At 40.1% G+C, this 121,896-nt stretch overlaps 1 protein-coding gene across 2 annotated transcripts; it reads left to right on the top strand.

The window, feature by feature from the left end:
* Positions 1–20,574: 20,574 nt before the first annotated feature.
* LOC134574523 (uncharacterized) lies at positions 20,575–104,433 on the top strand. Of its 2 annotated transcripts, none has more exons than XM_063433633.1 (8): positions 20,575–20,658; positions 67,344–68,116; positions 90,125–90,286; positions 91,592–91,778; positions 93,312–93,463; positions 97,682–97,800; positions 100,819–100,929; positions 102,643–104,433. In XM_063433633.1, exons 1-8 carry the CDS (start codon positions 20,640–20,642, stop codon positions 102,659–102,661), a joined length of 1,542 nt encoding a protein of 513 aa, XP_063289703.1. In that variant the 5' UTR covers positions 20,575–20,639; the 3' UTR covers positions 102,662–104,433. The 2 variants fall into 2 exon arrangements, with proteins under 2 accessions (XP_063289703.1, XP_063289702.1); XM_063433632.1 differs by lacking the exon at positions 20,575–20,658 and adding an exon at positions 54,721–55,090.
* The last annotated feature ends 17,463 nt before the right edge of the window (positions 104,434–121,896 follow it).

Genomic DNA, 121,896 nt, shown 5'->3' with positions numbered 1-121,896 from the left:
GTGTACAAATATAAAATATTAGAGTTGCTGAAATTTGAATATGCATTTGCACTAAATAGAATGTTTTTAGTTCAATTGAAGTCACCTTGGTCTTAGAAACAGTGATATAGATGAATGTAGGATGTGTCTTTTGTTTGATTTTACCCCACTCAGATTGGCTTCTTAATGTATAAATCTTGCTCTATGATTCGACAAATACTTCTCAACCACCATCTGCTACAGGGCTAGAAATTAGTGGCAGGGAAGTTTGGCTCTAGGGCAATTTAGTTCTGATTTTGTCAGTAGACAGCTGTCTACCTGCCCTTTTCTTTTTTTTTTTTTTTTTTTTTTAAATTCTTTATTTTTAGTTGTGCATGACATAACAACGAGCCTACGCAGCCACGACAGTTGACATAGGCGGTAACAGTCAAAACAATGTATACATGGCATAGAAAACATATTGCACAATTTTAAATTTTGGTAAAAGAAAAAGCATAGACAGCGGGTAAGAATGACCTTCTGTAAATAAGTCTGCCTGGTCGACCTGCCCCTTTATTTATTTATGCAGTTAGCGTTTCGTATCGGCAGGCCAAGGGCATCTCCCCTAAAATACACAGGTAACATTAACATAACTAGATCTGTAACCATGAGTAATAATGGTGGTCAATGACAACCCATTCTCGTGTCTGAAGCCGTTGTAGTGGTCTCCCGAGAACTGGTTGGTGATGCCAGTAGCCGTTAGTCGGCTCGGTTTCCGCGGTTTTGCAGAGGTAATCAGAGCGCTACTTGAAGTCTGAGGTATGTCATATATCTACAGTGCATATGGGCATAAGAGCAGCAGTAGCGCGTGGCCTCCCCCAGCGAGGAGGTCCCTTGGTAAGCGGGGCTCTCTATAGGGTCTAGCCCGGGGGCATGACTGTAGTGGCTACACCTCTCGGGAGCTCGCTCCCAACAGCCTCTGGCAAATATATGCTAGCCATAGTTACAAAAATTAAAGAGAGATAGAAGAAAAAGGCCAAGAAAGAGAGAAAAGAGAGAAATCAGAGAGACAGGGGTAGGGTGGGGGGGGGGGGGGGGGGGGGGGGGGGCGGGGGGCGTGATGGGGAGGGGGTCGTCAGGGACCCTCATCCGTCCGTCTACATAAGTAGGTATCGCTGCTAGTCCTAACACAAGGGGCTATTTTCCCAGGGCGCCCAGAGTTTTTGGAATTGTATCTGTGTTCCTCTGACCCGTGCCGTCAGGTCATCCATCACGTATACCTCTCGTATTCTATTAATTACCCCCGCTATGGCCGGCGTGGTCTGTTTAAGCCAGTCAGCTGCCACTGCTCTCCTGGCTGCCAGCGTAAATTTATGAATGAGTTTTTGTTCACGTCTCGTCCACCCTTCTACCGTTCTACCGAGCAGGTAAAGCCACGGGTCCAGGGGAGGGGGTCTGGAAAATACCTGGGCCATCATATCTCTAACCTGTTGCCAAAAGCGAACCATCAGGGGGCATTCCCACCACATGTGGATATAGGTCCCTTTCATCCCACAACCTCTCCAGCAGAAATCTGTAGGGCACTTTTTCATGTGGCATAGCTTTACAGGGGTTGTATACCAGCGGAACATCGTCTTGACTGCTTGCTCCTGTATCGTTACGCACACAGAAGAGCTATGATTGGCTTCCCAGATCTCCTGCCATTCCACCCCCTCTAGGTGCTCCCCTAAGTCCCTTTCCCACTGATCAATATAGGCCATGTCGCCCTCAACCGTGGACACAGAGCAGAGGTGAGCGTACAACTGGGTTATCAGGCCCGTAGGCATATGGTCTCGAAGGCATATTCGTTCAAAAAAGGTCATGGGTGTTTGGGCCGCAGCTCGGACCCACGGGAGTCTCGCAAAATCCCTTATTTGAAGGTATCTAAAGAAGTCTGCAGGTGTGAGGTGACCCCGTTGTTGTAGGTTTTCAAAAGTTATTACTTCGGAGCCCTGCACTAACTGGTGAATGCGCTGCAGGCCTATGCGTTCCAGATTCCTAAAGTTCCTTGCCGACATACCCGGCGGGAATGCCCTATTTCGCAAATAAGGCATCAGTGGAGACGGGGTTGATGCTAATCCATACTTCTGCTGGGTCCTATCCCATACGTGAAGAGAATTCAATATAGCTGGGCACGTAGCCCTAATAATAGGTCTTTTATCTTTAGGAACCCAGATTAGTAGCTGCGGTATATCCGCCCCCACCATCAATGACTCCAGGTCTACCCACCTCCGCTCACCAGGCGGAGAGTGCCATAAGGCTATCTGCGATAATTGTGTCGCCAAGTAATAGCCATATAAGTTAGGCAGACCCAGGCCTCCCCTATTCTTTGGCCTATATAGAGTGTGTCTTGAAATTCTGTGACGTTTATTTTGCCACACAAAATTCCCTATCGCCTGCTGCAGGGGCGCAAGATGCGACTTGGAGAGGTGTACGGGCAGAGATTGAAAAAAGAATAGAATCCTAGGTAGTATATTCATTTTGACCGCATGTATCCTCCCTATCCAAGAGATGGGCTTTTCGTTCCAAGCCTCCAGTTCCCTAATGAGTTGTTTTAGGAGGGGAGTGTAGTTTTGTTGCATAAGGTGGTCTGGTTCTGCCGTCAATTTAATGCCTAAATATTTAATCGACTGTCGCTCTATGTGTATATGGTGTTCCCTCTGAAGAGCATCCTGCTCTACTTCTGAGATCGCAATAGGAAGGGCGCTAGACTTGGACATGTTGGCTTTGTAGCCTGACACAGCTCCGAAGTCCTCCAGGACCTTTTGCAAGGCCCGCAGCGAATTGATGGGGTCAGTGAGCGTCAAGAGCACATCATCCGCATATGCTGATACTGTGAATTCCCTGCCCCCCACTCGAACCCCCTGGATATTCGGGTGTGTCCTGAGGGCCTGGAGCAGCGGTTCTAAAGAGAGAACAAATAGGAGTGGGGACAACGGGCAGCCCTGTCTGGTGCCATTATACAGCCTGAAAGGGGTCAGCGGGGCTCCTGAAATTTTAACTTGCGCTCGCACATCGCTATACATGGCTTTGATCAGAGTTATCGCTTGGTCGGGGAAACCAATATGAGCTAGTAGCGTGAATAGGTACGTCCATGTGACCCTGTCAAACGCTTTTTCAGCGTCCAGAGAGACTAGCATAGTTTTGGTGCGCGTAACTTTCTGTTTCCAAATGATGTCGATGTTCCTACGGGTGTTCTCGAACAATTGTCTGCCTTGCACGAATCCCACTTGATCTGCATCCACCAAGGTGGTCAGATAGGGGTTCAGTCTAGTCGCCTGAATTTTTGCTAAAATCTTCATATCGTGGTTAATAAGGGAGATAGGCCTGTAGCTACTCGGGAGGGCCGGGTCCTTGTCCGGTTTTGGTAGTAAGACAATGGTCGCTAGTGACATATCCAGATCCGGGGTGCCCCCCGATCTGAATTCATTGAAAAGGGCCGTTAAGTGGGGAGTCAGCTCCTCCCGGAATTCCTTATAGTAGCTCCCGTCGAACCCGTCAGGTCCCGGAGCTTTCTTCCCTTTCAGGGCGGCTATAGCCTGCGCTACCTCCTCGTTTGTGATTTCCGCCGCTAGTACGTCCGCAGCTGCTTGGTCTAGTTTAGGTAGCCCTAGGTCTGCCAGAAATCGCTGCGTCAGCGCCTCGTCCCCCTCCTTCCGCGTCTCGGACCCCGGGGAGTGATTGTACAGGGATTTGTAATAATCCGTGAAGACTTCCGCGATATCTCGTGGACTAGATTTAATCGAGCCATCTTTGTGTCTTATGGACGTAATGTGACCCCCGCGGTGTCTGGGTTTCAGGACCCTAGCCAAAAGAGTGTCCATTTTATTTGCATGTTCGTAGAAACTCCTTCTAGACCATGTAAGGGATCTGGCCGTATCGTCGAGAAGCAGCTGGCGTATTGCCAACCGTACCTCCCGTAGACGCTGCGCGGTGCTATCCGTCGGGCTACCCTGGTTTTGTTGTTCCACCCTCTTAAGGTCTCTCAGGAGGCTTTCCAGTCTCTGAAATTTCAATTTCTTTCTGGCCGTTGCTATTTTTATGAGCGTGCCTCTTATCACTGTTTTGTGGGCTGCCCACACGGTTGCTAGTGTCACATCAGGGGTTGTGTTGGTCTCGAAAAATTGTTCAAGCTCCGCCCTAACCTGGTCTGCTACATCTTGGTCTTTCAGTAAGGAGGCGTTGAGTCGCCACGTCCATGGGGTCGCTTCGCATAGCTTCCCCAGGGTTAGTGATATGTCGGCATGATCCGACCAGGAGATGGTCCCGATGTCCGTGCCAAGTATCTTAGGTAGGCACCCGGAATTAACCAGGAACATGTCGATCCTAGAATACGACCCATGCGGGGCCGAAAAGAAGGTGTAATCCTTCGTACTTGGATGATGTGCTCTCCACACGTCCACCAACCCCGAACCCGCAATGAAGTCCTGCAGCAGTCTGTCCTGGCTCCCCCTCCCCTGGGACCTGTGCGTGCCTCTATCCGTCCTTCTGTCAACTGCAGGGCTGGGCGTCGCGTTCATGTCGCCCCCTACGATCACCATCCCATGGGGTAATGTCTGAAGTTTGGCCTGAAGCGATTCCCAGAAAGCTGTCTCTGGGCGGTTTGGCGCGTATATATTAACTAAATGGATATGGTGGGAGAGCATGGTGCCCGACACTATCACATATCGACCCTCCGTGTCGGATTCAGTAGCTACTACTCTAAGGGGGCAGCTATTCCGTATCAGTATCGCCACTCCATTGCGTTTACATAATGCCCTTGCTTCATAGGTCGAGTTGTAAGTGTGGTCTTTCAGTTTAAATTTAGCCTGTCGGGGAAGATGCGTTTCCTGAATAAAAGCTATGTCGGTTCTCATTCGTTTTATTTCTCTGAATAATAATCTCCGTTTAGTCGGGGAGTTAAGCCCTTTAACGTTCAGGGAAGAAATTTTAACTGCCATGAGTCCAAACCACTCGGTCTGCTGCAGTGCACGCCCACCTCTGTCTCCTCCGCGTTCCCACCATCTGACTCCGCCGCCACGCCCCCAGGATAGAACAGGGAAAAAGCAAGAAAATGAGATGTAGGAAGGGGGGGGAGAGAAAGAAAGAATAAGAGAGAGATAAAAAGAAGAAAATAAAGTCACCTAAGAAAAGGTGGTGCACATCACGCGCTCCACCAAAGTTGCCTGGTCTTACTCTCCGCCAGGCGTCTGTGGGGTCAAGACCCCGCATCCCAACCGCGTCCAGCGCTGGAGAGAAATGCGGGTTCACGAGCCCATCCCCTTCAGCACAATGGTGTTTACATAAATTGTATCTAGACATCGTAAAATACAGCATGGCATGAGAATTACCCTTTGGTACGCGCTGCCAGGGCACCGTATAGAGTATCCGCACGCCCTAAGGCCTCGCCACATCGAAAAAACATAGTGTGTAAGCATTTAGTAACTTTACAACATAACATTTCAAAAAAGTAACCTTAAACAGTAGTATGACTGTAAGACCTGGGATTTCCTATCCCCAAACAGGACCATCCTCCCGCCTCCTCCGACCCATGACCCCCTGTATTTCCAAGCCGCCCCCAAGCTATTCCTTGCTTTGTGATCGTGGTATGCAATAATGTTAGTATGCAGTCCTCCTCCCTCTTGTGTTGGCGTCTATTTAGTTTACTTAGTTTACATGTGCCCCCTCAGTTATGGCAGTTTTAGATTTAACACGTTATCTCTTATGTGCACATCTTTCTGGTGTTTGCTTGTTTACTCTTTTGTTTATAGATTGAATTTATTGTTTATTTTATATAGTTTTTCCCTTGTTTTTTCTTTTTTTCTTTTTTGTTTTTTGTTCATTAATTTTTTTTTTTTTTTTTTTTTTTTTTTTTTTTTTTTTTTTTTTAAACGTGAGACAAAACTTTATTTGTTGCTAGGGCTAAACACGCAAAGGAAGAGGGTTTACATTTTGCTGTGCCCCGTCTCTTATTTTATGTTGCGTGAGGCAAAACTTTATGTGTAATTAATTTAAAGAACAGTAGAAATATGTTTATCTGTTTTTGTTCCCCCCTTTACAGGTGGTCGTACCTGAGGTCCCTATGTTGTGATGTGCGCTTTGTAAAATATGTGTTTGTAGTATTGTGAAAAGACTCCTGCATGTGCTTATGGGTGTCATCAGGAGGTGACTATGGTTGCATTCCATTGCCCGTCCCTTTATCTTATTTCTACCGGCAGTATGTTTGCTCCACATGCTCCCCTATCGCAAAACAGCATGCTCCCCGGATTGTAATCCGAGGTCGGGGAAAGAATACCCTGCACAGGGTTGAGCAGAAGTGTGTCAGTCCCCCTAAGGCAGTAGGAGATCCCCGTGCATAAAACAAACCAGAGGAATAGAAAACCATAAAATGCTAAACAAGGTGAGTCAGGCCCGAGGGCCGCATGGGTGGTCATAGCCTCCACCAGCCCCTAGTGTTCGTAGCAGTCCAGCAACTTTCAAGCCCCCCCTCGGCCTGTAAGTAATGGGCCGTGGCTCCTTGCTGCGATGTCCCAAGCCTCCTCTCACACATCTTAGCAGGGCAGCCGGACGAGTATGGGAAAAACAGACCCCAGTCCCAGCACCCTTTGCCTGGAAGGTTGTGGCATCTCTCCCATAGCCCCCTCCCCAAAATCACCAGGAGCCCCCCCTCTCCCCACTCTAGGCCCCAGAGACCAGGGGTCAGGGAAGTTCTGGCCCTACAGGCCCCAAAAAACCCCCCTCCCAAACACAGTCCCGGTCCCCCCCCGCTGAGCAGAAAGAGAAACAACTCTGGGCCAACATACTATACCGGCCTCCGAAGTCAGCGCCGACCTGCTCCCACCTCCTGCCATTCGATCGGAAGAAAGTCCAGATCCCGGTGCGCAGGCCTCATGTCAGGTAGGTCTCCTCGAGCAGCTACTCCCAGGGCCTTCAGGAAAGCTCCCGGGTCCCCGGTAGGGGTCAGAGTAAGGGTCTTCCCCCCTCTAAAGGCCATAAGACGAAATGGGAACCCCCATGCATACTGTATGTTTGCTCCCCGCAGGGTTTCCGTAACGGGCCTCCACTCCCGTCTCCTCTGCAGCGTACTGGGGGCTAAGTCTTGGTACACCTGGATTTCTTTTCCGTCGTGCATAATCTTGGCCTCTCTGCTTTTACGCAGTAGTGCTTCCTTCGTCTGGAAGAAGAGGAACCGGACGATGACATCCCGAGGGGAGTTGGCGTCAACCCTTCTCGTTCGGAGGGCTCGATGGGCCCTCTCCATGTGCCACCTGTCTTCAGGGAGATCTGGCAAGAGAGGTCTGAATAGCGCCATGAGAATCACTGGTAGCATGCCCTCCTTTTCGCCCTCCGGCAGGCCACGTATACGGAGATTATTTCTCCTAGACCTGTTGGACATATCTTCGATAGCCAGCTCCGTTTCAGTCACTCGGGCCGCCAGGCCATTAAGATGGGCTACCGCCGCATTATGGGCCTTGGTTGTGGCCTCCATCCGTTCCTCGAGTCGGGCGGTGCGTGTGCCCAGGGCCGCGATCTCGCCACGGAGCACCTCTGTGGCGTTCACAATTTCGCCAGCCAGGTAAGACTGGACTCCATCGAGGCGCTCCAGGATTTGTGATGTTTCGCTCCTTTTCCTGCTATCTCCCAGCGCCTCGTGTGGTGAGGATGGTCGGGGCGAAGGGCTCCGTCCGGCGCCATCTTGGGGATCCTGAGGCCCGGTCTTATGAGCCGTCATCAGGTCCAGAACTGTCGTTCCTCCCTTGGTCCCCCTCCTGGGTTGTTTTTTAGAGTTCTCCTTGTCCATGCTTGGCAAAAGGTGTCGATTTGGGTCTAGATTAGTGCTAAAGTAAGCTGTAAATTGTGCGTTGGGGCAGGAGCTCTACACAGCCACGTCCAGCTCGATCCCTGGTCAGGCCACGCCCCCCTACCTGCCCTTTTCTGTAGCACCTCTGTCAAGGTCAATTTTCCCAATACGCAAACTAAGAGGCTCAATAGATACACAAAGCCAGACATATTACTGGTTCTTGAAATGGCTGGACTTAACGTGTGAAAGTATAGACATGAGAACAGAATGGTCAGAGGAGCCAAGGGCAGGACAGGAGACGGAAGAAAAAAACGAAGAACAAAGCCAAGGGTCAAGAATGCCAGAAGGATGGATAACCAGGAAACAAGCCGAAGTCAGATACCAGAAAAGACAAACCAACGAAACGCACTCTGAGGCTACAAAAGTCAATGACAGGGCAACGGAAGTGATGAAAGAGGGAGGTTTAAATAGGGCTAAGTGAAAGCTGATAGGCTTTGGAACCTAATAGGGCAGTAATTAAATAGATATAAATAGAGTGCTATTTCAATTGTAAAAAATTGTATTTCCCCTTCAAGAAGCCAGAGAAAAGTAAGACGCACGCCCCCTAGCTTGCAAAAGCATGCGTGCTTGCGCGTGATGTCGGCCGGACGCCTGCACACCACGGCAGTGGAGGGTTAGGACAGATGGCAGGGCCGGAGCTGCGCGGGTCGAGAGAAGGTATGACAGCCTCCTAGCCATACAATATGAAAATGCATTTTTGTTATCTATTTGTTATCATACCTCTGGTCGTCCCGCTTGACACCCGCTTGTTAGTGATGAACATTTTGCACCTGAAATAATATTGTATGCAGCAAACTATTTTCTTATATGTGTGATATTAGATTGATATCACTACGGATTTGTACAAATGACTCGGACCAGATAAAATCTACGCCAAGTCATGTAGATGTATAATACACTGATCAGCCACAACATTAATACCACTAACACGTGAAGTGAGTAATGTAAGAACTATAGAATATAGTCTGGAGAGAAAACCAGGATAGTGAGAAGCAGGCCATGGTCAAGGGTAGGAGAAGGTATGATACACAAGAACACAAAGCCAAGGTCAGGGATGGATTCCAGTAATGATAGTAGTCCAAATTACGGAGACAAGTCAAAACCTACAGAAAAAAATCTGAATACTATGTACATATATATATTTATATTGTATGGCTAGGAGACCCTTGAGAAAAGGGCTATTCCTTTAGGTAAAATATGTTCTTTACTAACAAGCGGATATCAAGACAGCATTAGCAAGGGTGTTCTAGAAACAACTGGAGCTAAGCCCAGGGCAATACTCACTATACACGAACAATAGGCAATACTCACCCTACACTAACACCAAGGTGGGGTCATCTTTTCTATGTCATCCGGTTGAACTATATACAGTGTGCAGATGATGCTCTCTCCATTATCTAAATAGCTGGAAACAAGCACATGCTGCACAGCCAGGAATTCAGTGCAATCATGCCATGCTATATAGGTAATAGAGAGGTGTGTGGCAAAATTATGTTCACTCTCCAAACAGTCACCTGGGGAGACATCAACTCTTTCTCCTTTTGTAGTCTTGAAGAGTCTTACCCTAGAGGGTAGTGTATGTATCTGTTTGTATGTATGTCTTTCTGTAAGTGTATGTATGTATGTGTCTGTATGTATGTATCTTTGTATGTCAGTTTGTGTCTGTATGTGTATGTCTGTCTGTGTGTATGTATGTGTATATATTTCAGTATGTATGTCTGTGTGTGTATGTATCTGTATATATGTCTGTGTTTCTGTGTATGTATGTATGTATCTGTATATATGTCTGTGTGTATGTATGTATGTATGTATGTGCCTGTATGTGTGTGTTTGTATGTGTGTCAGTATGTATATGTCTGTCTGTCTATGTATGTCAGTATGTCTGTCTGTCAGTGTCTATGTATGTCAGTATGTATGTCCTTATGCATGTGTGTGTGTCTGTATGTTAGTGTGTCTGCATATGTCTATGTGTCTGTTTCAGTATGTATAGGAATTAGTTCAAATTTGTTTCAAACTATAGTCCAGCCCCCAGCAGAGTCTGAGGGACAGTGAACTGTCCCCCTGTTTAAAAAGTTTGAGGACCCCTGTGTATAGTAACACAATGTTGCATAAACTTCAGATAGATGGTGATCATAACATGTTTTAATATTGTTGGAAAAAAAAAATTTTTTTAGCAGTATATCTGCTCAAGGCTCCTGACGTTAACAAGACACTATGGAACTAGCCATCTTGCTGGTGGACTGCCTATGAACACAATTCTTTTCTTGTTTTGAGCATTGTCCTTCTCTGTTTTCATCCATGGCTACATGTGGCGAGCATATTTTCAAAATAAAGTTATTTTAAAAAGTAGATTTCATTCAGGATCACTGTCATTGAATAAAATATATTAAAAGGCCAACATTGCCAAAAAGGAGAGCCATGTTTTTCTGGATTTAGTGAAGGTAATCTTGAAAAGATTTTTTTGTATCCAAATCAACAAGTTCTGTGCACCCTTTCTAAGTGAAGAATTGCTTCAACATGTTCCCCATCTCAACATAGCAATCAACCAGAAAACAGTATTGTAATTCTGAACCAGCAAACGTTTTACTTAATAAGTCACAGGTCCTCAAACTCTGGCCCCCCAGATGTTGCTGAACTACAACTCCCATGATTCTCTGGTTATCTAAGTAATTCAAAGAATCATGGGAGTTGTAGTTCAGCAACATCTGGGGGTGCCGGAGTTTGAGGACCCCTGTAATAAGTGATTCACTGTACCCCTTTTGACCTCTCTAAACAAGGCACTATACTGATATTTGGTTGGACTGTATATGTTGAAAGAAGTCAGTAAAAAGTCAAAAGACTATCCTACCAGTAAGCCAATGTTCTCGGCCATCTTTTTGACCACACAATGACTACATGCAAAATTCTGTTGCATGACAATAGCTATCCGAAGACTATACTCTGGAATTAGGCTTTTACTCATGGAGTTAATAATTTATCAGACAATAGAGGCAGATCTCGTAGAAATCCTTTCAAATTGGAGGTTTCGATATGATGGTGGTATTTTGTCCATGTGAGTTTATTTGTATATCATATCATGTTTACCATCTATATTGCTAATATATTTTATAGTTATTAATTAAGAAATTATGACGGCTTAATTAAGCAATTTAAAAATGTTTTATAATAATTTAATTATTAATTTAATCATTGTTAATGTAGTATTACACATTGTATATTTATCCTTATTCATTTTGTGTTGTATTTGCAATTTAACACTAAAACATTTACATTTAAAAACAAATTGAAGGCTTTTGTTTTCTTTTTGAATCTTTTGGGGGCAGTTGTATAAAAGAGAATTTGATTGACTTGAGTCTTCTTTCAATATATAACAAAAAGCAAGAAAGTATGCAGACAGTTTCAGTGTGTAAATGAAGCTTACTGCAACATCTGGAAAAATATATACAGCGCTATTGTGTCTAAACCTGTAGAACCTGGCTATCAAAATAATATGGTCAAAAAAAACAAAACAAAGTATATACAAGTGATCCTGCAGTCCTATGCCAGCCCAGGATAGTAGAGATAAGGAGATAGTTAAACTAATATTCACACTCTCCCCTAATAATACGCTTTATTGTGATCTGCTCTAGGGATAAGAGTATTGAGTAGCTGAATCTCCATCATCAAAACATCCTAGGGAATATCCTTGTAAGACTAGGAGCATACTTCAAAACAGAGAGAGATAGGAACTGAAATAGAAGTATAAAGTCAGTCAAAATCAGACTGATATTTTAATTTTAAGAAAGCCTCTCTCCCTGTAAAGCTAACTAGACAGGCATAGGAAAGAAAAAAGAGAAAAAAAAGAGAAAAATTAAATTAAATTAAATAGTGATCATGGTGCTCCAACACCAGCGCCCAGTGCAGAAAAAACGCCCAACGTACGTTTCGGTGCTAAGGAGATGCACCTTGCACCTTATATGTGTGTGTGTGTGTGTGTGTGTGTATATGTGTATATGTAAGTGGTATAACCTGGCTTAATTAAATTAATTTTCAGACAACTTGTATTTCCTGATCATTGGATCCCTGATCTAAACGTTGGCTGTGAAGCTTTTATTTATTTAATTATTTTGTTTTGGGGAGGAAGCAAAAAGCAATAGAATTATATCTAGCCCTGATTTTCAAATGTTTTTCTGCCATCCTGTTTGTCTTGTTTAATGTTATCTTTGCAAGCCCATATGTTTATATTAGCTGTATAAAAAAAGTATTTTAAAGAAAAACTATAGTGTTAGGAATACAAAAGTATTCCTAAGACTATAGTGTCCCTTACCCTCGAATGTCCTTACCCGCACCCCCCTAGTGAATAAAGGGTTAAAAATCTTTAAACACTCACCTAGTGCGCAAACATTAGAACTTCCCCATAGGAAAGCATTGAATTCAAGCAAAGCATGAGGATGTCCACCATTGTTGCCCAGAGCTGAACTCTGTGAAAATTCAGGGAGCGCCTCTAGTGGCTGTCTGGAATACAGCAACTAGTGGTTGTCTTAACCCTGCAATTGCAGTTTTCTCTAAAACTGTTTTACATTGCAGCCTTAAGGGGACAGGGACACTGCATCCTGACCACTTCAATGAGATTAAGTGTTCTGGGAGCCTATAGTGTCCCTTTAAATACAGATTTTATATATTTTTCACCAATACGATTAGATAGCAGATTCCACATGGTGCATTAAACATTCTTTGGGTTGTGAGAGTTATAATTCATTCCTAAATGTATTGTTCTTGTAATCTATAGATAATCGTGTTCTAAAGGGTTTTTGATTACGTGATGATGTAGTTGTTACAGTTACAGGTAACACAATGTATGCTTTGGTTAAAGCAGTGAGGTAAATCGTAGATAGGAGTCAAGGGCACATGTAAATGCATTCCATTATTTCAAGGTTGCTACCCGAAGGCAGAAATTGTAGTTGATAAAACCATATATAAATAAAAGGGAGGCCAGTCGCATGGCTGTTCGCCTAAGTGCTTACATATGAAGTACATGTCGTTTGTGAAGGTGTAGGAGTACAGAGGAACACTCAAAGTTTGCATGTGAGTAAGATGGATTTAAAACAGCCAAAAAAGAAATTGTCTATATTGTGGTCCTGACCGGGTGCAGAATAGCAGATGGGGCTTTATCCTAAAATTATGGAATTATAGTCTTTTATAGGGAGGCATATATCAGTGAGTGTTTTTCCTAATTATTACCGATATCTTTTTTTCAAACCACATATATAATGCAGTTACTGTAGTTAGAGCACTTTACTGCCCCTCCTTGTCAGTGTTTTTCCTAATTATTACCAATATCTTTTTCTTTTTTCTTTTTTAACAATATTACCGTACATACTTTCCCCTATGCTTTTTCTCTTGCATTGAGCGATCTCATTGGGACATTCTTGAAAGGATATGTAGATTATGTTTATGTAAGTAGAGTGCTTTATTGATTGGAGCACAAATTGTTGTACCACTTTATATTTTGCATACAATTTTGCATAGTAGTTTGTTTTGGCACAGTGCACTTTATTTAGGATTTTGAGTGTACATCACATGTTGCGTAGCACTGTTTCAGAATAAGTACACTATCTTATTTTTTTTTTATTTTTTTTTAATTTTTTTTAAATTCTTTATTTTATTTGTGCATAGTGGTAACAACCGTTTGCACTGCCACAACAGCTGGTGCAGACAAATACGTAAACATCTTAAAACAGTGGTATGGCATCAAAAACAGTGCACATTTTTTGATTTTTAAGAGTCAAGATATACGGATTACAAGCACGATTTTTTAGTTTGCGCATGCGTAGTTACTTAGATCATTCTTTAAACTGTTTAACTAACGAGATATACATTTATATTTTTGCTAGAACATGCATCACTAACTGGCTTTGATACATCTATGGCGACACATCCATTCTGTACGACCTGCTGATAGTGCTAGTGATACTTAAGGGCTATTGGTCTGAGTAGAGTAATAAAGCATAACAAACAATAGGATGAGATGTATACTGTACAATCAGAATTACATAGTAGGCAAAATGAATGTGTACTCTTTGTACTGCGTATTAGCATTGATAGAATCAAGCAGGTTTAAATAGAAGAAAATAAAAGAAAAGCAAGTGCTGGAAGATTAACGTAAAACCCAAGTGAGTTTGCATGAGTAGGCAGGTGCGGTGCACCTCGTTCAGCCTGCAGTCGGTACCTGGATAGTGGTAGCTTATAACGTGTATTGTGAGGACAGTCCCAATCTATGCTTTTAATCGTAGAGGATTTGCGCACTTGGCAAACTAAGCTAAAATAAACAGAAAAACGCTGAACAAGAAAACAGTATCAAGAGGACAGCTTAAAAAAAAACAAGGGAAAGATCTGTAGGTGAATAAGTCCCCACTTGTAGCTGGTGGGTCTTCCCTGGTAGGTGAGTGTGTCGTCAGCCCACTCCCAATGCCGGAAAGCACAAGTCCAGTGCGATTAAGGTCCCACCGTCCATGCCTGTCAGAGTGTCGTGCGGGGGTTCAGTCCCAGCAGCAACGGCTTGGTAAGAGCGATCATAGGCTGGCCTTCCCGGCTGGCCTTGTCGGATCCTTTTCGCTGCCTGTGTAAGCCCGTGTGGGTAAGGACGTTGGTTCTTCAGGGTCCTCTTGTGGATCTGTGGCTGTATACTGGACCGGGGTGTCGGTAGCTTCGGTCGGGTGACTGCCGCCTCTCTGAATGGTCGCGTGCGTTTCATGAGTGAGTGGTGGCGGCGTCTCTGGCGCCGTTTATAGGGCCGCCTCTTCAGGCGTCGCGGCAATGTAGCGACTGGTACCTGGATGGATCTTGGTGGGCGGGTAAGCCGTGAGGGTAGTGAGGCTTCCTTTTGGTCCCTGGTCGGCCTCCTGATGCTGTGAGCTCGGGTACCTGTTTTGCAAGTGTCCATTTTGTGAGTGGGGGTCTTCCCCTTCTTCTCCTTGCTCACATGAGTCGGGCTCCGAAGTGCTCCGCCAGGCGAGGCATCCTCTTGCGGAGACCACAGAAGAGCTACCATTTTTTTCCAGACTGCCCGGAACATGCGTTCGTATCGGAGCTCAGTCTCCCTCCTGATCGAGTGCGTGGCAGTGGAGCGCGGGTCGACCGCCATTTTGCAGGCCTCCCTCACGGTTGCTGGGCTTTGTGGTTCTGTCGCTTGAGCCTTGTGTGGCCGGTTGTTCTTGCGAGGCTGGACCGGGATATCCCCCGCCGGTCCAAGGGGGGGGGGAACGGTGGCTCAGAGACTTGTCCTCCGATGTCGGCAGCAGGGTAGCAGCTGCCTCTCCTGCTCCCATTAGGTCAGTAGGCCTCACCGGGGTGTACGGTGTAGATCGGGTTGATTGTCGCTTGAGTTGCATCTTTTTGTTTGTCCCGACTTCCCCCAGCACCCGGTGGCCCTTATCTGGCTTTTAGGCGCCGTTGCAGCAGGGTTTTACCGATTATTCAGTCGCTGTGTGCAGGAGCTGGTGAAGGTTGCTGCCGCTCAGCTCAGCGGTTCGGCCCCGCCCCCACTATCTTATTTTTATGCATATGGTTTTATCGTTTTCAATATTTGCACTTGTAATATTTATGATTATTGTTAGTCTTAAAAACACAGCACACTTTATTGTTTGTTTAATGTCTATATGTGTGTTTTGAGTTGTTTTAAATTGTAAACTTTTCATTTGTAGTATAACATATTTTAATTAATTTTAGCGCCATACTTTTACTTGTTTTTTTTGTACTTATTATAGATATCCCTAACTACATAGTGTTATTCCCCTGGTGTTTTTTTTGTTTCTTGGTATATAGAGGTCAAAGGGGTATTCTATATTTTATCTTTTATATAAATCCATAGATTGATAGATCGTTTGCAGCCAGTCCCACGGTTGCTCTATTGATGCCTCCATGGTGATATTCGTATGGTTCACGGTATTGTTTGGTTTCTCCTATAACGTTTGCCACTAATGCCTCGTTTCCACTGAGCGGATCGGTTCGGTTCAGTTCGGTACGGTTCGCTATTTTGGGTGTTTCCATTATGAAAGTGGTCCATATAAGCAAACCGTACCGATCCATTCAGGGTCCTGCTTCAGATGTAGGGCCATAGAAAATGGAACGGTTCGGTTAGGGCGGAACTACTACACAATCCATTGATTGGTGGACAGGAAGAGCATTTTTTCTAAACCCTGCATGGCCCTGAAGGTCTGACTTGCAGTGGAAACGCTCACCAGAATGGGCTGGTCCATTCTAAACCTTCCAAACTGTACCAACCCGAACCGATCCGCTCAGTGGAAACGAGGCATTAGAAAACCACCCAAACAGCGGCACAGTAAACTATTTGTTGCAGACTGCACCTCTAACATGAATCTGCAATACATACAGATGTATCACACATTTACATCACACACATACATTTGCATTAACACACACACACTACCATTTATACATTCTGCATATAAATTGTAAGGTTGTGTGGTAAGTTTTTGACTGGGCTACAATGACTTGGCAGCGACTCGAGAAGAAAAAAGTCTAAAGATAAGAAAATATGTTAAATGTATGATAGAAGTGTTTTGAATTCTGCTGGTACTTAATCTTAGGCCCTTAAGATATGGGAGTTCTGCTAATTTCTACAGCAATAAAAGTTGCACAGTTTGTAAATAGAGCAAGGTGTATGTTTTTGTGTTTTGAATTCGGCTGGTACTTAATCTTAGGCCCTTAAGATATGGGAGTTCTGCTAATTTCTACTGCAATAAAAGTTGCACAGTTTGTAAATAGAGCAAGGTGTATGTTTTTGTGTTTTGAATTCGGCTGGTACTTAATCTTAGGCCCTTAAGATATGGGAGTTCTGCTAATTTCTACTGCAATAAAAGTTGCACAGTTTGTAAATAGAGCAAGGTGTATGTTTTTAAACCATCATTCCGGGACATACAATTCTTTTGGGACACTCCAAGAAGAATAAGCACTACAGTTTTTCGTAATGTTTATCTTGATTGGAAGTCACTCTGTTTTAAGTCCTTACATTTCCAAACATTTTCAGACGGCTGAAGTGCTAAGGTTCAGGTTTTGGTTTTTGGAAGACTAATGGATATAGGAAATAGCAGTAGTTTGTCTTCTGAAATTAACAATTCCAAATTCTTCAATCCTTTATTGCAATAAATACAGAAATATAATCTTAGTAGCTCCCGCTTAAAGCTTTATAATATCCTTGACAAAAAAAAATAGGCAAATGCTGGAATCTGTAGTGATTGATCAAAATAATGAATCTCTCAATTCATTGGTTGGTATAGACAATATATTCTAGAATCTGCAGATCTGTATTCAAACATTATAACAATCACATTTATCAAAAATGAAAAATTTCATTTGAAATCCTGCCGAATTATCAGTATAGCCAAATATAAAATTCAAGTAACAATATTTGGTTGAAAGGATGACCCATTTGTATGTTTTCTGGGTCTGAATACTTGCGTCTCGAAGTCACATGGTCTAAAGTGTAATAGCTCAACAGCTATAAAGGTCTGAAATTATGTCATTCTATGTACTGAATGCATTACAATGGCATGTCTACCTAACTTGTGCTTACTATAGTATTCAAGTAGCAGTGGTTGTAGGTGGAACTAAAATAGCAACTTTAACCCTTTATGGACCAATATCATTTTCTGTGGTCATCACCGTATATTCCCATTAGACCTTATCCCAACAAGGTATACTTATTTACCATCACTGAATCAGTATGACATCCAACTATGGAATGGAATCTTTAAAGGAACACTGTAGTCACCTAAACAACTTTAGCTTAATGAAGCAGTTTTAGTGTATACATCATGCCGCTCAGGTTTTACTGCTCAATTCACTGCCATTTAGGAGTTAAATCACTTTATTTCTGTTTATGCAGCCCTTGCCACACCTCCCCTGGCTGTCACTGACACAGCCTGCATGAAAAAAAAACTTTTCACTTTCAATCAGATATAATTTACCTTGAACAATTTTATCTCTTGCTCTGTAAATTGAACTTTAATCACATACAGGACCCTCTTGCAGGATCTAGCAAGCTATTAACATAGCAGGGGATAAGAAAATCTGAATTAAACAGAACTTGCAATAAAGAAATTATAAACTTTAGATGACTCTTTACAGGAAGTGTTTATGGAAGGCTGTGCAAGTCACATGCACGGAGGTGTGACTAGGGTTCATAAACAAAGTGATTTAACTCCTAAATGGGAGAGAATTGAGCAGTGAGGCTGCAGGGGTATGTTCTATACACCAAAACTGCTTCATTAAGCTAAAGTTGTTTTGGTGACTAGTGTCCCTTTAACCCCTTAAGGACACATGACGTGTGTGACACGTCATGATTCCCTTTTATTCCAGAAGTTTGGTCCTTAAGGGGTTAAAGACCAGAATTGTCATGATGGCGTAGTCCTTCATTGGGACTTAAGAAGTGCATGCAAACACGTTTTGGTGAAGAAGGTTCCTAAGGTTATGTCCTTGCTTAGTCATCCAATCCATCCTGTAAATTTAAACTGTCTGGATATTATTAAATAGCCTAGTTCAGTTTGATATACAAGAGCTCTAAAAAGGAAAAAACAATGGGATGCAGCTGCAAACACAGACACAGGAACTTCACGGCATCCAATAAATAGAAGTGTCTCTTTCTGGAATGGACAGATTTGATATCCAGAGGAAATCAGCACACTAGCCAGTAACGGAGAAACTAAACCAATATTTGTTTTTCTTGCTGTTATATCCTGCATCATGTAAAAACGAAACTTCCTGGAATAAGAAAACCAAGAACAGAAACGAAGAAAATGGGAAAAAGATACTTCTTCATCATTTTTCTGTTTTAGTAGATTTTATAGAATTACAAAAAATAATATGTGTCTATTTAGATACGATGATTTTGTACACAAACACATTTATTTACAAAACAAAAAGAAAAGAAAAGGGGTTAAAGAGTGGCTGGTGATTGTAAAAAGGGTTCTGTTGCCAAGTTTATTCTGTGCTGAGGAAAGATTAGAAATGACAGTTATTATCACAAAAGAGACCATTAACTGATGCAGTGCAGAGCTCTCTCTGTCCTGAGCCAGACCAATTCATGGATTGTTCCCCCTGGTATTTAACTATGCTATTTAAAGGGACACTATAGTCACAAGAACAACTACAGCTTATTGTATTTGTTCTGGTGAGTAGAATCATTACCTTCAGGCTTTTTGAAAGTAAACACTATCTTTTCAGAGAAAATGCAGTGTTTAGATCACAACACTGGGGGGACCTCCTCTGGCCAATCCTTGGATGGTTACTAGAGGTGCTTCCTGGGGTAGTCCTGCACAGTGTGCAACATCGCCCCAGGAAGAAACACAGGCCCATAGAGCAATATGGGAAAAATTGAGGTGCAAATAATTCCAAATGTTCTTTCACACTGTGCAGCACTGCCATTCAGTGTCTCCACCCTCTGCATGCAGTCACTGGATTTTCATCATAGAGATGCATTTATTAAATGCATCGCTATGAGGAGATGCTGATTGGCCAGGCCTCAACTTATGTCACTCCCCCTTGCTGGAGGAGGATGGAGGAAAAAGAGGGTTGACTGAGGGGAAGGCATGGAGGGGGAGGCTGTACTGCCATCTGCTGTCTGGTGTCAGCATGCTGTGCGTGCTGGCATCATTTGCCAGTTTTTCACAAAATGAATGTTAGCCAGCTGGCTAATGATGCCCTAATGATGGTGACGGAGATAGAGTCACACCTCCGGCAGCAAAGGGATTAATCTCTGTGTGTGTAGCGTTATATAGCAAAAAGCCACTTCAGCAATTCAAAGTGCTTGGAGTAAAAATTTAAACTGAGCATGGTTTACAGAGATCAGATAAACAGGACGTGAGGTCTTGTCACAAAATAAGGTTTAAAGCAAAGGAGACCTCAATAGATAAGTAATATTTGGAGTTTAAATGATAATAAATAAATTCATGTCTCCTTTACTTGATTCTCATCAAGTGTCGGGACCTGTTGATCTGTGTCCGGTTTATTGTATGAAATTGATCATTTAGCTGTCAGTCTAGAATGTCCCCTTCCTGTCAGCACAAAGGACAAATGTTTTATTAAATTGAAAGATTACCAATTAGGAGTGTCCTCACATACAGCCATAAAGCCAGCAATAATGCATATTATATAGAAACACATGCCCAGGGATCAATATGGGAAAAGTTGTTGTTTCTTTCTAAAAAGCACGATTGTACTGCTACAAGATAATGCTGTCTGTAGATAGATGTATCTAAGTCTTGATGTCAACAACACTTGGCGACCAAGTGATAATATCAAGCTTCAGTTCAAAGGTCACAGCCAATTGATAAATGTATTTATAAATATATACAATATAGTCAATATTAGATTAAAAATATTTGTTACTCAATACAAAACTATTGTATTCTGTTTAGTAATCTGCTTCATTGGTTTATGTATATATATTAAGGACTACATTTTTGTACAAGTGACTAATGGCTGAAATGATAGCTCACAACATAATAATAACAACAAAAATGTCATTGCTACAAACATAGCCCATAAAAAGTATCCAGTGGGATTAAACCTTTTATTTGTCATGAATATTTATGACGCACTTAAACTTACACCTTCACTGAGAATTTTTAAGTAGATATAATTTGTAATTTTTAATCTCAATGTTTGTTATAAAATGTATTTTCTAAATGTGCTTTTTTTTTTCATTTTGTTTTTTTTTTCATGTCAATTTTATATAGCACAAGACTCATCAACAGGAAAATATATTATCACCTCTCCATTATTAGGTGCAGCACAGGCTAAGATGCGAAGATCGCTACTCAGTAAGTATGACTGCACCTTTGATTACATGTGATAAAAATATTTTAAAAGATAATGTATGCTTTTAACAAAATTCCTCTGTAATATATTTATTATTATTTTTCATTTTTTTTGTTTTGGTAATAATTCTTTAGAAATGTGGAGTAAGTTTTTCCACGTTGGAAAAGCTGCTGTTCCAAGCAGCGGGACATTTCAGCCAAATGTCCACATTACAAAGTTATTAATAAAACACACAGCTGGGCCGGACACACCTTTCCTTTCCCCAGCATGTGATGTTGAGTAATGACCTTTCTTACAAATGATTATTCCTAACAATCTGTACTCCTCACTTTTAGCCTGCACAGCACCACACGTTAGAGTCAGAATAATAATTGTATTAGTTCAGAGTGATTCAAAGTGTTTTGTTATTTATGCACATAGGTGTATGGGCATACCTCCCAAGTTGTCCTTTTTGGAACCCAAGCTATCTATACCTCCTTTCTGACCTGATGTCCCTGTTCTAGGCAGTTCGAGGTAATTGGATTTGCTTTTGGATTGTTTGTTAGTTATATCACAGTAATTTGTCATTTATGCCCCGTTTCCACTGAGCGGTACGGTTCGGGTCGGTATGGGCTGGTACTCTATTTTGAGTGTTTCCATTATGAAAGTGGCCCATACAACTGAACCAAGCTGCACCATTCCTAGGCCCCCTTCAGATGTAGGTCCATAGGAAATAGTATGGTACGGTTAGGGTGGAGCTACTGGCGTCACACTATACAATCCATTGATTGGCGGACAGGAAAACGTCAATGCTCACGACAAATGACACGCTAGGCATTTGGTCTAAACCCTGCATGCCCCCTGGCGGTCTGACTTGCAGTAGAAACGCTCACCTGAATAGGCTGGACCATTCTAACCCTTCCGTACCGACCCGAACCATAGCGCTTAGTGGAAACGAGGCATAAGCTGTCCATAGCAGATCTGAAGCTGCATGCCTGGATGTATCTTTAGTGTGTACCCATCAACACATTTGCATCTCAATAGTGATTTGTAGCAGTTTTGCAAGACCATTTAAACCTATAATTGAACTACATGCCTTTGCCTGGCTTCGCCTTTCCATATGCTATTGTTTTAGCTCTGTGGCCCATCTTGTTATAGTCTAACATGCTTTCCTGGAATTCTTATTTTTTATGTGTTCTACCACTATCTACTGTGTAGAATCATCACTGATATTCTTATCTGTCCACCTAGTCTTTCATATTCCTTATTTATTCTGATACCAAGTCAACTACACGATATCTTGTCTGTGGTGTTACTTGAGGATTCATATGGACCATCAACAGCAACTGGAATATTACAGATCTAGGGTCTGTCATCCTGTAAAGTTCAAGCTTTTGTTCTGTTGTTTTTCTTCTATCTTTTGGCTAATTTTCCTTCTCATTGTTTGGAAGTCGAATGTATGCACACATCTGTGTTTCTACCAGCAGTGGAATTACGGTGGACATGTGTCTTCATGGGTCCCGTCGATCTCTGTGTTGCCTTAACAGCTCGGCTGGGGCCCCTTTCTTATTTGCAGCCAGCACTGGGAGGAAGTAAGGGACAATCACTTCCTCCCAGGTACAGATGCAAAGCGGCACGGGAGGGAGAAGAGAAGGCAGACTTTGAGAGGAGGGGGCGCAAACAGTGAAAACCAGACTCTGCTTCCCAAAAGCCTCAGCCAGCAGAAGCCACCCCGTGCACCCAAAAGCTAGGAAACAGGTGGATGGCTAAAGATTTGTAAATGTTGACCAGCATGTGTGTCTGCATGTTTTTCATTGTGTGTTTCTGTGTGCATGTATATCTACATGTCTCATTGTGTCTTTCTGTGTATCTGCATGCGTGTGTGTGTGCATTTGTCTGCATGTGTGTCATTGTGTATTTCTATGTATCTCCATGTGTGCCATTGTGTGTTTCAGAATGTGTGTGTTAGTGTCTGTATCTGTGTATCTGCATGTGTGACTGTGTGTGAATGTGTATCAGTTTGTGTGTGTGGCAGTGTATTTGTTTATATGCATTCTTTTCAGAATTCAAAAAATGTTTGCACCGGGGCCCTCTCTATACTATTTCCCCCACTGGATTCAACCACTTGAGATGGGATCTTGGTGAAAAACTCTTTACCGTACAAATTATTCATGGTATCCCATCTACTACCAGATTATTGTTCTGTCTGTAAGTCAACTCAATGCCTCTACCCCAGTTAGTGTCTGTATCTGTGTATCTGCATGTGTGACTGTGTGTGAATGTGTATCAGTTTGTGTGTGTGGCAGTGTATTTGTATATATGCATTCATTTCAGAATTCAAGCGCCAACACTACACACACACACAACCCATTACATACAAAAGCACAAACAATGCTCAGTGGTAAATACAACCCTGCAAGGAAGAAGGGGCCCAAATTTTTTTTGCACCAGGGCCCTCTCTATGTTTTTTCTGCCACTGGATTCAACCACTTGAGATTGGATCTTGCTGAAAAACTCTTTACCGCACAAATTATCCATGGTATCCCATCTACTACCAGATTATTGTTCTGTCTGTAAGTCAACTCAATGCCTCTACCCCAAAAATATAATATATAATTAGGATTCATAGCGCATGACTTACATAAAAACAAAGGCCCCTCTCAGAGTTTGGGTTCCTTACGCATGACAAATCTTCAAGTAAAACATTGGATGCTTTCCGAGAGGACTGACTCACGGAAAGATATCTAGTAAATATTTTCCGTTTTTAATTCTTTCCATTACACTAATGCTTTATTCCAAAATAGCAAAAAAATAAGTGGTGAAGACAACAGAAAAAGAACATAAAGCTACATTTATTTTGCATCATTGAAATCACTTTCTTCACAGCTAATCACTTAGTATTAGTTTTCAGTTCACTTATTACAATTTTGAACTAGTGACTTTAATATTGATTGACAACTGGAAGCCAATGACCCTGAATAACTGTTGTCAGTAATGTGAGTAACACAGGACACTGGAACAGAACACAATGGTAAAATTACTCATCTGCCTTGAAGACGTGCATCAGCTCCAGTTTACTTTGGAAAACTAGGGAGTTTTACAAAAACTTAGTCCAGGAAAAGGTAATTCCTTGTTGATCTCCAAACCAATATTGAGAGTTGGGTGATATACATTCACCAAAAGGTGAAAAAAAACTTTATTTTTTTATGTTTTTTTTTTATTTTTTTATTAACACTATCTGCTAATGGACTTTAAGAATGTAATAAGAAGTTTTAAAAATTGTGAAAATCTCAGTTTATAGAACAATTCAGTTCATAGTCCAAAGGTTTTATTTGTTTAGGAATTCCATAGTTATTTTGAGAGAAACTGGGATGAACCTATGTTCTAAATGCAAAGCCGGGTTCAATCCTCTGGAGAATAGGAAGGGAAATTAATTGTCTGAGCTTAGGAAACATCTCTCTGCTATTCTGGGGTCATATTGTGTTGGATGCGTTCCCATTTATTTTATTTTTAAAAGACTGGACATATCTGAGAATATTCAATAAACCAGGAATTGGAAGTTTAGGCCACAGTGGAAAAATTTTCATCCTTGCTATTTTTCAAGTATTTTGGCCCAAAGTATAAAAAAAAAAATTTACCGCTTATGAAAAGATGCATGTATTTAATTATGCATTTTTTATTGGAGTTATATCTAAAAACCCGCTTAGACAATACTGACAAGTGTTTGCAAGGCAGGTGCTTTGGGCAACTGCTGCCTCTTGAGATCAGCTGCATTGAGCTAATGAAACCAGGAAGTAACATCCCCTGTTGTCTGCTTGAAAGCCAAGGGAATGTAGCCAGGTTATTTTATATAAGTGTAAATTTCGATAGAAATCTGCATTTTTTGCAAAATGAAAAATAGAGGACAATCTTTTCACACATAAAGCTTTTTAGCAAGGTAAAGGGGTTTATGGGTCTGGAGTGACCCTTTAAGCTTTTCAGGAAAAATCTTCTCCCTGAGAATCCAACCGCTCCTGACAAAATTAATATGGGTTTAAGGAAAAACATTAGACACTGTGGATAGGAACACTATATTTAAATCCAAGGCTAGTATTAGGATGAATGAGGATGTTTCTGAGGTGTGAAAATTCAGAATTGCACAAGACTGTGCTGCCCACTTGCACCCTTTTTCATTTTTTAAAACTTTGGAGCCTTTCTTGGAAGAGGTAAGGAATACTGCCAACATCTCTGGATTCTCGTACAAGGGTGTGCAGCATAAATTGTCAGCCTATGTAGATGATATGCTGGTTTACATTATACATTTTAGGTTCTCCCTACCTAATTTATACCAAGAATTTAGGTTATAGTTCTCTCTTCCAATCCGAAACTAAATTCAGATAAGTCATAGACTCTAAATACATCTATACATGTAATCCCGCGAACGTCCCTGAACATAGATTAGCTTAATAGCGCATGGAATCCCGTGAATCTATGTTCGGGAAAAATTCCCCGAACATAGATTAGCGAACTAGAGACTACTGCTTATTTTTTGGATAGGGCTTATATTACAAGAATATCCTTATTTTCAGGGAAAAAAGGTATATACTCATTCGTCTAGCTGGAATATAAGCATGTCCCAAAGTAGTGGGACAACTTGAAGAGTCTCCAGGATCTGAGCTGCTCCCTGATGGCGCTACTTTAAGGTTGGTCTAGTTTTCTTTTATGCAGCTTCAATATTTTGTGGACTTGGATCCCATTTCTTCCAATCTATGCCTTTTGACATCATTTGAGGAAGCATGTGATGCTGGGGATCATATTCCTCATGGTGTCTCCACTACGTACTAGATGTTACAGTTGTCCCCAAATACTTGGCCGTGTGAAATTAAAAGGCAGGATGAGTTAGGGAAACATATTGAAGATGTTTATTCTCTCATACTAGTGTCCCATCTGCTCCCATTATCAGGTGACAAACTTTAAGTTACTCACTCATTGGAATAGAATGCATAACATTTTACACAGGATTTCACAAGATATTTCTGTCTTGAGTATTGCTTGTACTGGGATAGTGTGAGATTAAATCTGCATATTTGGTGGTCTTGTCCAAGAATTGCCCCTTTTGAGGTTAGATTAGGAGATGTGCCTCCATTTAAACCTGAGGTGTTCTTGCTACACAGAATGTCTCTTCTACTTTTGAAATATAAAATATCTACTAAATGTGGTAAAGGCTTTAACCCCGGTTTTGTGTAAATCAGAGGGGGTGCCTTTTCTTCAGCAGTGGATGGATAGAGTTAATATATAAGATCAATAGAAGCTATGAGGGCCTTATTATAAAATAAGGGGGCGGGGGGGCATAGCAAGCCAGGATGGGGGTACCCTTGGTACAAATAATCAGATAGATAATGAGAAGTGGCATAGGCCTCACAGGTCAGGGGGGGGGGGGGGGGGGGCTTTGGCTTGTCCAGGTTTTATGGGTACCTTCCATGTCCTTTAGTAGTCCAGCCATTTCCTCTCCCTTCCATTTCTGTTCTGTGTGTGTGTGTTTGTGGGGGGGAAGTCTTATTGTTTTTTTTTTACCTCTTTTCCTTTCTTTGATGTTCTGTATATTGCTTGGCTTTTAGGTAATGTTTTTCTTTGAGCATCCTCTTTCAAGGTATTGTTCTCAATGGCTATTTTTAGAATTGTCTACTGCCCCGTGTGTTAACTGTGGGGTATAGCTTGTATCATGTGATTGCTCTGTTGGCATAGAAATGTTCATTACATTCTCTTTGTGTGTTCGTTACATGCAACAACTCTTGTATGTCAAAAAGAATTCACAGAGAGGCAGCAACAATTTGCACAACATCATTCATGAAAGCTCACTTTACTTCTTATTTATGTCCAACTTAACTTGTTTATTACTATTTATTTGTTCGATTTGCCTTGTTCGGCACAGTAGAACATATTTTCTATAAAGTAGGGTAATAGCCTATGACATAAAGAATACGAGGCTCCCTTGTTATTTTCTTTGAAATACATTCTAACAAATAGATGCTACACCTACATCTTGACATTTTCAGACATTTTTGTTTAACTAACAATACTTTGTGTACAAAAAAAAAAAAGAAATGAAGAATCGCTGGAAGGTACACATGAAAGTACCTAAATACTAGCGTGCATTGTTTCTCTGAACATAAAATGTGCTGTTTCTGCAAAATATAACTTATACGTCAATAGGCAGAATGTTATCTCCCTAGAGAATTTAATTGATGGTCCACATAGCTTTTATTTAACAATCCAAGAAAAGTTGCAATTTATATGCTAAAATCCAAAATGATCTTTAATTGGAACAGGCAGTTGCTTGTTAAAGTGGAGCCACCGTTCCCCAGGATTTTTAATATTATGTTTACATATGCCCTATTTCCTGGCCTACCACAGCAGCATCAATAATGGGTTAAAGGAACACTCCAGGCACAATAGCAATTTAATTGGTGCTGGTTCACGTTAAGGGGGTTAAACCGTTTTTTAACTACTCTACTTTTCTCTACTTTTGCAAATAATTATCTCCTGAAGGTGCACAACTCTAAGGATGTCTTAGCACTAGCATTCTGTCCTGTAGCTGAGTGGTACCCAAGTTCACTGATTGCCCCACTCCAGGTGAGTCCCGTGAGAGTCCCATTCCACAGAGATCCCCCTGGGATGTGAATGGCATACTGGAAGAACTTCCAACTGGGTTCCAGGTCCAGAGAGAGAATGATGGACTGCAGTAGCATCCAGAGTTAGCACAGCTGCATAAGAGGTGAGCATGACTGAACGGTTAGTGATGTGTCTCCAGAATTTCACGTGGAAGGCTGTTTCACATCTCCATTCAACATTTGCCGCATTTCCAGAGAGAAGGCCATCTTGAATCAGCATTGTTTACTCAGCGCCCCGAGCAGGGGTGCTTAGATGTCAGCCAGTAAAGTTTCCCAAGTGGGGACCGTGATGACCCACACTGGCCCAGAAGGGAGGGATAACGGGACATGCTCTGAATGCCTCAATATTAGCTGTCTTTCAGCAGGGAGTAAGGCCTTTTTTTTCTGCCCACAGAGTCAGCCACTGGCTAGGCCGCAGAAGTGTGAGTCACAAATACCCAAGAAAATGGCGCAATCCAGGATAAGTATTCTCACACAAGGGTATCAGTCACTTTGGTAGTGGATCTGCTCCCATCTGGGGTCTATGACTGTGGTAGTTTTGGGCTATAATTTGTTAGATTAGCACTAGAGTGGAAGAGCTACAAGGCAATGCATCCTTCCATCTCCACAGTCAGTCCCCACCCCCCAAATCTCCTATATTTAGCAAACAACTGGTGCCTCCATCTTGGAGATCTTCAAATCATTGTTATAAGCTCTGTCCTTTGCACTTACCTGTCAGCATAGAGAAAGCACACAGAGAAGAGGAGAAATGGAACAATGTTTCTGTTCCTCCTCCTCATTTCCAATATGTGCGCGCAGAGCCGTGCGCGCAGAGCCGTGCGCGCATTCAATCAGTCCATAGGAAAGCATTTCTAAATGCTTTCCTATAGACGTCAGCGTCTTCTCACTGTGATTTTCAAAGTGAGAAGCGCGTAAGCGCCTCTAGCGTCTGTCAATGAGACAGCCACTAGAGGCTGGATTAACCCTATTGTAAACATAGTGATTACAGCTGCAGGGTTAACCCTAGATGGACCTGGCACCCAGACTACTTCATTGAGCTGAAGTGGTCTAGGTGCCTATAGTGGTCCTTTAAGGAATATTCTGCTGTAGAAAGATTTTCATATCTACATTTTGTCTAGGTAGGCAATAAAAAATATAGAATATCATGGCATTCCACAGTTTACTGGTCCAGGTGCTTTCGAAGACTTGCCAACTGCGAGAGGTCGGGTCATGTTACAAAATTGGTAACACTTCTGAAAAGCTGTTTGCAAATATACCTGTTTATAAATCCAGCAAAAAAAAAGTTGCAGAACGAAACTGAGTCTTATAACAGGTAGTTTCAGATTAACAGGCAACGGCAGACAAACAACTCCCAGTCGGCCACTCTGAAAAGGATGTTCTGCACAGAAACCATTTCTGTATAAGACACAGCTTTTATTTATAATTCCACTTTTACAAAAAAGCTAATCGAAATGGAAAAAGTAGCATCAGTGGGCAACTGGAAAATGTGTTGCATATTTAGTGATTGTAATGACATTTGCTCATAAAATTAACAGCTATAGTTGCCCACCATGGTCTAAAATTATATAATAATACTATGAACATAAGTGATATTGGGTGCAGGATAAGTAAGACAAACATTTACACATTTGTTCTAAAATGTGTTATAGAACATTGAGATTAAAATTGATCAGTTTGTTTTGCACCTTCCTACACATTTTGTTATACCAACACTTCTATAAAAGAAAAAAAAAAAGATAGCTAATTTTATTTTTATTTAATTTATATAAAATTAAGTTAAGCACTAATATGGGAGCTTCCGGGAACAGGCCAGGAGGTGAAATATATATACTAAATGGAGTATGTCTGTTGCCAGGAAAAGAACAAGGGAAAATAGGGATAATTATCTTGAATGAGTTAAAGTCAGCAAACATTATGACAAACGGGAGGTTAAGCCTGTAGAATGCTATATACAGGAAAAGGGATTAGCATAGGGAAAAGTAGGTGTCAATGTATCCAGAACAGTTATATATTAAGAGACATTATCTTAAAAATGCATTGATCGGAGCTCCTCTCCAAACGTGATAATACAGGCAGCTATAGCCTTATTAAAGCCAAGAACTAATCTCTCCAAGCGGCTAATATACCCCGGGATCAAGCTGCAACACCCTGTGGGGTTCCGAGACTCGACAATCTCCTTGGCGGCAAACCCTGAAACATGCGGCCTAGAGGGAGCCGGACGGGAGAAGCGGCCGATCTCCCAGGCCGGTGCTACTCGACAGCCACCAATGCTGTAATGGTGCCCCGTTACCCCCCCCCCCCCCTGGACCGGCGGGGGTGATCCCGGTCCACATCTGGGAGGCTTCTCAGGGGATGAAACTGCTGTAACCGCAGAGGAAGCATGCGACACATCAGATATGGCGGACGCCACGTGGCGCCCTGACTCTGTCGGAAAACGGACTGACCTGCTGTCCAGACTCAACGAAATTTTTGATAACTTCTGGCGGAAACTAGAGGACAGGAGGCACCAGACCGATCCAGCACAGCCGCAGGTACACTCACCTCAACAGCAGATTGTGCCTCTACGGCGACCACCCAAGGCCCCGGCGGGGACGAGGGCCCCAACATGGCGGCGAGGCAGACGGCTTCCATCCCTCCGACAGCGTAAGACACGCAAGCGGAAACCACCCCAAGCCAAAGTCAGGACACATACAGTGCCCGAGAAGCGCCAGAGGTGGCTTAAAGCAGGAAGACATGGTGTACCGGTAAAGTACCTGAGCGCCCCGAGCCAGCCCGCCTTGATGCCCGACGAGACCTTGCTGGGAATGGGGGCTATGTGGAACACCTCAGCATTCTGGGACTATGCTCTGCCCCAGGTAGGAGTGGGCTGAGAGGGGATCACAGGCCGGCCACCAAAAGCAAGACACCACTCACCTTTACTCCCCTCACGGTGCCTTTCTGGGTGTACTACTTCTCCACGCTCCCCACTCCCTAGATGTCTAAAGTGTCATTCCTGTGGACCTGGACTCACACACCTTGTTGCCTCGCACCTGGGGGCCTCCTACTGGACTCACACTGCCTAGTTGGGCACGGTTATGACACTTCAGTTAACACCCTGTACCTTACCATATTAACTCAGACACACACAGTGCCTCTCCACAGCCAAATGTTTTTATTTCAAGCCATACTGTGTACGTTGTTACTTCATCATAGTTACTCACACCGTGTCAGGCTAGGCAGCATGTATCCAGCAACGTTTATGCATGCTACTGGTTTGGCACATCTCGAGCTAACCTGTCTACACTCTCATAAGCTTGTGTCACTACTGTTCATTCTTCCTAAATATTAATCCATCGTATAAACTGTGTCTGAAGCCTTGACTAGCTAAACAATTACTGCTAAATGTTGAACAAATATGTTTTTTCCTGTTTTTCATATTACAAAATGTGCAAGTTTTTCCTGATGTTAATCTTTGTTAAAATGTATCCTTAAAAATGTGCCTGTTCAACGAATGCCACAACATGTAATACGAATTACTGCTATCTTACCCTGATGTCGCTGTTGTGGCGCACCAAGGCTACTTGTTGATTTTGTGCACAACAAAAATAAAGAATTTAAAAAAAAAAAAATGCATTGATCAACAAAGACGGGCTACTAGAATGGTGAAGGGTCTATATAATAATGCATAATATTATATCACCATCAGAGACTGACTACTTTAAATATACAAAATATGGTCTAGAGAATGATAGTGATTAGATGATAAATACAAATGGATCAAGGCGTTTACTTAATTACATGAGGGTAATCATTTTATGTAGAAAGGAGGTAGGTAGAAAAGGAAGAATGAATAGTAGTTAATGCTTAGTGATATATATATGATTTTTTTTTTTTTTATTCTTGGCAAAATTAGAGGGACACTGTAGGCGCCCAGACCACTTCAACTTCAACAAGGTTTGTATTCCTTACACCAACCATGTCAAACTCAAAGGCTAGCACGGGCCACATAAAAAAGGTTTAAGTTTATGTTTATGTTTATGAGCCGCAAAAAAAAAACACCTTAAATTTTCATAGAAACGTAGGTTTGTTTTAAAAAGTACTGTAACCAAAAATAAAAACAGCTTCCCCCTATACTAAACCCCAGTCCCCCCTCTGTACTAAATACCAGTCCCCCACTCTGTACTAATTCACAGCCCTCCCTCTGTACTAATTCAAAGTCCCCACTCTGTACTAAATCCCAGCACCCCCTCTATACTAAATCCCAGCACCCCCCTCTAGTAAACCCCAGCCCTTGTTTAAAAAAAACCCACAATATTAGCCAACAAGCAGACTCCACTCACATTGCCAATGCCAGTATGCGACTCCGGAGTCCAGCCTCTGGTATACCAAACGGATACTCCTGCTACTCCTTGAAAACCTGTGAAGGTGGAGCATGTTAAAGTCACGTCAGAATGTGGCGTGGCGTGCCCCGCTAGGTTCTCCACTGTCCAGCCGCGGCCATCGCAACACTGACCAACACACACTGACAGACACACACACATTCTCTGACAGACACAAACACACACAGACAGTCACACACACACTGACAGACACACAGACACACTGACAGACAGTCACACACACACACACAGTGACAGGAACACACATACGCACACTTTAACATTCTTGCACACACTCACATCATTGTATTAATTGCTCCCTACCTTTGGGAGCTGGTGTGGGACCTGTCCTTGATCTTCTCTTGGGAGCTAAGTCTTCTTGCTCCTCACTGCTCCCGCGTGCGCAGTTTAGTGATGCCGGGTGCCAGAATATGACGTCATATTCCGGCGCCCGGCTTCCCTTCAGACTCGCTGCCGTCAGAGACCTTTCCCCCGGCCGGGTAAATGAGCAGAGTAGGCACCTGCAATGTGGGGAGAGCAGGTGCCTACTCTGCTTTAGTAAGCATGTCAAGCTCGCGGGCCGCAAAAACATTCATAGTGGGCAGCATGCGTTCATTTTGCCTACTCTGGTCTGGAATGCGAAATTCACTTTGAATTCTCACTTTAGTAAGTAACCCTGTTGGTTTCTAGTGCTGAAGCACGCCTCCTTTGTTTTTACAACTCACTCCATCTAATTTGATTGTTGGCTGACCTCGATAACACACAAGATGCACAGCACGGAAATCTAATTAAAATGTTGATAGTGCTATAAGGAAGTAAAGCCCGTGATTTTAAATAGTCTCTATAGTTACGCAAATAAAATAGAAAATAGATCTAGATACTCGTACCCCAAAGTTATACGAAGAGAGGTGTCTTGTAGGATAAACCTCTATCACTTCTCTGTATGGAGCGAGTATATATTTAGCAACCCATTCACAGTATACGTAGATTATCTAAAATATAACCTTTAATAAATCATTAAAATTAGTATTGAGAAATGTAGCTCTAGTAGAAAAAATATATATATGCACAACAAAAACGAAAAAGGCTAAAAACAAGGCTGTAACGGCTAGCCTTTATTACTGTAAGGGCTAAATAGCCTCAGTCTGTTTGCAGCGGTGGTGGTAGAGGAAAACAATATATAATAGTAATAGTATAGAGGTAGTTAAATTGTCAAAGTTTTTAACCCCTTCCTCCTACCAAAAAATCTCGCCACCCTTGGGGTAAACAAACCCAAGTAAATCCAGATTTGTCCCCCCTCTTGTTTGCTGCAAAAATAGTCACAGCAGCTGGAACACTTAAATAGTGATCAGCGTAACACACAGGGCTGAATGGTGACCAGAAGTAAAACCCTGGTCTCAACCTTCAAATTACTACTCTCTAGCAGAGAGAGTGGTTAGGCTAAGTGTCCCTGCCGCCGGATACACAGAAACAACTAACTGTTTCAATTTCAGTTATTTTAAGGGTTCTCAGGAGGGTAAAGGAAACATTCTATCGGTCCCTAATTCCAAGCTCCATAAAGATTACAATAATAGGTAAACAGGTGTCCCTGCGCTAGAGAATTAACTGGAAAATATTTATAAGAAAACTTCTATCTGTCCCTTGTTTTCAAGCTCCATCTTTAGCTAGTGTTTAGTCTAAAATAAACAGGCGTCCCGACGCGCGTTTCGCCAATACTTGGCTCGTCCAGGGGAACCGGGTTACTGCCTGAAGGTAGTTTAAATATCCCTCCCTGTACTTCCATTGGTCATTTGTTGGCCAATGCTGTGAGGGGAGGGGCTGGTAGTAAGTGAGTGTAGATTTAACCCTTTAGGGGCCGGGTCCAAGTTCGGCACTTCAACCGACAACATTAGGATTACTGTCCCTGTACAGGTAAATACTGATAATATTGTCTATAGGCAATGATAACTATAGTGTCCAAAGGACACCACGCATCCTTCATATGGTTAGTTTCGCCAACAAGATATTTTCAAACATTAGCTCTGTATACATTCCGTTTTAATATATACACACATGGCCAGACATTCAAAGTATGCTGTACCTAGTATATCAAACAGGCCAATGTAGGAGGGCTGGCAATCAGTTAGAGCTGAATTAGAACCAAGTTTACTAAGTGTATCCAGGGTGTGATGGTTCTTCGAACAACCATTCACCCTGGAAATACACACATTCTCATAGGGATCCAGTGAGGCACTCTGGATATAAGTATGTTCTTAGATAGTGTCAAGGTTCATTAATTAGTAGAATGCAGTGTTAATGGAGGCATAAACGTAGGGAAAAGTTAGGACGAATGGAGTCCCGTTTGGAATGCTGCAAGCCAGTTCCGAAGTCATATTTCCAACTTCCACTCGCTGAAATTATGCACATTTTCCAATAGGGATAAATCCCTCTCTATAGATGCCATAGTAGATGTAGATGAACAAACTAGTAATGCTGTGGGAAAATGTACACTTTACATTTTCAACATCTACTAGTTGCTATATTCAAAAAATAATAATAACAACAGGAAGACACAGACCCCTCTGTAAATTCCTCGAGATTCTTAGGAATGAATAAACGGGGTAAAATTGAATTAACTTTGGGGTACGAGTATCTAGATCTATTTTCTATTTTATTTACGTTTCATAGGGGTTACCCCCCAATTATCACTAGCAACCTGACACTGTCTCTCTACCTGAGTCTCTTTTCTATTACAGTTTTCTTTGGGTTTTAATACCATTATTTGAAGATAGGGAGACAATCGACATAATAGCAAGATTTCATTTTCCTTTCAATCTGAAATGGAAGTTTAGCTTGGACTCTATAACAAACCAAGTTCGATATGACTGACTTTTTAGGACAAGTTGTACATCCAGATTTAAGGTCTGAAGATGTAGCTAATGTATTTTCTAATAATCCACTGGGAAACAGTAGCTTTGATCCGACAGATATCAATCATGCATTTTTTTCAATTCAAAAACTATATCAAACCCAACTTAAAGGCTTTTGGGAACTTACAAGTCTAAGGCACTATATGGAACAAAAACTGGTACCTAGAGGTCTGAGGCCAGATATTTTATTGCCAGACAAAGTAAAAACGGAAGAACAGATTGCAGAATGGAACTCCATCCTGCTAGACTGTTCTGCTAAGATCATGCAATTCTTGATGAAGTTAGAACAAGAGAACCTAGATAAGACAAATGGTGATTTGGATATTGAAATTAAAAAAATAAAAATATTTGATAAGGAACCCACGTACAATACTATGGAAGTGAAATTACAAAAAAATTTGGAAAATTTCAAAAAAAATATAAGACAAAAAAAACATTACAAGTTCCAGCGAGACTATAGGGACTTCCAAGAGGGAAATATCTTTAAAAACAAAAACAAACGGAGGTTGAGGAATACCAATATGGGAAATAGAGGGTTTTCCTCCTCAGATGAAACTGAATGGTCAGAGTCAGAGGATAGACCAAGGTTTAATAAAAGGTCTACATCTAGACAGAGACAACCTGCCCCTGGAGCCCAACCGAGAGGGATTCTGAGAAATTCTGATAGAAATATCTCGTTCTCAGATGGCTCAGCTCCCTCTGGTGGTGATTACCCTTCAGGACGTGAAGGTCCCTCAGGCCCCTCTGGCCCTATCCAGTCCACGTCCACTACTTTTTTAGACCAGGACTGGCCACGACCACAAAGGGAGAGACTAAGGGACAGAAAGAAGTGGGGGTACAAGATGCACAAATCCAACTACCAATAGAGACCCACATGGATAACAAAATTATAAATCTATCCAATTTTGAATTAAAACCGAGGCACTTTTCCCTACTGTCTAAGGGGCTATCGTACATACCAACCCCAACGTATAACATGTTTGATTGGGCCAAAGACGTTAACCTATTTGGACGCAAACTGGCCCTACATGCTTATCATGAAAAAAGAAGTCTAAAAAATCTTAAAGAATTAGGCCTGACCCCTGAAGATAGTGATATTTTCCAACTCCTGACAGAATTATCCTCTGAACAGGAACTTGGAGAATCACTGACCGATTTGAAACCACTCTCGTGGTTTACTCCTAACCTCAAAGAATTTCCCTGCATTGACATGTTTGTCCAGATCTGTACCAATGAACTTGAGAACCAAGGTATACACGAACCATCCAGGTCCAATTTAAACTATGTAGAAAAGTTGGCTCTACAAGAGCTAAAACAACGAGATGACATGGTTATTAAATCCTCCGACAAGGGGGGAAATATTGTTCTCATGGAAAGGGGACAATATGTGGACATGTGTATGGCACACCTTTCTGATACATCTGCATACCAGTTACTCAAGGATGACCCAACGAAGGTTTTCTTTAGGGAATTACAGGAACTGGCACAGTTAGCTCTAACTGACAAAATAATTACCCAGAATGAATTCAAAAACATTGTTGCACAATCCAACATAACCATAGCAACCTTTTACTGTCTCCCCAAGGTCCACAAAGATATGCACAATCCTCCGGGGAGACCTATTATTTCTGGCAACCACAGCCTGACTGAACGAGCTAGTAAATTCCTGGACAAGATACTAAAACCATTGGTACAGAAATTAAAATCGTATATACGTGATACGAAACAGACCCTTCTTGCTCTAGAAAATCTGACGGTACCCCCATATACCTCTATAGCCAGCCTGGATGTAGTGGCATTATATAACAATATCCCACACGAGAATGGTATAGCTGGAGTAATTTTCATTCTATCTCTGCTCCGTTTTGTGTTAACACACAACTATTTCACCTTTAATGGAAAATATTATTTACAGACAAGGGGCACTGCGATGGGTTCGTCTTGCGCACCCAGCTATGCGAATCTATTTTTGGGATGGTGGGAGGAGACAATTGTGTTCAGTGTGGCAAACTCGCATTACTTTCCATCTATACACAAGTGGTTTCGCTACATAGATGATATTCTGATCTTTTGGTCAGGGTCCTTCTCCCAATTTAAACAGCTGGTTGATGAACTCAACCACAATGATATAAACCTTCAACTCACTCATGTCATTGACGAACAACACCTGGTCTTTTTAGATCTGAACATTAACATACAGGAAAATGGCAGTGTAAGCACATCACTATTTAGGAAACCAACAGCAACAAATAGCTTGCTGCACTGGCAGAGTTACCACCCTTTTCACTTAAAGGCCAACATTCCATATGGCCAATATTTAAGAGCAAAGAGAAACTGTTCAAACCAGGAGGACTTTGAGAAGGAAGCAAAAGAGCTAAGAACTAGATTCAAGTCATTGGGCTATCCCAACAGAATCCTTAAAAGAGCCTACCAAAGAACCACTAATGTTGACAGATCCGAAAGCCTACACAGACCATCCAGGGAAATCAGCACCACCCCGAGTTTGACTAGGTTTATAGGAACTTTTGATAAACACTGGAACACAGCACAACAGGTTTTAAGCAGAAATTGGCCGTTACTACAATATGACACCAGCTTGAGCAAGACCATCACGAAACAACCCTCTATGACTTTTAGACGAGCAAACAATCTTGGTGACATATTAACACATAGCCACTTGAAACCTGTTTTGACAACACCTCCTACGTCCACCTGGTTAACTACCAAAGGCCTCTACAAATGTGGACATTGCAAAGCCTGCAAATTCATTGTACCAACTAGGTCTGTCTGGAACAAAAGAACTTCTACAGAGATAACCATTAACACCTTTATCAACTGCAGTTCCACCAATGTTATCTATATCATAACATGTGAGTGTGGGCTACAGTATATAGGGAAAACTTATCAGCAATTACGTAGACGCATCTTACAGCATATTAATTCCATCTCCAATCTACACATTGAAACTCCTATTTCAAAACATGTGAGAATCAACCATGCGTCTAAACCAGAAGTCTTGAGGTTCCAGGTATTACAACAACTGGCTCTTAACCATCGTAAGGGTGATATCAATATTTCTCTGCTTAAGGCTGAGTCTCGCTGGATTTATTCTTTTCAGACCTTATACCCTAGAGGACTGAATGAAGAATTCAATTTTACCCCGTTTATTCATTCCTAAGAATCTCGAGGAATTTACAGAGGGGTCTGTGTCTTCCTGTTGTTATTATTATTTTTTGAATATAGCAACTAGTAGATGTTGAAAATGTAAAGTGTACATTTTCCCACAGCATTACTAGTTTGTTCATCTACATCTACTATGGCATCTATAGAGAGGGATTTATCCCTATTGGAAAATGTGCATAATTTCAGCGAGTGGAAGTTGGAAATATGACTTCGGAACTGGCTTGCAGCATTCCAAACGGGACTCCATTCGTCCTAACTTTTCCCTACGTTTATGCCTCCATTAACACTGCATTCTACTAATTAATGAACCTTGACACTATCTAAGAACATACTTATATCCAGAGTGCCTCACTGGATCCCTATGAGAATGTGTGTATTTCCAGGGTGAATGGTTGTTCGAAGAACCATCACACCCTGGATACACTTAGTAAACTTGGTTCTAATTCAGCTCTAACTGATTGCCAGCCCTCCTACATTGGCCTGTTTGATATACTAGGTACAGCATACTTTGAATGTCTGGCCATGTGTGTATATATTAAAACGGAATGTATACAGAGCTAATGTTTGAAAATATCTTGTTGGCGAAACTAACCATATGAAGGATGCGTGGTGTCCTTTGGACACTATAGTTATCATTGCCTATAGACAATATTATCAGTATTTACCTGTACAGGGACAGTAATCCTAATGTTGTCGGTTGAAGTGCCGAACTTGGACCCGGCCCCTAAAGGGTTAAATCTACACTCACTTACTACCAGCCCCTCCCCTCACAGCATTGGCCAACAAATGACCAATGGAAGTACAGGGAGGGATATTTAAACTACCTTCAGGCAGTAACCCGGTTCCCCTGGACGAGCCAAGTATTGGCGAAACGCGCGTCGGGACGCCTGTTTATTTTAGACTAAACACTAGCTAAAGATGGAGCTTGAAAACAAGGGACAGATAGAAGTTTTCTTATAAATATTTTCCAGTTAATTCTCTAGCGCAGGGACACCTGTTTACCTATTATTGTAATCTTTATGGAGCTTGGAATTAGGGACCGATAGAATGTTTCCTTTACCCTCCTGAGAACCCTTAAAATAACTGAAATTGAAACAGTTAGTTGTTTCTGTGTATCCGGCGGCAGGGACACTTAGCCTAACCACTCTCTCTGCTAGAGAGTAGTAATTTGAAGGTTGAGACCAGGGTTTTACTTCTGGTCACCATTCAGCCCTGTGTGTTACGCTGATCACTATTTAAGTGTTCCAGCTGCTGTGACTATTTTTGCAGCAAACAAGAGGGGGGACAAATCTGGATTTACTTGGGTTTGTTTACCCCAAGGGTGGCGAGATTTTTTGGTAGGAGGAAGGGGTTAAAAACTTTGACAATTTAACTACCTCTATACTATTACTATTATATATTGTTTTCCTCTACCACCACCGCTGCAAACAGACTGAGGCTATTTAGCCCTTACAGTAATAAAGGCTAGCCGTTACAGCCTTGTTTTGAGCCTTTTTCGTTTTTGTTGTGCATATATATATTTTTTCTACTAGAGCTACATTTCTCAATACTAATTTTAATGATTTATTAAAGGTTATATTTTAGATAATCTACGTATACTGTGAATGGGTTGCTAAATATATACTCGCTCCATACAGAGAAGTGATAGAGGTTTATCCTACAAGACACCTCTCTTCGTATAACTTTGGGGTACGAGTATCTAGATCTATTTTCTATTTTATTTACGTTTCATAGGGGTTACCCCCCAATTATCACTAGCAACCTGACACTGTCTCTCTACCTGAGTCTCTTTTCTATTACTATAGTTACGCAACAACAATATTACAACTGAACACATTCCCCCCCAAAAAACAACAACATGCAAACGAGATTTAACAAATATCTTTCTCTTCTAAAAAGAAAAGCATGACTAATGTGCTTTAACAACCATTTTTTCCACATATAACCTATCATATACATCTTAGCCTCACAACCTGCTTTACCGTGTTTACAAACCAAGCAATATTCATCATGCATTTATCTTTGGGGTAAGCCTGGCAGTTTTGTTTCCTACTCTCTTTATCTTATTTTGACTTAATTTTGCATGAGTCAGCTGCGTTCTTACAACACGAAATATCTTTGTTTAGTTTCAGGAAAGAGAGACTGTCATTGATGAAAACCAGCTGACTTATCCTTCCTGATGTGCTCCTTGCGATGGTTTAGGATTTCAGTAATTTAACAGGCTTTAATAATGTCACAAAACCTCAGCTGGAACTGTGACTTGGGTTTGAATAGAATACCCAGTGTTACTTCTTTGTTACTATGCAAATATAGGCTTGTTTACTTAAAAACCATATCACATTCCAAAACTAATGTGCGAAAATATATCTTAAAGTGATATCAGGAAATACTTGAAGTATGAGAGTGCACAGTCAACAGGCTTGGCCCATATTTACATTAGCACCAATTCTATAAATTCCATATAGAAGTGTTGATGTAGGATAAAAATATGGCGTCTTATGTGCAATTAATAACACAGTTTCTGCTGTTTTTTCAGTTAAAATGGTTCTATATGAGCTGTTAAAGTATATATTATTCTATCAAATTATGATTATCTCATGTAAAATAGTTTAATGTTATCTAAATTGCAAACTGATTGTCTAAAAAACACATTCATTGTTCAATAGAAAAAATAAAGAATATAACATTACCTGTAAGAAGGCGGTTTGATTAGGAGTTTTGCACTTATCAAGTATATTGTTATCATTTTGTCATTGTTCCTTAACACACAATGTTTAGTTAAGGATGTATAGGAAATCTCTGACCTTGTTAGGATTGCAATATCTGATTTTTTTATTGTATCCTGCAATCATGCCATAAATATCTGTCCTACCATGTAATTGCAAGATGTCCTATTATGTTTTCTATATATCTAAGTGCTTAATAATGAGGAGGTGATTTACACGAGAAGAGAGAGCATGGTGCCTGACTTGCAACAGTGGTAGAACCATAATAGTTCAATAAAACAGCCGTGTCACTTTGTGCACAGCTGCTGTCCACTCCTCCATGCCAGCCCTTTAAATTTCCTCATGTCCCGTATATTGGAATTCCTATGTGCCTATCTGTGAATATGCATGCATACCATAGAATGCATGTGAATACACATCATACACATTCCAATAATCTGCAGGGAATGTCAAAAGTCAAGAACCAATAGGTGAGTCGGAAGGCAGGACCGCCTAATGACTAATCCCATCATTGTTTATTCTTAAGAATCTTACAAATATATGTAAGAATGCTTAATATTAGAATAACCTCATCAGTAATTTAGCATCACATGTCCAAACATTATAGTTTTATTATTTTTTTTTTGCCATAATTTATACCAAGTCTCGAGAGGCATAACTAGAAACCGCTGCTCCATGAAGCAAAAATTACCCTGGGACCCCTCATGTGTCTAATACCCACCCTCCCCTTCCATGGATCTCTTTCTCCTCCTCAAGCCCCTCCATGTGTCTCATTCCCCATTCCATGTGTCTTCATTTCCCTCCTGTCCTTTATTTTTCTCAATTTCCCCTAGTCCCTTCTATGTGTCAATATTCCCCCAGTCCCTTCCATGTGTCAATTTCCCTCCCACTCCCTCCATATGTCTCAATTCCCCCCAGTCCCTTCCATGTGTGTCAATACCCCCCCTCCAGTCCCTTCCATGTGTCTCAATTCCCTCCCCAGCCTTCTATGTGTCTCAATCCCCCTCAGTTCCTACCATGTGTCAGTTTCCCCCAAGTCTCTTTCATGTGTCAATTTTCCTTTTGTCCCTCTATGTGTCAATTCCTCTCCGTCTCTTCCATGTGTCAATCTCCCCTTCCCCAATCCCTTTCATGTATCTCAATTACCCCCCCAGTCCCTACATGTGTCAATCCTCCCCCATCCATTCCATGTGTCCTTGTACCATGGCCGAGCTGACCTTGGTGCTCAATCTGGCAGGAAGTGCTCTCAGTGAGCCCTTCCTGTCAGACAGTGTAGAGGGAAACAGAGGCCCCCCTACACGCGGTCCCATCGGCCACACTACTTGTTGTGACCGGAAAGAGGGGAGCACTGTACTGTGTGCTTCCCTCCTGCAGGTCACCCTGCGACTGCGAGTCTGGGTTGGTGCGGCTGTGCACCGTACCTGAAGTAATGGTGGTCTATGGTTCCAGTGTTCACAGGTGCGGCCCCTGAGACCATGGTAGTTATGCCACTGCAACTCTCGGTTTGTATATTAGCTTTGACATCTGTCTGCCTTGCTAGACCTTTGAACCTTTCCAGAATTTATCTTGGGCTGCCTTTCCTGATCTATGGCCTATTTTGACTGGGTCTCATCTTCTGTATTGTTTCATAAACATGGGTTCAGCAGTAAAGAGGAAATATCAGCAACTTAAAAGAGATTTATTATTATAATTATAAGTGTTTATATAACGCCAACATATTCTACAGCACTTTACAATAATACATTGGTTATAAAACACAAGTATTAACACAATGGTGAAACTAATGTAGTGAGGGCCCTGGTACCAGAAATTGTTTGGGGCCCCCCTCGTTGAATAAATGTATGTGCATGTAGGGGTGTATTTCTATGGACTGTTGCCATTGGAATGTAGTGGTGTACTTCTATGTAATGTTGCATTTGAATGCAGGGGTGTGTTTGATGTTGTGTTGACTTTTAAATACGGGTGTAAATTTGTGTGTGGTATTCGTGTTTGAATGAAGGAGTGTGTTTGTATATAATGTTGGCGTTTTACTGCAGGAGTGTGTTTGTATGTAATGTTTATGTTTGATTGCAAGGGTGTGTTTGCATGTAGTGTTGGCGTTTGATTGCTAGGATGTATGCGCATATACACATATACTGCCAGATACATACATATGTACACAGATACACACACACAGTTGTACACGATGATGAATACATGCACATTCAGGCACACACATATACACATACTGACACACAGATACACATATATAAACAACACTGACAAACACATACCGGTAGATACAAATACTGGCACATACACACTCACAAACTGAAATATACATAGCTACACATACTGACACATGGATACACACACAGATAAACACATATACATACACTGACAAATGCACACTCACACACTGACACATACATACACATTTCACAATTGTTACATTTTCAGCCACTCTACTGTTACCATACCTTTTATGTGCATGAGGGTGGAAGAGCTGGAGCCAGCTCTCTCCTCTCTCCCTCCCTCCTGGGCTCTTTATGTAGGTGGGAGAAAGTTACAGACCCTAGGTACCTCCCAGGCTGCTGATATTACAGGGGGCCGGCCGCACAGTTTATGGCCCGTATGCATACGACAAGGCCCCTGTTCAGCACTGAGGTAGCTCTGAGTGTATAGGCCACCCAATGGCCCCCCAAGCATGTGGACCCTGGTCTAGCTGCATTGGCGGTAGTTCCAACGCTTTACTGACATACAAAGTAGTGTTGACAGAGACAGAAGTAACAGATTAATAAGTTACATCGCGGAGTCAAGACATTAAACAATCACATAAAATACATATAATAACACAAGCCTAGGATCCTCGTATTCCTGACAGTAACAGAATGATGGGGAAACAAATGAAAGAAATTAAAATTAAAATTTTTTTTTGTTTATTTAAAGAAGAATTGGCAAATTCCCTAAACTGACAGCTCCTTTTTTATTTATTTTTTTACTAATACATAACCTCATATCATTGTCATTTATACCATGGTAATCCGGTCAAGTCATTGGTAATAGTTTTCTAAATACACAAAATTAAATATTACATAGTTACATAGTTACATAGTTAGCTGAAAGTTCAGCCTTCCTCACATTTATTTTTTGCTGTTGATCCAAAAGAAGGCAACCCCCCCCCCCCCGCCCAGTTTGAAGCACAATTTTGCAACAAGCTAGGACAAAAAATTCCTTCTTGACCCCAGAATGGCAGTCAGATTTATCCTTGGATCAAGCAGTTATTACCCTACATTGAAAGATTATATCCTTGAATATTCTGTCTTTGCAAGTATGCATCTAGTAGCTGTTTGAACATCTGTATGGACTCTGATAAAACCACTTCTTCAGGCAGAGAATTCCACATCCTGATTGTTCTTACAGTAAAAAAAACCTTTCCTTTGCCTTAGACGAAATCTTCTTTCTTCCAGTCTAAAAACGCATGGCCTCGTGTCCTATGTAAAGCCCAGTTTGTGAATAGATTTCCACACAATGGTTTGTATTGGCCCCGAATATATTTGTATACTGTTATCATATCCCCTCTCAGGCGACGTTTTTCGAAACTAAATAGGTTTAAATTTGTTAACCTTTCTTCATAGCTGATATGTTCCATTCCTTTTATTAATTGTGTAGCCCTCCTCTGCACCTTTTCTAGTGCCATGATATCCTTCTTTAGAACAGGTGCCCAGCATATTCAATATGTGGTCTTACCAGTGATTTATAGAGAGGCAAAATGATATTCTCGTCCCGAGAATGAATGCCCTTTTTCATGCATGACAATACCTTACTGGCCTTGGCCACTGCTGATTGACATTGCACATTGTTGCATAGTTTGTTGTCTATAACAATTCCTTTTCATGTGTTGTTATCCCTAATTCACTTCCATTAAGGGTATACGTTGCTTGTGTATTCTTTACGCCGAAGTGCATAACTTTGCATTTTTCAACATTAAATTTCATCTGCCATTTGAGTGCCCAGTCCTCCAGTCTATCTAAATCCTTCTGCAGCAAAGTAATATCTTGCTCACATTGTATTATTTTACAAAGTTTTGTGTCATCTGCAAACACTGAAACATGACTTTCAATGCTGTCTTCAAGATCATTTATAAAAATGTTAAATAGAAGGGGTCCCAGAACAGACCCCTGAGGGACACCACTTGGCACCTCTGTCCAGCTTGAAAATTTACCATTAACGACAACTCTTTGTATTCTGTTTTTAAGCCAATGTTCTACCCAAGAACAAGCATTTTCATCGAGACCGATTTCCTTGAGTTTGAACACTAATCTTTTGTGTGGAACTGTATCAAATGCCTTGGCAAAATCCAAATAGATCACATACACTGCAACACCCTGATCTATACTTCTACTTACTTCTTCGTAGAACGCAATCAAGTTAGTTTGACATGACCTGTGCTTCATAAAACCGTGCTGATTTTTGCTGATAACCATATTCTTCTCAAGGAATTCTTGAATATTATCCCTTAATAACCTTTCAAATATTTTACCAGCCACAGAAGTTAAGCTCACAGGTCTATACTTTCCAGGCAAGGATTTTGAACCCTTTTTGAATATAGGAACCACATCTGCCTTCCTCCAATCCTCCGGAACACTTCCTGAAAGAAAAGAATCTTGAAAGATTAAAAACAGAGGTTCACTTATTTCTACACTTAGTTCCTTAAGTACACGTGGATGGATACCGTCAGGCCCTGGAGCTTTGTTTATATTAACTTTCTTCAGTTGCTGCAGCACATTGTCTTGAGTTAACCAATTACAATTATTCTGCAAGTTTTTAGTAGCAATCATTTGCACATCTATTGCCATGGGTTCTTCTTTAATATATACGGAGGAGAAATTGTTATTTAGAATTCCTGCCTTTTCTTGGTCTTCATTAACTAACACCCCCGTTTCAGTTTTAAGTGTACCTATACTTTCATTTTTGGGTTTTTTAGAATTTATGTACTTAAAAAATGCTTAGGGGTTGGTTTTGCTCTCTTTAGCTATCATTTTTTCATTTTGAAGTTTAGCAAATTTAATTGCCTTTTTGCACGCATTATTTGCGTTCTTATATCTTTTATAAGATGCATCTGATTTGTCTGATTTAAATGCTTTAAATGCCCTTTTCTTATTTTTAATCTTATATTTAAAATAGAATTCATACTTTACAATATAAAACAATCTGTGCATCTACAAAATAATTTTCTTGTGAAGAGGAAGGGAGAGCATGGACGCAAAAAAAAGGAAGGGAGGGAAAATTCCCCCTCTCTAGGAAGTAAAATGTTGCACACTAGGGAACGATTCAACATGTGGAAAATTGCCTTTAAGGGTGGAGACTTAGGTCACGTATTTGCCAGGTACTTCCATGGAAATGTACAACTAGCTAGCATCTAGCAAGCACAATGTAAGCCCTGCTGAGAGTGGGACTTTCCATAGCTTTAGCAAAAGTCCTTTATTTTGCTCAGACTTTGCCGTCATTTCCTGTTTACTCTCTAAACTACCAATATTAAACTTAGTCAAAACGAAGGTCAAAATTAAATGTTCAAACCATGACAGTACATATGTGTTATCAGTCATGTTTTTTCTTGTTAATGATTTCCCAGTACTTAACCCCTTAAGGACCAAACTTCTGGAATAAAAGGGAATCATGACATGTCACACATGTCATGTGTCCTTAAGGGGTTAAGGGGCTCTTTTACAAAACTGTAATCTGGCAAGGAAATCCAATGTGGCAAATTGTTTCAGCACAGTTATTTTGGTCTATATTTAACAATTCTGTTGTTATTTCAAAACGATTCACTTTGAATGAACCAGGCCATTTTATGGAGACATTGGCTTTAGTGCACATGTTTATCATCATGGATGTCATTGGGATGAGGGTAAGGATTAGAATTTTTGAAGTAGAACAGTGGTTGGGCTTGTAGACTTGGTAGGTCACAGAAGAAGGAGTGACAGAGGTAACCCATCAATGTCCACCTCTGTCCACCTCTGTCCACTTCACACCACTCAGCATATTGATGCATGGGACAAGTATCTGAGTGTAATATGGATTTTTCTTCCAATCAGCTACTGGATTTAGCGTCCTGCTTACGTAGGGTTGATTGTGTAGTCATCATTCATTGTCTGAGATTGTCAGCTGACTGCTCTCCGCCAATGACTCATTCTGTGCAACAGAGTTCTGGCATTGCTGATGGCAGCAATATGACATGTCAGTTCGTGGAGGAAGGGTAGATGTTAAAAACCACTTTATATATATATCTTTTGTATCTGTATTATAAGAAAAGGAAAGTCTGGAACTGGAGGTATGTCCTACCTGTCCTCTTGTAATCTAGTAAATGCTAAATTGGGTGTTTGTCATAGTCTATAAGGAATAAATGAAGACCAACATACACCTGGGAAATCTCTATCATGGACTATACTTCTGTACAGGAACACATTGTTGTGTCACTTTCTCTAGCAACAAACTTAGTGTCCCCAATTTACTGGGCTAGTTGCAGCCACAATACAGCTTTTGTAAAATAGAATTTAAAAAAACACCACACACAAATGACCAAAGAGAGCAACAGAATAATTAACATTCTACTTCCCAAATTAAGAGCTCTCTAGTCAGTAGGAAGACATGTATGCGCCTTCTGTTCTGAGTGCCCTAATCTACCCACTGAGTGGTTGGTTTCAAATTGGCACCACATCTCCTTTATAGTGGTGCAGAAAGTTAATACCACTACAAAAAGTTTTTTAAAATGGCGCTAAAGAAAAAAAAAATGAGAACATATTACTTTTTTATAATTCTCTTTTTTATTCAGGTAATAGTAGCAAATTGCAGAAATTGCAGAAAAGAAATGTGTGTGCAGTACAAGAGATACATCAGCAGGTTCATATAAAAATAAAAACATACATTTTTGTCAAACCTCGTTTTTTATAATAAGAACAAGAGGCTTAAGGGATATGTCATTGTGTAGGGCAGTGGTATAACATGGTATGGATTAAGAGTAAGGGAATCCTGTACTGATGAGAACACATTTTAATGCCAAAACTCAAAGAAGAACTGTCACTTCCCCGGATTTTTACCTATATCCTGATCTTAGAAAATATATTTTGTAAAAGTCTGAAAATAAAATTTTAAAATTTGTATTTTATTGAATTTTATGCGTTTAGGCAAACATTCACATCAGAGTATTAGTGTTAAGAAAGATTGCATGTCATAACAATAGATTGGGTATGGGGCGTTTCCGGGTAGGCACTCTGTGTATACTCCAGTGACTCTTAGTCCAGGTGGTGCTGCCCTCTAGCATGTGCCAGGGTATTGGCAAGTCTGTGGTACAGTGCCGGTACTAGGTGAACTTGTGTGTGGGTTGGGGATTGGGGTGGTGACAGGGGTTCAGAAGTCAGGGCAGTGCTAGGGATTGGGTCTATGTTGGAGGCTCGGCATATGCTGCTCTCCTGGCGTACCAATGTTCATAGTCTGCGGACTCCCAGGCTGTTGATCCTGAGGTGAGTTTGCAGTTTGTCTTCTCCCGCGGCATATGCTGCTCTCCTCCTTTGGAGCTGTTTGTGCTCATCTCAGCCGGCGAGTTCTCCCGTGTCATGCAGCAGCTTAGCTTCTCTGGATCCTCATCTGAAGTAAGTGTGAGGGTTTGGCCGTGGTGGGACACCATCAAGGTTTCGTCAGCTCCCCAGCGGTACCTCACCGAATTGTCTCTCAGCTTTTTGGCCACTGGGGCCAGTTTTCTTTTTTCTAGTAGTGCAGCAAAGGGGATATCACTGAAGAACCGGATAGTAGCACCCTCAAATTCCGCGCTTCCCATCTCTCTGGAGCGTGTCATGATGGCCGTTCGCACGGCTGCGTCTCTAGTGACTATTATGGTGTCTCGGGAGGCTGCCTCTGGTGCCGACAGAGCTTTCTTGACCCTGAAAGCCGCAGTAATCAGTGTGGGGTCTGCTTGGCCCCGCAAGCCAATAGAGGTAAGTAGCTTTTGGGTGTATGGTAAGAGTGCGTCCCCCTTAACGGCCTCAGGTATCCCCCTCAGACGTATATTGCGGCGTCTGTGTCTAGCCTCCAGGGTCGCTACAGAGCGGTGTATTCTTTGTACCTGCTGGGTCAAGCCGTCCAGAGTATGTTCGGTGGCTTGCAGTCAGGCTTCTCGGGTATTGCCTTTCTCCTCCACCACTCGGAGCTTGTTCTGTATTACCCCCATTTCCTGTCGTATTTCTCGGAGGTCAGATTTCCAAATTTGGCGCATCTCCAGGAGCATGCGTTTAATGTCCCCCTTAGTTGCCGGGGACGAATCCTTCAGCTTCCCGGTGCAGTTCACCCCTTCTTGGAGAGGTGAGTGATGTCTCCCCCTCTTCTTGGGAGTCTTCCGACGAGTCTGCTGTGCGACCCTCCACAGGCGCCATTTTCGGCGGCGGGGTAGGTCGCTCAAACGAGAGCCTTATGTCTCTTTGCGTGGGGATTTCAGGTGCTTGAAATTTGCGGTGCTTGCGCCCCATGTTGGCTCTCGTGGGGTGGTAATGTGGAGGGTTCTCTCCGGGTATAATTGCCGTTATAAGTCGTGTTTATTCGTCGAGGTTTAGCGGAGCTCCACAAAACACGTCTGTTCTGTCTCTTGGTTAGCCACGCCCCCCCCTGTAAATAAAATTTTATGTAGAAATCCATACTTCTATCCTGGAGCTGGGATTCCCCATCTTGGCTCCTGCCAATCATCATCATAAAGGCTGCCCATTTCATCCATTGGACATTCTCATTTGAATTGTGTGCCCTGGCGGTGATTAGATTAAACTGGATTGTGTTGTCTCTTACTAAATGTTTAGCAAGAAACAATGTACATACGACAATGACACCTCAGTCCCATTCAAAGTAGGAACCTTGGGACCTCACAAAATTCCTTTGTTGGAATCGCCATCAGTTGCCTTGTCCTACCTGAATCTCTAATCGACTTTCTGAAATCTCTTCCTTTTCAAAGGTGATTTTGGTTTTGTGAAAAGTCCAGGACGCCAAATCTTTCAACATATTCTCCTCCATCTTTGAAGCATTTGTGACACACTTTTATCTGTGCTGTACTCATTGCATTGTCCCTGAAATACTTCTGAATTGTTCGAATAGTTTCCATGGAGGAATATTCAAGCTTAACGCAAAATGTTATGCAGATTCATTGCTCTACTTGCTCAGTAATTTTGAATGTGATAGCCACACAGTACACATGCTCACTCAACAGGGCCTAGCGCCTCCACTGACTAATACAGTAATACATAGTTCACGCATGCACATTTCAGTCCACTCTCCTTGGCTGCCAGGTTACATCGATGTCAGGCAAACCGTTCTCGTAACATTAACAATGGCTGGACTTTTTCTCGACAGATCTCGTGCATTTTAGAAGAAAACAGAGGAAGGTTAACTAATTTATAGGTGATATTCAATGTTTTATTCATCTGCATGATTTTCAGAGAATGTGAGTTACACTTTAAATCTACCCCTTACATGAGCAAACATATTTTCGAAACAAGACCTTCAACTTCATGAAGAGTGTGTACAATTTATCAAAGAGGTTGCTGGTAAGTATTATGAGGTGTTTTCAGGGAATGGAAACATTTATGAAATACTCTCTTTATCTGAAGGGTCCATTAAGTTATAAGAGAAGCATTTGAAGTGATGAGTAAGAGTAATTCCCATACAAGCCAGCACTGGAGATAGAACAGTGCTTCCAAGGCAGCTTGTAAGTGAAAATTTATTATCACAAGATATTTTAAAACGACTATCATATTATAAAAATGGAAGAAGATAGACAAATTATCTTATATTTCTTAATGTACTTCTTTTTAGTTTACAATTCTCATCAAAAAGTTGCACTTACAGAAAATGTAATGCAGTGATAAATTATTAGTTATTAAAACAATGCTAAGTATGTATCAAAGTACCGTTGACACGTTGTCACTCTGTCAGATTGTCTAAGCTTTTGCCTTTTTTGCACCCAAACTGTCATTTTTCCATAAACACCATTTTTTTGGAGGCGCAATAGAAGTGTGAATTTTTTTTAAAACAATTTTTCCTAAAGTAAAGTATTCTGTAATCTGTTTCACTTCTTTGAATTTCACTTGCTGGGAGTACATCAGAGCAGCTTTATATCACGTTCGTTATGAATTTATACGTTGAATTCTTGAGTGAAGGCCTCGATGGACAGGGATTGATCCAAGACACGTTTCTGTCATTCTTATTGCAATTTAAAAGTCTTAACAAAATCTTGCTAGCAAGATCGTTTTACTTTTACTGACCCATGTGTCTCTACATATATGGTTATATAATTACTGCGGTAAAAGATTAGATGAAAAAAAGTTCAGATATGGAACACTGTGTATGATGAGGTCATCTCAGAAACAATGAGCTAGTGTGACAGGAAGTGAGGCAGAACAAGGTAATAAACACGTACAAAGGAAAGTGAATCAGGTAATGTGGAATGATAGGGTCAAGTCAGAAGATGTCAATGAGTGAGCTGATATGAAGAAGGAAGTAAAATATTTTCATCTGTTAGAGTCCAACTTTACGGAGTAATATATACATTTTTATTTCTGTCGCATTGATAAGAATTTAGTCTTTTGTCCAGAAAATAACATTTACACAAAGACTTTTTAAAAATAATATTTTTCTCCCCTCTGGTTTAAATTATTATCAGGTGTGCATTCTTTGCACTAATGTAGAGAGGTATCGAAGTGGATTTTTAAACTAAAGTAAACTTGCAGTTTACCTGTTTCCATTTTAGCACTGTAATTCCACATAGTTTCCATTCAAAGACATTGTAGACAGATTCTCTATTTTTTTTGTGCTGCCATCTTCCATTTCATGTTTCCCGCAAAATATGGAAGATTTTTGTCTTTCGTGGATATTAAAGTGGCACTGTCACACCCACTTTTGCCACCCGCCCCCCCCCCTCCCCCGGCAAAAAATATTATTTTATAAAAAATAACATCTTTATAAAAATACTAATTTTGACTGTTTTGGAATTTCACTGAAATTCCATCCCAGTCAATGAATATACAGAGACAAAATATGGACTACTTTGTCTCTGTATTTCTCCTCCGCCTGACTGACTCAGGGTGGTGTCTAAGTGTCAATCCCGACAGCCATGTCTAGCTGTCTATGGAGGATCCCACAGTCTTGTAGGATTCTCCATAGACTTGCTTTACTCTTGCACATGCGCTGAAGCCCCAGGAGCTGAAGAAGAGCAGACAGTAGAAGATGGTGGCGCCCATGAGGGACAGGATCAGGTAAGTAAATCGTACCTTACCTGCCCCTGGCCCCCAGATCCCCAGTTTCTCCCTGTTCAAGCTCCTTACATTTGGGGGGGGGGGAGGGGGGGGGAGTTTTGCACCTTTCTACAGCATATGTCTGCCCCATTAGCCTTGCCTCCCCTTTTCACAAGATATCCTCCTAATAGCAAGTACTCTGAGTATGTACTCGGTTAAACCATTGGCTGAGCTAAATTCTGTACCTTCCAAACAAGAAGACATTTTGAGGTGGGGGTAAGGGTTAGGGGGCAAGGTTATGTTTCAGAAAGCAGCAAAACAACAGATTCCAATGGGTCCACTGCTCTCAGGTGGCACTTAGCAGGACATCATTTTGCAATTGTAACTGGGATGTATTCCTTACACATGCAGAGGATCCCCAGCTGGCACCAGCAGCAGGTGACCCCAAAACATTAAGTAGCGGCAGCCCACATTGTATACATCCTCTCATATTTGTCAGCGTAAGCATAGCCAGTCTGTTCTTTCTTGTGGTATTCTAGAGTGCTTTAAAGCCTACAATGTGGGTGAATGCAAGTGCTGACAATGATAGTAAATCTCTTTTTTCTTGTAGGGAAGGAAAGGCTTATTGTATATGAATTGGGCGAGTATGGCAGAGGGAGATGAATTGGCGGAATCAGGATGGAGAAGGAATGGGGGAAATGGTACTGGAATATCACGATAAGGGGTGACTTTCTGGGAGCTGTACATTGGATGGGGGCTATATTCGGTATATTAACTGTGAGTCAGAGGCAGGGATTATCAGGGGATGGAGACAGATGGAATCAATCGAAGTATATCACAATAAGGGTTGACTTGCTGGGGGCTATACATGGGATATAGCCTCCCCCCCCTCCCCCCTCCCCCCCCCCCCCCCCCTCCCCGCCATATTCTGTATATTAACTGTCAGCCAGAGGCAGGGATTATTAGTTAGGGGATGGAGACAGATGGAATCAATGGAAGTATATCACAATAAGGGGTGAATTGCTGGGGGCTTTACATTGGAGGGGGGGCTATATTCTGTGTATTAACTGTGAGTCAGAGGCAGGGACTATTAGGGGATGGAGACAGATGGAATCAATGGAAGTATATCACAATAAGGGGTGAATTGCTGGGGGCTATGCATGGGGGAGAGGGGTGCTATATTCTGTATACTAACTGTGAGTCAGAGACAGGGACTATTATAAGTTAGGGTTGAAGACAGACGGAATCAACTGGGAAGGCAGTGGAAGAAGGATATCCCCTGACAGGAGAAACAAAAGAAGTGTGAATGGGGTCAGAAGAAAGTTTCCTTTTACATAGTTTTAGGAGTGGGAGCTGCTATGGCTGGCTATAGCTTTGGAATGTGGGGGCTTTTGTGCGCAGGCGAGGGCAGCATTTTGTCCTTGGGCACAGGCACAGCAATAACATGGGCTAACCCAGGTGGCATGAATTGGGTCTAAACAGGATAACCCGCTCTTCACAAATATATAATTTGTGGAGTGGGTTTTGGTCTTATGACTGCTATTCCAGGTACTTGTCCAGAATACCAAATGTGTGAAATATGTAGTTTAATCATTTGTTTGATCTGTAGTTACAAAAAAACAGATGGAGCTCCTATGTGTATCAGGTATCACTAAGCTCAGAAATTAGCAAATATACATTGGAGAATAATCCATCAACATCAACAACAATTATGCATTAGGTGATAGTATACTAAAAATTAGTTTGATTTATTTATTTGTATATTTTATAAATAATAATGTAAGTAATATATCACCATATTTTATGTAAATGAAATTGTGAATTTTTAGAGCAATGCAGTGTGTGAGACCTCATGTACAGAGTGAAGGCATACAGAGGTACAGTCTGTTACCCCTGTGGGTAACCCGCTAACTTAATATAGACATTGCAGATGTCATGGATTCAGACTCCCATCAATGTCACTTTTTGTGTTCTAAGAACACGGAAGTCACTCTAGTGGCTGTCTGATAGACAGCCACTAGAGGAGGACGTAACCCTGCAAGGTAAATATTGCAGTTTATTAAAACTGCAATAATTACACTTGCAGGGTTAAGGGTAGTGGGAGTTGGCACCCAGACCACTCCAATGGGCAGGAGTGGTCTGGGTGCCTGCAGTATCCCTTTAATGTCTGAGGACACTATAGGGAATTACACCTGCACTCAAGATACTGTCCCTCTCAGTGGATGAGCCTACAATCCACAGAATATTCAGGTTCCATGTTGGGTGATAAAACTGTACTGCTATATTATTTCTACTACATTACATTAAACACCAGAGACTGGTCAATTAGAAACCACATTTATGACTATGGTGGCTTAATTCTGGCAGTTGATTTTCAGTGCCTCACAATTCACTGTTTAGTAAATGAACACCTCTATTAAATATCACAGTATCCTTTTAACCCCTTAAGGACACATGACATGTGTGACATGTAATGATATCCTTTTATTCCAGAAGTTTGGTCCTTAAGGGGTTAAAACACCATATCAAAAAGGTGCTCCATTGTGACTGTATATTTTAAAACACTACTGTTAGATATGTATTTACTAAACAGTGAAATGTGCTGAATGAGAAGCTGGTTTCAAAATACATGCCAAAAGAGCTCAAATTAAAAATGCTTAAATATAGATAAGATAAAATCCAAGCTTTTGATTCACTTTAAAAATTCACTAGTTAGTTTGATTCACTTAAAAAAAGTCACTGGTTAGTTAATAAGCCCCCTGGCTTTTTATTTGCTGTAGATCCACCTATGAATTATAACAGGTTACTTGACATTCTGCCGGAGAGTGCTCAGAACTCCACAATCATTGAATTTGTTGGAGGAGAAAGTTACTTGAAGTGAGTCAGTGTGTGCTGTGTAAGAATTCAGGCATTTTCAGGGGTGCTGTAACATCAGAGGTGGGTTCAAGCCATCCAGTCAATCTTGGCTTATCAGTCAAGGGAGATACATTCCTAAGGGCTGCTCCCTTTTAGTCACTGCTGGCTTTGAGCCACCTACAGTTCAGGAAAAAGCAGCCTTCTGTGAGAGCAGTCAGTGATTGAGCTCAGAGCCCAGTTTCCTCTGTTGCAAGTAACAAGCATCCAGACTCCCAGGTCCTGTGGAAAGCTGTGAAAGCTGTATACAGATCTCACTCAACCCAAGGGCAATCATGGATACTGAGCAGCAAATGGCCACTTTCAAAGCCCTGAATTAGACAAGGAAAATAAGATTTTTAGAGCAGACACAGATACCTGCTGGAGGAGAGCACCAACCAGACACTGCAAAGGATTTTACTGGGGTTAAAAGGAGACAATGTTTAACTGGCATAAAGGCTTTTTTATTCTGCCTCAGTGGAAGAAAGGTAAGAGTGGGTTAAAATGTTACTTTATTCTGCTGACAGTGCTAAGTGGTTAACCCTTGCATGCCAGTGCAGAGTTGTGCTAATTAAAGGAACCAGCATTCTGTAATAAGGTGATATTAAAGGCAAAAAGATCATTCCTAAAATATTAAAAATAGAATCCAATGCATACATCAGTAATTATTATTAATACAACCACGTACTTTTAATTAGATATATATTATACAATGTACATACTATTCCTATAAGGTATTTCAGTTTATACTGCATATACACTAGCACGGATATTATGATACAATATTGAAATAATAATATGTAGTATATATTATATGTACATGCATGGCTTAAATCAATGTACCCTAAATTGTACAATTATTATTATAAGATACCCACTAAAAAATGAATCCGTAAATAGAATGACACTTATTGTACATTTGTAGTTGTGAGCACTGTTTAAGTAATACAGTAGAATAAAGATCCATGTTCCAAGGCAGGGATGGGGGGATTGGATATCAGTGTTGTGTTTCCTTTGACTGCACACACTCTCACAGCAGAAGTGATGACAGGATCTGCAGGTCAATGTTGGCACTTGCAGGGATAGTGTAAGGCTGTGTAACATTTCAGTAGGACACCTGTACCTCTTTGTCTTCCTCTATAGATATACATGTTTTACAGAAGTCTGAAAAGTGTACAAAATACAGTGTAGTGTTGGTGGTTTATTAATTACACACTTTGCATATGTTCTATGTTATTGCTGTACTATCACAGATCTCCCTTCTAATCATGCTTCTTAGGTTAGTTGAAACTGTTGATGCACCTATTGATGGTCCCAGCACAACACACATTGATCAGATTAATTCACAATGAGAGTTATCTGTAACAATGAGATTAAGTAACTCAGCTGTCCCATTGTGATCTGTGTGTTCTCCTTCTCTTTCTGTGTCAATCAATATATGTAATAATTGGAAGGGAAGCTATATTGTTGCTCAGTTGATAAGATAGTTTCATGTTGCTGTGAAATGTGATTACTCTCCTTTTATGGCTGGATCAATCAGTACAATTTAAAGGATTCCTTTTCTTTCTCTTGTAATCTGGTGTCAACCACCATGTTGTCTTGGATTTTCTTGGTGCCCATGGACTGCAAATGAAAAGTGCTGCTGTGCTTTAATCTGTAACAGATCCTCTGAAGCTCAGAGCTGTTTATGGAAATAGAGATTCTGGTACAATATTGTAAAAATGGAGCAATCTGCAGCAGGATTCCATTTAAACTACTTCACCTTTAAAATATGACCCCAAAATATCATTTATATATAGCCCCCTATGTCCATCAGCTGTCTAACCGGACTGCCACAGTGTCCTTAAATCTTGTTATGGCAGTTTATACGTTTAGTCTCTTGTTACCGTGATTTATTTTTTGTTTGTTTTACTTTATGACAACTTTATCAGTTCTTTTACTTTATGATACTCTTATCACTTCATTTAATTCAGTCAGTTTCAATCATCCTGGCATCAACTTTGTGATCAATGGTGTTGCACATATAGTAGGTCTCTGCTAACCCTATTAACCCCTCCATTACCAAATTGATTGCAAAATAAAAAAAATAAAACACCAGAATCATATTATATTGAAGAATGTTCTTCTGTGATGAATCCATATGCAGGAGAAGATAAATTGGTGAAATATTAATCATATTTGAACAGACGTTATGTAGACGTTTTGATTTTCTTTCTTGCAGCATATGTATGCTACATACGGTTGGGCAGCACCTCTCATAAACTGACCAGCGCTTTATATATCTTATTTATCCTTGAAGCCCTTTTGACTCCTTATTGAAATTTGTTGTGGTTGTGGTGGTTGTACCAAGACTGTTGCCTCGGACTGCCACCAGTACACTGTAGGATAGGGGCTATCAGTTCCTCTGCTATGATAGCAACAGCAAGTAGCTAAAAATTATGAAATGAGAACCAGTAAGGATCATATGGAACCAACATAGCATAGATTTTTTTTTTCAGAATACTTGGCTACCCTAATCAAAGTTTATCCACGTATTGGGTGGCGAGATTGATGGTAGCACAAAAAGTGATATCTTACATTATGAAGGATTATAGATATAGCAGGTGAGAACACATCCGTATCATTGAGGAATCCTGCAGCATGTGAATTCAACTTACTGCTGGGAAGCACTCTTCATGTCCTACCCATCAACAAAAACTTGTATGTCTCCGAGAGACACACAAAGTGTTATTTATAGTCTTAAAATAAGTTTCTGTTAATTACATGAAAAAAGACCAACATGGATGATTCCGTTTATGCTAATCTGCAGCATTTTGTATAGAAAATTGAGGCGAAAGGAAAAGTGGGGCATTCATTTTAAATGGGTACACACATAAACCTGATTGGAACAATGCAGAAAGCGTATTGTTCCAAGTTCGTTGTGTGTGTAGCTAAACCTCATAAATTCATCCCTCCCAACTGTCCCTACTTAAGAGGGACAGTCCCTATTTTGGACACAAATTCCTCTGTCCTACTTTTCTATAATAATGTCACTTTTCTAAGAGCGCTACAATGTTGATGTGTCTGAGTGTATAACAAAGCTCCAAAGCAATACAACTTACAGTAATGTGTTTAGTGAAAATAAATTAGCAAGTTACCTAAAATTTCTAATAGCTGCCCCTCCCTGGCTACATCCCTAAAATTAAAGAGACATTCCAGACCCCCAAAACCGTTTAGCTTGGTGAAATGCTTTATGCGTGGTGTCTTTTTTTTTTTTTTCTTCATTCTACAAAACGTGCAGATTTGAATAGAATTTGGAACTTTTATAAATTAACCTTGTTAAACCCTATGGCTGTTAATTAGACAATGGTCCTGTTATCTCCTGCTAGGTTAGCTCAATGGAGCTAAACTAACTCATGAGAAGGGTACCTTGCAAAGACTTCTCATTGAGCTGCATTGGGAAGTCTTTTGTTGGAAAAAAAATCTGGACGGGGTTAGAAGCGGAGTGCTGCAAAGGCATCAGACAAGAGAACTGCAGGTTTTCCAAGCTGTTTTTAGATATAACCCCAATGAAAAAAAAGCATTATACATCAGGGGTATATCTGCGAAACAATGATTTAAAAAACAAAACAATTTTTTTTTGTATTTGGGCAGTAGATGTAAGTTCCCCCTATTTGTCCCTTTGAATTATTGGGAGGTAGTTTATAGTTTTTATAGATGTGACATTTGAACGTAACAGGTCAGATCTACAGCTTCCTATACTTGTCAGGAGAGTGAAAGGATTATTCACTAAACTCTGAATTATACAGAATGGACATACGGATAGCAACACTTAGGCAAATACAGCAGATTTGTAGAAATTCCCCAACTCTGCTATAATCGTAGATTGGATACTTTATCCTAAAATATCTAATTTGGATTTCAGTCTGCTAATGAATGGACCTAATTGTTTGATTTTCCAAAACCATCTCAGGAGGAATTAAATAGCAAACGTTCTAATTCTAAATAAACTTAGTATGTGGACAGATAACTATTATCACTTTATAATTGTCCTGTTGGTTTTTAGGTTTCACAAGCATGGCATTTATTTTATGGAAAATTCAATGCGGGTTATTTATAAAATGTGTTGTATTCAGCAAAGTGATCTAAAGTACCAAAAGTGGGTCGTGGAAATAATAAAACCAGCGGTCCCATTCCATTGTTCAATCTCATAGAGAATCATTACGGACGAGAAGCACATGCTGTATTTAGTGCTTCCCTATGATAAGCATTTGCGGATGTTTGATATCATCGTGCAATGTGTGAAAAGACCGAACGGCACATAACAAGTTTGACTTGATGGTCGCAGCAGGAGTGCCCCTAGTGGCTGCCAGGAAGATGTGTCACCTAGTGGTGCGTACCGTTTTACAAACGGTAATGTTTTCAGTTACAGGACTTAAAAGACCGGGCCACTGCACCCAGACCGCTTTATTGAGATGAAGTGGTTTGGGTGCCTTTAGTTGAGTTTGGGTAGTTGGCAAAGGAGAGCAAGAAGTATATCAGTGAGATGAGTTATGGTACAGTTAATACGTTGGAAATTGATATCTAGAACCAGAGTAAGACTGATAGGGAAGAGATGGCAAGAAAATCATTATCAGTGATACTCGTCATGGGGTAGCAAAACAATGGGTGATGGTCTAAGGGCAACAAAGATGTGCAAATGTTGACAAACTGGTCCTTATGTGATACAAGCACGGTGTTTCAAATATATTATCTTCGTGTTATGCTATGGCTATGCTGTTTGTAGAACTGTAACAATGATTTTGATCAAAGAGATTTCGGACTCAGTCAGGTGTCTTTTACAAACAAAGAATATCCCAAAACCTTTACTGCTTGTGTAAACAGGATTGAGATCTGTTAAATGGCAATGACTCAGTGCCTGCACAAACATAACAGTCCCATAAATTATCTAAAACTAGGCAGTTCATAAGCCATAAATTGTAAAAACAACTTTTTGTCTGAAGTCTTAATTTAGGAAAATGATCTGCTGAAATCCTTTCAACATGGTTAAATTATGTTCAGATCAAGGCTGGTTTTACAGTGTGTAATGTAAGTGGAACAGAACAACAAGGCTGTTTTTACAAAAACACTAATTTTCAAGTCCTCTATTTCCTTTAAAATCTCAAACAACGTTGACATTTTGCCCTTTAATCTTCTTTTGTTCTAGTTTTAACATGCCCAGGATGTCTTATCTGTTTTGTAGTAGACCAGGCACCTTTAAATTGTGTGTGTCTGTGAACAGAGCAAGTCAGTGCCTCTGTGTGTATTTTTAAGAATTCCACTCTGAACTCCTGCAAAGGTATCTGTGATATATAGTTTACTCGGTGGTCTGTTTATAGTCAACTCAAAGGGGGAATATTTCATAAGGCAAGTGCTCTTGCAAGCCATCAATCATAAAATAACAATACTCACTAAATAGCTTTGGGGTGTTTTGTACTATTAAAAGGGAACTGTTACTTTCCAGGATTTTAAAGGGACACTCCGGGCAACATAACTTAATCTAAATTAAGTAATTATGGTGTCTCGAAGTCGTGGATACCATCTTACCTTAAGGGGTTTAAACCATTTACTAACGTTTTAAACCCAAAGTGCTCTCAACAGCACCCATTTTCTAAGCTATTCTGCTCCATCCTTCCTCCCGGCATTAATGTGGAGCCCTTTCCATGAACCTGACGCTCTAAATTTATCACTGGTACTTTTGCGGTATAACAGAATCTTCTATGACTGAACTGTTTTATCTTTCTAACATTTATTACCAAAGTTTTGTTTTTTTTCTTTTTGTTCATTTTTTTTTTTTTTTATTTCATTGCAGCTCTGTGATACAGTAAAACATTGTCAGGGCTCATAGAAAAGCAGGCCTAGAAGATTTCAATCATAAAGAAACTCTCCATTCAATAAAAAAAAAAAATAAAAAAAAAAAAAAATATATATATATATATATATATAACGTCATATAAAACATTCATGTTTCTTTTACTCAGGGATATATAAAAAAAAGAGCCTGCAAAAGCTGCAGGCTGCTGTCTGCAGCCTTTGCAAGCACGCCCCTCTGTGCCATGAAATTGACCAATCAGAGGCTTCTCATCGAGAAGCCTCTGCTCTGAAGCTGTGAGTGTGCATGCGCACACAGCTTTTTAAAACTTCAAGCTTTAATGGTTTGTGCGTCTGGAGTGTTCCTTTAAAAAAGATCTGTCTCTCTTTTTTTACAGAGAGGGCCATTTTGGCACCCATGCTGTATGTTCCAAAAAATTGTATCAGAGCAAACTAACCCATTGAATTCCGTGATATTGACTTCCCATTGTAAGTGTGGTACTATTATTTGGTTTGTTTAGGTGTTCTGCCAGCTGGGACACTTCCCAGTACATTGAGTAGTTTTATGCAATTTATTTTCTATACTTCAGATATGAGTTGTAGCCTTTTGAAATGTGAATTCACAGAGTTTCATAGAGGAGAGCTTATTTGAATTCAAAGCCATTGTTTCTAAACACACCCCACAAATGCCCTTTCACTCTGCTCCTGACACAAGCCACAAATGCACTCATCAGCTCCTCCACTCCTGCTGACAAGCCTTTTCTTAGGCTGCACGAACTCTGTGGAATTCCATACACCTAGCGTTGCCCTCTCTCTGAGACCAGAGTGCATTAAACTCTGTGCGAGAGCCTCCCTGCTCAGGGAACCATATCATGTACTTCCTTTTCTTACAACCACAAATAAAGTAAAGGACGATATGTTATTTAAGAGACCGCATATTGAATTTTAACCCTGAGGGAAATAACATTAAAAGGAACACTGATTGGTGCATCGTCTGATTTTGGACTCTGTGAATAAAGCCCCCCCCCCCTATAAATTAAGACACAGACCCCGGATGTATGGGTAAAATAAATCCATGACTTTTAATAAAGCAACTTAGTGCATAACCTTTTTTGGGTCATTGTTACACACCCCTTTGTACTAGCCCCCCCACCGCCATACAACATTGACAATGACCCAAACATATAATACTCACAACCAAATATCATCATAAACAGAACACCATAAAGTGCAATTAACTTGCCCGCCTCCTCCATATTAGGGGTATACCAAGATACCCCTACTACCACTAGGTTCTGAGCCACAGGCCAACACGAAACTTACCACACCAACCTTAAAACCAAATTAACTTATTATTTAACTCCTTAAATTACCGTAATAATAACTTCCTCCTTAATCTAACTCTCCAGCCCCTGCCGTTGTGACCAAGCAGGGAATACATGAGCCACTAACTAAACGAAAGGAAGGGTGAGTGGGACAAGATTAGGTCAGCAGAATCAGATAAGAATGAGATATCTTTTAAAATGGCTGCCCTATATATATACAGCGAGCCTCCTAACTGCCCATAGGCAATCACTTACAACTTCCCATAATGCCCACCTCCTCACCCAGTCAAGGCCCACTTCACTAAGCTGTGCTTGCTGCGTGGGCTTCAATACTGTTAGAAATACACACATGCATTCCTAACACTATAATGACCTGCTCACTATTTAGGTTAATGTTTATGACCTAGTGCACATCCTGCCCACCTATTGAACCACCAGGCATCTGTCCGAATGCCCACAGATAGTCATATTTTATTTTCATAGCCCGCTTATACATTACCTATAAGCCATTAACAATGTGTTTAAACAATCACCGTTACATCTCAGAAATGGAACCTTATTGCATACATTTTTTCTTTATTTGTATAAGCTTCTTTAAAATATAAAAAAAGAAAAAAAAAATTTATTTGGGCATATCAAAAAAATCTGCTTGTATGTGTATGGTGGATTGGACACTAGGCAATGACAAGTGTTTTCAGATTCTGTTTTGAAATGTGGGCAGAGAAAACCTCTTTAGCTTCCTATTCAGTTTTCACTGAACCTTGATTAAGTGCATGAGGACACAGTGAGATTTTAACAAGCTTGCTGAATGGAAAAAGCTGTAAAGTTTGCCACCTCTGCCATTTGCGTTGTCTTTGCACTATGAGCCTTGTTGGCCTCAGTCACCTGGCCCTCACAGGCCCATTTCACAATCCTATTCATGATTTACCGCACCATAACCTCCGCTAGCCTTGATTCATTTCCTGCATGATCTTCGTGTCAGCAAACGTACCCGTTGAGAACACTAGGATATAGTTTGAATTGATGATCTTCTGACAGTACCATGTCAATCTATTAAACATGTGTGACATGGCATCTTAGCCAAAACTTCGAATAACAAAGAGGAATGCTTATACCAATTCAAATCTTATTTATGAAACAAAAATATTTGGTAGGTTTACACATAACCAAGTTATAATAGCTTAATGTGAGTCTGTTTGTTTTGTTATATCTATTTCTTGCAAAATTATGTTTTTTTCTTGTTTGTAGCAGTCTTTTTTCCCTTTTTTATTCTGTCTTCAAAACTAAAACTACAGGGAGTGCAGAATTATTAGGCAAATGAGTATTTTGACCACATCATCCTCTTTATGCATGTTGTCTTACTCCAAGCTGTATAGGCTCGAAAGCCTACTACCAATTAAGCATATTAGGTGATGTGCATCTCTGTAATGAGAAGGGGTGTGGTCTAATGACATCAACACCCTATATCAGGTGTGCATAATTATTAGGCAACTTCCTTTCCTTTGGCAAAATGGGTCAAAAGAAGGACTTGACAGGCTCAGAAAAGTCAAAAATAGTGAGATATCTTGCGGAGGGATGCAGCACTCTTAAAATTGCAAAGCTTCTGAAGCGTGATCATCGAACAATCAAGCGTTTCATTCAAAATAGTCAACAGGGTCGCAAGAATCGTGTGGAGAAACCAAGGCGCAAAATAACTGCCCATGAACTGAGAAAATTCAAGCGTGCAGCTGCCAAGATGCCACTTGCCACCAGTTTGGCCATATTTCAGAGCTGCAACATCACTGGAGTGCCCAAAAGCACAAGGTGTGCAATACTCAGAGACATGGCCAAGGTAAGAAAGGCTGAAAGACGACCACCACTGAACAAGACACACAAGCTGAAACGTCAAGACTGGGCCAAGAAATATCTCAAGACTGATTTTTCTAAGGTTTTATGGACTGATGAAATGAGAGTGAGTCTTGATGGGCCAGATGGATGGATTGGTAAAGGGCAGAGAGCTCCAGTCTGACTCAGACGCCAGCGAGGTGGAGTACTGGTTTGGGCTGGTATCATCAAAGATGAGCTTGTGGGGCCTTTTCGGGTTGAGGATGGAGTCAAGCTCAACTCCCAGTCCTACTGCCAGTTTCTGGAAGACACCTTCTTCAAGCAGTGGTACAGGAAGAAGTCTGCATCCTTCAAGAAAAACATGATTTTCATGCAGGACAATGCTCCATCACACGCGTCCAAGTACTCCACAGCGTGGCTGGCAAGAAAGGGTATAAAAGAAAAAAAATATAATGACATGGCCTCCTTGTTCACCTGATCTGAACCCCATTGAGAACCTGTGGTCCATCATCAAATGGGAGATTTACAAGGAGGGAAAACAGTACACCTCTCTGAACAGTGTCTGGGAGGCTGTGGTTGCTGCTGCACGCAATGTTGATGGTGAACAGATCAAAACACTGACAGAATCCATGGATGGCAGGCTTTTGAGTGTCCTTGCAAAGAAAGGTGGCTATATTGGTCACTGATTTGTTTTTGTTATGTTTTTGAATGTCAGAAATGTATATTTGTGAATGTTGAGATGTTATATTGGTTTCACTGGTGAAAATAAATAATTGAAATGGGTATATATTTGTTTTTTGTTAAGTTGCCTAATAATTATGCACAGTAAAAGTCACCTGCACACACAGATATCCCCCTAAAATGGCTATAACTAAAAACAAACTAAAAACTACTTCCAAAAATATTCAGCTTTGATATTAATGAGTTTTTTGGGTTCATTGAGAACATGGTTGTTGTTCAATAATAAAATTAATCCTCAAAAATACAACTTGTCTAATAATTCTGCACTCCCTGTATTTATAACGCTAACCATTTTGATGACTTGAAAAGGGAGACTTTTCTGTCCATGTCAGAGATTTAAGACAATCAGCAGATGTTTCATTTCTGATCAACCAGTATTGGTTTTTCGATACACTATACAGAATCTCTGCTCTTAATTTACATTGCATTGCTGTGGTGTCTGCTTCTTTAACTTTAAAAAGAGTTTATGAAATTACAGCATTTTCCATGGATTAAAAAAATGTAATCCTAACCCTCTCTAGGCTCAGGATGAAATTGGATGATTTAGGGAAGATTGTATTTTGCGATTATAAGCTTGTTTTTTGCAGTTCCTACTCGTTTTGCCTGTTGTCGTTCTGCATAATGCGTTGTACACGTTACCATAGTCTATTATTGCTCAATGTACATTCTCTTGCCTCGTATTGGATCATTTCTAATGTTATCCTGAAACAGCTATGTTATCCTATAACTGCAAGGCAAAATAGAACAATAAGTATCTTATGTAACAAGCCGGAGACATCATTCCGCACAGAAAGTAACTTCCTCACTTTCATTTATTAAACATACAAAGAACACAGGTGTTGACTTTCTATATACTTCAATGCACCTTTTATCTATTCATTATACATAAATTAATTTACTTTTTCGGATTCTATTTCCCAATTATCCTCCTAAAGACATTTATGAGAACATTTGTGACAAGTAGAGTATGCATATGATCAATGTACTCCCCTATATCAGGACATACTGTAAACCTCAATGTAATCTCAATGTATTGGGCAATTTTAGTTGATCAAAAGGAATAATTTATGGTAATGATTAGAACAGTTATTTATAAATCATCCCTTAATGGCCTAAAACATGCCAATGTTTATGGATTTATAAATGGGTATAAAACTGGATTGATGATTGGTCTGATAAACTCCGACAGGTGACCCTCTTTATATAAACTAATATGGATACAAAAATATTTGCATTATTGCAACTGAATGCATAAATATGCGTCACGTATTCATCCGCACATAAAAATGTGATTAATGGAATTTACTGTTCAGACAGGAAAGGTTGTGCCGAGCAACATTACTGTCCAGACAGGAAAAGTTGTGCCGAGCAGCAATCAATCCACAGGAGGGTTTGTGCTGAACAGTAATTATGCAAATAGGAACCTGGTAACTGCCTTTGGGGTCAAAGGCTGGTTACAACCAATCAGATCCACAGGTAGTGTATTTAGGCCCAGTTTTCCCCTTGCTCAGTGCCCTGTTGTATTTTCCCTTGTGGTTGTCCGAGAGCGCGTTATTGATTCTGGTTATTCCGGTATTTTGACTTTGGCATTGATTTTGACTTCCCTGTTTTCTGGCATCCCTGACCCCTGGCTTTTCCTTATCGTTGTGTCTCTTTCTGTGTCTCTTGACCTCGGCTATTCCTGACTATTCTTTTAGTACGTTAGTCCGGTATTCTATTCTAAGGTCCGGTATACGTTACCTATCAGTCCTCTGTGTTACACAATTCTACGTACTGGATCATACTGTAATCCTGACAATATGTGCACGTGTTGTGTTGTTTTAATAGAATATCTGGAGTCTACATTATTGTTTTCCATCTAGTTTGGATCAATATATAAATTTGTGGATTATAGGTATGTAATAGTTACAGTAGGTGGTATCTGTAGCAATAAATATATCTGTGTGTTGAATCTCCATGTTTCTATTGTTGAATACTGTTGCTGATAGAGTAAATGGCCCAATGAAGTCTTTCTTGCTAATGGTTATTATGACCTGAGCTGCCTTAGCTTTACTTATGTGTACATCCAGTTGAAAAGCAGGCAAGGTCAAATATGCTTCTGCCCCATTTGATAACGATTATCATCCTTGGATTCCTGCATCATCCGAACAGGTGTACGTTCTATTGCTCGAAACGATTCAAAATCCATCTTCACTGGAATGTCTTTTAAACAGACTCATTTTGTAAGATAGATTTATGACATTGTTTTGCTGGGAACTGGAAGATGTCCAAAAAACTGTTACTGTATTGAAAGGTAAACCAGCCAAGGGAAAAAAAAAACATGAAAGAAAAGTGGAAAAGCTAGAAGAAAAAATACATATCCCTGCATTTGTCAAGACTGATTTTATTTAAATTTTAACATATGCTAGTTTTTATATATATATATATATATATATTTCTGTAGAACAATGTACCGATTTTAACTTTAATGGCTACATGTTGTAAAAATGTTATTTTTATAAACTCCTAATAAGGATGAATGCATAACAACTTTTCATGTGATACACATTAGTCTAATGCCTCGTTTCCACTGAGCGGATCGGTTCGGTTCAGTTCGGTACGGTTCGCTATTTTGGGTGTTTCCATTATGAAAGTGGCCCATACAAGCGAACCGTACCGATCCATTCAGGGCCCTGCTTCAGATGTAGGGCCATAGAAAATGGAACGGTTCGGTTAGGGCGGATCTACTATACAATCCATTGATTGGTGGACAGGAAGAGCATTTTTTCTAAACCCTGCATGGCCCTGAAGGTCTGACTTGCAGTGGAAACGCTCACCAGAATGGGCTGGTCCATTCTAAACCTTCCAAACTGTACCAACCCGAACCGATCCGCTCAGTGGAAACGAGGCATAAGTAACACTTGCAAAATCCTGTATTCTGGAACCCTGTAATCCCCTACTTAATCTTCTTGTATTAGAACACCACCGGTATTTATGTCATTTTTCTTTTCTTATCATACTATTTTTTATTTTTTTTTAATAGGAAAGAAGACTGTTGACTCTGAAAGTGAGGTGGTCCTTACCCACATAAAGAAGCTGACAAATGAATATAAAAATGTTGTGGTAGACCCCCATTGTTGTGTGGATGGTAGTGTGCTTCTCCACACTGACACTTCTTCGGATTACCAGGAAGCTGTGTCCATTAAAGAGAATGAGTCCAAATTAATCTATGAGAACAATATTTGTGAAATGGGCGTCTCTGATTCACTTAATCAGCTTAAGAGTTTATTTAAATTTGAGTCTGAGGATTCTGGGGTTGAGATGCCAAGTGGAGCTAACTCACCGTCCACTCCAAAAGGTTCAGAAAAGAGTTTTGTGATGCACAGTAGAGATTCTTCCTGTGACTCTGGTGTTCTCAGTGCATCTTCTTCTCCTACTGTTGGACACGTTGAAATGAAAGCAGGTCCAGTTGAAGATATGAACCATGCATTCGTGTCTGATATTAAGCAAATTACAAATCAGGATTACACTGAAAATGTTAAAGAAAGTTCTCCAGAATCTGAAACAACCATGGAAGATTTAATTGAATGCCAAGAGGAGGAATTAGAATGTGGTAACGAAAACAAAGCGTCTACAGTCAATTTTTTTAATAATGGACTATCCTCCACAATGGCGGAAGAGTGTAACTCCATGGATGATTTTTACAAGGACAATTTTGAAGATATCCAAGATTTGCATGAACACAATCACCTAAAACGATACCCAACGAGTGACAGCTTGGATGAATATATGGACGAGTGTTGTCGACTGAGTGAGGTAAGAACACTAACAAAATTGTTATATTTACCAAGGTACCACTCCCTTTTTTGTTTTGGAAAACACTAACAGTTTGTAATGTGATGTAACATTTCTAACCTTAAAAAAACTATCACCACTATAAGGTATAGTAAATTCCAGAACAAATAGCATTTCTTGGTCTGGCAATCCTAGGAATTAACATCCATAAACTGAATTGTCTTGTCCACTCTTTGTAACAATCCTGCACACCTTAAAGGTCTGATGGACCTGTAGCAGAATATAAGTTTAAGCAATGTCAAAAGAACTGGTGAAAGTACATGTGCACTTGGGATAAATTACAGAACAATTCCTCCCACATTTAAGCACTTGACCAGTGCTCTGCACATGGGCAGCCCTGATTGGCAATCCTGTCTGATTGGAGCTAATTGCATCATGGTACATTGACCAATCCTGGCACCTACCTCCTCTCTCAATCGCAGACCTGCAGTTGTAGTCAGGTCTACGTTGGTACATTATAAACTTCTCTTTGATGCTATTCTCTTCCCCTCCCCACCCCCAATATTCACTTCAGTAGTGTTTAATGGGGCGAGGGAATGAGGAAACCTCATTTTCAGAGAAGTGACAGTTCTGTTTTAAGGTTTGTCATGGATGCGATTTAAAAACAAATTTGATATTTGTTCATGTCAACATGATTAGCTGAAGGAAGTGCTCTGACCGCCATTTTGTCACAGGTCACTGAGAGACATAATGGAATATAGAGACTCTTGTTAACCAAATTGTGATTTACTATATTTGTTTTTATATATATATCACCAGGCTAATAAACTGGCTTTTAAACTGAAAATGCAAATAACATTGGGCATACTTCATAAAGCAGCATAATAAGATAAAAATAAAGTTTTATAATTGTCCATGAAGCTCTATTATCATGTTTTCTTATCCTTCTAAGCTGCATTAGTTTGGTAAAAAAAAAAAGCTCCAGATTTATGAAAGGAAACACTATTGCTATTTTAGGACTTTTCATATCTAATAGTTATCAGAAGACTGATAGACCTCTCAGCAGGCCTTGGATGTCCTGTAGCTTAGAGCTATATTTTATTCATGATGGCAGGTTTGTACCTTAAACACTGCTACCTGCACACTATAATTACAGCATTTTGACCCATCCCAACACGGTTGAATACAGTCTTGGGTTTTTCTGTTAGCAAGGAGAGACTATAAACCAATATCCAGGCTGATTGCAGTTAATCATTGATTGTGTAACCTGGCTGAATGCCTCAAGTTTGTAGATCGTACAAACAAAATTCTTTTTGAAAATATTTAAGCGTCTCTCGTAACTGTGACCATAAAACCATGGAAATATAGAGAGAATTGTGGGTGTTTGGGTGCCACTTGGCTGAGCATGTTGTATATCACACTAACATTAAAGGGCCTTAAACAATAGTTAATTAAAACAAGCATGAAGTTCTGAAGAAGAAGGAGGCCACAGTTAAGCTGAAGCCATAGAAATTAATTTATTTAACCTATAAAATGTTCCACAGTTGACCTATACTACATTTCCCTATCTGGTCTCCAAGCAGAATTTGACAGACGGCATTAATCGTTGTACACACTTACAATTCTTTACTATATAGTATCGGTGAAATAACATGGTGTCACTGGATATGACTGTCACATACGCAGTGGTCTTGTAGAATCTTCAGAGGACCTTGCACACACTCTCTTTTTTGGGGGGAGTGCTCCCACTAGGGTGCTCCAAAATGGGGAGGGCCCAAGCCCAGACAAATCTAATGGAACAGAAAAGTAGGTTTGGGCACACTCAGTAGTTTCTTCAGCAGGCAGACTTTGTTGTGTAGTACAAAAATTTAGACAACGTTTCGGCTCTCCTGAGCCTTTGTCAAGAAATATGCAGTGGTTTCTGCTGAATGCTAAAGGTACGGATCAGTATATATTTATTTTTCTAAGCAACTTTAATGGTGTTAATGTTTTACTTGAATCTGCAATTGCATTAAACCCACTGAGGAATCAAAGGTTTGGAAGTTCTAGTACAGAAGGAACATTAAAGTAGGTACTCTGCCACCTCATTGGACGACCATTGACTGCACAACAATACTGTCTTTCTCCCCTCCCCGGAATGGAGGCGATAGGTAGGAAGATGGCAATGGTCTGAGTTTTTATATGTTTTTGTGTATAGAGTGTCCCGCTACCTTGCTTTATACCTGTGGTTCCCCACATTTCTATTTTTGGAACACCTGCCGATTTGTGAGTTTTTTTTGGCCAAATATTCTCCATTCAGCAATGCACACTGAGTCGTAGGTTCCAACTCTCATCTCTCTTGACTGACTGCAGTGGGAACAGTATTCAGTAACCGTGTAAAAACCAAACAAACTAATAAAAACTACCTGTGCAGTATTCCAAACTCAGTGTACATTTTACATAACCATGCACAGTTTGTTACTTCTTATAGGCAATCACTGCATTGACTGGAGAAGACGATCATTAATGTATCGGTACGTATGTATCATACAATGTCTTTCAAAGGCAGCAACACTGCTAATTGTCATTGTGATTATCTTGTGTGTGTGTGTGTTTTTTGGTTTTTTTTTTTGGTCATTACTGCTTGGTGTCATGTAGATTTTAGGAATGGTGATAATGAGTAACTTTATCAATGTTCCACATGGTGTAATCATCTGCTGATGGCATTGATGTGAAATGTGTGGTACATAGCAAAAGAACAGTGGAAAATGGCTGGTATTTGCAGGTGTTATTCCACTTGGTTGTCCACTTCGGGAGCAGATTGTGTGTGCATAAAAAAAGTTCTTCATGGCCTTCCCCATGAATGCTCAGTGGGCTATACAGAGTAACATTGTATAGCTGGAGTCCTGAGGGCTTTTTGTATCTCCCATGGTGTGGTATACAACCCCCTAGCCCACGTGACAATACTCAGATTTTATGTTATATATATATTGTGTTACAGTATGTTATTACATCACAGATGTGTTTCATTCTTGTCCACCACCACGTATTTCTCTTCTATATATTTCACTCCTCGTTAAAAGTAGTATATAGGTCAAGGGCCAAGCACCGCTTTTGTTTCTGCTTCAAACCAGGCTTGAGTGGTTTAAGTATGAATTTATTTAGAGAATTATAAAGCTGCTGAAAAATCTCCCATAGCATTGAGAGGAGACAATGAGTAAGGAAAGACTCAAACAATAGCCACCGCAGAGAGAAGTGCTTGGTTTTAAAACGAGATAATGTCCTATTAAAAATAAGAGTATTTGTAAGCGGAAATCTGTAGGATAAAGCGTTCTAGTGTTCCGATTTGGTATTAGAGAGACAGAAAAGCCTGATAAATGTTTTGTGAAAACCAACAATAGACAAGAAAATTAGAAGGAGTTTTGCTGCAAAAGCAATAGATCCTGATCAGAATAAATATAAAGAATTTTTTGCTGTTCGAATTCTTGGTTGGTGCAGTTTAAAATAATTTGCCTAAATCAAAATCGCTTCTTGTTCTTTTTCCATTTTTCATGCTAATGAGAGTTGGTTTTCAGAGCCTCTGCAAAACATACTGTCCAATTAGTCAAACTTCGAGACTTTCGTTTCAATCTGAATATTTCTTCAGTAATATGAGTGATGTTTGAAGTCTTAGGAAGGATTACGGATATGATCTGAAGAAGAATGTTATGGGACCTATATCCTTTGTACATAATTGCATCCTCTGATTCTTTAGTCCATTAGTTTAGATAGAGCATTTAAAAAGCCCAGCTCACTTCTTTTCCCTCTTAGGACTTAACAAACATTCCATCTCTTCAAGTAGTTCCTTCTCAGTGAGTTCTAACAGAGCGTCATTTTTACATAATATATAAAAATGATGTGAATTTTTTTTTCCTCTTACATCTCAATGTGGAATTTAGCTTTGAGTCAATAGATTTGCTTTGTCCTTCTTCATTTTTCTGACGATATAACGATCCACAGTTTTCAACACGGGTTCAACATTGTTTAAATTATTTAAGTTTTAAGTAAATAAAGGCATCTTTGTAGTATCGGACTTTAGCAACAGTTTGGCATATCTCCAGTAGTTGTTGGCCATGTTAATGTGAAGCTCATGTATATCCTTTGTGCTGACAGATTGTTGTTTGATATTGAAAATTATATCATCGTTGGGCTTTAAAAGCAATCAGGTCATTTATCTTTAGCATAAAAAAAAAAGAATATTGTGAAGGGAGATATTGTTCGCTGTTATGCATTCGTTGAAAAGCACACAAATCGTGCTTGCACAAGGTAAATATTGAAAAAATGTAAGAGGTATTAAAAGACTGCATGGCAAGTTTGGCTTAGAACATGAAGAATTTATCGTCTAAGACAACTTTATTCTGGTTTTATAATGAAATGGGTATAATACTGCTTATAGATTACAAAGTGTCAAATACACAAAAAGACAATCTTATAATCAGGTCACCTATATAAAATCCATACCTTGGCTCCCATCATTAAAAAGTGCGCAATCGGGACATGGGGGGAGCATTAGAAGGTGTCGGCGGCGTTGCAACTCACATTATTGAAGGCGCACATAATAGTCGGGTCTGTCAGGAAAAGGAGCAGGCCTGCGCATTGAAAGGGCGTGACCACTTGTCTAGCTCACCCCTTACCCATGGGACCATGCAGGGAACACTGTTGAAGTGCTCTCTGTATGGTCTTAGTGGCCGTATTGATGTACAACACAACAGCTGAGAGCACTGTTAAAGTGAGATTTCTGTGGGAAAAGCAAGTCTTATGGCTTGCCTGGTGTGTATATTTGTGTTTAGCAATGTATTAACTATCCACTTACTTCAGGTGGAAGGGGTTTTCCACACTTTTTTATCCACCACAGCTCTGTTGGGGTGATACACATGATGATAGATGGGTGAAGCGCTTCGGGACATTTTACATTTTATATTCTTTTTTCATTTTTTTTATGTTACTAATGTGTTTTAACATTATTGGATACATGAGTCTCCATATCGCTTTCTTTTAAGTGGATTCCTGGGGCTGATATCATAGAGTTATTATCCAGGGACCAACTGCTGGTTTGTATGGAGATATACCTGTGCTTTGTTTTGATCCTGTAAGTGCTATATAAATTAATGGTATATGTTTCTATTACAGAGAACACTATATACTGTCTTTTCTTATAGCCGGAATTACCAAAGTGTTCTGGATAGCATATACAGATATAAGCCTGGAGAGGGTGATATGCCTTATTATTCTATCTGTGAGTGCACAGAGTAACACAAACATATATATTACTTTATGGTGTTACCCAATGTATACCTCTTTTTATCTTGTCTACAGAATCTTCATTATATTTTGTTTTACTCTCATTAATAAACCATATGTTTAACTATTGCGCTAGTGTTCTTCCGACGACAGGAAGAAGCGAGTTCTTGCCAGCTTCTGTTAATGCAGCTTCTGTTAATGATGAATTGATTCCATTGGAAGCCTTAAGGGTTCTACCGTCCCACACTTGTATGTTTGTTCATTTTAGAATACAGTAAATCAGCAATCTGGCAATATAACAGAAATTATAAAAAGAAGAGATGAATGTAATAAGTTATATATATATATATATATATATATATATATATATGTATATATATATATATACCTGTAGAAACCAAATATTCTAAATAAGACTTTACCGTTACGTAATGTACGGTAGTTACAGATATCTGGATTTATTTATCTTTCAACTGATCCATTGATTGTTTTGTTTAGCTGCTTTTCCAGGAAATTACTTAATAAGCTATTTTAAGGGTTAAGATTTCAGAAATAAGTTAGCACATAAATGGCTTCATTGACCTTTATGGTGAGACTGCAAACATAATATTTCTGATCGGTTTATAGGATGTTTATGGCCAGTCATGGTCAACCTTTGACACAGCAGGTATTTCTATTACATCTCCCAGAATGCTTTGCCAGAATATGGTCTGGGCTCATCAACGAAGGATAAAAAAAAAAAAAAAAACTTGCTGCTATAACGTCCACCCTATACAATACCTTATATATTATGTTAAGTACTCTGTTATTAAAAATATATTGTACTGTAAAGCATAAAGCTGTGTATGATATGTTGGTGTGATATAAATTATTTACATATATATTATTATTATTATTATTTATTTTCTTCAAATGTACCAACCGGGGCAGTGACCTATTTAGTTTTATTACATCATGCATAGATTGTTGTTTTTCTTGGATAAATTCACTGAACACCGTTCGGTTCACAGTTCGGTGAAATGTACTGTTAATGGCCTGCTGTCAATCTATTCAGATAAAATAGAAAGGTGAACAGCGCTAAAGATCAGAAATTGTACATACGTTTAGTAGAAATACTGGCCAGCGGAGTAACTTAAAAAAAAAAGGAGAAACAAAGATACAAATAATGGTACAGTATGTATGAACGATATAATTCCACAAGAACAAATGGGTTATATTCACACTCACACTTTGAGGAGCTATATCAGCTCGGTGTTAAGAGCTTGGACGGAATAATCCCCGTCTATGGATTTCTTGAGGTTCCAGATCGTTGGTGAGTTTATAGGTGTAAGTATTCGTTATATGAAAAACAAGAGTAAAATACGCCACATGGTCTAGTACGTAAATATAAAATAATGTAGTAAGAGTAGATGATCCTACTTACATATACTAGAGCAACGACCTGCTCTAGTTTGGAGAATTTCAGGTGGAATAATCCCCACCTCGGGATATAGTGGACCCAGGTATAGCAGCAAAGCAGTATTAAATAGGAAGGAGGACAAAAAAAATGACTGGATAGTTTAAAAATTATATATACTTTAATACAATAAGTAAAAAGTGAATAATACACTATAAAACCAGTCCTGTATAAAAGTCCAAAATTCTTCCTCACTTGACGCGTTTCGCCGAAGCTTTCTCAAAAGTGAATCACTTTTGGAACCTCCAACGATCTGGAACCTCAAGAAATCCATAGACGGGGATTATTCCGTCCAAGCTCTTAACACCGAGCTGATATAGCTCCTCAAAGTGTGAGTGTGAATATAACCCATTTGTTCTTGTGGAATTATATCGTTCATACATACTGTACCATTATTTGTATCTTTGTTTCTCCTTTTTTTTTTAAGTTACTCCGCTGGCCAGTATTTCTACTAAACGTATGTACAATTTCTGATCTTTAGCGCTGTTCACCTTTCTATTTTATCTGTCCATTTATCACAAGGTAGAGGGAACACCTTGTTGGTGAACTGCTGCTCACCCTTGAGAAGAGAGCGCTTATTACCCTTTTGCATTTGTCAATCTATTCAGCAGTGCGACTCTTGCTATCCACGAGAGTACAGCACTGACACGGGCTCCTTGCAGAAGAAGTACAAGGAGCCGAAGAGGACCCACCAGGTGGACATGACAGTGGTCGCAAGGGACGGCTTCAGGTAAGTAAAACGTGCACTCACTGGCCACCACACTGCAACCAGACAATGACAGAGCCGCTGTAAGTCAATATTATTATTTTATTATTTATATAGCGCCAGCAAATTCCGTAGCGCTGTACAATGGGATATTAACAAGAGATTGCGGTATAGCATCTCTTAATGCGTCACAGTCCTCGTGTAATCTCCGAATCACTTACACAGTTATTCACTAAAATGAGAATTCAAAGTAGCTGAACTGAACGCATAGCTGACTTTTTCCATTCTTTTTTTCCAGCAAGATTTAATGTTCAAGGGAAATAAGAACTCGTGATAATCATGTACAGTGTGTATCCTAACAGGCACATGGAAAGAAGGGCTCATCCAAATTCTAAAATAAATTCTAGATTTTGGCAGAACTAGCGCATTTTTTTTTTTTTTTAATTCCTCTGTTTAACACATGTGCGCTTGTACAGAAACGCAGCATCTTCACCTTTTACTGGGAACTGTGCTAAAAAAGAACATAAAATGGTGAACAATTGATTTTGGTTAAAATCCGATCCCTTTAAAAGAAAGCTATTTGGGAAGAACAGCTAGCCTCTGACCGTTTTTGTAATCTATCACTTTTAGTTGTTTTTCTCAGAGAAATCCCATTGCTTCAAAACCATTATTTCCTGCTTAGGAAGTGCAGGCATTTAGTGATTTCCTTAAATTGTAAAAATAAATGATGCATAGTTACTGATTAATGTTGTACAGTTGCACAAGGGGCACTTAAAACCATTTGCAGAAAGGTTCATTTTCAATTGTAAAGTGTCCATTTAGTTTAATGTTATTTAAAGGAAGACAACAAAAAGCTTGCTTAAGTGCTATGTTTTTACCGTATAAAGTTATAGGAATAGGAACATAGAAAATGGAATATTCTACATAAATGGTTAAAAAAAAAAAACAAAAAAAACACTTCTAATTAAATGCTAACAAAACCGCAAAACGGTTTACTGTTTCCTTGTATCTGTGTGTCAAGAGTGTGTCCCGCCAGTCCTCCTCCCAAAATATAAATGATGAATATTTGATGTGTTTAAATGATACTATATTGGCAGAGATTAGGAAATCATTATTCATTGGGTCTATGCTTTAAAACAGTTTATAGTTATAAAAGGTATATTTATCAGAGGGGGTGGAAAAGACACCTTTCCGCACTTTTCTCTTGTACTGTCACACTAAGCATGGTGTCATAGGGGCTAGATTTGTGATTCACCCTCCAGAATGCTTATAGGAACATCGGACTTTGCTAAGACATCCGGACTGACATCAAAGAGGAAGCTTGAAACAAGAAAGGGGATAATCACGCTGTGAAGTTGTTCCCAGGCAGCTGCAGATATCATTCTTGACTAATGGGATGTTATTGAAAGCAAATTTAAAAGCAAACAGAACTCTGTAGGTTACAAACAAAGTTACAATGCTCAACTAATGGCAACGCCAGACAATTCCCGTTTTTCTCCTTATTCATGCCTGTTTCCTCGTATTTGACGTGGTAGGAGATGAGCTATTATTCTGAACTCCATAAAATGTTCTAGAAAAAGGTCACAAATTCTACTTCAGAAACACTTTTGGTTTTTTAACATTCACAAAATCAATCCTCGAAACATCCATAGATTGAACCAGAACCGAAAGATTACCATTCACATTGTTTGAATGAGCACTTTAGAAAGCCTAAATAATCTAGTTTTTTGTAGTGGTTATAGTGCCATAAGTTGTGCCAGTTGAAGATTTCCACCATTTTTTTTCAATATTCTACATGAGGTTTTTCATTATTTAAAATGTATTTTACAATTAAGCTATATAAATAGCTTTTATAAAGAAGCAGACGTTTGTTTTAATATTTAAAGGGACACTACAGTCACCAAAATAACTTTCGCCTTAATGAAGTTGTTTTGGTGTATAGATCATGCCTCTGCAGTTTCAGTGCTCAATTCTCTGCTATTTAGGAGTTATATCAGTTTTGTTTCTGTATATGCACTCCTCCCCTGGCTGTAAATTGAACTTTAATCGCAGGATCTAGAAAACTATTAACAGAGCAGGAGACAAGACATTCTAAATTAATCAGAATTTGCAATAAAGGAAGTGACTCTTTACAGGAAGTGTTTAGGAAAGCTCTGTAATTGACATGCATGGATGTGTGACTATGACTTTATATACAAAGTGACAACTCCTAAATGCCAGAGAATTGAGCAGTGAGACTACAGGGACCTGATTTATACACCAAAACTGCTTCATTAAGCTAAAGTTACTTTGATGACTATAGTGTCCTTTAATATATCTCTAACTAAATGGAGAACTGACACTTTCGAAGATTTTTATATTATGTTTACTTATCCCTGTCATGGTACCTGCCACTCACACCTCCTTCTCCTCCAGCAATTTCGGCACTTTGGACGCCGGCCGCGATAGCACCGCCCCCTTTTATGACGCGGCACAACTCCGCTGACGTCAATGACGTCACGACCCGCGGGAAATCTCAAACCAAGACTTTCAGGGGGCGTGGATAACAATTAAAGAGACAGGGTATAAAAGGTACTCACTTACTGTGAGTCATTGCCCTGTCGTGGTTTCAGCTTGCCTGTTCCCTCAGTGCGTTTATATTGTCTTAGTGTTCTACGGTTTTGACTTGGCTTGTTTCTTGACTTTGCTTCCCTCTCCTATCCTTGTACTCGGCCCGGCTTACGCTTACCTGTCTTCTCGTTCACTCGACCTCGGCTTGTCCCTGACCATTCCTGGTTTGCTCGACGTTAGTCCGGCCACTCTAAGGTCCGGTATACGTCTTTATAGTTCTAGTACACTGCGTGTTGGATCCCTGTCTTGATCCTGACAATCCCTAGCTTGACTTCCTGTCAATCATAACTATAAATGTTGTCATTTTCTATCCTTGAACAATGTTTCTGTTCTTCTCATTTTTCATTTTGTGCCCTGACTATTCCTGGACTAAACTGCTGTGCTAAATCTTTAATATACATTTTAAAAGATAATTGAACATCACATAAAACAAAGGAGGTTATCACCAGTCATTGATAATTTAAAGTGCTTTACTTAATGGTGTATTTTTTAGAGATGTGAGTGTTTCCCTTTAAGCAATTGATTACTTGTCTTGTCTGCTCATTGTACAGCACTGTTGAATATGCTGCCACTTTGGAAACGAACTCACGCTAATCATGTGTATTCCCCTTTTACCAACACAAACTAAACACACTGTTGCTTAATCAAAAATTTGTCCTTTAAGTTTCCTCTCCTTCACAAGTGCGAGATTAAACATGTGCTGACTCTGAGTAATGTGTCCTTAAAATGGACTTTGCTTGAACAAACTGACACAGTTTATTATTCATTTATTACTAATTTGTGACAAGTTTACTCCATAATGATATGCCACAAAAATCCATCTAAAGATCCGAGGCGCCAGACTCACCCTTCGCTTGGAATCAGCTTTAAAACAGAATTATAAAATAAAGGTTGTGTCAATAGTCCCATTCTTTAGGCATTATTTATATTGTCTAAAAAAATCAATTTTTTCCCCCTCTTTAATGTTTTTTTTAAAAAAAGAAACCTAATATTATACAAACATATTAAAAAAAAGAAACCTAACATTATACAAATATATTCGGGGCCAATACAAACCATTGTGTGGAAATCTATTCACAAACCGGACTTTACATAGGACACGAGGCCATGCGTTTAGACTGGAAGAAAGAAGATTTCGTCTAAGGCAAAGGAAAGGTTTTTTTACTGTAAGAACAATCAGGATGTGGAATTCTCTGCCTGAAGAAGTGGTTTTATCAGAGTCCATACAGATGTTCAAACAGCTACTAGATGCGTACTTGCAAAGACAGAATATTCAAGGATATAATCTTTCAATGTAGGGTAATAACTGCTTGATTCAAGGATAAATCTGACTGCCATTCTGGGGTCAATAAGGAATTTTTTGTCCTAGCTTGTTGCAAAATTGTGCTTCAAACTGGGTTTTTTTTTTTTTCTTCTCTTTTGGATCAACAGCAAAAAACAGGTGTGAGGAAGGCTGAACTTGATGGACGCAAGTCTCTTTTCAGCTATCTAACTATGTAACTATGTAACTATGTAATAAAAGACCTACTCTCAAATACTATTCAACCTGTAAATCCAGTTAAAGAAACACAAAAAAGGAAAAGAACACTAGTGACTTCTAGAAAATCTGTTTCAAACATCTTTCAGTCTTCAGTCCATGACTGGAGCCTACAGTACCTCTAAATTTAGGGGAAATAGTCACAATCATATTTTCTGCCGTTCTCTGCAATGATTACGGTACCCTGGGTGCCCTCCCAGGGAAAGGAGATACACCATTTGAGAACAGCTTGCCCACTTACATGGGGCCCATCCAGTGCCAGTCCTCTCCTTCTGTGCCCCAGGAAGCTCCTGCGGTTAGCTTTGCCTGACGTGCAGGGAGAGTGCCAGAGCACTCCTGGGATCTAAACTAGTACAGTGGGCTGTAGTGGTTATGGTGTTTAGAATGTTCCTTTAAAATAAATCTTTATTCTGTTTAAATCAATATATGAAGTAAATGGTGCATTTGTTTTACATGATTATGTATTGTTTTGTATGTTTCCAGCAGTTTTCTATTTTTAGTTTTTAGTAACTGGTTTGAGTGTTTACAGACCGTAAAAGACAAAATGGTGTGTAACCAGACATACAGGATTATTTGCTTAAAGCGTGAATTGTCAGCTATTCAAAGTGATTTTAAACTTTCAGGCCAAAGTAACTACATTGGAAAAAATCTTCAAGATGTTCTCGGTTCAGCTATTGTTTATCCCGAAATGGAAAATTCAGCTTGAATACCTGGAAATACACACTTTAGTTAATCAATCTGATAGTAACCGGTTTGTAGTTTTCGTTGAGAAACCCTATGAATGAGCTATTTCTACCCTCCCTGTTCTAGGCGGCCACTCTGAGCCTGTCATACAGAACATGCAGGGATACTGCAGAACACATTGAAGTGCAGTCATCGGGTTGAACATACAAAGAAGACAGACGTGTGTTTGCATAATAGTTACTCCTGTCTAAGCTGATTGTGTTCTTCTATGTACAAATACCTGCCAACATTTCGCATGAACAAAGACGGACACTTTGAATTTGGAGGTGTGAGGGGGTGTGTGTGGTCAAGGGCGGGTGTCTTCTGAGAACTGAAATGTAGTATAGAACAAGAACAATGTATCTTATTTACACAGACTGATATCTAAACACATTTATGAAAGTTTACAGACGCATTACTCAGAGTATTTTTGCTGTGGAGCTGTGTTATATATTCAGAAACATCAACAATATGGAACTCCTAGAAAAGAGAGACCGAGGGATTTGAGTAAAATATAGGACTGCTCCCCCTAAATAGGGACACTTGGAACGTATGTGTTTATTTAGCTCTTTGTACTGTGAAAATTGATTTATTTTTCTTTTAATTTATTTTTGCTCTACCTCTTCCAGGTCCAGAAGTAGACCATTGGTACAATAAGTTAGGCAAACACTGCTGCGTGGATGTAGGGGCCCTAAAGTTCTCCTCATAGTCAATGAGCAACATAAAGTTCTGGCTCCCCTAGTGGTTGGATATAGTGGAAATAGTTTCAGACCAATATCGATTTTTGCCATGGCTTTAGAGCCCACTTTGCCCACGGACTGTCACACCCACCATTTTGCCTGTAGTATTTGGAATTTATAGATTCCAGGAAGGAACCAATTTGTCATTTTTTAGGAATCTTAAATTGAGCTGTATTGATTTGCTTAAATGTGTTTCAATCAGGGCCGGTGCTTGGATTTTTAGGTACATAGGCGAAGATGCATTTTTCCGCCCCCCCCCCCCAAAAAAACATCTTCACCTATGTGCCTCTTAACCAGCCCCTCTCCCCTCCCTGACCATTAATGGTCCCTTCCCTGTCCCTTAGTGTTCTTCTCCCCTACCCCCTCTTTTCCCTGTCTCTTGGTGTTTCTCTCCCATTCCCTCCATGTCCCTTGGTGCACCCCACACCCCCCTTCCTGGTGGTCACACTCCCCTTCCTGGTGTGTCAGTGTGTACAGAGTGGAGCGGAGCGCGGTACAGGAGCTTCAGTTTTCTGTACCCGGCCGAACTGACAGGGTGTGCTCTCTCTGTGAGCACCTCCTATCAGTCTGGCCAGGTACAGGAAACAGAAGCTCCTGTACCGCGCTCCGCTACACTCTGTACACACTGACAGTCACACACTCAATGACAAACACACAGACGTCACTGACAGACACAGACTCATTGATCTGACACACACTCATTCATTGACACTGACAGACCCACACTAATTGACACTCATTGACAGACACACTGATAGTCACACACAGACTCAATGACAAACATACTCTCACTGATTTGACAGACATACACTCATACACTGACAAACACACTCATCATACACTGACAGACACACTCATACACTCACATGCACACACACAGACGCACTCACACACACACTCTGTCACTCACAGACGCACTCTGTCACTCACAGACACATACTGTCACTCACAGACACATACTGTCACTCACAGACACATACTGTCACTCACAGACACATACTGTCACTCACAGACGCACACACTGTCACTCACAGACGCACACACTGTCACTCACAGACGCACACACTCTGTCACTCACAGACGCACACACTCTGTCACTCACAGACGCACACACTCTGTCACTCACAGACGCACACACTCTGTCACTCACAGACGCACACACTCTGTCACTCACAGACGCACACACTCTGTCACTCACAGACGCACACACTCTGTCACTCACAGACGCACACACTCTGTCACTCACAGACGCACACACTCTGTCACTCACAGACGCACACACTCTGTCACTCACAGACGCACACACTCTGTCACTCACAGACGCACACACTCTGTCACTCACAGACGCACACACTCTGTCACTCACAGACGCACACTCTGTCACTCACAGACGCACACTCTGTCACTCACAGACGCACACCCTGTCACTCACAGACGCACACGCTGTCACTCACAGAAGCACACTCTATCACTCACAGACGCAGACTGTCACTCACAGACACACTCTGTCACTCAGACACACACACTGTCACTCACAGACGCACACACTCTGTCACTCACAGACGCACACACTCTGTCACTCACAGACGCACACTCTGTCACTCACAGACGCACACTCTGTCACTCACAGACGCACACTCTGTCACTCACAGACGCACACTCTGTCACTCACAGACGCACACGCTGTCACTCACAGAAGCGCACACGCTGTCACTCACAGAAGCACACACTCTATCACTCACAGACACACACTCTGTCACTCACAGACACACACTGTCACTCACAGACACACACTCTGTCACTCACAGACGCACACACTCTGTCACTCACAGACGCACACACTCTGTCACTCACAGACGCACACTCTGTCACTCACAGACGCACACTCTGTCACTCACAGACGCACACTCTGTCACTCACAGACGCACACTCTGTCACTCACAGACGCACACGCTGTCACTCACAGAAGCGCACACGCTGTCACTCACAGAAGCACACACTCTATCACTCACAGACACACACTCTGTCACTCACAGACACACACTCTGTCACTCACAGACACACACTGTCACTCACAGACACACACTCTGTCACTCACAGACACACACTGTCACTCACAGACACACACACTGTCACTCACAGACACACACTGTCACTCACAGACACACACACTGTCACTCACAGACACACACTGTCACTCACAGACACATACACTCACACACACACACATACACTCACACACACACAGACACATACACTCACACTCACACTCACACTCACTAATTATTTTAGAAATAAATATTTTCCACCCAGCCTCCCTACCTGGAGAGCTGGTGTGGATGATGAATCCTTCCCTGGGGTCCAGTGGGGCTGCTGGGCGGCGTGCGGCTGTGCTGAGATCAGAGGCGGCGAGGGAGCTCTAACCTCTCTGCTCTGCTCCCTCGCGCGCTGCCTGTCTGCTGATACCGCGGGTGTCCGAATATGACGTCATATTCCGGCTCCCGCGGTATCAGCAGACAGGCAGCGCGCGAGGGAGCAGAGCAGAGAGGTTAGAGCTCCCTCGCCGCGTCTGATCTCAGCACAGCCGCACACAGCACCGGGGGCCGAGATGGTGGCCCGGCAGGAGGGAGCGCTTCCCTCCTGCCGGTCACTGAAATCTTGCGCCCCCAGAGCCCGTGCGCCCTAAGGCGGCCGCCTGTGCCGCCTTATGGACGCGCCGGCCCTGGTTTCAATCCTGCAGTCTATGAAACTACATAATGCAGGGAAGCACTTTTTATGTAATGTACTAGGGTTGAAGTGCAGGTTGAAAAGATGCAGATTCCCAAATTTGCATTGTTCATACAGGAGTTGATATAGGTCTGAAAATATGTGTATTAGTAATAATATTTAAATGAATAACCGGTCACATTACCAAACTATCAAAAAAACAACAACTAGCTACAGATTGAAATTAGCACTGTGGAATATGTTGAAATTAAATAAAATAGTCATAAAAAATTCCTGATATTAATTTAAAAAAAAAAAATTATAATAGACACATAACATGTAATATACCCCAGCTCAGAGAGTGAGGTCATAGAAATGATGTTTTGCTGAATGCTTTAGATCAATCACACTCTGACATCGGAGAGAGAGTTGCTGCAGGCGATGAATTTTCTAGACAAAAAAAAATGCCCTCAGTAGATGACCACAGATTTCAAATCCTGTAATAAATACCATATGATAGATATATGTGTATACCTGTTGCTGTGTTAAGAATGCAGCTGTGAAATCTCGTAATAAGTTGCACAGGCTGTTAATGTTTGTGTGTATAGGAAATTAGGTAGGGTTACAGAGAGTGAGAGAGAAAAAGTGATATAGACGTACTGATATTACAAAAGAGAAGTATATATTTACTAAAGGGCTTCTCCAAGCATACAAACCACTCTTGCTAGATCCCTGTTTCCTAGTAATTGGGCAAATTACTGTGCAGTGGTTTGCCCTCTTACCAGGGTCCCTGCCGGTCCCTGACTGTCCTTCAGCTTCTGTAAATCTGCAAAAGCTGTAAGTCAATACCGCCAGCCATTCGTTGATTGAGAGCGTCAGCTGACCAATCTCAGCCAATGAATGCATTTCATAGCAATATGCACAAAAATTACATTAGTCAGCCCAGAAACCTTATTCCTTGTATATTCTGTTGTATTTGTGGATAATGTTGTCCTTGATTATGTAATCGTGTGTGCATATGCACACACGATTACATAATCAAGGACAACATTTTTTATATATATATATATATATATATATATATATTTTTTTTTTTTTTTTTATTATTTATTATTTATTTTTTTATTGGAGAAATTAAAGGTAGACATTCATGAAGTCAATATTTTTAATAGGGTAGGGTATATAATAAATAGTTTATTTTTAGTGGGTGCAGTACCTCTGCAGCTTAAACCTGTTACCTTGTATGGTGCACTCATGGATTCCTTAAATGAGAGCGTGTCTCCCTTACCTGCTTTCTCTCTCGCTCTCATCCTTCTTTCTCTTGAATTCTCTTTCTTTCTCTCTCTGTCTGTCGTTCTTTCTCTTGCTATTATCATTTCTCTAATGTTATCTCTCATTCAGCATCTGTTTCTATATTTCTATTTTTCTCTCTCTTACATTTATAATAAATGATATTGAATATTTCGTGGCTTGATTCTCGCCTACAGAAAACTGAGTAATAGAAACAAATTGCCAGAAGGGCCAGGAGAACAATATAAATCCTAGAAATAAAAAGAAGGGGAACACAAAGTCAAAATATGCAAAAAATGTTGGGAAACATGACATTAAGTGGTGGTGTTGCTGTATATGTAAAAATGTGCTTCCCAAATATCTCTCCATTTCTATTTATTTTTCTCTCCCCTCCCCATGATAGTGTATAAATAAACTAACACTTGTAAAATTCCTTTACTATTCCTTGAGAAGTTAAGAACTTTAAAAATTACTACCGGCTTAAATAATGCCATTACTTTCCGGCTTCAAGCTAAATTTCCAGCTGTTCAGCCAGCTGTGTGCTGCCACCATAATTAGTTATTAAGGGCAAATTATAATGAGAGCGGTCTTTTTCCTTGTCTGTTATAGGCATGCCAGAACAAGCCGTGTAGACTAGAGGTACACTTTGAGACATGTCGGTGTCCTAGAATAGTCATTACCTCTGGGGGGATATTTCTGAAGAGGTAACAAAATAATTAGCAGGACATGTTGCAAAAGAAATAAAAGAATGAAAAATGAGCCTTGTTAACATTTTCCGCATATTGTAGATCTATTGTTGGAGTTTATAGACAGAGTTGTCATACATTTGGGTAGATGCTGGAAAACCATTTTAGGAATTTAGGGAAATGGTTGTGCGTGTGATGTATTCATTTTATTTTGGAGCAGCTTATTGTTGTAGACGTGCAAGGGTGGAATATGAGTAACTCCTTCCAGGTACATTTTTCTATAAAACCCATGAAGTCATCGGACCCTGTGAGTGCTATTGTGTGGCTTTCTTTTCTTTTCTTTTTTGTATTTGTGAATATTTGATCTTTTCTTGCAGTCCACTCATCATGAACAAAACGGAAAAGTAAGCACTGTGGCATTTCCCTAATACAACGTTTGTTATGGGAAAGCCTTTGGTTCACTTCCTTCTTTTGTAGTGAGAAATGGATCGTATAAAAGCTGCGAGCATGTTGTGGTTCTCAAAATAAAAAAATAAAAAAAAGCCTTCTCAAGTGCTGAAATTGACAAGTTCACACAGAGGTTCAACAATTCTAGTGGGCTTTTGGCACAAGAGTTGTCAATTGCAATCATATCTCATCAAGCTAAAATCCTAATTAATTCCTAAATCATATCATGGAGCCAAGATACTAAAGGAGCAATACGTTCTACTTAATAGAAGAATTAAATATTCCTGATTATCTTAACACAAGTAATACTAAAGTTGTAGTAGTGTTATGCCATAATGTATACTTGTATTATTACACAGAGGTACCTATTGTGTATATTAATAATTACCCTGATTAACCGCTATAAACGATTACCCTGATTAATAGCGATACTTAAAGAGACACTGGAAATGTCCACATATGTTATTCTAAGTATCCCAACTTACTACAGACCACTGTAGTGATTATGATGCAAGGAGTACCCTGGTCCCATTCAACAGTAATGGGGCAGGCAGTTTTGTAATGGTTTGCCTCTTACCTGGGTCAGACCAAGCGCCAAGCCTCCTCTAACTTTGGCCTAATATTTTCTTGTAAAACAAAGAAAAGAAAAAACACAGTTTTTCTTATACGTGTGAATTGAGGCGCTTAATACTTGGGTGTGATATCAATTTAATTATCAGCAGCTGTAGCACTCTTACGGTCCTCCTATTAACCCAGAAAAACAGATGTATACATAGACACCACTTTGTGTGAAAACTAAGTTTAGATAATAATCCCCTTAACTTACACATAGTGCAGCGCTAGACAGAAGGTTTACCCTTATAATGTGGGGCGTTGCTCATATATAACCGGAAAGAAACAGAGAAATACGTGATAGTGCAATATTGTTATAGACACTAATTAACACTCTGAAAATTAGAGAAATGAATGCTCACAATGCCCCACATTATAAGGGTAAGCCTTCTGTCTAGCGCTGCACTATTCCACTGTGTGTAAATTAAGGGGATTATTATCTAAACTTAGTTTTCACACAAAGTGGTGTCTATGTATATAATATTTTCTTGTGTATGTACATATCCTGACTGCTCTAAAGCCCAGTGGCCCCTTAGCAACTCATCAACAAAACATGCATTTAAATATTCCAATATGATTATCATCTGTATACCTTTGTAAAGAAAAATAAACTGCCCATTAACCTTTAGCAAAAATGTGTGTGAAGTTGAGGTTTACCAGCAAAGTAATGTTATTTATTAACAAATTTAACAAGTATAAAAAATACAGCCTAAATAATTTGACACTCCTCTGCCTTATACAACATGTAAATGTGCAAATAAATCAGTTTTTCATATTAAATGTGTGTGTGTGTGTGTGTATATATATATATATATATATATATATATATATATTTTTTTTTATTTTTTTTTTTTATATTGGACAAAACAAACATAATTTGTAAACACACACACACTACAGACAAATGATGCTAATAAAAAAATGAAGAGAGACAGTTATTATTGCATGTTAATAGCAGCTGGGTCAGAGGTGATAACAAGTAGTATGTCTGAGGTAAATCTTGCTTGTTCCTGGAACTGTCTTGAGGTCATCTGTTTCATGCACCATTACACTTCTTTTGTTGACATAACCTTGAGGCATGTTATATCTGGCTTGCTGTAGTTTTCCCATATATTTTTTTATAATTTATTTTGTAGCACGCCCAAGTATCTTTGTTATCATTGTGTTTAACTTTTTGGAATGGTTTCTTTACTAACAAAGGATTTCCCGACTAGAATAGGTCAGCAATGGTCCATGGGTAAAAATATTAGCAATGTTACACAGCATTTACAGCATATGCCAATGTAATGATACAAGGTTCTTGTTTTTTTTTTTTTAAATATGGACGAGCAGTAAGGGTTATTGCATGGAGGCTGAAACCACAAGTGGGGTCATGAAAAGCCCCTACATTAATTTAGGGACCATTTCATTGTTATCCTTATCCTTCAATACCCTAATACTGAGAGAGAAATAACACGTCTAATTGTATCATTTGAGACCGTGCCACTTCAAAGCACCATATTTGGAGATAACACAGAGTAGGGTTACCGTTTTGGGTCCAGGGTTTTAATGCAGTTGACTGAGGGGTTATTACAGCTTGGCTTGGGGTTAAATCTAAATATAGATTCATGAAATACTCCGAATACAATCAAAGAATTGCTGTCACAAAGTCATTTATAGAACACATTACGCTTTATGGTTGACATAGGGTGTGGTATTGCTTACTTTAGGAAAGTCAATATATGTGGGAAGGGCCATGACCATTACACATTGGTCAAAGCTTCTTTTTTGCCACCGGCAAGCATTGCTGAATGTTGTTTAGCATTAAAAATAAAAATTTGTACCTCTCAGTATTTTATATGGCACACTTTTGCTTTTGACGGTGTGGCTGAAAGTGGGCCACAGGCAGGGCTGTTGTGGAAACATTTTGTATGCTTCGAAGACCTACATAAAATAATACATGTTAAACAAAATATAATGAATTCAAACAAAATATGATCTCTATGATCGAAAAGAGAGAAAACATGGATTTGGATCAGAAAGCGGGCAATACTTGTTCAGGAAGGATAGTAGTTGGGAGGTATGGATTACTATATCATTGGTAGAGCAGGATTAATATATATATATATATATATATTAATCCTGCTCTAGTAAAGAAACCATTCCAAAAAGTTAAAAAAAGAGATGTACATATACATCCAAAAAAACAACAACCCCCAATCCAACATGACATCTCCATTCCCACCTATTTATAGGACTTACAGAACTTATTCTAGAGCCTTTTCATTCCTTTACAATAAATTTACCAAGCTCTTTTAGGTGTTCCTTTAATTACACCAAGCATCATGCACCATGCACCTTAGGAATTTGAAGTGGTCATGGTGCAAGGAGTCGGTGCAGCACTTCACATACAGAGTTTAACCCTTCTGCTTCTGGAGGTGTAACTCCACCTCCAGAGGCGTCATCAGCCAGTTTATCATTACAGGCTGGCTATGGCTAATATCCGTTCTATGCAACTTTCATAGCACAGAATGTCAGTCATTGGCTGAAAGTTGTCAAGCTGACACCTCAGTCAATAAATGGCGATGGCCACGGCTTCCTAAGAGCCGCAGTAGCCGTGAGCACATCACGAACCACCAGGGAGCATCAGAGCCCGGTGAGGGCCCAGGTAAGGGGGGAAAAAACTGTACTAAATGGTTTGCTCTATTACCGAAGAACCAGGCCAGGATACTGCTGGCATTAAAACCATTACACTGGTTTGTAGTGGCTATAATGACTAGAATAGCCCTTTAAATCTTCTGGATAGCGTCTAACCTAAATGAGCAATGTTTAATTTATTGGCAGCAGACTACCTATGTCTTCGCTCACACCACATCTACTCCTACACTCTGCTCTATCTCTGTTGCACCCTTTTATTCAATAACAACTGTATATGTCACATCACTCGTAAATTCAATGTTCGCAGTTAGACAGCCTTTATCGACCTTTCCAACTAGATTAATTATGTTTTTGATATAATTTACTTCTACAATATTTTGTCCATCCTAGTATTTAGCACTGTATAATATGTGGTGCTTCTGTTAAATAAAGAAGTAATGGTACTGCTGTGTACATGTATAAAACATTTTTTGTGTACCCTTTTTTTTACTGACCTGTTTATCTAAATCCACCAATATCATGTACATCTCCTTATCAATGTTTCTCCAGTCATTTATTAGCACAGTGAATGAAACTCCGTGTAACGTTTCCATTTATAAATTCTTATATTTTCGTTGCAGGTAAATCAGGGAGCTTCTAAGGCCTTAGGTTCGGGCCTCGGATATTTGGAACATATTTGTCAGCTCATAGAAAAAATTGGGCAGCTTCAGGAACATAACCTCAAATTGCAAAAACAGGTCTTCAGCTTACAAAAGGAGGACAGAATGAAACAAATGAGAGAGGTAAAATACTGCGATAGCTGTGATACTACTTTGTTTCTTGTAGTGGGTGATTCTTTGCTGATACATTATGAAAAAGTTGTACCATGATAAACCTGTATGTTTTTCATTCATAATATGAAAATAATGCCTTGCAATGGATCTGAGGTAAAGTTGTCATAATGTTGCGTATAGCAGTGGTTCTCAAAGTAGTGGTCACTCCTAAGACCACAGTGTTCTCCTGGATGTTACTGGGAATAATAAGGGGCTCTAGGGGTTTTCAGTTAGTCATGGGGGCATTATTGTCCCACGGATATAGAGCTTTAAAGGGATTCTGTAGTGCCAGGAAAAGAAACCGGTTTTCCTGGCACTGTAGACTCCTACAGTGCTTCCCTCCCTTGCGCCCCCCCTGACCCCTTCAGTCACTTACCTGAATCCAGCCCCAATGTACCTCGGCGCTGGGTCAGGCTCTGCCCGTGCTCCTCCTGATGTCGGCGAGACACACCTAATGTGCATGCTCATCAATGGCCACGCTCGCATTAGGATTTCCCCATAGGAAAGCATTATTCACTGCTTTCTTATGGAGAAAAATGTGACACAGGAGGTCCTCATGCAGAGCGTGAGGACGTCCAGCATCAGATAATGGACCAAAGGTCCGTTTGGATTCGGGAAGCCACTCTAGTGGCTGTCATGTAGTGGCTGTCTTGTAGACACCCATTAGAGGGGGAGTTAACCCTCAGAGTAAATTATTGCAGTTTCTCAGAAACTGCAATAATTACCACTGTAGGGTTAAGGAACATGGGACATTGCATCCAGACCAGTTCAATGAACTGAAGTGGTCTGGGTGCCCACAGTGTCCCTTTAAATGTTTTCTTACATTCTCAAAAGCATACCAATATTGCTGACGTGTTGAAGTCAATGATGAAATGATTTTGAAGATTACGAAAATGTTCAAACATTCATACGAGCATTTATTTGAATGAATGTGCCCAATACTTGTAAAGTTTTGGCAAGTGTAATAAAACAATCACCTACAGGTAATCAACTGGCAGTAGGTGAAAAACATACCGTACAACAAACCCTGAAAGCAAACACACATTTGAACTGATATCATAAATGTATGTTAATATATACACCGCTGTCAAATAATCAATCACTGGCTCCTGTCTCCCAAAGTAGTGGACATAGAACACGGGGAGTTAAGAGACACAAGAATTCCATTAGAAGGAGCTTAGCATTGGAATGTTTGCAATGTGAGCATGATATCACAGCATTGACTGGAAGAATTGAGATGTTACAGCCTGCATACCTCTTCTCTCCCCGGTGTAGGAGTATTTTGGACAGCACTGCTCTTGTGGAGCAGCAAGTGTTTTGCTCAGTTCGTACCAGGAGTCTAAGATGCATTTTCCTGTAAGGAGGAATCGGCCACACAGCATGTTTGTACAGAGTGGAAACCAGTCTGACCTCTCCATGATCCCAGAAATCGGGGTTAGCTATGAAAAGTTTGGCTACAAAGGTTGGTTTCTTGTCATTCTTCCTCTGTTTTCTACAGCTCAATAAAACAATTATGAACAATAGAAACAATAAGGTCTGAAACAGTTTTCCTATTATAATTCTGCAGTTAACATTGGTTATTTAGTTTAAAGACAAAATAAAATTAACCTTTTTTTTTTCTACAGTAACCTTTTAATCCATTTGAAACGAAAAAAATATATAGGAAACAAAAATCTGTAGCAGGACTCAAAGGTCCAGGTGACCACATTTTTCTACATGGGATATGTAACTTTTCCCTTTCGTAATTTTTTCCCCCTGATAATTTTCTTTAGTAGAATTCTGCTAGAGTAACTACTGTTGGCCCCTCCTGTTGGGAATCCCTCGATCAGGAGGGCTGAATAAGTGGTTCTAGTAACTGGGAGTGCACATTAAATAACTCTTAATTATTTCCATTATCTGCTAAGTTCACTTTTTAGTAAAAAGCCTCTCTTTAACAGCTGGGAGGAGGTACATGTAGCTACATTTTGAATGTATGCCTTTTATACATCTGGGCTCGTAGGGGTTTTTACAGTTTAATGAGACATGATAGTCACCAGAACCACTTCAGCTTAATGTTTTGGTTCTTGCATCTATAGCATGTCCCTGAAGCTTTAGCACTGTCAATATTACCTTTTCTGAGAAAAGGCAGTGTGTACCTTTCTGACGAGTTACATCTCTAGTGGCAGTCACTCAGAGTAAACTCACCTTTTCACTACACGGACAGGTGGTTTGGAACCTACAGAGCCACAGCAGCACTATAGTGTCAGGAATACATGTTTGTATTACTGACAGTATAGTGCTCCTTTAACCCCTTAAGGACCAAACTTCTGGAATAAAAGGGAATCATGACCTGTCACACATGTCATGTGTCCTTAAAGGGTTAAAGAAAATCAAGGGTTTATATTGCAAACTGCCATGATCCGTCCCTTTTCAGTTTATGACCTAATCTTTCCTCATCAGAGGAAAGGGGCAATCTCCAGATTGCTCCCCTTCAGAAAGGCACATTTTTGTGCTGTAGCGTTGGGGGTTTATTGACACTTGTCCAACTCTAGTAGGCTTGGTGTATGTTACCGGCTGCTACTTTTGTGTCTAAGCCTTTTTCACTTTCTGGTATTCGGCTCCTGTGACTATTGTATATACTTTGGATTTATAAGCAATAAAGATTTGATATGAATAGTCTAGCAACATACAGTCCATTGGAGGTGACTTTTGGATTGTAAGTAAATGCAGTGCACGGAAAGGATTATAGCAATGAAAGGGCAATGAGTAGATGAAAAAACTATTGCTGTAATACCCAAAATATGAGTTAGAGGTTGAAATGAAGGATAAAAGAAAAGGACAGAGGAGGAGTGATGGCAACGTGTTCTTTATTATAATAGAGATATAAAGTTGCTTCTATTCCTACTTAAAACATTTCTACTGCGTAATTAGTTTTTATAAATAATTAAAACAAATTTTAACCAAGTATTATTTTGCTCTTGCTTTGCATATTTTAATTAAGCGTTTGTTGCTTTAGGAGCGAATGCACAGACAGATGGGAGAAGCAGTCCTTCGGTTTTAGGGTTGCGGAAACCCTTGAATAAATTGAAATACGAGGAGAGGAACCCACAAATGTGGGAAAGGAACTACAATGACGGGTTTTCACAACCAGATCAAGAGATGAAAAAGGTAATTTAATGGCTTATGAATGTGCGAAATCTACTTAGAAATCATATATCTTTACAGAGAGATGGAGAAATGATCCAGGTGTAGTATCTCTACTATCTGTAAAAAATGCAGGTTCGATTCACATCAAAGTCGGATCAGAATTTTAACCCCTTAAGGACCAAACTTCTGGAATAAAATGGAATCATGACGTGTCACACATGTCATGTGTCCTTAAGGGGTTAAACTTTTTTTTTTTTCGTTCAATACGATCTTTACATTGGTTTCTATGTCTTTAGTGAAGTTCCTCTTTAGTATTTCCTCAAGGGTCACAATTAATAGGTTTCTGGATAGATTGGTCAGAAGACCTGAATAGTCTGGAGAGATCTTCTAAAAGACCTGAATCATCTGGAGAGGTATCTTCTAAAAGACCTGAATAGTCAGGAGATATCTCTTCTAAAAGACCTGAATAGTCTGGAGATATTTCTTCTAAAAGACCTGAATAGTCTGGAGATATTTCTTCTAAAAGACCTGAATAGTCTGGAGATATTTCTTCTAAAATACCTGAATAGTCTGGAGATATTTCTTCTAGAAGACCTGAATAGTCTGGAGATATTTCTTCTAGAAGACCTGAATAGTCTGGAGATATCTCTACTAGAAGACCTGAATAGTCTGGAGATATCTCTTCTAGAAGACCCGAATAGTCTGGAGCCTCAATAACTTTCTAACCATCATGTACTGTATTTTCAATAAAATAGACTAATTTCTCTCCTACCAGTTCTTCATCTGTTAGAAAGATATTCTAGAAATGGGGACGCATATCATCAGAGGAGGGAACCATGTTATCAGTGGAAAATTATAACCACAAGACATGTTCTATTTCTGGGAATTAATCCTGCATGCTATTAAAAAAACTTACCAATTTGGATAAAGTGACATGCTCTGTACTTTTGAACTGATGACATCTGGAAATTGAACCATGCGCCAACATTAAAAAACACAAAGACAGCTGGATAAATAAACTTTGATGTAGCATTTTGTAAAAGATTTCCATAGATCTCTGGGATTAATATGTATGTGTATGCAGCTGAGGTTTTGTGGCATTATTTAGGATTACTTTAAATCGGTTACTAAACTTGAATCCACCCAACATAAAAGCTTTTTGTTAAATTGATATATTTTATGAGATAAGTAATTAGTATAGCTCCTGTACCTGACTTTCAGTCCCATTGTAATTCTATAAAGGAGATTAGGAAATTAAAAGGAATTAGTCAAGGTTAAGGGTTGAAAGTCACTCAGGGTTTGAATTGTGTTAACCCCGTCTATACCAGGACCCACCATAGCAAGGGAGATGTCTAATCCTAGAAGGAGTAAATGTGGTCATAAATGGGTCCAAAAATAAACTTATCTTTTATTCTTTCCTTCTTTTTTCCTTCTTTCTTTCTTTCTTTCTTTCTTTCTTTCCTCCCTTCCTTTTTTTTTTTTTTTTTTTTTTTAGCTCCGTAAAAGAGATATGGTCAAAAGAATAATATTGAGAAAAATAGTGATTCGGTCTTGAATTTGTCAAGGTCTTAAAAAATATATATAAAGGAAATTAAAGAAAATACTTCTTCCTAGTTAACTTTGTAAAACAAAATATTACGTTTGGTGTTCACTGTTCTATATTCCTCCCGCCAAACCTTTCCATAACCCCTAGGAAGCACATTTCATATTTTAGTGCATAAGTCATGGCTAATGATGTCACTTTTGTCTGTGATTTAGATTAGTTTTGACACAATTTATTTATCCCCAAAGATCTTATAGTCTGCAGTTACTGCCTCAGGCACAAGCTGATAAAGTTACAAGGTAATTATACTTTTTACCCAAAGTGCTAACTTACAAAGAGTCAGACAGCTGCGGTAACTTAATTCATCTGTAGTAAAATTAGAACACAAACCATAATGCAGGTAGTTGTGTGCCTAGTGCTATTATAAAAATGTACGGTGTTAATCATATTCCCTCCAGTCAACATGAGGGTTTCAGACACTTGGCAACCAACACTCTAACAAGATAAATGAATTAAGCAGCTGTAGTAAAAGTGTTATTAACTGATCGGAATCTTCAGAAGTATGTTCAAGTACCAAATTGTATCCCAGCACTGTGTGTAATGGCTGTTACTGTGTAACAATATGGGTATTCAATCTATTTTATTCCTCCTTTCGTGTTCCTAAAACAAAATTTGTACATACTTGCCTTCTCTTCCTCACACACACGATTACATTTAATATATTTCTGATGCGGTCACCTTGTCCTCAACTGCTTCTTCGATTTCCATCGGTGCCCTGCCTTCCTATATCCCTTACCATAATATTTATGCTCTTTCATATTATTATAACTCGTTTACTTGAAAATGGTCTGAAAGTAGATATAAAATCATACAGCTCTATACAGGATTAAAACAAACAGCTCTATGATAATCTGTTCATTAATAGAAATGTACAAAGGGCAAGAAAGCACTCGTTTAGACTTAAAAAAAACGAGATTTCATCTATGGCAGAGGAAAGGGTTCTTTACGCAAAGATTAATAATGATGTGGAATTCTCTGCATAAAGAGGTTGTTTTTGTCAGATTCTGTACAGATTTATAAACCGTGTCTATTGTTAAAACATTTTTTAACACAGAGTATTCAGGGTCGTATTAGTTATTATGTGGGATAACAACTTGTTGATCAAAGTAGGATTTTGTCTGCCATTTGGGAGTCAAGAAGTGTGTGAAAAACTTAACTTGATGGATTTATTTAAAGTATATAATGTTATATAAGTAAGAACATTGGGCTAACAAAATTATTTAATAATAGAGGAGAAAGAGTCTCAGTGAAACATTTAGAAGATAACCATTATATTAATTTCACTATAACAATTTAGTTTTAGTAGAACAGAAAGGCAAGAATAGAGATTCAAAACCAGATTACCATAATTAAATACGCCAGGTTCTAGATCCAGGTTGATAATGAGAATGTCCTAGTATATGGCTGATAGCATTCATATATGTAATTTTAAACAGATAATACTACTTTTATAACCGTAAAAGTATCACTCACATAATAAGAACAAACATATGACCTGCTAGAATGGGATTGGGTCTTTCAGATTTTAGAGCGAATAGAATAATTTAATAGTGATAATGGAGAGGTAGTTCTAGCATTGTGTTTATACAATGTCACTATATCAGAAGTGGAACTGAAGATGGAGATCCACTGGAACAGAGATTGTATCCTCCAGTCTTCAAAATATAAACCTGAGAGTAAAGCATATAATATATATAGTCAGGAGCAAGCACCAGAATAATAACGTCAAATTTATATTTCATGGATTAGACCGGTGTGCTTTCCAAAGAAAAATCACACAACAGATTTGTAGATGTTCCAAAGCTTTTTGGTTTCCTAAAGTTGAGTTGGGACATTCCTGCATTATATCACAACATGCCTAAGCCTCCATTGTTTGCTTTTCAACTCGGCATGAGATATTTGGCAGGATTAGGCTGTCAGCGCTGGACAATTCTATAGTGAGAATTAAAATAAATCATTTAAAAGTCCAAGATGTTGTAACCAGATAAAAATGTAGTATAACCAAATAATTGTTTCATCTGAAGAGGCTTTTAATTGGCTTTCGTTAGCTTTATGGAATCAGTGAAGATTATGCGGAACATGGTGCTAGATCAACTTAATTGTCCTTTAAATATAAAATGAGGTATTCATCATCTTTGTGAAATGTTATGTATGAGACTTGATGCTACACTTTATTTCTGCTTGTAATGTATAATACATTTATAGCTCAATAAAAAGCGATTAACAAAAAAAAAACAAAAAACATGTTGCTAGAAACTAGAGTTGAGTCCACTGAGGACATTAAGGGACAAAAACCATCTCCTTCAAAACTATTGATGTAGACGATGATAGCCGTATCTACTTATGTTGTGTAGGATACTGGTAAAGTGTATTTGAAACAGGTGTCAGAGTTCTTACGGAGTCTGAAAAAAAGATGCTAAGTTTATTGCTCCATAAAACAAATGTGATTGGATGCAGTGTTGTGGCACCTTTTATAAGAATCCTATTGGAGAGCCCAGCTCGCTTCTTTAAGCCTATTCTATATCTAAAAATCAACTGCTGGATACGTCAGGCACTAAAGGAACATCTGGATGTGAGAAAATTCTTTTAACTATGCATAGAACTGATGAAAAATATGTTATATTTCTTACATTTAGCTTGAAATCCACCCATGGGGACGTGTCCGAGACCTTCTAAAGAAGACGAAGACCAAGAATCAGAATAAACTGGGATTATCGTCTGCATCCCTCAAACGATCCTGTCCTCAATTATATAGGTACATACAAAGAATCCAAGCCATTGTGACAATTTTAGGAATAGCAACAAAAACAAAACTATATATATATATATATATATATATATATATATATATATATACTTAAAGGGATCCTATAGTGTCAGGAAAATAGGGTTATTAGGACCCCCTCTCCCCTCACACCCCCCTCCCGCAGGGCTGAAGGGGTTAAAACCCCTTCAGCCACTTACCTGAATCAAGCGCCGTCAGGTTCCGCCCACGCTCCTCCCCCGCTGACGTCAGCCAGCGGGAGAGACCTAAGGCGCATGCGCGGCAATGGCCGTGCACGCATTAGACCTCTCCATAGGAAAGCATTATTCAATGCTTTCCTATGGGGAAAATCTGACGCTGGAGGTCGGTGAGGATGTCCAGCGTCAGATAACCAACCAAAGGTCGGTTTGGATTCCGGAGGGGAGACTTAGAACTGCAATGTAAACAGCACTAAGTGCAAAAGGGTCATAGCACCCAGACCACTTCAATTAGCTGAAGTGGTCTGGGTCCCTACAGTGTCCCTTTAATATTCTGATACAAGATTTTTTCATTTCACTGAATAAACTATTATTTTCTAATGTATTTATAGATATGACACAATTCTGTAGAACATCGTACTCATAGGTATTATTAACTTCTGTTATTTAAAGGAGTTGTAAGGGTGCGATCTGTACATAATTAATAGGAGTGTGCAGAAACTCTCTTTATGATGTGTGGGAGACTGTATAGAATGTGAAAGTGACAATGTATTTCTGTAACTTTTATCTTTACAAAATGTGATTAATGCATTGATTTTGTCATCACACTGATCCTTTAATTTCTGCCATTTGAGCCATTATTATAAAAATAGTATTTTTATATTACTTAATCTTATTTTATACTTTTTATGTATTACCTCAATTTAATGCGTTATTTAGAAAATTTAATGAAATATGCTCTATTTGAGGATATTTTATAGACGTACGAGTGTATCTGTCATGCATTGTTCAGGTTTACATATTTTACAGAATTGCACATATGAAACCTTTTGTCTCCTTCCCTATTGGAGATAAAGGCAATCACAGCTGATCTCTGCCCAACTCTGCGGTAGCAGTAAAGCATGTTCGCAAATGCATATTCACGCAGTTTTCTTTAAGTTGTGTTGGGTGTGATATCCTGTGATGAATATCACTTGCAACGCTAAAGACTGAGGAAGACTTTAGTGACATTTTGTACGTTTTTTTTTTTTTTCTCTCAAAGGAAATAGTTTTGGTTTTCTAAACATATCCATATTGTCACATGTATAGCTAAAATAAATAACTGGATTTCCTACCATTGTTTTAAGCTATAGAAAAGTTCAACAGAAACATGTCAACTGCACTTCCTTCAATCTCACTTCATCAGGTTTTTTCTTGGAGGAAAAAAAAAGAAAGACATTTTTGATTCAAAATGTTTTTTGATTTTTATTTGTTGGCCTCAAATCTGGAATTCTTTACATAATTTTCTTTACTGCTTATTCTGGCTGAAGCGTATATTCGGCATACTGCGTTGTCCCGTAAATGTCTCCAATCACAATGTTGTGAATGGGAAAACAAGTTAGAAATGTAAAGCACAGCCACCCCATACGCACTGCACAGCGTTATCGCAGCTCGGTTTATAATAACCTGTCAGAGAGGGCTTCCAAACACTCTCTAAACCTGTGTATTTTTAGCACTGGGAGAACCCTTGCAAAGCAAGTGGTGCTATGAGCTGTAACTCCTATCACCTTCAGACAGGCTTAATTTAGATTACATAAAAGGAACACTATAGAGTTGGAATACAAAACCTGTATTCCCAGAGCTATAATGTCCATAGCATAACATAGATCCCTTCCTACCCACATTTGCAGTAAAAATGAAAAAACGTTTGCTCACCTCTCCACCCCTTGTGATGTCACAGAGAAGGCATGACCTTGTCCACAATGGTCCAATCCAATCCTCCTAAAAGAGGAGCATTGAGGACCTAATGCAAATGCGCGGCAAGCACTGAGCAGACATATAAGCTTTCATATAGGAGCATTTGAGTAAATACTTTCCTACGGAGTCGAGTTTTACCCGATTAGTGCCGTGGAAGCAACTCTAGTGTCTGTTCCGACAGTCACTGGAGGGGGACTTAACAATGCAAAGCAAGCATTGGGGGTTCTAAAAAATGTTAAAGGGACTCTTCAGTGCCAGGAAAACAAACCGTTTTCCTGGCACTGCAGGTCCCCGTTCCCTCCCACCCCCCATCCCAAGTTGCTGAAGGGGTTAAAACCCCATCAGTGACTTACCTGTATCCAGCGCCGATGTCCCTCAGCGCTGGGTCAGGGTCCACCGATGCTCCTCCCCTGCCGACGTCATCTGGCGGGGGAGACCTATTGAGCATGCGCGGCCGCCGGCGGGGTGAGACCTAATGCGCACGCGCATTAGACCTCCCCATAGGAAAGCATTGAAAAATGCTTTCAATGGTTTCCTATGGGGATTTCAGCGATGCTGGAGGTCCTTACATAGCGTGAGGACGTCCAGCGACGTTATAGCACACTTTTCATGTGCTATAAACACGGAAGTCCCTCTAGTGGTTGTCTAGTAGGCAGCCACTAGAGGAGGAGTTAACCATGCAAGGTAAATATTGCAGTTTATGAAAACTGCAATAATTACACTTGCAGGGTTAAGGGTAGTGGGAGTTGGCCCACAGACCACTCCAATGGGCAGAAGTGGTATGGGTGCCTGACGTTTCCCTTTAATCAACAGAAAATCAAAGAGTAATAGTTAGAAAAAAACAAAACATATGCAGATTACGAAGCGGTTGGTGTAGTTAAAAATCGAACATACACAAAAGCGTTCAGAATTTTACAGTGGCCTAAAATATTTTAAAAATGTATTTTATAAAAATTCTAAATGTGACTGTGGCCATATCATTTTACAACATACATGCTTTTAAAATAATAATGGTGACGTTTAATAGTGTTATTATGGGGATTAATTGAAATATCAATGTTTGTTTTCTCCGTAGGCCTGATCTTTTTACCAATGACCTCAAGAGAAAAGACAGAAATTCTATGATTGTTTTGAGTCAGAATGTCAGCAGAGAAAATGCCTGGTCCAGTTTGTATGTGTTAAACAGGTAAATATAACTTGGCACAGTATGTAGCTGTATTGCATGCTACAGCAGAGTTGTGATGAATAGCTCTTCGAGCCACATGAGGGTCCCAGGTCTTTTAACATCTATCCCAGGTTTGGTCGGGTCATCCCAAATTCAGACTCCTATCCTACTGTCTGTCATGATACCTGTCCCTTGTGGCATTATGCAATCACAGAAATGATGTCTCTTCTGTGTTCTGATGCACACTCACTCATCTCGAACTTCCTGGTGAATCCTTATGACATCATATATGGCATGGAACCCTTCCATTGATCTCCTTTTATAATGTCAGTCTATGTGGGGCTTTGTGGTGACATAGACACACTTGTGACATCGTGGCCCTGTGTAACGATTTACAACCCAGTATAGGGTATATATACTTCCTGGTTGTCCTTATTTCCTCGTCGTGTCCTAGTTCTTGTTAACTGAGAGTGTGTTTATACTGTGTATTGGATTTACTATTTTATGACCTCTGCTTGGTTGGCCATTCTTGCTCTCTGTTATCATGACCTTGGCCTGACTATCAATTCTGTGTATCTGAATCGATTAGTAGAATGGTATAAACAACTCTTTTAGCATATGTTTTGGTTTCCTTTTTTTATTTTTTCAGAACATATATTTTTATTTTATCTAAAAGTTGAAAACAATTGTACATAATCATTAAATAAATATCCACAACTGAAAGACCAGTAACATGTTGAAGCTCAACAAGTACACTAGGCTAGAAGTCAAGCAATGCAATTTGAAATACATTAAATCAGAGTGTAACAAACATCAAACTGCACACACAGATCAAAAACCTGTGAATAAAATATTCAGAAATGTAAACCGTTTAAATTTAAACCATTTAAAACAGCTAGCTGGATATAAACATATGAAGCTCCCCTTGATCAAAACCTATGTCAGTCAGGACTAATAATGAGATTCTGGAGAACTTTCTCTGCATTTGCTATTCTATCCCATTAATCTACTTAAAAACAAGGATCTATAGCATAATTAGAAGGTTTCTACCAATGTGAAAAGTATATCCAGTATTTCAATTTATACCCAATGAATATTCGCACCGTATCCTTAGCGGGTCAATTATAGAGGCACACAGATCTGTTGGAATATATAAAGAAAACTTTTAAAACACTTTAATAAATTTAGAGAGATTTTGGATGCCCATAAAAAAAATAAGAGTTTGATAAATTTCCCACACTAAAACCATTTCTCTATTCAATATATTTAGAAAGAATTACAAGGTAGCACATCCTATAATATTCAGTTAATAGATCCAATCCGATTTAATAGTTGTGAAATCGAGCAAATGCTGAAATAAATATATGAATATACTAGTATAAGTTCTTATTCTGCAGTTGCACAATGGGAACCTGAGAAATGGGTCTTCGTAAATTAACCACATACCTTATACCAAGGGTTGCCATATTCCCTATGTGTTCCTTGGCACATATTATTTATGCATATTGCTTTGCAGCATATGAGTACCATTGCCCTGTGCACTTTTCATGTTCTGGACATCACATCAATATGAAGAAGTGATATATGTCATGCTAGAATGGTGGATATTGCACCCTAACCTAAGACACATTTTGGCTATCTGTAGTATATTAACCGCTTTTGTTTGCTTTAAAACAGGTTGGCATATGAATGGTAAAATCTGTTCTAATAACAGTTGTCACTGTGTATTTTCAGGAAAGAAGACGATATGTGAAATTTAAGGGAATGGTTCCACGGATAAGAAGATAACAGACAGAAATCGAATGTCAAAGTATGTTAGAGTGTGAAGACAGTGATGTGACAAGGACATCATAACAAAAACGAGACATCTCGGACAGAGAAATGGATGTCCTAAATTTTTAAGGAAGTTGTTTATTTTGTTGATATTGTTTGAAGAATGCGCAAGAACGGATTCCTTATATCTTATATTCAGTTAAAAAAAAAAAAAATCGAACATTGTTGAAAATGTTGCCATTTTGCCCTCAAATGATCAGGGCGCGTCGTGGTACTTTATAAATAATGAAAGATATTTACTAAAAATTCATCAAAAATAAAGATATTTGCTCCACATAGAATTTGTACTGAGAAAGAAAAAAAAATCTGATGTCACATCATTTCATGCCAAAGCATTAGGTTTGGTAAATGAAGTTCTCTCTAAGGAAAACTGACATATCTTATATTCACTGTGTTTATACTGTACACATATAATGTAGGAGGTGATATATTTATATTCAGGCCTGGACAGCACTTATCTTTATTTGCAAAAATGTATGCGTGTAATAAACCACAAGATTCTTTCTAAATTTCCATACAAAGGTCCATATACCTGTTGTAAATATATTTAATCTGACACTGTAAATGTAATTGTTTAACACCTGTTGACTTCACATTTGTAATGTTTGTTCATCAGCAGAGGAGGACCGTTTGAGACTTTATTTAGGAATTTATTGCTCTGCTTGACGGAGCAAGTTGTGCCTCGTCTTTAACTGCCAACAAACTCCATTTCCGAGAGGCCATCTTCCACAAGGACACTTGGACAAAGTGGCATTAAACTGCAGCAAATAACACGTTTTTGATATATAAGAAAATATTTATTTTTTTCTCTTTTGTTGGAGATATTTATCTCTTCACTTTCTGCACGACGTATCATTTACATTTTTTTTACACCTATACCTGCATAGGGTTTTGAGACGATGGATGTTTCCTTGTCTTCGTTAGGTGGTAGGACGCTTCCAGGCCAATAAAGACAAACCTTCGCATCCCAGATGTTTCCAAACTAGATTCTTATGATGGTGGTTTAGCTGAAATGTAGTTCGCAAACATTAGTTCTTGTCAAGATTAGTCATTGCCACTGCCTGAGGCTTACTTGTAGCATTTAAAGTTGGAGGGAATGCTGATGGAGATAGTTATTTAAAAATGACATATATATAGTGTAACAAGAGGAACATTACCACTGAGTGCTATGTTAGCTGTATAAATCTACTCCCCAGAGATGGACCCGTAAAATAATGAGGCATCTCTAATATTTTTTTTCAGAGCAATTGTTTTAAAAAGCATGATGATAACGTTTAAAATTATTTTTTTTTTCATTTAAGTGCATAATTTGTAAATGTTTGAGATGTAAATGTATTGTATTATTTTACGGACGGTTTACCTTAAGATGAATTTTTTTCTTATTCTCTTACATAAATCTTACCCGCTATTTATATGGCTGGAGAGATTGGGTTCATGATTATTCTGTGAATAGTCTTTCTTTGACTTCCATTTCACAAAGTGTTATATAAATGACTTTATATTCTTTATTACAGGATCTTGCATTCTATTTCAATATAATTTTTATAAAATTAACTCATACTCCATTTATATCAGTAGTCAGACTTTTATTATACTTAAGCTGTTTATATTTATAAACTATGCCAATGTGTATTTTTACAAGGTGTACAATTCAGAAACAAAATGTTTTAATAAACTCATATATAGAAAGTTTATGAGTCTGTTCTGGAAATCTTTTTATAATGATGAATTAATTTCATGTGCTATAATTATATTGCGCTTTTAAAATATTATATTTTTTTTTTTCATTTTTGTTTTTTCAATTTCATGTAGTAAAAATATAAATAAAGTGCTTTAACAGAAAGACTGGTCATAGGCCATGAAATAATGATTGTTTTCAACAAAATAAAAATATATACTTTGATAATAAAATGTGTAAATAATTTCCTTACCGAAAGGTTAAATAGATTTAAAAAAAAAAGATACAAAGTCATCCTTGTATTCATTAATTGTGTGTTGTTGCCAGATGTAAATAAAAAGTAATCATAAATAAATAATAAACAGAGAAAGAGTATGACTCATATTATCAGAATAATAAAATATAAAAAAGTAAAAAAAAACAAAAAACTCCCAATTTCTAGGAGAACAGGACCCCCCAAATATAGCATTGTTGGAAGCTATAATACCTTGTAGTATTGTTCAATAAACAGAACACATGTATTTCAAATATATAAGAACATGGGTCTTGGTGAACGTCTGTGCAAAATGGTGTGATGGAGCTCCATGTACCCTGCCTGGGTACCTCCGCCAAGCTCGCTCCCTAGCAAGAACCGGGAAGCCTGAAGCACCTCTGCCCCAGTCGACGCAGCTTGACTGGGGTCCTTCCAGGCAGGTATTGTCCCCTCTGCCTAGTCTGCTGCAGTCCTTCTTCCAGGCAGGTATCATCCCCTCCTCCTATTTCGCTGCAGCCCTTCTTCCAGGCAGGTATCCACATCCGCCTGCAATGTACTGTCTTTTAAAATACACTTGCGGCTCTCAGGCTCCATCAGCCAGTAAACAGGTCCGAAGACTCTGTCACGGGGATCCCTAAAAATCCACACAGGACACAAGTTCCAAAAGTAATTAACATACAAAACTTGGGACTAGCCCATATGTTCATTACTCTTAGATTGCTGTCACAACTTCAATAAAATTGCAAACAATCAAATCATAGCAGACAACATACAGCAATTATTAGAACACAATTACATTTTCATAAAGGGGTGCGGAAGACCATAATTAACAAAAAATATCTCTCCTGTCTGCAGAATTGGCAACATGCAAATCTACCCGAATATGCAAATCAGCAAATCTTGCTATTCAGATAGTGCATATCGCTGTTGCTAGATCCTTGCAACCAACAGGTGGCGCTGTACAAGCTCTACAGCCAAATCCACCTAGTTGATTGCAAGCATTAGCAAGACAGGAGAGCACACTAACATTTAACCCCAAACAACCGTATTATGAACACAACCTGCAGCCCACCATGGACACAGGGTGACTTAAACATAGGAGTCATTCAGATACCTAATTGAATTGTCCATCTTAAGCTCTTGGTGATGGTGACTACTGTCACATATGGTAACTAGGATGATCTCAAATAATAAAAAATAGATTGATAAACACTTTATAGTATTCATACCTAATTAAAATGTCACTGTTACATTGAATCTCCAAATCTCTGGTCACTAGGGCCTTTTATAGCGACAAAGGATTATGGTCCATTTTTATAAGGTCAATGTGGGCAAATATCAGAGTATGAGGTGTGATAATTCATGTTCTTCTAGTTTGTCTGCTGGGATAGAAAGCCTCCAATCTCCATTATGCAAAGATCCAGACCAGCTGATGCTTCCTCTAAAGAGAGGTCTCAACACGTAAATGAAGGCATGGATTGCTGGTTTGTTTGATAATTCCACCAGGCAGGCTATGGATGTCTAGCCTCTACAGCCGGTGAAAATAGTCCAATCACAGGCTTCTCTATGAGCCATATAATTAATGTTATTCACTTCACCAGTCAGTGGTTTAAATTTTGTGACTGATCAATGTATTAGATAGCAAGTGAACAGTCAGTTCTTGAATATCATGTGTTGGAAGCAGGAGACATGGGCAAGCAAAAAGGTCTGAGTGACTTTGACAAGGGACAAATAGTGATGGCTAGATGAGTGGGTCAGAACATCTCCAAAATGGCAAGTCTTGTGGGGCGTTCCCAGTATGCAGTGGTTACTACCTGCCAAAAGTGGTGCAAGGAAAGTAAACTGGTGAACCGGCATAAGGGTCATGGGCACTCAAGGCTCATTGATGCACGTGGGAAGTGAAGGCAAGCCAGTCTGCTCCGATCATACATAAGGCCTACTGTAGAAAAAATGAGTACTGACCATTATAGAAAGGTGTCAGAACACACAGTTAATTGCAGTGTGCTGCATATTGGGCTGTGTGACCACAGAACGATCAGAGTGCCCATCATGACCCCTATCCACTGACGAAAGAGCTTTTGATAGGGATCTGAGCATCATAACTGGACCATGGAGGAATGGAAAAAGGTTGCCTGGTCTGATGAAACATGTTTTCCTATAGGCCAGGTGGTTGGCCATGTGCTAGTGCATCATTTACCTGGGGAAGAGATGACAGCAGGATGCACTATGGGAAGGAAGCATGCTCTGGGCAATGCTCTGGTGGTAAACCTTGGGTCCTGATATTGATGTGGATGTTACTTTGACACGTGTCACCTGCCTAGAGATTGTTACAGACCACGTACACCCCTTAATGGCAATGGTATTCACTGGTTGCAGTGGCCTCTTTCAGCAGGATAAGGCACCCTGCATTATCACACTGGAAAAACTGTTCAGGAATGGTTTCTGAAACCTGACAAAGAGCTAAAGGTGTTGCCATGGCCTTTAAATTCTCCAGATCTAAATCCGATTGAGCATCTGTGGGATGTGCTAGAGCTAGAACAACAAATGCGTTCCTCACAACTTGCAGGACTTAAAGGATCTGCTGCTAATGTCTTGGTATCAGATACCACGGGGCAAGTTCAGAAGTTTTGTGGAGCCCATCCCTTGATGCATCAGAGCTGTTTTGGCAGCACAATATTAGGCAGGTGGTTTTAATCTTGTGGCTGATAAATGGAAGACATACAATTATTAATATATACATTTATATACTGCATTCGCACATTAAAACACTACACTGATCTGTTCATGTATCTTTGGATGCTGCACCCTCTCCATCCTTTCATACTGTTTTGAAACAGTTTAACAAAAATGGAGGCTTGTCTCAGAACAAAATAGCCAGTCCCTCGATGTGTAAGATACATGTCAGCATTAACTGGCCAAATCCATCCATTCTTGAACAGCAGTGCAATGCTGAGTGTGCTGAGGTAACGTGCCTGCAGCAATGTGGCCGATAAATGCTAAACAGTACGTGACTGTGTGTACTTACTGCTCTCCTTACTGCCAATAAATGCTAAAATAACCTATAATGTTTATGGTGCTTAGAGGGTTAATTTAGCTATTGCAGGAAACCAAAGGCCCCTCTGGGCCCAAGGAAACATAGTTTTTTAAACCTGGCCCCTTTTGTAACTCTTACAGGGTAAAGTCCAGCATTCAACGTGTGGCTGGTGTGAATTGCTTATGTATTTACGATGTGTCACTTGCTGTTCTATTTAATTAGATTTTTCCCAGATGTTTTTGGTGTTTCGGGGGGTTGGGTGTAGAAGGTCACCTGAGATCTCTGTGTCTAGAGGCACCTGAGAGTAAATCCAGGCCTGGAGATAATGTAATTGTGGAGATACGTTTTATGGCTCTTCTTGTTGTAGGTTGTTACAAGGCAATACCACCCCCTGCTACATTCCACACTATTCTATATTAGATATCAGCTTACGGGCAGGGCTCTCTCTACCTCTTGTATTTGTCTGTGTATATTGTACAGCGCTGCGGAATCTGTGGGCGCCTTATAAATAGCAATACTAAATAAAATAAATACTGAGCTGATTTATGGATAAAGCGGCATGATTAGGGCTCCCAAACTTCTGCTCCAATATATCAATATTTTCTGGCAACAAATAAACAGAAATCACTAACATTTTGTTGTGAATACCTTTCATATATATGTAGATTTTAAAGGGCATTTATTAAATTCTAATTTTTTGCATATTTCCTTTGCCATGACTACGTGAGAAATGCGATCATATTGACGAGTTAGAGTTAGATGCGTTAGTAAAGGTTCTTAGTTGCTAAACTCAGAATTTGCAAAGACGGCGGCTAAATAGCTGAGATGGAGAGCTTTTCCTAATAATGCAGTCACAGCTCAGCAATTTTTGCCTTAATGTTGTCATTTCGATTTCATTGCACTAGAATCTGGAATATGGTAAATAAAGCCTTCAGCCTGATGGAGTGTCTTCTGACACTGGGTTTCCCAGTTGTGATTTAGGGAATCTTACTGAAGTTTATCTGTGAAAAAAAATCTAGCCACGAAACTTATTGCATGTGAATGTAGAATGTAAAGAAACAAAGTGCACGTGTATTTCTGAGCTTGGCTGATTGATGGGTTAACTGCAATGTAAATGGGAGTTTACCTGCAAATATGTAGCATAGCTGGAGGCAAAACTTCAACACAGTTTGCTAATGTAAACAGTACGTGACTGTGTGTACCTACTGCTCTCCTTACTGCCTTTAGTAACATATCCTATTTTAAGTGTTTGAATCACATGCTAAGCTGATGAATATAGTTAAAGGGACACTAGATTGACCGGAACAACTACATTGTAATGTAGTTGGTCTGGTGAGTATAGTCAGTCCCTGCAGGATTTTTAATGTAAACACTGGCTTTTCAGAAAAAAATGCAGTGTTTACATTACTGCCTAGTAACTCCTCTAGTGACAGTCACTTAGACGGCCACTAGAGGTGCTTCCTGATTGTGCAGCACTGACGTTCAGCGTCTACACGTTCTGCATGGAGGCTCTGAACATTCCTCATGGAGATGCATTGATTCAATGTATCTCTATGAGGCGATGCTGACTGGTGTAGCACAACGTTTTGTTGCGCATGTGCAATAGCCTACCAATGCTTTTCTTATGGGAAAGCATTGGATTGGCTGAGATCATCAGGTGTTGTGTATCAGTGCTTTTATTCATCACTGTGTTGATATGTGACTTTAGTTTTCAATTAATTTTAGAATGCAAGATCTCTCAAGCACCCAACAACATATATTAAAGGGACACTATAGTCACCAGAACAACTACAGCTTATTGAATTTGTTCTGGTGAGTAGAATCATTACCTTCCGGCTTTTTGCTGTAAACACTGTCTTTTCAGAGAAAATGCAGTGTTTACATTACAGCCTAGTGATAACTTCACTGGCCACTCCTCAGATGGCTGTTAGAGATCCTTCCTGGGTCATGGCTGCCTAAAATGCATCCAAACATTCAGTATCTCCTCCCTCTGCATGCAGACACTGAACTTTCCTTATAGAGATTCATTGATTCAATTCATATTTATGAGGAGATGCTGATTGGCCAGGGCTGTGTTTGAATCATGCTGGCTCTCCCTCTGATCTGTCTCCTTGTCAGTCTCAGCCAATCCTATGGGGAAGCACTGTGATTGGATCAGGCTACCACTTCTGATGATGTCAGCAGAGTGCTTGCTTTTTTATGAGTCTAACAGTTATTATACAATTGTGAAGTTAGTTATCTAAACATTGTAGAGTAATTTATCTAAAAATGCCATTATATTATATAAGATACGTCATTAGCATACGCTTCATGACTTTCAACAAAAAATATAATAGATATTTACTTTCAGGATATTCCATATGATTCTATAAAGAACAATACTTGTTATAATATTTGCAATGCCATGCCTCCTCAACTGAAAATAGTTTTACAGACTTAGAGCCAACAAAAAGTACCAACATCACATAATACAACAGCGTTAAGAGAATAAATACAAATGTAGACTATCCAAATTTTTTATAACTCTAGATGAGAGTCTGAGACCTGGCAACTTCCTAATCTCTCTTAAAAACAATTTTTATTTTTTCAAGTTATATTACTGTTAAGGATTCTTCTATATTCATTCAGCTGTTCTCCCTCCCTGCGATTTATGTGCCTTGAAAGCATTCGTTTTATTGTTCCTTTCGGTAAATCATTAATTTTACCGAACAGAGACTACCCTGGGTAGCAATTAGAACATGGAACACTATGTAACCACACGAAACCGCAAAGTAATTTAATACTCCTAGGTGACCGCCATTTCGTGCATATGAATGGTGAGAACAATGGATGGCGACCATCTTAAACTCCCGAACGCGGCCAGTGGGACCTGGTCGTCGAGTGCCTGGAACTGTTTTCAGCATAGCACTCGCACGAACACCCGGTCCCCATGGAAGTCCCGTCTGACCTATTTCCACTTACAGTATACAAACGGCGTTCGGGAGTTTCAAACAACCGAACGAGGGGAGCATTCTCCATGAACCATCTGCATGCCAGCTATAGTAGTTTTCGTGTAATTTTATCCGAACGGAGACCGGCTCTTACTACCAATTCCGTGGAACTCTGAATCGGATACAACCGCATGGTGAGCCGGTCAAACTTCCACACGATGCGACATGAAAACTACCAAATGGATTTTCGTGAAATTTGGATATGTTACTCACAGTATCCTCAGCTATCCAGGGATGTGGTTTTATATTACTGTGTTATGTATAAAGTATAATTTCAAAACAAAATTAAAATAGTGATTTTTCTGGCCAGCAGATAATTGAGTTTAGTATGTTACTGAAACTCAATTATCTAGCCAGGCCCAGAGGAGGAGCTTTTACTGTATAAATTGAATGCCTGTTGCTTCCATTAAATCAGTCTTGTTCCAGCATTAAGCTTTTGCTCATGTGTGGATTATTTGGCGATACCAGCGACATATGTTCCTGTGGATTATTGGAGTTATTTTACTACTAGGAAAGGAAAATACTGGACGGTGATACAGATTACGACCGTCACAATTACCATTGATGATTCTTTCAGTTTTTCATGGGTGATATATAGAAGGCGTATGCCTGAAGTTGTGGGAGGGATTTTAAGCCTATTTAAACCCAGCAAACCCCTTACTTACCTGTCTTCGACGATTTCGGAAATTCACGCCTTCATTTCCGCTTCACAGACCTCTGACGTCAGTCTGCCGCGACGCTCGTACACAGCCCGCCAGTTATCGTGAGTATTTTCACACGAACGGAAGCCATCCGACAGTTTCTCCAAACTGTAAGTCCTTCAAATAATCTTCGTTTTAAGTGTTCGTTTTGCACGCATAAATCATTCGACGGTATAAAACACTCTGGTTCAGATGTCATATAGGGGGAATTCCTCTCACACGCTGTTCGGTTAATTAGCTTAAAACATTCGGCCAAACTCTGCTGGCATTTGCATTCGAAGGGGGTTATATTCATGTATATAACACTATCAGTTCGGCACATATCGTGATTTTGATCATAAGTGTAACTCACGTTTTGCTTCGGTTATGGCATTTATTTCAAATTACTTTAGTACGTTACTGGAAAATAACCGTTCATCCATTACAACATATAACACGTCAACCACGTTTTGGGGGTCCCCTATAACAGAGTCTTCTAGCTGCTACAACTGCAAAACAATACCTATTTTCCGTTGATATACTTTAAATCTTTTTTTTTCCTTTTTCCAGGAATTACTGACTAGCCTATTAAACTGATCTGCAGTAACGACAAGGAGTGGCTGTACTTTATTGTAAATTTATTGTACCTGCAGCAAACAAGTCTGTATTACAGTAATGTTAGAGGATGACAAATTACAGTAGCTTGGAAAATTAATTTCCGGTGATGGCATTCCTCATGGTAGATGTTTATGATGTAATGAGGAGATCTGGAATGTGGAGACCGTTCCCTATCATAAGTCACATTATACTGGTCCATGTGGCTAATGCTTAGTCACATTACCAGAAGGTAGGTTCCAAGAACTTGCTGCACCTTCGATCAGAACCTGCTGTTTAGTGGACGCTACAAAGAAGTGGGCAGTCTGGCTGCATGGGTAAGCTCCAGTGTATGAGCAAATGCCCTCGCTACCCAGAAGCAACTGGCCTAGGTGGGTACCTGAGAACCCCTTTCTTTTAAGCTTTTCGTCCCCTCCCCCCCCCCTCTAGTTCATAGACTATTAAGCCATTTAATTATCCAACAGCAGGATAAGTTTAATACATACATTTAACTTTAGCAGTTTTACAGCGCTCTTCTAATTAACAGAGTTAATAGCTGTTCACTTACTTTCAAGATACTTTACAAAAATGTGTTTTATTTGTGGTTTTATTGTTTTGATGTCCTTTTGTTTGTTTCATGAGTATATATACATTTTAGATAGGGAATAAGTCACCATGCTCTCAAGGTCCAAATAAGTTTGAAGAAGTAAGTTTAAGTAAGTTTGAAAGTTAGATGTCTTAAAAATAAATGGGTAGGGCACACAAGGTCATCATTATTATTGGTCATCCTCCGTATAAACGCAGATGCTCTGACTGTTATGCACATCTTACATTCATCAGCACACGCTTGTAGAAACACAGCTATGCATACTTGGCAATTATGCCGCGCATTACATTACTAAACCCATTTAAAGATCCTAACATATTCAGTGTTGCATTAAGTCCTATCATTTCCTGATTACCTTGCCTTGTACACCTGCGCACAAGCACATATGTTACTAGACGAGTGCATTTACGTTCACACTGCAGTTCTGGTGACAAGCCTCGACAAAGGCAAGTACGCGTTTTTAACAGTACTATGAACGAGATCCGCATGAAAAAAAAAAAAAAGATAGATAAACGCGTATTACATTACAAAACAAGGCCACGATATGGCACCACGAGCCCCGAGGGCCATACATACAATCATACACGCATTCTAGTTTATACGTCCCGACCATCTGGACCCTGACATGCTCACAGGGCACTCCAGTTTCGGTCAAGCTGTACGATCCTAACTCATTACCACCCACGTTTCGTTCCGTGGTATGTCTTCTCTCACTAACTAACCTTCCCTCTTAGTTAGCAACGGCTGGCTGTCAGGTTCCTAGGTGTCCACTAGTTATTATTCCCCCTGGCTTCTTTGCCATAGGTTAGTGGTCCCGCGAGGCCAACACCCATCCTCATACTTGGAGGTACTACGCCCCTCGGGCCAAATCATAGCTAGTCGCCTCGCTTTGTGGCATAGACGCTTTGTGGCATAGAGAGGGCCTCATCTGTCACTCCCATTCTATCTTATGTTTAACTTTCACCGAGAGGCCGACACCCCGCCACAACGTTCAGTGGCCACGCTACCCCCTCGCGCCAACGCATAGATAGAGCCTCTCAAGCCACTTGGCAAATAGCAGGGCCTCTCCTGTCACCAACCTAGAGTAATCGTTTCGCTGCATTGCGGCACTAGCTAGTCAGCCAGCACACACACACTCACACTCGCACTCCTAGTAAGCTGAGGGGGGGGGGCATACTACAATCCCATCACGCATAATCACTATGTTTTAGATCCAATAACCAAATCAGGTATCCTAGCGCTTTATATCCCGCTTTAGTTTCGATTGTGAGTTAAATACTCTTACAGTAATGTCAAACAGTATGTCAGACCTATCATACAAGGCTAATCCTGTGCTTTCAATACGTCATCACTTACGGGCTAAGGGTCTGCTAGATACTTAGATATAGCAGTACAACGATACCCAAATATATATTACCCCAACTTGTCACTCGCGGGTGGTCCTATCATACCACATACACTACGTGCCCAGGTCAAGCTAGTAGAAACCGAGACCAGCGGTTCCTCCAACAATTTGTTTCAGGCATTTATTTATTTTTTTTACATATATTCAGTTAAATACGTATGTTGGGTCTCACGTTACCTTTTACGTTTCACGTTGTACAGGTTAGGCCTTGTGTTGGACCATCGTCAGGTCCGCAAGACACTTACGTACATACAGTGACTGCTTCCAGATTCATGCATTACAGATATACTATTTATTACATTGCAACCCATTGGGGGCATTTAGTACATTGAGTTCTAAATTACCATATGTCGACTCATACTATCACTTAATTATCACGTCGAAGTCAGTTATACAAGCAATGCAGGATAAGCATTAGCAATCTAATAAGTCCGGGTAAACAGAATTCCCACTTGTTTCATATCAAACATCGAGGCATCACTCTGCCTTCATTACGACCAAACAAATACCATTCAAATCCTTAAACAACTAATAGGGACTTGTCTGCACGCTTGACGTTCACAGGGACCTCCATGCGCATTCAATTCATTCATCACGCATTTAACGTTGCACACGTTTCACTTTATTTAAGTTCAAGAAGTCCATCAGGAGTTACTTTCGGTCATGCTACATGTTTCGGTTTAAGAAGTAACACCATAAACATCGTATAATACAAACATTTACGATCCCAAGCCTACCAAGTAGCTATTATAGGGTACTTACTATTCGAACACATATCATCTTTAAATTTAGACTACAATCAAAGCTCCTTTTCAGGTTCCTCTCCTGTGCCCACATTTCCCTACGGTGACTCACGGCTTTGCATTCTATTATTCGGTTCGCATCACAACAGTTAGTTTCATCCGGTGCCTGTTACAGCCCTTTTTCGCTGTGGTTCATTGCAGTTAATCACACGTGTAAGGTCAGGTTAACACTCATCTACAAGAGGTTAAACACCCTGCTGCGCGTAGTTAGTACAAGTCCACATGGCCCAAATCATAGGTAGGGCCTCTCTCAAACACAGGGCTAACGGCACGGCCTCGACTCTTATGGGATAGTCCTTATCTTCGCCTATTAGTACCCATTGGCTAGCAGCTCTACTACATGAGATATTCAATGGGCATCTGAGTTTTGCATAATTAAAACATATTACGTTTCCTCCCTCCTCACAGCATGCTACAAGAAATAGCTCCAGGTAACGTACTATCTTTAACACTAACCCTGTCATCTCAAGTCCGCTGCAGTATCCCCCGCCTTAGCCACTTCCGGAGTCCTGAAGTCGGACCTTGCTTAAACGTAACGGTTAAGCTAAAAGAACACGCAGTCCAGAAATCCTCTACAGGTCAATAAGGTCTAAATCATGCCTTAAGTATGAGTTCCGCAGGTAAGATTTATCTACTAATACTAAGCAGACGTACTCTACAGCTTACGATATGTGTAAGTATTGTATATGGTTCAAGATAATAAGTGCGTTCCAATTATAAATGGTTGCTTGTACAATTTTTGCCACATCTCTCAAACAGTTCATGCTATACATTTGCGCCTTGTTAATTAGTCTTTGCCTCAATCCAAATTCCTTCTCGGGACATTCATTCCGTGTTGGGGCCGCCACTGCAGCCTCAAGTTGTCAAGTTCCAACTCGTGTTGTGGAGGGGATGGGACGCTGGAGGTCCTCGGCATGCAACTGGTACATTCCAAATCCAGAGAAGGAAATCAGGCTCGCCCTCTATAATATGTCTAAATGATGTTGTTATGATAAATAAATGTTACATACTTTTTGGCCCTCTTTTTGCAGGCCTAACCTCGCGTCGGTTTCGGCACACCTCAACCGACTCTTATTTATAAAAACTACACCACTTTAATGTGCGCCCCCTTCCATAATCCCGTACACAAATAGAAGGCGTATGCCTGAAGTTGTGGGAGGGATTTTAAGCCTATTTAAACCCAGCAAACCCCTTACTTACCTGTCTTCGACGATTTCGGAAATTCCCTCCCACCACACCCTCTTTATATATCATTATATCTGGGTGGGCCCTCTTTTTGCAGGCCTAACCTCGCGTTGGTTTCGGCACACCTCAACCGACTCTTATTTATAAAAACTACACCACTTTAATGTGCGCCCCCTTCCATAATCCCGTACACAAATATATATATATATATATGTTTATATATATATGTATATATATATATATATATATAAATTTCACCTCTCTTTGTCTCTCGATGGATGGGTTTTGGTGAGTAGATGGACGGATGGACAAAGAGACAGACAGACAGACACAGCAGACAGTGAAAGACAGCAGCCACAAACCCACTAATACTGGGAATGCCTATTAACTATCAGCACTGACGCCAACTAACATTGTTCCAACTACTTTATCTTGGACTGGAATTCAACTAAATCCATTTCAGTGAATAAATCCCTAGATATTTCTGTTGATTTTCAACTTTTTAAGATATCTTATAGTTATGTTCTTGATAAACTTATCATAACGTGATTCCTGTGAGGATGTCCACCAGATTATAGAAAACTTCCCAGCTTGTATGCTATGCTACAGAACATTGTTTTCATTCTCAGATAGTTATTGTGCAATGTGATTAATAGTCTCAATAAAATAACAGGAATTGGAGAAGATTCTCCCACGGGAGAATTTCAGGCTGTTTTTCTTAACCCCTTAAGGACACATGACGTGTGTGACACGTCATGATTCCCTTTTATTCCAAAAGTTTGGTCCTTAAGGGGTTAAACCTGTTCCCAAAGACGACTAAGAGTCTAGAGCAGTGGACTTTGTGTTAAAATATCTGTAGGAGTGAAGATGAGCATATAGCATTTAAATTCCAGTATAAAAATAAATTATCATTTTATTAAAGAGTCATCATATTTTGCAGTGATGTACAAAAAATAAAAATAAAAAATACTGATATCTGTTAACATAACATAGAAACAAAACAAGAAAATGAACCTGCTGGAAAAAAATAAATCTATAGTTTCAAATCCACCCAGTTTTAGAAACCATTGTATGTGAGGCACAGTGCTGTACCCGACACTGCGATTACACAGAACCCCCAAAGTAATTGCCCAACATTACAGAGAGATTACTGGAATTAAGGGTTACATGGAACATACCATTTTGAAAGTAAGTACCACTTAAGCTTAGTTTTTCCTAATCCCAAATTCCCCAAAATCTGACCCTCTCAACCTGAACTACCAATCAACAAACCCTACCAACCTGAACCACCATAACTCATATCTACCCTTAACCCTACACCTCCTCCAACTATAACACTATCAGCAAAAGTTTTTTTTTTTTTTTACAGGATCACCTTTATGCGTTAGAGCAGTACATAAAGGGAAACTATAGCGCCAGGAAAACAAAGTTGTTTTCCTGGCACCATAGCTCCCTATAGTACCCCCTTCACTCACGCCCCTCCCCATCCGCATTGTGCAGAAGAGGTTAAAAACCCCTTGTGTCACTTACCTGACTCCAGTGCCGATGTCCATCTGTCCTGATCCAGGCTCCGCCTCCCCTCCTCCTCTTCTAACGTCAGGTGGTGGGGGGACCTAATGCGAATGCGTGACAAGCGCTGGCGGCGCTTAGGACTTCCCCTATTAGAAGAGCATTGTATAATGTTTTTCATATCGGATTTTGGGTGACGCTGGATGTCCTCATGCAACAAAAATTAGGTAGATAGCCACTAGAGGTGGAGTTAACACTGTAATGTAATTATTGTACTGCAATGATTATCTTTGCAGGGTTAAGGGACCTGGGACACTGCGCCCAGACCACTTCAATGAGCTGAAGTGGTCTGGGTGCCTATAATGTCCCTTTAAACACAATACTGCTCACACTACCAGCAAGTATATGAGGATGCATTATCTCAATACATCACTGCTTTGGCTTCTAGCTCTCATGGAGTTAACATGAACTCTTGCTGCCAAAATATAAAATATATTTTGTGTACTGTGTTCTTTGTGCTTTTATTTTGGCACCACCTTCATATGCCCTGTATCCTTAATTCCACGTATGATAAGCCCTAGCTGCATTGTTAATTAACAACTCTAACTAAATTAAATAACAGTTTCACGTCTATAGCTTTCATTGTGTTATAAAATACATTCCCATAGGACTATACACACAGTAGTATTGGATTCTAGCAAAATATTATTTTTGTCAGATCTCCCAGAAGTTTGAAACAACAGGGATTTAAACAAAATATCTTGCCAAGTGAGCTTGGTTTTAGAACATTATAGCTGGAAAAGGATCAAGCATACACACAATCACTTTCTTCTGATGACCAGATACATGGAGAAGTTTGAAAAAGGTGTTCTAAAGCATGGGGGAGAGTATGGGGGAGCGTACCGAGGAGCTGACCAGATGTTGGGACTCTCAAAGATGACATACAGAAGGTTGCTGGCCTCGTAACCATGGTGGATTGGTTTTGTTTGGTTGCTGATATTTATCACAATCATGAAATTGCACAACTTCTTAAAATTGTATTTGTACATTATGTCCTCTGAGTCTGTAAACTCTACTACTATTCTACTACTTCTACTGTAATGCCTGTACTACTACTGTACTCCCTACTGTAGTATATTCTATAAAGTGCTAAGTATATATAAAAATAAGTCCTGCGCTCAAACTCCCAATTCTTTTGGGTAGCAGCAACAACCATAGTATACACCAGCCCCAAGGGGTGTCACCATGTTTCTACACAACAGGAATCTCCCTCCACCTCCTTACATGGGAAAATGGGAAACAATGACGGGAGAAACCGTCACAGAACAGCAATGGGTTAAAATATGCGACCTTACACACCACTGTGCACTGGCAAGTAAAACCCAGGAGACGGCATACAAGTTCTTAACTCTATGGTATAAAACACCGCAAATTTTGCACAAAATGATCCCAGAAGTGAGTGACAGGTGCTGGCGATGCCACACCGGAGAGGTCACATTTCTACACATATGGTGGGAATGTCCAAGGGTGGTCCCATATTGGAGAACGATCGGAAGGGTACTACAAAAATTCTCCGACAACCCTCCCCCCTTTACACCTACCACGTACCTCTTACATCAAACCACGACCCCGACCCCGAAAAAAATCCCTGACCATACAAATACTGAACACAGCAAAACATATATTACCCCTATACTGAAAGACAGACCCCCTCCCCACCATTAACGACCTGGTTTGAGAGAATGGAGGAGCTACAGGGACTTGAAGACTTAACATTCACAGCACAGGGACGCTCACAGACATACTTGGACATCTGGACACATTGGCTAGTAGACATATAGCCGACAGAGGAAAGAGACAGGGAATGGGGAAGGGGACACCTTGGTCCTGACTCAGACATAGATGAGAATCTCGGGTCGCTGGTCCACTTAAGCTGGGGAAAAACACTCCTCAACCCCAGCACAACGCTTACGCCCGGAGAACGGGAGATAGAGGCAGGGATGAAGGCATACACAGAAACCAAACAGGCCGGAAATACCGGTGACTAGGAGGCGGACAGGGAGGCTGGAAGCGGAGGCCACACCGCTGACCCTACTATCACCTATATATACACACAGTTCACTGCTACGACACTTCATTGGTCACACCACGACGCCACCCACACACATTACACAAACTTCAGTTAAGTTGTCTTGCTCCGCATTATACACAGTTTTGCCACTTCTCAGAGACATGATATATGGAATTGTTTGTTTCCTATAACCGTTTGCTTTACATATCGAAGCCCTGCGAGGCTGGTACTTTGGACACTCATTTCCACGCAAAGGACCTGCGAGTCCTAACTACCTGGCAACCTGAAACGTGATGCCACACTGAATATCAAACAATAATATAAATTAAAATTGCAACAAACAACCAAAAACAAACCAACAACCCCACAACATTAGCATACGCAAACTGATAGCGATACACCATCACAGGAGCAAACAAGTCAACAAATTAATGAACCTGCACTCACAGGGAAATAACACAAAACACAAGATTACTTGATAATATCTGTCAGTTATGGTTACAAGTTGTATGTTACAGGACCTGCGTGTCCCTCTTTACCAATATGTTTCCAGATCTACACGTCTGCATCTTTAGAACTTAAAGTTAAGTTATTTATCACATTGGATACGTGCGAGACCTGCGAGCCTCACCCTTCTTCCACGAAATATGAATCTATATCAAACAAATTAAAATATATTTACAAATGTCAACAATAAAAAAAAAAGAAGAAGCAAGGGGTGTCTTGTGTTATTTTTTGCCTGAAGCTGAAGGAAGCAAGGTGAATTGTTAGAGTAGGACCCACCTAAGAGGTTTGCCTTGACATGGCAGGTCTTACAACTAATGGCCATTAAAGTGAAACAAAGAACCTCCATTTATTTAAATATGCATAGGGATTTGGGATAGTCCGCAGGTAACTCTTTTATTTGGTTTTTATTCTAAGTATTTATTTATAAAATATTTTATAAAATATTTTACCAGGAGGGGTGGAGCCAAGCAAGCGAACAAGACATATTGCTTCAAAACCCGTTTTATCACCAATACAAAGTGCTGCAAAGTAGACATGTACAATTCGTTTCGGTTCGAATATGTATTTGGACGAATTTCGGACAATTCGGACATTCGGGTACTTTGGTGATAAAACGCATTTGCAACACTTACAACAATCAAGTAACATACATTCATATAAAATGTAAGTTACTTGGCCAGTCAATGTAATGACAGGAATGAATAAGTAGATAACTCCCTAATTCCCACGGTATTAGGGAGCTATCTACTAAAAGGCTGAAAGACCTAAATTGGTCTTTCAGCCAAATTTACTAATACAAAGTAAAGATTACTTAGTATTAGTAAATTATGACCCTACTCGCTATACCGCGAGTAGGGGCATGTCTATTAAACACTGAGCAGCCTGTGACTGCTCACTGTTTAAAAAAAAAAAAAAAATAGCGCTGAGCGGCGGGTGGGGGCCCTAACGTAAAATGATGGGGGGGACCTATTGTCCTCCCCCTGGCCCCCACCCCTGAGTAGCGGGTGGGGGCCCTAAATCAGAATAAGGGGGGGACCTAATGTCCTCCCCCCTGGCCCCCACCCCTGAGCGGTGGGTGGGGGCCCTAAATTATAATGTCCTCCCCCTGGCCCCCACCCTGGGTGGGTCGGGGCCCTACAGTAAAATAAGGGTGGGACCTAATGTCCTCCCCCCTGGCCCCCACCCCTGAGCGGTGGCTGCTCACTGTAAAAAAAAAATAAAAAAATTAAGTTCCCCCCTCCCGAGCCCCTGAGCGGTGGGTGGGGGCCCTAATGTAAAATAATGTGGGGGGACCTATTGTCCTCCCCCCTAGCCCCCACCCCTCAGCGGCGGGTGTGGGGCCCTAAATACTAATAAGGGGGGGACCTAAGCGGCGGGTGGGGGCCCTAAAAAAAATCCCCCCCAGGTGACTAGGGGTCCCTAAACCACTAGTCACCCCCTCCCCCCCCCAAAAAAACTTTCCCCCTACCTACTCCCCTCACCCTAAAAACTAATGAGGGGGGGGGACCTTTAACTAAGTACCTGTAAAAAAAACAAAAAAAAAACTTACCATTCGATGTTTTCTTTCTTCTAAAATCTTCTTTTTTCAGCCCCAAAAAAGGTCAAATAAAAAACCATAATAACCGCCGCAATTATAAAAATAAATAAAAATAAAACGAGTGCAAAAAAATAATCCTTCTTCACCCGGCGAGGGCTCCGCGCAGACTGAGCTCTGCAGGGTGGGGCAAGGCTTATAAAGCCTTGCCCCGCCCTGCAATTAGGCTCAGAGCACTCTGATTGGTGGGTTTAAGCCATCCAATCAGAGTGCTCTGACAGGTAAATGAAGAGACTGACAGGTAA

The sequence above is a fragment of the Pelobates fuscus genome, chromosome 10 (genome assembly GCF_036172605.1).
Source record: "Pelobates fuscus isolate aPelFus1 chromosome 10, aPelFus1.pri, whole genome shotgun sequence".
NCBI lineage: Eukaryota > Metazoa > Chordata > Amphibia > Anura > Pelobatidae > Pelobates > Pelobates fuscus.
This window is presented reverse-complemented; position numbering and strand designations above follow the sequence as displayed.

Excerpts from the sequence above, each read along its gene's own strand:
- LOC134574523 (XM_063433632.1), top strand. The coding sequence starts at position 55,042 with ATGTTTAACTGGCATAAAGGCTTTTTTATTCTGCCTCAGTGGAAGAAA. Across the intron at positions 91,779-93,311 it reads TGAAAAGTTTGGCTACAAAG|GAGCGAATGCACAGACAGAT; the intron begins GTTGGTTTCTTG and ends TTGTTGCTTTAG. Across the intron at positions 93,464-97,681 it reads CAGATCAAGAGATGAAAAAG|CTTGAAATCCACCCATGGGG; the intron begins GTAATTTAATGG and ends TCTTACATTTAG.